Here is a 115,500-nt window from a genome sequence, read left to right as displayed (position 1 = left end):
AGGGATCATCGACGATAAACTACTTGAGTCTTTCGGGAGTTTAGTCAGCGATACCTCTCTGGCTCTGAGAGTAAGCAAAAACAATCCATGGGGCAGAGGCCAGCAATTTAATGTGGTCACTCTCCTAGTGCACGTGGTTTTGCATCTCTATGGCTTTCCTGTCCCGAAAGTCCGTGGAAACACGAGATCCCAATGACTCAGAGCTAGAAGTGCATCAGTCGGAGAGCAAAAAAACCTTACCCAAGAAAACCTAGCTAAACTTCACGTTTTCCCAATGGATTTCATATCGTCCAGATCGCTTGCAGGTTCTATATGATCGTATTTTGCCAATTTGTTCGGTGGATCTGCCCCCATCCCATGCCATTCCTCGTGGGAATAATACGACACTGTACGCAACGTCAGTGTGTTAACTGGATCGATACCGCCCCCTATGCGTTCACAATTCTCCCCCCGTCCAAACGCGTGGACATTTCCTGTCGCTCCCACAAACGCATAACAAGAAGAGAAGGAACTTGATCACATTTTGATCAATTCTTGACGAATCCCAAACAAGGAAAAACCAGAAGAAGAATACACCGTCTTCTATACTGAAGCATAGACCGGACCACTGGTGCCTGTTCCCCATGAATGAGTTCGTATTCTCCACGTCAGTGATCCGTGAAATACGCTGGATAACAGCTCACTCTGTTTTGGCTCATCAATAATAATTTTAAAAACAAAATAGAATATTTAATTAGCGCATTTATAATCCGTGACGTTCTTGACTATTGAGTTCTTAATCTCAATCCCTATTCCACTATAATAATTCAGCTGTATGGTTCTTACTTGTTAGAACCACAGACACAGCCGTCGATTTCACAAAGAGTTAGGACTCGTCTTATCTTGAGTTAGGACGAGTAACTCTTTCTAACTTAGGATCAATCTTAAGGTCTGCATGCTAAAGTGCAGGGTTGGGACTCGTCCTAAGTCCTAAGATTAATAAGTCCTAAGATTAATCTTAAGTTAGGACGAGTTTTGTGGAATCGACGGCTGAACACCTTCGATAATTTTCATAGACCAGTCTTCTCACTTGGCACTATGGACAAAATAACAAACCTGTGAAAATTTGAGCTCAATTGGTCTTCGAAGTTGCGAGATAATAATGGAAAACAAAACACTCTTGTCACACGAAGTTGTGTGCTTTCAGATGCTTGAATTAATTGGAGACCTCAAAATTAAATTCAGAGGTCTCAAAATCAAATTCAAATATTTTAGTGGGAAATAACTTCTTTCTCGAAAACAACGTGTTACTTAACAGAGGAAGCAGTTCCTCACAATATAATACTATCAACATCTCTCCACTGATCGCTAACAAGTAAGTCTTATGGTAACAAATATTTTGAGCAATTACCAATAGTATCCAGTGCCTTTGACGTTTTCTTTTGAAGTGCCCAACGGTTATTGCTGATATTTCTAGCACGATATGCTGAACTGCTTTGAATTTAGCCGTTGTTATTGCATTAAGGTAATGCTGCAATTATTGCTTGTAAGGCCAGGAACAATTGAGGGCGCCTGTCGCAACCGTTTTTTGAGTAGATATTCATTAGATTTAAGTATTCCACACTATGGTCATGCAAAATATACAACTGGGAGCCCTTTGTTGAAATTATTATACAACTGATTCGATTCCACTCCCAACCAACATAATCTGCTTTCTCCAGAAGACGATCAGAGCATACTGATCGAAACGTCGAGTTGAAACCAACGGTTCTTTTCAGAACCACCCCAACTCATTAGAGATAGTCATTACATGGTGTTACCGCAAACCCCTCTATATCGTATTTCCACCATGCAAAGTTTCAAATCCTACTCAACATAATCTAGTACTCCTTTGTGGACTATTAACCAGCCGCCTTAATAGACCATGTGAACTTTGTTTACAATAAGTGTGCTTTCTAAATGTAAAAGAGTGAAAAACACCACTCTTTACATTTCGAGCTGTCCTCCATATGGCTCTTCAAAAAGAGTGGTGGTTATTTCATTCTTTTAGAGGGGTTTCACTCCAGGACAGGTAGAAAAATCACTCAAAAAGATGCAAAATTCAATCTAAAAGAGTGGAAGACGACTCGAAAAAGAGTTATGTCCTTCATATGGCTCTTCAAAGAGTGCTTGTTCACTCTTTTACATTAAGAGAATGACCTTGTACATTCTTTCAGTATTCTGGCAGGCAAGATACTACACTGATCCTATGGGAAAGTTGACATTTTGTGTCATAATTTCCACATAAAACCAAGAGTTGTGAAAGTAAAAGCTGGTCAAGTTTTGAGATGTGCCCCCTTTCATCATATCAAAAGTTGATAAGAATTGGACAGTGCAATCTTCATAAAATAGAAGATTTTATGTTTTCTTCCTCTGAGCTGTGTACAAATTATGCCTGCAGGAAGTCCAGGCTCTGTGGCTCTTTAGTAAACATGTGATGTCACAGGTCACATCGTCTATAGCAGCAATTTATCGAGCACTCCTCAACTCATTTTCAAGCGTTTTTACTCATAGACAGAGGAGGAATATATCATTTGTGTGTGTATGACAAACACACAGTAAACTACAAGTAAACTTACAAATGCCTGGGATTTTAGGAGAATAGTTTACAGTGGTAACCGACAAGGTGCTTGATGTCCACTTAACGAAAAGACAACCATAACAGCATATCTAACAGAAAGAATCGATAAGTAAACTCTCTACACCACACTTGATGAAACTAAACAACCGCTCCTAAAACTTCAACAACATTTTTATTTCTGTGTGCTTTGTGTGCTTTGTGTATTATTAATATTTGTATTATTGTTAATCGTCTGCAAACACTGCCTTGGGTCTTAAACAGACAATCTACGGTGGGGGGGAGGGGCTGTAGGCTTAGGGTTGACTTTTTAGGGAGCGTGATGCTGTTAAATCAATGTTTCAGAACAAAGACGACTGTATGATTGGATTGTTCATTTACTAAGCACTCGGTAATACGTGCGACCCCTGCGAACAAAGATGTCTAAGGGGGGGGGGGGGGGGGCGAAGAGTTAGAGGACCGCCTTGGTCAATGTTTAGAGTTCATGACCATACACGTCAATAGGAAAATACTCAGATTCAAAATTAGTTGAAGTGGATGTGAACACATCACATTGTAAATCTAATGGTGACGGCCTACTTTGGGGTAAAACATGCAATGCGGGCAAAGCCAAAAGCCGAATCCATAGCCCATGCAGCACGAAGTATATTTCAGTTGACTTTAACTGAAACTACTTTTAGGGCTGCGCGGCTTATAAATTATAGAAGACATGAAACCAGATCAAAGTCAATTCTGTATCCGTTTGGCATGGTGAAAGTATTTTTTTATTATCTTTACTGAACAAATATTTAACACACAACAAATATAAGGGGGAAAAATCACTCCCAATCTTACCTTAAAGGCAGTGGACACTATTGGTAATTACTTAAAATAATTATCATCATAAAACATTATCATCATAAAACCTTTCTTGAATACGAGTAATGGGGAGAGGTTGATAGTATTAAACATTGTGAGGCACAGCTCCCTCTGAAGTGACGTAGTTTTCGAGAAAGAAGTAATTTTCCACGAATTTGATTTCGATACCTCAAGTTTAGAACTTGAGGTCTCGAAATCAACCATCTAAACGCACACAACTTCGTGTGGCAAGGGTGTTTTTTCTTTCATTATTATCTCGTAACTTCTACGACCGATTGAGCTCAAATTTTCACCGGTTTGTTATTTCATGCATATGTTGAGATACACCAAGTGAGAAGAATTGGTGTATGACATTTACCAATAGTGTCCACTGTCTTTAATTCACGACTGATTCTTTCGGCTAGTGATACAATCCAATGCTCCTCATTGACTGTGTATACTCAAGCGAACAAAAAAAAACCTCTCTGTTTCATTCCCGTTCAAACATCAAAAAATCATTTAAATCGATCGGAAGCAAAGAGGTAGGACAAACAGTCCACTGATCTGAACTAATATTTGTTCATCTAAACCATCATGATGCAATTATAAATGCTCTGTTACCATGTCAACCATACTCTCTGCTTTAGTGATGACCTTTTCCCGCCAAAATAAACTCTACTGATACCAATGAATATCTGTGTTTCTTTAGTTTGTTCGATGAGCGGTGTTGCGAATTCTCTGAGGTCTCAAAATCAAGTTCAAATATTTTAGTGGAAATTTACTTCTTTCTCGAAAACGATGTTACTTTAGAAGGAGCCGTTGCTCACAATGTTTTATACTATCAACAGCTCTCAAAGTAACAATTATTTTGTGTTAACAATTATTTTGAGTAATTATTACCGGTAGTGTCCAGTGCCTTTAACTTCTGCCACTTGTTTAACCAATTGTTTAACCAAGTTAATTGAGTTGGAAGTCTTTTTTATACTAACTGTCAAACCTAAATATCTTAAAGACATAACCTGCGAGACATTTCCAGTCTGCAGTCGAATTACAACATTCAACAAAAAGTCATCAATCTCAGTAGCAGACACGTTTTGTTGACAAGACTCACTCTCCGAATTTGATTAAAAATCAAATCAACCTGAAAACCTTGATTGATAATAGTCAATCATTAGAGTGATCATAAACGTGTGTAGTAAAGAGGCCTGGTTGCATCTTGAGAAGGAGGCTACACGCACCATACGATGATGAATGATGTAATGAGGTACGCTGGTTTCCTCCACGTACGCAGTGGTTGATGCACGGAGAAACCTTCCCGTGTACACACTGCGTGTACGTGTGATAAACTGTTTAACTAACTGTCATTTGGGGACATTATTGATTGGGTTCCGGAAGACTAAAGTAGAGCTAGGAGAAATAGCGCGAAACGGAATTCTATGAACCAACGGCGTGTGTGTGTTGAAGATATTGCTGTTCGCGCCCAAACCTTTAATTGCCCAATCATTCCCTTTTTAATTCGCAGAATAAAAGAATGTTCGTTGCGCACATTATGTTGAAATGGGCAATGAGAGTTGCAAGGTTTATCGAACGCCATAATGAGTCTTTCCTGGTTGGTCATCTTGGTTTATTCAACTCGATGATTTGTCGAACATAATCAAGTGTCGGGTAAAATGGTTTGCCATGCACATTAAGCCGTACACAATGGCTTGTCATAATATAAACAGTTTGTCGGATACCATGTATACCATAAATAATGGTTGTCGAATACATTTTGGATTTGATGATTTGTCGAACACACTGTCTCGTATATACCCGGTTTATTGAACTCGATGATTTGTCGAACATAATCAAGTGTCGGATAAAATGGTTTGCCATACACATTATGCAGTACATAATGGTTTGTCATATTAACAGTTTGTCGGAAACATACCATAATAAGGGTTGTCGAACACATTTTGGATTTGATTATTTGTCGAACACACTGTCTCGTATATACTCGTTTGCCATTGTTTGTCATGCAATATGGGTCGTACATAAAGTTTTGGCGAACACAATGCTCGCAAAATGGTTTGCCATTATTATAACCTACAATGTTTTGGATAAAATGGCTTGCCATGCACAATTATTGTTGTCGAGCACATTGTTGAAAAAAATTGGTGTGCAACGCCCAATATGTCGGTCATAGGTCTAATGGTTGTTGAACACACCCTCTCGAAGGTTAGCCATTTCTCGAAGGTAAGCCATTTTGCCATAAACAATGGATTGTACATAATGGTTTTCCAGACACTAGGCTGTATCGACATAGTGGTCGAAATCGGTTGTCCTATAACTGTCCATGTCGGACGTTATGTTCCACGTCAGCTTGCCCCAATGAGATCCCAGCAGCGAAAACAACCCTCAACATTTCACTTATCCATCCTACACATACCACCAGTGAAAATTGTTTTTAAAAAATGACATTTAATTAAGTCATTCAGTTTGCCCCTTCGATTAGCCACTTTGTATGCCGAACATTTGTCGCAAATTATGCTATCACACCAATTTAACCGGTCTCTACTTTCCTAAATTTAAGAATTGTGATATTTACCTCCATGAATCCAGTTTCAAGAAACACTGATAAAGGGTGTTTAATAATCAGCCATTTTACCTTTAGTCTTTTGTTTTATGTGATAGAAATGGAACACAGAAAAGCAATTGGTTCGAAATAATGAATAAACAGTAAACTTGCGGGTACAACCATGTGTAAATCTCTTATGAGTGAGTGTTTTCTCTTAAAAGATCCGGTTTGGTGGACGTTTCGAACAGTTCACTCTGCTCGTCTTCAGGAAATTCTTCAAGAAATGATGTTGATGTTGTTGTTGTAACTAAACGAACTACGTCCCCATAGGTAAAGAAATATATAACAGTTAAAATGGGTCTTGAAAGATCCACATGTTAGTTGTAGAAGCAAAACACCTGTATTTTACAATTAAGTCTGAAGGTCTCGTGTCTTTTATTTAAGAGCCTGACGTTTCTTTAATGTTTTCCAATTATGATGCCTTTCCACGTTCCAGGTTACTGTTAATCCCCAGCCCGTACCCAACTAAATTAACGAGTCCTACTTGGACAATCCTGGCGTTGATTACTTCATCAACTATAAAGAGACCGATGGGTTTCCTTTTTAATCTGGGTTTTGGTCACTCCTCAAAAGGAATAGTCCAAACCAACGGGAACAACAGCAGGATCGTGGCGGGTACAGAGGGAGTGTTGGCCCCGTAGGGAATATCTGAACGTGCCGGTAAACTAAAAACCCACGGAGGCAAACACATCCCCACTTCACACACAGTGTAATCGGATTTCCTTCAGGTATGAATTCACACACAGCTTTTTGTCTGCTCAGAAAATAACGTTATTGTACCGCGGCCCGATTGAGTCTCCAAAGCCAATTGAAACTGAAGTGAGAAAGTTGACATGTCTCTTTCATCGTTTGTGGTATTTTTGTCCGGAGATTTTATTTTGTGGAGCACCATCCACTTGTCTGTATTGGGGGAGTGGCTGGGTTTAAAGCACTGCCTTGCTGCCGGTGTGTGTCGGTGGAGGGCCCCAGTACTCCAACCCACAAGTACGTTTCTATGTGAAGAATCCTATGTATGGCTTGTACAGTTTACTCAGTCTTATCTCCGAACTGTGAGTACATCCACTCGTTACGAGAAGTGGTGTTGTTTTGTCGAGAATAAGTGCGCCGTTGATCAAGCACTATCTTCGGGTATAGATGTTCCAAAAAGACTGAGTCGTTGAATGGAGGCTTCAAGTAGTTTGATTTAACAATAACATAGGCTAAAGTGACGTTTTGAATGCCGTTTATTGGCGTTGACAACCTCACTAAAAAACTTTAGCCCTACAGTATAAAATACTGACGATTAAAAAATAAACGAAAATACGTTAAAGTCTCATAACTTTTTTTTATTAAAGAGGAATTTTTTGGTATTGACTTGTTCTTTTATCCTCTGCTCAATTTTATATAGAGAGTCACAGGGCCCACCGAAGTAATTTTCCCTCCAATTTGTCATTTGTTGCTGTTATTTCCGTATTTGTGACGTCAACACTACCTTCTTGGTACCCTGTTATGATGGATATGTTTGGTGGTGTGTTACCTATATTCGGGTTCCTATTTCTTTTTTCTTTTTTTGGCCCGTGCACGTGTTTCTTTTATGCAAATTGTGCACTACCATACCATCCCGTACGTAACCGAACCTGTACAGATTTGGGTTAGTTGGTCAACTCGTACGTGCATCTGCATGGTGAACCTACACACCTTTTTGACGATTCTCAATCAAACATTAAGGTAAAACAGCCTGTATGCCGCTCAAAAAAAAATAAACATTTCGAACAACACTTTTATTAAAAGTTGAATTGAAAGTTGAAGTCAAAAAGCCATGTTTAGATTTGCTAAAAATGACAATGGCCGATTTCTATTTGACTACAAACTAATTAAACATCTGATAAAAAAGGGTGTGCCTATATGGTACCAGTAAAAACAAGCCAACACTTATAAAACAAAAATGCTACAAAGTGCGATGACTGACGTGAAAACACCATTAGTTTACAAGGTGAAACGTTGCTCTTTTTTTGTTATTGCTGTTTAAGGGACACGTGGCCGGGACCTAGCAATCCGTTGTTGTGATATTGTCACCGTAGCCTTGAAAAGTCTTGCCTGGGGGCATCGCCCAAAACCTCCTCAACCGTAGAGCAACTTGCCTTGGTGATGTTGCACCGCACACTCCCATCCATTGTGATTGCTAAATTGTGGCTTTATTCTCCATCTCTTTTCAAAAGCTTTCATATTAATTATAACTTCGGGAGCAGAGCCATTAATTGTTCCTGTCCACAGCGTGTGTTATTAGCAAGGGGTCTTCTTGAGTGAAAACATTTAGGTAAGACCAGGCGATATGCCTTGATTGAGTATATTATTGCCATGGTGTGCTTTAATGTCCCAGGAAATGAATGTTATGGAAATGAACTTGGTTTTGAGAATGTTGGCCATAATTGAAGCATCACTGAGTGCTGTTCCGATGGCTCGGTGGAAGTCAGTGGGGAGTGGAAGGTCAATGTGCTATGGTGGTTAGTTGACTGTTTAAGTCAATGGCTCCGTGAGTGCGCGAGTTTTTTCCAGAATGAAAACTCATAATTGGGCTAGATAATGATAGTATTGCACATGACCATTATGTACAGTATAGCACTGCGCATAATGTCAAAGAAAGAATGGGGCACATCAGAACAAATTAAGGTCTGTTTGTGACATCATTCTCTTGTTGAGTGCATAGCGCGCCCAATTATCGTCTGCTCTTTCGTTTGGGTGTGTACGTCGTGTTTTGTATATTATTCGACTCGTTAAAATCACTGTTACCGGGCAACTAACCTCTTTTACATTAATTTGTTATAAGAGGACAGCAAAACAACAAATTACTTAGCATGAATGAGATCCAGGGCTAAGATGTATAACTCTTAGATGTATACCACTTCATATAGAGCGGAACATCGGTATATGCTCTTTAAAGACAGTGGACACTATTGGTAATTGTCAAAGACCAGTCTTCTCACTTGGTGTATCTCAACATATGCATAACATAACAAACCTGTGAAAATTTGAGCTCATTTGGTCGTTGAACTTGCGAGATAATAGTGAACGAAATAACACCGTTGTCACACGAAAATGTGTGCTTTCAGATGCTTGATTTCGAGACTTCAAGTTCTAAACTTGAGGTCTCGAAATCAAATTCGTGGAAATTTACTTCTTTCTCGAAAACTACTTTCTTTCAGAAGGAGCCATTTTTCACAATGTTTTACACTATCAACCTGTCCCCATAACTCGTTACCAAATCAGGTTTTATGATAATAATTGTTTTGAGTAATTACCAATAGTGTTAGCTGCCTTAAACGAGGATTGGTTGTTTTTATGTCTACCGTATGAGCAATGTAGCCGACAGTTCTCAGTTTGCCGAATCTCTGGCTGCGGCTGTTGCTAAAAGTGTTACTAATGATCCACGCTGCGCTTCAGCGCATGTCAGTTTGGCGACCAAGCCGCAGCCACAGCTGCTTATTCGTACACGACTTGCTGAGCAGAAAATATCACTGTTGCTAAGCAGGCGAGCAGTACATGTAGCTGCACAATACCCGAGCAAATAAGTGAACGTGAACAACAGATATTGTGATGTTAAAATCTCACATTTCGTCTTCACGTCAGGTATGTACGTGCAGACGTCATACGTGAGCAAGAGATAAGCCCAAAGTGGTGACGTCACATAGAAACAACACAATTTTCTAACGCTCACGTTCACGAATTTGCTCGCGTAATATGCAAGTTTAACCTCCATATAATTGCCAATGTATGAGGTCTGCTATCATTAACTATTTTGTTTCCTAGATCATTATGCACTGTTTCCCCAAAAACAACAATCCTAATTTGAAGTATGCAATTCAAATGATATTCAAACCATCAGATGGGACATTTCCTTCCTCGAGAGTTTTCAATCTGCTTTAAACTTACGGAACTTGAATCCCCAATAAGCTTATGAATATGCATCACACCCCTGATGCATAATTCATGGCGTCAATTACACAGTACGACAACGTCATGACTCTGTTGTCATCGCGGCCAAGAGTCAACCTCCATCCCTTAAACCATCGTTAACGCATAATATCTCACAACCCCCCTCCAATCATCATCCCGAAATAACATTGATCGATTAGTCTTCTCACTGCGAGCCTTTTCGAGTGGAAGATGAAACAGACGACATCTATGATCTCTAATCATTTCCCTCCTGAATTCATTTTGTACTCCCGCCAATGTAAAACCCACAACTACAACAAGACAAAAAAAAAATCTTCCAACAATTTAGAGAAAAAAAGCTTATGGAATAATTCATTAGTGATTGATCCAGACGCGCACGGATCCCAGTCCCTAGGGCGCCCCCACGGTCGATATGACGATAGCCTCCATCCCTTTGATCCATGGGCTCTACGTGTCTCTACATCACTCTTGTCCGTAAATTAAAAAAAATCAAACAAAACTTGCACCAGTGTTAGGGGATCTCCGACCCTCGCTTACTCTTTAGTATGCGTCTCTCCTCACAAAATCACGACATGGACACCGATCTAGCGGCCCGACTTCCCCGTGTCGACCATGAGACAAGAAAAATCGGCGGAATATTTTACTAGAAATCGAAGCTGGTGAAGCGGGATCTCGGTGTTATTGCAGTATACATCAACCCAGATGCTAAAGCCGCGATAATCATGTATAATGGATGCAATTATCGCGTCAATAATCGGCATTCTCCTTATCATATGATTTGTCATCTATATAATCAAAGTAAAGCACATTTCAAGATAGACCTACACATGCAGGGGCAATTTAGTACACCTGCTGTACATACGATGCTTATCACAGACAGACGATTTGCTTTAAAAGAGAAACATGCAATATGTATCTTTGTTTTTGCGTTACAACAAATAGTGTAACAAAAAATTGTGGTGAAAAAGAGCGCTCCTAAAAATTTCGTTGGACAATCACCAATCTGAAGTAGCCGTTTAATTACTATTAAAGCAATCTTATTGTGCCCCCCCCCCCCCCCCGTCTCACCGTCTCATGATGGCGTGTGTTCGACTCCCACCGCTGCCACCAAATGTAACACGTTAATAATTGGATGTTTTTATTTGCCTTCATTCGGCCAATCCTTGTAACACCCAAATGCATGTTACACTAGGAGTAACGAACAAAGCACACAGTCAGAACAGTCAGAACTAATAATTGTCAAACCCCAGTACCAGCACCCTGTGTGATCCAACATAAAACATGACAATAAAAAATATACAAACATGTGAACGTTGAATCACCAGAAAAAGGTGTGAGAAAATAAACCGTCTTCAAATTTTGTCTTCAAACATTGGATTTCGGACTCGCGAAATTAAACAATTATCTGTTTTACTAAGTTCTCAAAAACTGTTGCATTTCAGGTAGGCCTATAAATATTGCAAGGTAATGTGTTGATCTTTGTTAGTTTATGTGTTCATCTGTGAACATTATTTTATCATTTCAATCCTATGTTATGCACACACTATACACGCTATACAAATAAAAATGCATAAAAGCCGTGATGATCTTTCACAAAAATGTGTGGGTTTAATACTGTCTGTCCGTTCGTTCTTGTCCCCGTTTATTGTCTGTCCCCAGGCATCCCTACATAAGCCTCGGCTTCCAGATGATGCCTCCATACTCTATTTATGTTTTTCTCACCCTCATTAAATAGCTTTGTTTATTGGTTATTCCTTAAAAACATTGTTTGTACTCCTTTTTTCATGAAGTATGGAAATAAATATAATTTTGAATTGAATTGAATTGAAAATATTGAATACTCGGCGCTGTTTAATGTTGTGCACCCTCAGATTTTACTGGTAAGTCTGCTGCCACCTAGCGTTACAAAGTCCCACATTGAAAAAACAAGTCCCTTATTTATACCCGAATGTCTAAAACCAACATGGTCTCACCTCAGAACGCTACCCAAAGGCATCCGACTCAACGACTAATCCGTAAAGGAGCAAAACAATAAGATTGGAAGTTGGTTTAATATTGGATTCAGACACGAATCTGCAAACCGCGATTTGTTTAAGCTGGACGTGTTCATATGTACACTGGGGTTGGGACTCAGTTACTGGTTGATGATTTATTTGCTGGATCATAGCTTTGTCCGGGCTCGGGTGAATCATACCTCATAGGAACCGTTCAACTAATTAAACATCTAGAAGTGGAGGGTTATTGGATTGATCTGTGTGTTTCTGAGGTAGATATTGCACTAAAGAAATAAAAGCATAACACAATATTATTTAAAGGCATTGTACACAATTTGGTAATTGTCAAATACCAGTGTTCCCACTTGGTGTATTCCATCATAAGCATAAAAATAACAAACCTGTGACAATTTGGGCTCAATTATTGGTCGAAAAATAATGATGAAAGAGAAAACACCCTTGTTGGACGAATTTGTGTGTTTTCAGATAGGAGTATAGAAGCTAGAAGTAAACATTTTATTTTAATATTTAGTGAGGAAATTACCTCTTTCTCAAAAACTACGTTACTTCAGAGGGAGTCGTTTCCCACACAGTTTTATACTATCAACAGCTCTCCAATGCTTGTGATCAAGTCAGTTTTTTAAGTTAATATCAATTTGTTTTGAGTAATTACCAAACGTGTACCTTCCCATAATTGACTTGCGAAACAAGATCTGTACTGTACAATTTTGCATGTTGTCAATATCACACACAAATAGCCTATAAGTATAGGCTACTGAACTGGTCAATGGCGATTAACAGACTACAATTAGAGCACTTGATACTATTGTTCCGTTTGGTTAAAAACATATCTTGCCAGGGTGAATTCCTGAATCTATGATGTGTTAACTGGCGTTGAGTTGAGTATAATATCTATGCAGATGAAGTCGGTATGCAATAACTACATTGTTATGAAGACAAAATATAATTGCAGTCGATAACAAAAAAAATGACTTGTCACTGTTTATTTGAACCGTCTTTCGTAAAACAAACAACGACAACAACACACAAAACCACTATAACCTACTAAACGACAAACAAATAAAGGATATGATTCTTCCACAGAAGAAGAACCTGAGTTCTAGATTCCGAGTTCTATGAATCTACAGTGTTCCAGATTCTCTCCTATCTCATCCTCACCCAGTGACGTCTGATTCGACTAAAGTTAACCATTAACCACAAATTTCATTATGATCCGGGCCGGGGTCGTATTTCCTTTTTTATTTCACGGCTATCATCATTTCCGTACAAATATCTGGGCCTGAGTATTAGGAAATTTGGACTTCGATTTTTCACAATGAATGGAGGGAGATTGGTGGTATAATTTCTAAGATAAATTGTCTGCGCCGGAAAGGCACGCGGGATGGGATGCTTCTTCCAAGATTGTCGGATGGGTTGGGGGGGGGGGGGGTAAAGGCGTTGCTATGTTGACTCCTCAAATAAGCTACCAGTGAATCTTTATTGTCAGATTGTATACTCTCATGTAGGTTTGACACATAATGATTGAAGAAATGCCGTTATATTGTGGCCAAATTTAATTCTGTCATAAATTCGAAGGCAAAGTAAACCTTTGTATGTTTTAACCGTTTTATTATTCAAATAATAATGTCAATAAAACTAACAAGTGAACATTTCATTTAAAAAGATGGTCGCGTTTTTGAGGTATCGCCGAAAACCCGGAGCGCAGTCAGGCTTCTCAGTTTCAATTTGTGTGACAAAATGATGCTGTATTCTATCGAAATGTGATGTAGGCTTAAAGTTCTTAATATCATTAATTTTACGAGTGATAACCAATACATTTCCTTTTAAAGGAGCATTAAATTCAGATCAAACTAAAACTTTCATATTTTGTTTACAAAAACTGACAAGTCATTGTACTTTTCTTCGTACTCATCGCGTCCTTACTGTTGGCGCAATATTCCCTCGAGTTTATCATTGATTTAGGTGCTACAGTGGACTAACTTATGCAGGTGGGCTTTTACAACCCATCATTTTAGTCACAAATGACTTGAGTGACATTTTGTTTTTGTTGAAACTTAAACCCCCAATTTAGATGCGGGTTATTGACGAGCAATATTTAAGTATACATGTAGGCTTAAAGTGCAATATTTCGATCATGAGCCTGCATTATGTTTTCATCACATTCATTCAACTACATTCAATCACATAGATGTTCATGTAGTTGAGTTAAAATGTTTTAAAGATGCGTGGACGATGTTAACATTGATGTGCCTGAGGCAATGCTTTCGATACACGTAATGTGCAACAACATACCTAGTGATGTGTGGCTTTATATCATTCAACATAGTAGGACCTACCAATAATTTTCACTTTGTACTAGTTTTTGCGCTTGCAGGTATGTTGCTAGTATGTTGCAAGGGACAACAAACAGAGTTCCGTATATAATAATGTTGGGTTGAAGAAAGAGTGCAGGACGTGAAACCGACGATCAAGTCAGTTTCCTTTGTGGTTTGTTACTTGTAAACTATTTCATGGCAGTCAAGTATGCTTTGTTTTTGAAAAGGCAAGGGCACCAAGGCATTTTTCTGGTTTCTCGGTAAAGGGCTCCCCATGAGGAATTGTAAACTTCTATCGGAGCCGCATTCAAGGGCAACAAGGCAACGACCAGGGAGCATGAAGGCAATTGTCTTCGTTGCCTCCATGAAGTATCAGGTCTGACAGGGTGATAATGTGGAAGGAGTAGGTCTCATAATTCAATCGTAGTCCCACATACATGTTCATTGCAGAAAATTTTTATGTTAAAGCGCCACGAGTGTCACTCAGTGACGGATATGTGCGCTATATACAAGTAGCACTTATAAGAAGATAAGTTATTTACTTGTTGTTTTTTCTCCGGCACTTAATCGTCATGTTTGCAGGTGTTTTTGTTTTTATGTTGTCTGTATTGTTAGAGTAGAAAAGATGGGCAAAACTATTTACTGAAAAACATCTTACAGGAGGGGACATTTGGTGATGTCAAAACTTCATTGTCATTCGATCTGTGCACGCGGCTGATCAGGCAAAAAGCATTCTGCGTTTAGTTTGTCGGCAAATCTCCTGCCATGTTTTCACTAAGTACATTATTTGCTCTCCGATTTGTAGGCCTAACGTCCCCAGGGTGGTGGTGGCGAGGTATTTTCATATTCAAGGGATTTATTTGTAAGGTTCCAAACTGGGACAGTGTGGGGTGGGTTGTAATGCCTGCAAGGCAGCGATAAACGATCCGGACCGAATGAATGGCAATGATGCCTCACAATGTCCGGGGTTCAAGGGAAGGAGCATACGGCTCGAGTGCCAGGTTACACCCGGGCGAACGTTCAGTATTTACAGCGGCAATCTGTGTCGATAGACGGCATATGATGGCTGCTGGCGTCAAAGGGGGTGGAGGGATGGGAGGTCCCGGTGTCTTTCGCGGACTCTTGAAGAAATATTTCACTACTTGGTTGCCGTAGTGCATTGAATAAAGACAATGTTCAATGATCCGTAGTTTGGTGATACAAGTAAATTCTTCAATATGCCTGAATGATGATTGTATTTGTAAAAGATGGTCGTATGATGCTTCTGTACATTTTTGGCTTCTTCTACATAATATATTCAAGATTTGTTTCGGGGACGCAAAATACTCATTTTAAGTCTTTATGGAGACACATTTTCAGAAAAGCTATTGGTAAAAATTGCAAGCAGCAATACACCTTTATCAGGCTGTCGCCATGTTTTTAAGGTTCCCCCTTGTCCAATAACAGTAATGCCATGTCATTATTCAATGCACCGAAAAAGACACCAGACTATTTTTTCCTTCCAGTCTCGGTTTGATTACATTCCATTAAGGCTGAAATAAGTTTCCGTGTCGTGACGATTCAAAGAGGTGAAGATATCAGGTCACTTTTGTACTGGCCACTTGGTATATCCCTGGACCCTGGACACTTCGTACCTTTTGCAGAGAAGTGACTTTGGACACTTCGTACCATGGGAACGACGACCTTTCCCAAGACACTATAATCATACTGATTCCTGATTGTTGCCCTGTTTTAAGAGGGTCACGTCTTGGTGATGAGTAACCAACAAGCTATAACAGACAATAGCAACTTCGTAATAACCACATTCCCCTCTCTTTAAACAATGAGTCACTGCACATGCAATAGCTTCCAAAGATTCCCTTAAGCAAAATTTAGTCACTTTACGCCCAGGTAAAACACTTCTGAAAATGGCTTCTGCATCTTTCATTGCACTTTCTGCAATGAAGTTTAGAGAGGCTATGGGTTACTCATTGTTTGTTTCGACTCGAGAGCTGAACGTGCCTCAGATAGAGTCTGTGATTTTCTAACTCACTGCTGGCGAGTTCATCACTATAGGCTAACATTACAAACCGATTGGGTCTTTTGTACGTTTGCATTATTTTGCGTATTGATATGATTTGTTCGTGGTAACAATCCTCCATTCTAAAGAGGTCAAAGTGGATCGAGAAAATAGACAAGAAAGCCCTTCATGTAACAAAAAGTTGTTTTCACTAAAACGTAACCTTAAAATAACTCAAAGTAGTTGTCATGCATTTATTGCATGAATGATAAAAACTAAAAGTTGTAGTGGGTGTAGCCTCACCTTATACGAGAACCAATGTATGTCTCTGTATTCTTTCCCAACAAGGTACAAATATTAGTTTCCCGGGGTCAATCGTGGTTTTCAATGAAGGAATACAGCGGCACTGTCCCTTGAAGACGTGTGAGGGGAAACAACCCCATAAAGACAAAACAATTGCCTCTTTATTTACTCTGAATTACCATGGAATTACACACAGTGCTCCGATTGCACCACCAAGCGTAGCAGAAAAGAAGCTGTAATATTTTGCGTCAGTTCAGCAGAGGGCGCTATGTAAAGTAGGCTACAATTCGGAATGTTTTTGATTATTGATAATTTGAAAACCGGGGGACAGAACCAAACAGCATTTGGTGCTCAATGTGTGGCATTTTGACCCACCCCCCCCCCCCCCCCGCCAATTATGTATCGATTTGTTTCCCTTTAAAGGTAAAGCAGTGCATGGAGTGTGGGTAATATGATCTATGCCAAAGATAAAACTTAGTAAACTTGCGGGTAAAACCATTGTAAAAGTAAAACCAAGTATTAAATTTCTTTTGAGGGTAATACATAGTTGTACCCGCAATTTTACTAATATTTTATAGTTTATTCTTAATTCTTTAGAGGATTTATGACCATTCATGTATTTCATACGATTCGACAGATAGGCCTACTCATGTAGAGCTGTATGTCTATGGGCCTACTACACTGCGGTGCTATTGATGCAGAACAACGAGACCGTAAAAGTCAAAGGGCGCCCTCAAGCAGGTGTCGCACATACACACGGTACACACATGCAATCTCGATCTCGTGCGTGTGTTTTTTAAGTCGTAAAAAACCCAAACATTTTATTTTCACTTCATGAAATATCAAGCGAGTACCCTATTTCACCGTGGAATTAGGCAGTAAAACGCCAGGCCATCCATCATGGGAGTTCCAGCATTCTTCAGATGGTTGAGTAAGAAATATCCATCCATTGTGGTTCACGCCGTTGAAGAAAAGGTGAGTAGAATAATTAATTTATACCGGTAGCGCTACGGTAACTCACGTTTACATACGATCATATGGTGTAAACCGTCTATTTACGACACACACTAGTTATTGTCAATTCCTAAACCATGAAAACATTAATTAACAGAATAGTAAAGCTATTATTGTGTATTTTTGTTTTATTCATCGTATTTGTTTGTTCTGAATCTAACATAAACATGTTTAAAACAGGATGTTTACACTTACAGGGACTTCCCTGTATTTTATCTATGTTATGATGAAGGAGACTGTGTTGTGTAGACTGTGGTGTAGTGTGAACATTAATTAGGCTACCTGATTGAGTGTCATATTTGTTTTCAATTAAAGAATTAGCATTCATAATAATGCTGATCTAATTCTAATGCTTACTCGAATTGCCTTTGTGGATAACTTTCCGCATGGCGCCACCACTTTTTCACTCTTTTTTACAAAAAGGGATATCTCATTGAGGTAAATTAGGTACTATATTATTTCATATCGAATGAAAAAGTGGTGGCGCCATACGGAAACTTTTCCGCCTTTGTTTGTTGTGTTGACGATTGGCAATGCTTGCTGCCAATCTCCAAAGATAAGGTTCTGTTTCCTGCCACCACTTTTTCATTCACCACTTAATTTATTCACGACATGGCGGATATTTTGGTTTAGTTCTAAATTTGGGGTAAAAAACACTATTTTTACAATCACAAATACTTTTTTTTCAACAGTTTGAAAGTGGTTTAGTTGCATATGAATCTTGTGCATATATTTAACTTATGTTTAAATGTTCTGTTAAAGTGCATTTACAAATTGTTGCCGTAAGGCCAAGGGGTCGTGAGTGGTCGGTATTGAGTGCGACCCAGAAAAAGTAATGGCAGTATACAGAAAGTTTGCCGGTGAACTGAAATCATTTTTGTGAACTGAAATGTTTTTATGCTAAGAATTTTCTTCCAGTTGTAACTAACTGTAGCTGATTTGTGGTGAGCACTAGTTTGACTAAAACTCAAAAGTTTGTGCGCTTGTTTTGGTCTCCCTCCATTGATTCTTGGCCCATGTAAATTTAGCCATTTTTGTCTGTCTGGGACCAGCTTTTGTGATGTTATTTACCAAGAGCATGGATGCGATCTAACTTTGTAATTAAAACTTATAAAACTTATTAAAACTTCTTAGTGGCACCATAAGAAAACCTGATAGAGTGCCCCTAACCGGAGGAAGGGGTACCAACATTTATTATTTTGTAATCAAAACTGAAGGCTTGAGAGAGCGACAATGCACTTTTATCAACTAATTAGGACCACCTATGTTTCTGGAAAACTTTGCAGATTGTTTTCAACTTACAGGATGGAAATGAACCCACTCAGAATCCTAAAACTGTAAAAGTGTCCACGGTCAGTTTTTATTATTAATAACGCTGTATTTGTACTTTGATTCCCAAATCATCAGCCTAAAGAAGTGAATGGTGTCACAATACCGATGGACATCAGCGCACCCAACCCTAATGATGCTGAATTTGATAATCTGTACCTGGATATGAATGGAATCATCCATCCATGCTGTCACCCAGAAAACAAGTAAGTCACGTCACAGTCAATAAGCGTTTCCCCCTCACAGTGGTCAGCTGTTGTGCCCTTAGTTGCGAGAACGTAACCCTCCTCTCGACGGCGAAGGCGTATGGTTATGGAGCAGGCTCGTCCGCAAAACAGGAATCTGGTCCAACACGTACAATTTCGACAGCTAGTCAACGAGTTGCTCCATTTTTACCACTTTTACCTGAACAGGGCCCAGTTTCATACACCTTACATGTGTACCCACACAAAGTGGCTAGCACAGCAGTTTATATGCTTACCAGAAAAAAAAGTTACCAGCCAAACTACTACATGTACAATTTTGCCTGGTATTTGGCTCATTTCTGCTTAGCAGACAATTATTTAGCATTATTTTCTACCCAGGCAGCTCTGGAATTGGGCCCAGAACTCTTCTCAGGACTAACACATGCAGTTTAGATGGTTTCAAATGATTGGTCAACTAGCTTGAAAATGTTACCAAAGTTACGAGGGATAGCGTACAAATTGTGTATTGTAAGTAAGCTTTGAGACAGATCAATGACCAGGGCCCAGTTGCTAAGCACACAGCAAAATTGTGCTGACCAGAACAAGAACACCGGCCAAACTGACATTTCACATGTACAATTTGTGACTGGTAACCTGCTCATTTTTGCTTAGCAGACAATAAAGCATTATTTTTTTCTTCTATCCACAGACCAGCACCTAAGGATGAGGATGAGATGATGGTAGACATCTTTGCCTACATCGATAGATTGATGAGGATTATTCGCCCAAGGCGGATGCTGTATATGGCAATTGATGGAGTTGCTCCAAGAGCCAAGATGAATCAGCAGAGATCTCGACGATTCAGGGCCTCCAAAGAAGCTATGTAAGTCTTGGGGGGTGGGGTGGGGTGGGGGTAAGAAGGGAGAGGAAAGCCTGGAGAAATTCTGTAGTCACAAGTGCTGTTGTTTGTTTTTTTACAAACATTTAACTCTCTACACAGTACACAGGCAACCCTCCTACTGTTTTTAATAATAATAATGTCGAAGTCTTATATAGCACACGTATCTACCAAACAAGGTACTCAAGGCACTGAGTATTTTATAACCAAACTTTCAGAAAGATAGGTTATTGCAGTGATGGATTCTGAGACCCAATCATATAGCACTTATAAAGGGTTTACAAGGTGCTACCATTAAGCAGCCACAACCAGGATAACCGGGGTAAACCCTTCTCTTTTCGATAAGTGCACTAGGTTCGTTTACATGCGTTACACAACACATGGGACCAACATCAATGTCATTCACTGTTGTATGGAATGATTGATGTATTCTGCAGTATGATGTTTGTTGTTTTACAAGCCTTTAATGATTTTGAATGATCGATGCACTATGCCAGGCTGCAGTGTGGTATAATGTGGTAAGTGCGTCTACATGGTACACAGTCAACCCTCTTACTTCTTGACCATTCAATAGCATCCACTTTGGTTGTAATGTTAGATGCACTGTGTCAACCTGCAGTGTGATATAATGTGGTGAATACATCTATACAGTACACAGGCAACCCTCCTACTGTTTTCCCAATCAATGTCATTCACTGTTGTTGATTGATGCATCTGGTGAATGGTTTTCCAGATACTGTGCACCTTATAAATGTTACGTTATTATTATTATTTTCATATAGTGAATTCTTCTACAATTTTTATACACAACACATAGGCCTACATGTATAGAGACGGGGATTGGAATGAGGATGAGTGATGTCTTAGAGAGATTGCAGCTTACAGTTTGTATTATTTCTTACTATGAAGAGACTGGGCACATCTCACATCTCAAAACTTGTTCAGGCATTGCTTCGACAAAACTTTAATCATGCTAAAATTATGGTACAGTGTTGTACCCTGCCTGTTGGGTAATGCCATGGAGTATGCATAGTCTATTATTTTGTTGAAAAGGGAGCGTAATCTACAAAAATAATGGGGTCATTATACTTTGGTCTAGGACAGAACAAAACTGAGTTCAATGAGTCTGTGTGACATGGGCTTTATAGAACATAGTTGTAACAGGAAGGAAGATAAGGAGCTCGAACGAAGGGACTTCAAAAGTCGAACCTGTGGTACTGCGGTCGTTTAACGACACCTCGTAATCACCCACATACCTTATACAAACAATGGGCGACCTGTCGTATGTTAGTTTGCGCATGCGCACTTGATTGTTCACTCAACTATGGTGTCGTATGTCGTATGGATATAATTAAGAAAAAACAACTTTTTTGAGACCTGATGAAATTTTGTGTCCACTTTCAAAATTTGGAACCACCGCTAGTTGCAAAAAATGTAAAAATATGCTATCATATTTCCATGTAAACACCACAAACAGTAAATGAAAACGTGTATATTCACAACTCTTGTATCCAATGATTCAACTTTACACGAAGGAACGGTTCAGAGTGGCAGTACCACGGGTTCTCCTGTACAAAGAGATCTAATCCCGCTTGTTAATCGGCCATCCAGCTGTAGGTCTCTTATCTTGTTCCACTGGTCAGACAGGGGCATTGTTCTTTTGTTACTCTGCGGTTTTGTGGGTTATCGAGCTCCTTCTATTCCTTCCCCATGGTTGTAATAACTTTTGATCCTACTTACTGCTCATGTCTTTTCAGAGAGAAGAAAGCTGACATTGCCCGCATACGAGAGGAGGTCTTCTCCAGGGGTGGCTACCTTCCACCTCCAAAGCCAAGTCAGCAACATTTTGACAGTAACTGCATCACACCAGTAAGTGTATCTGTTATTTACAGTAGGCGCACATTCTTCACGGCAGTATAGACCTTATGCATTGACATCATCCAGCCGCCATATTAGAGGAAAAACAGTGACGAAACAATCGAAATGCACAGATTTGTTCGCGCGGCGCATAGTATTGGCCAATGAACAACCTCCTTTTGACCTCTATGTGAGGGCGCCCTATTGAAATGACGTCATGTGCATAAGGTCTATTACAATCACTGTATCTAATATTATTGCTAATCAACGATAGTGACAAGTACTCTTAACAGTTTAAACATCCTGAAATTTGATGGGCTTGGTTGCTCCAGACTCAGGCTATAGTGATCATGTGTGGGTTCCAGTCCTGCTCGTGACACTTTCTTTGGTGTGTCTTGGCCGAGCGGTTAAGAACATTGGACTCGAGCTCTGAGGTTTCTGATTAGCAGATTTAGGGTTCGATCCTGGTCATGGCACCTTTGTCCTTGAGCAAGATGGTGTCCCACCATAATTGCCGTTTCCTTTGGATGGGGCAGTAAGCTGTAGGTCCCATATACTTGGATTGTAGTGAACATATTCAAACCCAAAATACTTATCAAGGAGGAGTAGGGGTTCAAACCTGCGTTTCTGGTTCACATACATGTAGCAAGCATCCTTGCTTATTACTGGTTTCCCAGGGTTGTGGGCTACAGCGAAGTTCACTTACCGTATTTTCCTGCGGATAAGACGCGTCTTATCTGACTTTTTAGACCCCAAAAACATTGATGCGTCTTATCTTTCGGTGCGCCTTGTCTGCTGACGATTGTTTTTTTAATGATCACTGCGTGAAATAAAAAATACCTTCATGTCCAGTTCAAATCAACGATCTTTGTGTGAAGAATCCTTACTCAATAATGCGGTCGAACAAGGCTATTCAGACACTGTGACCGTATTTTTTGTTCGAACAATGCCGCAATCCCCCAGACGTCCAATTATTCCAACAATGCTACAACGTGTTTATTCCCCATGACCGTGCTTTCATTCCATTAATGCCGCAATGCGTCTAGCTTTCGGTCCAACAGAGGTCGGCAGTGTACAAACGTTTTTCTGTGTGGCCGGGTATTCGTTCCGAAAACGATTGACAGTCAATAACTTCATACAAACGTCATTCACCCAACCGCTATTGTGTGGTAAACTTTGAGGGTTTATTTTATTTTATTGCTTCAAAACTTCGGGTAGGAACGGTTGTTAAAATCATGGTTGCTCTTGCATGAAACTTGCCTGTAAAATCAACGATGTCCAAGTTCAGACTCGAAAATCTCTCAAAACGACACAGAAAATTAGCCCCAAAACGCAACCGTTCCGAGGTCTGTAAATTTAATCACGCAACACAAAAGCAGATATCACGCCTATAGTCGTTGTTACTGTGAGTGTGACAATAAATACAAGAAACATTGAACGCTAGAGGGCGTTTTGGAACATTGTAATAGCGTGAGGTTAAACGTCCTCTATTGGACTCGACGTGTCTGGGCTAGACTGCGCCCCTGTCTTTATCCGGAAGGTCCCTGCCGCTAGATCCAGTGATTCCCTTTGGATACAATGAACGTGCAGTGATATAGATGCCCAATAGTCACTGCTCTCAAGTCCGCAATGAAATTTGACTGCATACGTTCAGGCTATGTCTGGGCATGCTTGGGATCCGCACAGTCACGTGGGAATTTTGGCGCATTTCCAGGCAGCGCAAATGCGACGGCTTAGCACAACCCGTCGGCGAACATCGTTCAATACGGTGCCCACATGGTCTCCAACATCTGTTGTGCAATCTCGAGATTGAGCAGCGCAATCCACTGTGTACATGTGCATATTAATGTGCATGCAGCGACATCCCGGCCGGAGGATACATTACTACACCCACACGCTACGTCCGTCTGTCGTTGCAATGTATCTGTATCAGCAAGGATCCTCGTAGTTTGTGGGGACGTCGGATGTGTCCAGGGAGGCATTGTGTTCATGTTGCAAATAAAATTAACTTCAGACAGTGCGTGGACCATGGTTTCTGCCTGCTGATTGGGCCGAACTTTATGTTATTTACAATATACAGCGTTGGCTGATTGAATAAAGGTCGGTATACGTAGGTTCTCAAAGGCAACAAATTACGTCTTTGTGTCAATGTACCGACAACGGGTGGCGCCAGGTGTTCTTTTGTTTGCGGTTAAACGTGCGCCTTGTGCGGCGGTACGCCTTGTCTGCTGACGTTTGAAATTTTTTTGGTCATTTTAGCGTCCTGCGGCTTGTCCGCCGAGCGTCTTATCCGCAGGAAAATACGGTACATGTGTGGGGCATCCTTGATTTCATGACCAGAAATATATGATAATAATAACACTAACAATAATTGAGGGTCTTGACACACTTTAACTGGTTGTTTTTACCTTATCCAGGGTACTGAGTTTATGGCTAGGTTAGCAGAGTGTCTACGCTACTACGTAACAGACAGACTCAACAACCATCCTGGCTGGCAGAATCTGAAAGTAAGTCACTGCATTTGATCAAAGTGTCGCGGTGCACGAGTGTCAGAATTTTAAGTTTGATGTCCGGCCTGACTCGATGCAAAATCTTAGTGCCAGAGGACACAAATATTGTCATCAGTTGCCAATGAAAATCTAACATCGGATTTGGATTAAGGTTATCAAAGTATCGCAACAATAAAATACTTGAAAATATTTAAAATATTGAAAATAATTTTAAGTGCAGTTCCAGCTTTCCGATATCGCAGTAATTCTTGTTATTATTTGTACATTAGGTCCTCCTGTCGCGCTTTGTTCTGACAGTTAAGGTTTTTGTTCAACAGCCTATCACATCCCTGTGTTTATCAGAAGATTTGTAATTTCGAGTGCAGTTCCAGCTTTCCGATGTCACAGTAATTCTTGTTATTATTTGTACATTAGGTCCTCCTGTCGCGCTTTGTTCTGACAGTTAAGGTTTTTGTTCAACAGCCTATCACATCCCTGTGTTTATCAGAAGATTTGTAATTTCAAGTGCAGTTCCAGCTTTCCGATATCACAGTAGTTCTTGTTATTGTTTGTACATTAGGTCCTCCTGTCCGATGCTAATGTGCCAGGAGAAGGTGAACACAAGATCATGGATTACATCAGAAGACAACGAGGTACGACTTCACAACGTTTCACTTTGCCTTTTTGACCTTTGTCTAGGGGCAATTTTTACTGACAATCTTAAAGCAGTCAACTGCACAGTAAATAAAGAACATTTCATCGACACATGAGACGATTTCCCCAAAAGTGTCTCACTTTCCACTTGAAAATGATATGAAAACTGAAATATGATAGTGCTGGTTGCCAGTTACATGCCATCTATCCTTCAATATATTATTATTATTGTAAGTAGGATTTGAAACTTTGCATGGTGGAAATAAGATATAGAAGATTTTGCGGTAACACCATGTAATGACTGTCTCTAAATGAGTTGGGGTGGTTCTGAAAAGAACCGTTGGATTAACTCGACGTTTCGATCAGTATGCTCTGATCGTCTTCTGGAGAAAGCTCTTCTAGATATTATTATTATAATTACATTTCTCAACACTTGGGCTTTAATAAGGAGGTCCCTTTACCTGTAGGTACGAGTTAGTATTCCTCCCTAACTGACCTAACTGACACGACCATTGACTGAATAAGAGCAACTATGAATATAAATATTAGTAGTAAATATGCGGGTAGAACCATGGCTAAAAACTATTTTGAAGGAGTTGTGGCTCTGAAAAGAGCAGGTTTGGTCTTGACAGTATACTCTGCGCGTCTTCATTGACTGAATGTTTGGAATGGCCACCATTGGTATTGAATGCCTCGAACTTTGCACTTAAAGGGGCACAACATTTTTGCTCCGGTAATGGCACTTCTATGGGGAGATTTGAGTTTGTATTTGAACCTTGCAAAGGGCACCACAGCAAAAGCACAGGGCACAACAGCAATTGCTGTGTGTGCCGTGGGTTATTTCGAAGCTTGGTATACGATATTGGTTATTTATCAGCAATTGGACATCCATCTTGACTTCTTCACTGATTGTTATTGCAGGTAATCCTGACCATGACCCAAACACCCACCACTGTCTCTGTGGAGCTGATGGTAAGTCAGTCTGCAACTTTTCATCTTTTTCACTTATTGTCTGAACTTTTTTTTTTTTCATTCTTTTTAGCAGTGTTCTATGTCGTTCTTTGATGTAATTGTGGTTTTTTTTTAGAAGAGGCGGTTCAGTCACAAAAATCGATACAACACCATATTTATTCCAAAGTTATTAGTACATAGTATGCTAATAAGGTCTGCGATTCTCTATAATTTCAACTTGGAGTATTGCGCCCAACTTGGTACATTTTTTAAATTTTTAAGTCGCCAGACACACAAAGCCTGAAGGCCACTTCAATGTGTGGGCTACAATGATTTTATTCCAGAGGCCGTTGCCACCTACTCCTAGGGCTGAAACAGGGTTACCCCCCTTTACAGTCCATACGGATGTAGGCTTGGGTATCATCAATCCGAAACCTGGCCGGTAGAGCAGAAAGTACTGCCTCCCCAATTTTACCTAGCAAGTGTCACGACCGGGACTCGAACCCACCCTCTGCTGATCAAACACCAGAGCTTGAATCTGGCGCTCTCAATCGCTCGGCCATGACACGCCATGCACTATTTAATTGCAAACAATGCACGGAACAGCCATGTAAGTCTTGGTACCCATTGTTTGAGGAGAAACAGAGTAACCTAGTTTAGGAAATCTTGTCTCAATCTTGTAAAAGTCTTAACACTTTTGTTTGTTGTCTTTTTACCCTTGTTAGCGGATCTGATCATGTTAGGTGAGTAAGATTAATCAATGATTTATTAAATGCACTGGACACTATTGGTAACTACTCAAAATAATTATTAGCATAAAACCTTACTTGGTAACGAGTAGTATGAAGAGGTTGATAGTATAAAAATGGCTCCCTCTGAAGTGACGTAGTTCTCGAGAGAGAAGTAATTTTCCATGAATTAGATTTCGAGATCTAAGAATTAGATTTTGAGTTTTCGAAATTAAGCATCTGAAGGCACACAACTTTGTGTGACAAGGGTGTTTATTCTTTCATTATTATCTCGCAACTGTTACGACCAATGAAAACATTCACGAGAAAAACAAAAATATATTTTGTCAAGGAAGAAAGAACTAGATTGTAGTTTAGTTTAGGGACAGTTGCATCCTCTACTCTTGTTTAAAAAAAACTGTGGTCCACTCTGTAATTGTAAAGGATTTACAAATATGGTTGTAAAATAGCAATATAGTACTAACATTAGATGCCCAGGGCGTCGAAATCTGTTCTTATTCCGTTCGCCTTGTGAAATGGGCAAGTCAGATTTCATTGATTGATTGCCAATGTTTCTAGTTGAATATATTCAACCCAAATTTAAACAAAACTTACCGCAATCAGATTCCCTCAGGGTTTATTACTTGATGTTAGTAATACAATCACGACTGTTTTTGTATATGAAGGTCTTGCAACACACGAGCCTTACTTCACAATCATCAGGGAAGAGTTTAAGCCCAACACGAGACGACCCTGTGAACTCTGCAACCAAGTTGGTAAGTAACCAAAATTGGATGGTATAGAAGTATCTTTCCTCGCCGTCAACCAGTTAGAACCACAGAGTGGGACACATTGCCAGCGCTCTTGTTTTCGTTTGTGATTGTCAGCCGCCTCCAAGCGCCCCCTCCCCCCACCTTTTTTTTATATATATTTTTTTATTTAACAGTGGGATGGGTGTTTTTTTAACTGAGGGGTGGGTATTAGGGTACATTCTTGTAGCAAGATGGCTTTGTAGAGGTGCTGGTCACCTGGGCCCAATTTCACAGAGCTGCTAAGATAAAGTACAAACATTTTCTAAGAATGAAATTTCTTCCCTGATAAAAACAGGATTACCAACCAAATTTCCATTTTGTTGCATTTCCTAGTTACTGGTTTTTAACTGTTTTTATCAAGGTAAACATTTCATGCTAAGCAAATTTTTGTGCTTAGCAGCTCTATGAAATTGGACCCAGTTCCTCCTCGCCACTCACTGGCTTGGTATTTTTTAGCTATTTTGCTTCTTTGTTTCTTTATGTATCGATTTGTATATTTATATTTTGATGCCAGTGTAAAGTCTAAAAAAAAAAAAATATGTGAATTTTCAGTCCCTGGAAATAATTCTCTGGGGTTTTACTCCCACATCTTAAACTGAAGTACCAAACATGGTATACATCCAGCTTGCTTATCCTTTGGTTACAACATACAAGGGGCACCTTGTGTTTTTTTTTCAGTGGTTGCCCAAATTTATTTATCGCCACCTCATGCTCCATACACTCCTAGTAGAAACCTCCGTTCTGCTAACAAAGACACCTTCGTTATTCCTAAAGTTGTCACCGAAGTGTAAGGTCACTGTAGTTATCAGTTTGCTGCTCCTCACTTATTGAACAATCTCCCTCTACATATCAAACAAGCCACCACGATCTCAAGTTTCAAGACTCTTCTCAAAGCATATCTATTCAAATCATCATTCCATAATTATTCTGTTCCTCTGAGTGCTTAGAGACTTTCGTTTGGAGGTGTTAGGTGCTATAGAAATGCGGTTGTTATTATTATAACCACGTTGGCTATCTAGAAAATATAACCTGAAATATGTCATTTTGTGTCAGATATGAGTTTGTGTGATAAATTCTATGTACTAACTCAATGTTTTTGTTCGTAAATTAATACAATCAACTGCTTGAAATGCTTGAGTTGTTTTATTTGATTGTTTGTTTGTAATCGTAGGCCATGACTTGAAGGAATGCACAGGGGCTCCTAAGGAAGCACTGGAAGAAGTAAGTTGAATCAGAGCAACATTAATTTTGACTTACAGCTTACATTGTTCTCATTCTTGATATTTATTGAGAATCTTGGGCATGCGTTTCTGAGAGCCATTGCAAATTATGCTCTGTTCAGTGCTTGACTTTTCTCACTGGACCACTAGCCTGAATTTAGCCTGATCATCTGCTGTCACACTTCGAGGCTCGTGAATAACGCCAGAGACCGGCTTCGAAACCGGCGCAAATCGGCGTGTGTTTTGACCTTTGACCTCATACATGTAAATTAGAGATGCGCAGGCCAATTCTATTGCAGATGTGACAGGAATGAACTGTTTGGGCATCTATGGAATGCTCATGTAACTGTGCACGATTATTCATATCATTGTATCCAATGTAAACATTGGATCTGAGAAGCTGGGACCTGTCGCTATCCCTGCGGATAAAGACAGGGGCCTAGTCTAGCCTAAATCCAGCAATTGGAGACTTTTCAACGCTAGGTGGCTGCAGACTTACCGGGTAAGTTTCCATTGTTTACGTAGTTTGCTACCACCTAGCATCCCAGAAAGTCTCATATTGTTGGCGTTGTTACCGTCCTACTGCCAAACCTTTCAATACATGTACCTTCAATGGATCTGAATGATAGATGTACTAATACAGCCTGCAGTGCAGTTACACGAACAGTTCTAACAATAACCGGATTTATATATTGCCAATTTACCAAAGCATGCAAGGCGCTTAAGGAGAGGAAGAAAGACCAAGATTATGGGGACACCCAGGTACATGTTGGAACACAGTTTTCTTGGCTGTGCTCCGTGGTCATAATGGGTTGATGTGGCTGCCAGCCAAAGGCGCCCTTGTGTGCCTGCTTCTCGAACACGTTGTAGCCGCGGCCTTCGCAATTCAGTTCTTGGCTGTGAGTAAGGATGATTAGCCCCCCCCCCAAAAAAACAAGATTATTGTTCTATACACAGTTGTTTAATTGTACACATTAAGGCAGTAGAATGGTTTCAAATGATTCATACCTTCAAAAAGACTCTGTCAGGGTCTAGATTTCAATCACTAAATAATTTGTTCATTTTGATCATTTATACCCTTTTGGTTGGTAAGCAGTTTGCAACAGCCTACTCTATTTTCTCATTAACTAGATGGTGAAGCATTGTGAATTTTCCTGATACATTGTGTTTATTTGATCCTCATACAGTTGGATAATCAACCTGCTCCTATGGGTGAAGAAACGCAGTTCATCTTTCTGCGTCTGAACATCCTCAGAGAGGTACGTAAACGGTGAATGAGGTGTTTGAGACTTTCAGGACACTTGGTGGCAGCAGACTTAGCAAATATATAGTTTTGGACATGTGGGCTACTTAATGCATTAACAAGTTAATTCTAATGTGTGTTGCAATCTAGTGTCGCAAAGTCTTCCATAGAACCCTTTGCAGATGACATCACAAGCTGAAACATCGCCCTCAGACCTGGCATTTCAGCTTTAGAAGGGCAAGGCCATTCTCATTTTGCAAAGGGCACTTCCATTGGATAATCTTAAAGTCAATGGGAAACTTTGGAGGGACACCAAGTCATGGCCTCTGTGACCTGCGTGTAATTCCAGGGGTGCGTTCCACTCGCCACGGTCGCCAACAATTGTGTATTTGGTTAATCTGATTGAGTGTTTTACTAACTTTCCGCCGTCTATGCCAACCAAGGCAGTTTTGTTTATCAACAAAAGGCCTTTACTGCGACGATACACTCTATATGCATCCAGTACTTGTATGAAGTTGCTCTGCTTTTGAAAACTGATCCGATTGTGTGTTTGTTCCCACAGTATTTGGAGAAGGAATTATGGATGACTGGATTGCCATTCACATTTGATTTGGAGGTAAGGATTCTGTTCAATGGTTTGTCTCATTTTTGGTACCTGTTAAGTTACTATTATAATCTAAAATAACTGCTGGCATGGATGTGTCACAACCACCTCAAAAACAGTTTCTTATATAAACATTGCAATTTAGGAGGAACTTTGATAAGAAGAGGGAATATTGTTCCAAACTTAAAAGCACCAGCAATCTTAAAAGATTGTTTAAAACGATCATTATTGTGTTTGGGACCACATCATTAAGAGAGTCTGCATTTCTTGTGTAGTACTTTGTCTGTCTTTTACATCATTACATAGGCGATTTGTAGCAAGCTCATGAACACATTTATAAAAAAACCTTCTTTGTCTTAAGGTTTGCCAAGACAATTGATAAATAATGTCTTCACCTAGAAAGTTTATATAAACGAAGTTGTTAGAGACCACCTCTGCAGCTCTTTTAAATGAATGAATTGTCATTCTCAATTTAATGTTTTCTATGTAAATGTATTCTTTCCCCCAGAGAGCGATTGATGACTGGGTATTTATGTGCTTCTTCGTTGGTAATGATTTCCTCCCTCATCTACCATCCTTGGAGATCAGGTAAGAGATCAAAAATCAATTCCGAATTTTGGCAATTCACTAGCAAGTAGGTTTTATAACTAGTTTGCTCTGACAAGTTGAAAGTCAAAATTGTATGTCAAGATATAGGCCCAGATTCATAGAGCTGCTCGTGCACACATAGTAGCTAAGCACAACCAAATTATGCTTAGCAGAACAAGGTTACAGGCCCTGATACCTTTCACTTATGTCCAAGATGTCTTTGATCTGAGTTGTTTGCCTTTTTGTTGGCATGCCTAACTTTGTCACAGAGAGTTAGTCCGAGCATCCTCCTTTCCATAGCTCTCTGTGTTGTCATTAATTTGTGCTCCATTTATCTTCTTGGTTGTTGACCATGACTCTGTCCTGTGTTTCATTATTGTCAGGATGCACTGATTTTATGTTTTTCTTCTATGTTACATTGTCATTTCCTTGTCAGTTAAAAGGAAGGCACACGTTTGGTAATTACTCAAGCTTAAAAACTGACTTGGTAACGAGCATTGGAGAGCTGTTGATAGGATAAAACACTGTGGGAAACGACTCCCTCTGAAGTAATGTAGTTTTTGAGAAAGAGGTAACTTCTCACTAAAATAATAATAGACTTCCAGCTAGAAGTCTTTTATTTCTATCTGAAAGCAAACAAATTTGTCCAACAAGGGTGTTTTTTCTTTCATCATTTTCTCGAAACTTCGATGACCGATTGAGCCCAAATTTTCACAGGTTTGTTGTTTTATGCATATGATGGGATACACCAAGTGAGAAGACTGGTCTTAGATAATTACCAAACGTGTACCTTCCCTTTAAAGTAATTCCTAGTGCATTCCTAAGCACTTCCATACCCCTTGATCCTACAAATACTCATTATTTTTATGATTGCTTTTGTAGTACTATCATTGTCTGGCGGAGGTATTTGAGGGGTGTCATCTGATGGTTATCTTTATTTAAAGTTCAATTAAACTGTACTGAAGTGGTGGCGATGTTAACCCGAGAAAATATGTATTTGCCTTCACTTATTAGGGAGGGTGCCATTGATAGGTTGCAGAAACTCTACAAGAAAGCTGTGTACAAAACAGGGGTAAGATACGATTTATTTATTTCATTTGACTTCACTTGAATGCTTGTTTCATTCCACATAATGAACACACCCAATGGGGAGTGGTCACAACAATGTTTTAAATACTACAAGTAATTATTTATTTGTGGAGTAATTACCAAAGGTAATATTATTAATTTTAATTTTGGTATTTGCCCATATACACCGATGTGTGTTAGCACTTTATACTCAGTACTTTCCCCGAGTCCTGTTAAAAAATATCACAGGCATGTTACTCGGGTGGGATTCGAACCCACGACCTTTGCAATTCTAGAGCAGTGTCTTACCAACTAAACTACCGAGGTTGCCCGGTAGCTAGAGGCAGTTTGAATCCTATGTTTTTGGCAGCGGGTACTGCAACGATAATAAGAGATGTTAATATTAAAGGTAATATTGGAACGCACATGAAATTAATACATGACATTTGCAAAGTCTGCTGCACAGTTACTGGTACCTCTCTCATCATAAGAGTGCCCCTTACCAGTGAAACTTTGCCCAAGCCCCTTCAAGATCTCATCTCCACGTATTGGTTATGCTGTATTCATAAATACCTCAGACAGTTTCGCTATTCCTATTGGTGGAGAGCGCAACACGTGGGGGGTGTTTAAACCTTTGATAATGACCAGTGTTTATGACCGGTTGTGAGCGGGACAGTTTCTTCATTCCTATTGGTTGAGAGCAACGGCTGGAACAGTTGTGCCACATCACGCGATACACACACAGAGGGCCTTACCATTCCATAGCTGGAGGGGTGTTGTGTGGAAAGAAATCATTGAACAATTATAATTTTTGCATTTATTTTACTTTTGACCAAAAAGTGTTGATGTTTTTGACCAAAAAGGTTATTTATGAATGGGAATCAAAGTGTGTTGAATCGGTTTTCAACTAGTGGTTTAAACCCGCCGAGGCCTGGTTCTTTATAATTTACCTTGACTTCGTCTCGGTAAAATTATCAAGAACCAGGCCTCGTTGGGTTTAAACCACTAGTTGAAAACCTCTTCACCACACATTGATTCCCTTTAATACTTTGATTGATGGTTTGTGTGTTATTTATTTACAGGGCTATCTGACCGATAGTGGTATGGTCAACCTGGATAGAGTGCAGTTGATCATGACTGGTAAGCCATTCACCAAGGACGAGAAGTGTCTGACGTTTTATCTGAATTCTGACTTTTTTTTTAAAGTCAGCCTGGTGTAGAAAATCAGCCGATATTTTTCCCACATGTTAAGAAATCCTGCTCTTTGATCTTCTCTAGTGCTGAGGACTACATGAATGTTCCTAAACACTCTGTGAAATCTTAACCCCAGGGGATACCAAAAGGAATAAATGTCACCAACTCAACATTTCTCCTATAAGGGAGCACGTATCTATTTAACCGCCCGAGAGCTAGGCCGAAACGGGCCGAATCTGGCGGTTTGCCGATCAACAAAAGAAATGACTGGTGTCATGAATAATCCGCATATCAGGGGTTAAAGTTGCTCACCTTTGCTCATTAAACCTTCACAACCTCAACACAATGGTGTTGGGTCTGGATGGGCCAGGGGCACTAACAATAGGCTCGACGGGTCCTTTGTCAAGTGGCTGACAATTAAGGGATTATAGGATTACTGCCTGCAACTACAGACTGAATAAGCTGGAAAGACTTTGCTCCCAACGTTTAGCCAACAGCCGTATCTACCTCCTTTTCAAATTGACATATGTAGTCAGCATCTGATATCAAAGCTTAATATAATCGTTTAGTTTGAACATACTCATTAAAACAACTGATTAAAACAAATTCGAATAAATACTTAGAAGTAAATCTTCACTAGAATCTGTCGTAGGTTTGCTCACAACAATGTCTTCACAGGTCGTATGCCAGACGTGTTGGTACGTCTGCGTGCGTGATACAATATAAGGAACCATGCAAAAGTGCGCCCTCTTGTTTGAATAAATTTTTTTTTTCTGTACCATGCAGCCTAAGCCAAGTGTTCGTTTATTTCAAAGACATGTATCTAGAAATGATTATACGTTAGTAAATTTGTGTCAGTACACAATATAGATAGTGCGATAAAAGTATTTATATCTGACTAAATTTATCGTGTAAGCTGAATAAAATATTGAGTAATACATTACGGTTGTTGTAAGTTTTTTCCCTGTTGGGCTTAATTTTGCTGTCGTCAATGAAGTAGGCGTGATGAGCAAAAAAAAAAAAAAAAAAAAGAATGAACACAGCCCGTTTAAATCGTGCAACACCATAATTTAAAGAAACAATTTGTCAGTTGTGGAATGTAAACATGGCTGAATCCACAATTTATTTTGGGATTATAAATGGAGATTAGGTATTTTAGGGAGAAATATTTGTATTCTTCTTTGGTCCTGTGCCGTTAAACTGTAAGTCCATCCTTAAATTCGTATTCATCTCTGCACCACCAAAGATGTCCAATCAAGGGTTAGTAGCATTTTAACATCAGCATTGAGCTGAGATATTTTTGTTTACTTATTTTTGCAAAATAAATGCAGTCTATAAAAAAAAAACCGCAATAGAACTCATGGATTCCAGAACACCTTTCTATGCACTATAGTTGGAAGTTTATGGTATCGGACCCTTCTCTAATCCGGGCACAAAGGGCCTTTGTCCAAGTCATCAGGGATTAACAGTCGCCCATCTATTCCTTTGTGTACCAAAAGCTGGGTAGCAGGGGCAAGGAGATCATGAATATGCAGGCTAGGAAACCGAGCGGTGTGCATTCACCTGTTGATGATGAAGCTCATTACAGCGCCGGGCGATTCGGCCAGTTTCGGCCTACCTCTCGGGCGGTTAAATAGATACGTGCTCCCTAATTTACTGAAGAGAAAATATTCGAGAACTACTTATCCACTAGCGTGGGGGGCCTCAATACAAGTTCACCATTGTTTTTAGGATATGCAAGTATGATTTTGCTATCGCCAGACAAACCATAGAAAGGATCGTGGATAAGCACGACAGTGAATAAGATGCATGAATGAAAGGTTCAAAGGTCATAAGGTTATCAGAATTAGAGGAAAGAAGTATAAGGGGAAACAAACATTGAAATCTAGATGAAAACAAATGTGGTTTTGGCATATGGTCAAAACCCTCGATAATAATTTGCTAATGTCTTGCTTCTCTCCACCCAGGGGTAAATGGGTACCTGTGTGGGCAGAGTTGGTTCTTGTGATTGATTAGCCTTGATTGCGCTACATATATGGGGGCACAGGCTGTATACTCCACAGGGAGCTGATATTGTTTAAGGAATGATTTAAGGCCCAGTGGCCGTAGCACCTTGTAAAGCCTTAAAAGGTGCTAAATAATTGGGTCTCAAAACTCATCACTGCAATTACCTATCTTTCTGAAAGTTTGTATATACTCAGCGCCTTGAGTACCTTGTTTGGTAGATACGTACGCTATATAAGACTTTGATATTACTATTATTATTATTTTTATTATTATAATAATGTTGAACCGTCACTGCGTGAGGGACCTGAGCGCTTAACAAGAAACCACTATTATTATTATTATTTAAGTTTTTTGTTTTGTTATTGTTTTGGATGTCTAGATCTGGGTGAAGCTGAAGATGAAATCTTCAAGCAGCGGAGACAGAATGAGCTTCGCTTCAGAAGGAACCAGAAAGAGAGAAACAAGCGCATGAAGATGGTAAGGAAAAACACTTTTTATCAAATAATTTTGAAAGAGCCAAGCTATTCAGTTGGTATTTTTAAGGTTCAAGATACAATTACGTTAAGAGTATGATAATTTTCTTCCAACGGATTTATAAAAAAAAAAAAATTACGCCTGAATTACAATTAAAAAATGGTAAATCACAAAGAATGTACAAAACCAAGTCACAAAAAGTATTAAATGTATAAGTAATTTAATAACTATCCTCGCTTCTATTCCAAACCAGCAAGCATACATATTGATTAGTATCAGTCATTAATGGCTTGCCTAAAAGTAAATGGCCCATTTCTCAGGACATGAGTACAATGACTAGGGGCATAGAAGCATTTGCCTCTTTGATGTTATAGGTCTTCACTAGACCCAATCATATACGTCCAATCTTGGTTTGGTCTTCTGAGTAAATTTATTGTTTTCATTATTTATGTGCATCTTGTTTTTTTAGGACCATGGCTTCAAACGTGGGGGACTCCTAGCACCACAGGTAAGTTTGATCAGCTGATTTATCTATTTTTTTTCAAATTTAATATTGCTGTAAGAAACTGAGAAACACTGTTCAAATTGTTATGTGCATGGTCATTCCTCATCTCTGCATGCCTGCGTACCATACCGACCATGTTTCATTCACCATCTAGACGGCCGATCAGGGCCCAATTTCACAGAGCTGCTATAGCACACAAATTTGCTGAGCATGAAATTTCCTCATTGATAAAAACAGGATTACCAACCGAATTTCCACGAGATTTTCAAGATAAGCAAACAACAGCTGAATACCAGTAACGACTAACATACAACAAATGGAAATTTGTTGGGTAATCCTGTTTTTACCATAGATGAAATTTCATGCTTAACAAATGTTTGTGCTTAACACCTCTATGAAATTGGGCCCAGTTCTCAGATTGGTTCTTTGTATACGATTACAGCCCTGCTACAAATTATTAGGGCCCAATTTCATAAAGCCTGTAAGCACAGAAACTTGCAAAGCACAGACAGGTATTGCTTAGCAGACAATGTTTACCAGCCAAAGTCCATGGAGCTGACCTTGTTGTGGCTGGTGCTCCACCCAGCATAAACATTAGCTGAGCAGTATTTTCTGCTGGCGTTCTTAACGAAAATTGGGCCCAGCTAGTTTTTGGGCCCAGTACCTTTAATGTGTTTAACGTTCAAAATATTCGGTTCTTGTGTGTCTCAAACTATTCTTGTTTATTTCCCAGCCGGTATCAAGGAACTTCACTCCAGCCAGTGCTAGAGAGATTAAAGATGCGAGAGATAACAGCACTTATTCCCAACAACAAAACAAGGTAAGTTGACTTAGAGGCACTGTACACCTTTGGTAATTGTCAAAGGCCAGTCTTCTCACTTGGTGTATCTCAACATATGCATAAAATAGCAAACCTGTGAAAATTTGAGCTCAATTGGTCATCTTGGTTGCGAGATAATAATGAAAGAAAAAAACGCCCATGTTCAGTTGTTGCAAAGGTTGTGTGCTTTCAGATGCTTGATTTCGAGACCTCAAAATATCAAGTTTCCAACTCTCACATGACTCAATGCAAAGTTCCTCTCAATCTGGTATTGGTATTCTCAATGCATCGCAACCAGTTGTAAAGTCCTTTTGAATAGCCCGTTTTTATTATTTCTCATGTCTAGTACGCAGCGGATGCGTTGAAGGCTTCCTTTATTGCATCGGGGAGCAGTGGCAACCAGAACAGAGCGGGTTTAGGAATGAAGAGACCCCATGAGGGCGAAGAGGAAGATGAGTATGAGAAATTGGACAAGACGGATTCTGTCAAGTAAGTTCAAATTTCCTTTGGTACTTGTTGACATTTTCTGTGTCATGCAATTTTGTTCTCTTAATGATAAGTGCAGTGGGTTCTTTCAAGGGATGTACATGTAATGCAATTCAAAAGTTGTCCCAAATCTGGCAGGAAATACTGTATGTTACAGCGCCAGGAGAGAGTCACAGAGTGACAGACATGTGCGCTATACAAGAAGCCATAATTATTATTTTTATAATTATTATTATTTAATAATTACTCTAAAAATCACTACAACTGTACCACCTTTTGAAATGACATTTTCACTGGTTAATTTTACTGTATGTCTACATTTGTAGCAATCAAACAGTTCCAAAAAACAAAGGTAAACTTTGCCTTAAACATACATTCAGAAACACCTAAGACAGTTTCGCTATTCCTATTGGTGGAGAGCGCATCACATGGGGGTGTTTAAACCTTTGATAATGACCAGTAAAAAGTGTTGAAACATGGGCGTGACACGCGAGCTTGCACCTGTGCTTATAAGACAGTTTCTTCATTCCTATTGGTCGAGAGCAACGGCCGGGACAGTTGTGCCACATCACGCGATCTGAGTGATTTCTTGTGTTTGGTTCTTCTCAGTATTCATTACAGCAGACTATTCGCATCTACATCTGTTTAAGATGACCAGTTTATCTTGTGGTAACCTCTGCAATTGATTTTTAAATCTTTGCATGATTTTTTGTTCAGATTATGGGAGGATGGTTGGAAGGAACGCTACTATGAGGGCAAGTTTGACGTCCTTGCAACGGATAGACAATTCTGTCACAAAGTGGTAAGCTCAAATTCCACAAAAACACTGAAAAAAACCCCAAAACTTTTGTTTTGTTTTATGGGAATTAAAGAGTGGCGATGAGTTCGTAAACAGCCACTCTGCTGGTGTTACGTCACTACTACCAGGGCTGTCCATCATGGAATTGGTACTACCCATATCTCTGATATCACTGTAACCCCTTTTACCTGTGTACTACCCATAGGCAGAGGCATACATACTAGGTATGTGTTGGGTGCTACGTTACTACTACCAGGGCTGTCCATCATGGAATTGGTACTACCCATATCTCTGATATCACTGTAACCCCTTTTACCTGTGTACTACCCATAGGCAGAGGCATACATCCTAGGTATGTGTTGGGTGCTACGTTACTACTACCAGGGCTGTCCATCATGGAATTGGTACTACCCGTATCTCTGATATCACTGTAACCCCTTTTACCTGTGTACTACATACTACCCATAGGCAGAGGCATACATACTAGGTATGTGTTGGGTGCTACGTTACTACTACCAGGGCTGTCCATCATGGAATTGGTACTACCCGTATCTCTGATATCACTGTAACCCCTTTTACCTGTGTACTACCCATAGGCAGAGGCATACATCCTAGGTATGTGTTGGGTGCTACGTTACTACTACCAGGGCTGTCCATCATGGAATTGGTACTACCCATATCTCTGATATCACTGTAACATCTTTTACCTGTGTACTACATACTACCCATAGGCAGAGGCATACATACTAGGTATGTGTTGGGTGTTACGTTACTACTACCAGGGCTGTCCATCATGGAATTGGTACTACCCATATCTCTGATATCACTGTAACCCCTTTTACCTGTGTACTACATACTACCCATAGGCAGAGGCATACATACTAGGTATGTGTTGGGTGTTACGTTACTACTACCAGGGCTGTCCATCATGGAATTGGTACTACCCATATCTCTGATATCACTGTAACCCCTTTTACCTGTGTACTACATACTACCCATAGGCAGAGGCATACATACTAGGTATGTGTTGGGTGTTACGTTACTACTACCAGGGCTGTCCATCATGGAATTGGTACTACCCATATCTCTGATATCACTGTAACCCCTTTTACCTGTGTACTACCCATAGGCAGAGGCATACATACTAGGTATGTGTTGGGTGCTACGTCACTACTACCAGGGCTGTCCATCATGGAATTGGTACTACCCATATCTCTGATATCACTGTAACCCCTTTTACCTGTGTACTACGTACTATCCATAGGCAGAGGCATACATACTAGGTATGTGTTGGGTGTTACGTTACTACTACCAGGGCTGTCCATCGTGGAATTGGTACTACCCATATCTCTGATATCACTGTAACCCCTTTTACTTGTGTACTACGTACTATCCATAGGCAGAGGCATACATACTAGGTATGTGTTGGGTGCTACGTTACTACTACCAGGGCTGTCCATCGTGGAATTGGTACTACCCCTATCACTATGCCCCCTTTGCTTCAGACTTCCTGGATGTAGCCAAGATGCCACATGACTTTGAGACGGGTACCAAACCGGTGAGTATCATCAGTGTTATGTTGAACTATTCAAAACCAGTGATGTCTAAGAAGAAGCCAGACTTCGCTTTTGAAATTCAAAAATTAAGGCCGTATCCGATTTGATGTATAAGCTAGGAGCAAGTTCGATCAAGGGACTAAAAGTTGACAATTGTCGAACACTGGGCGATTTTGCCTGGTACCCAGTATGTATTTCATGCATAGGTAACTTTGAAACATTGCCTAGTGGTTGACAAATGGTCGCTGATCGAACTTGCCCATGGGCTACGGCTATTTCTAAGGGTGTTGCTAAGGATACCCTATACATTAGCCCTATATAGGACTCTTTCTCTGTACACAACTAAACTAATCTGGGGCGGAAAACTTTCACAGCTTCATAACTTAAATCTTACCTGCAACAAGCCACTAGTTTCAACAGATTCACATTCCATGGCGGCATACAATTTTCTGCGGTGGGTTTTGGTCCTCATATTTTCCTTACAAATCCGTCATTTTCGTGAAATAATGCAGCTTCCAGCGTTAAAAAAATCCTGTATCGATCGTTTTCTCACAGTGTTGTCTGTTGTCGTGCGTACACGTATACATTCACGTGCAAGACGCACAATGCAAGCTTAGACGCTTGAATTCTTGGTCACTGTATCTTGACTGCACAGCGTTAACAACACAATTCAAAATTTGCGCGTTGTGCGTCTTGCGTACACACGGCAGATTGAGAGTACGAACAAAAAAGAGAATTTCTTAACGTTGGGGGCTGCATTATTCCATGAAAATGACGGATTTGTGAAGAATATATGACGATCAAAACCCACCGCAGAAAAACAAATGCTGCCATGGAATGTGAATCTGTTGAAATTGGTGCTTTCTTGCAGGTAATATTTGAGTTATGAAGCTGTAAACAATTTCCGCCCCAGAAATGTACCCTGATGTCCAGGACGTCACTGTAGTACAAAACGAAAGTGAAAGGCCGCCAGGGCTACCCTATACATGTACCTCAACACATGGTGATGCGGAAATTTAGCTGTAGCTGTAGCTGCAATTCGAACACAGTCGTATTTTGCACATGTGTTTTTTTCCTATCGCATTTGCATAACATGTGTACATGTAGGTAGGAGGTGCTTTTATTTGCGAGTGCATCAATGTAAAAATCTCTCTTTCACTGTTTGTATGGGAAAACGATCTTGATAATTTAAAAGATTATGAGTAATAATAATAATAAAAAGCAGTTCTTGTATAGCTCATATGACGTCACAAGCTCAAATAGCTCCCTCGGGGAGGTCAAAGGAAGACCTGTCATTGGCTGAGAGTTGTGCTTGGCGTGTACATGCATAAACGTTTCCATTGTTTGGCCACAGTGATGGCGACATATGCAAGGGGTTTGTTGTTTTAACGAATTCAAGATACAAGCCAGTTTTGAAATATAAATCTTATGTTCACTTATGTGACAATAATTTTAATTGATTTGTTGTTTGTTTTCCTTTTTGCAGTTCAAACCCCTGGAGCAGTTGATGAGTGTATTTCCTGCGGCCAGCGGTAACTTCATTCCTCCCACATGGAGAGAGCTCATGTCAGATATTGTAAGTAATTGTTTCATAGTATCTTTTCCTTAAATGCATTCAACAGAGGACTGTGTTTTATTATTACTATGAAAGATTTCTGGTCATAAAACCAAGGATAATAGTAATAATAATAATAATGACGTCTTCTATAGCGCCGGTATCCACAAAAAGTGCTCATGGCGCTTGCTCCAATACAAATATTCCCCCTTGGTTGTTCTCCAGCAGTGCAAAAACAAGAACAAATTCCAATGTCTAGTGAATGTTACTGAAATGTCTTTGAAAAAGATGGGTCTTTAAGGTTGATTTGAAGGTTTCTAAGGATGCCTAATAAGAGAACTTTATCACTTTAGCTTTCACCCTGGGGAAACCTGTACACAAGTGTGCTTGCTAAGTGACCTACAACTACAACCTGCATGGATGTCCTTTGGAATGTTCCGAACATTTTTTGTGCGAGTTAGTTCACCTGACCAAAGCTCTGGTGTTGTTAGCAGCAGATGGACCGTTCTGGCTTTCCACTAACCACCGCGCATGTGAGCAAGACACGTGTACAAGTACTCCCAATGACATTCTGCACGATTCTGCCGCACGTGCCAAATATACGCGCACGCATGACCGAGTTTGTCTGACCACAATCATTGCTGTGATTGGTCAAATGGGTGAAGGCGCACAGTTTGATTGACAGGCCGGATCGGTCCATTGTGGGTTGGGGTTCCAGTCATGACACTTGTGCTCTTTTTTCAACATCCCAAATGTCCTAACAAAGAAAAAAAAATCTCTTGCCCTTAATCAATCTATCCGTTAATTTATTTCCACTTAATTCAAACGGAGCACAGAGCACATTCTGTAAACAAAATACATTGATGGATGGAAGATTATTTTTCCCTGGTTGTTTTCTATACAGGATTCCCCAATCATCGACTGCTATCCGACCAACTTCAAAATCGATTTGAATGGCAAGAAGTACGCATGGCAAGGTATGAGACTTAGGTTTTCCTTTGGCATTTTGGATGGACAACATTAGATCAACATTAGCAATTCATAAATCAACAAAACCTACAACCTGGTTAATTTGTCATGAGTGAATTGTTTCTCAGATTCAAATGTTTTTTTGGTAACAAATTATCCGATCCATATTACTTCGAAGGGGAAACCTTCTCAGAAAAGTATAACGCCATAATAACCCGTTACACAGATTATGCCTTTTGATTAACTAAGAGTGCGGCACATAATATGTGTTCGTTTTACGAGATGCGGTACCTTAATGCTCAGCAATGTATATATATTGGGTGTTATAAAACAAATATTGACTGCTTTTAGTTGTGCTATGGTTAAAATTATGACCCCCTCTGTGATCCTCAGAATGTTCTTATTTCCCTCGGCTACACTTCTGGGGAAAAAAAAAACCTCCGGGATCACCTCAGGTGTTTTAACCACAGCACCCCAAGCAGTCAATATTTGTATACTATCAACAGCTGCAGCGCTTTCACTAAATAAGGATTTAATGGTCATTAGTTTTAAATAAAGTCTTTACCAAACTACGATCCTCCGTGACAAACCAGTTTTGGATGTGATTTCTTGTGATCTTTCTTCATGTAGGTGTTGCTTTGCTGCCCTTCGTTGATGAGAAACGTTTGTTGGAGACCGTCGCCAAGGTCTACTGTGACCTCACAGAAGCAGAGAGTAAGAATAATCATTTTTGTTTGATTCATGTTCAAGCTTAAACAGACATCATGAACAACTTACCGAGACTCCGTCTCGGTAAAATTATCAAGAACCAGGCCTCGTTGGGATTAAAAAACTAGTTGAAAACATCTTCACCACACATTGATTTCCTTATTAAAACATGCTGCAAATGTTAGTTTGTCACAATTTACAACATTAAATTCAATTAATTCAACATAACTTTAATAGTTACTCAGTCAGGTTTCAGCAACAGACACATGAATGTATATAATATTTCTTGCAGAAAAAGTATTAGAAATACATTTACATATTGCTTCTTTTTTACTCAAAACAATCAGGAATGGGTACTTCTTCTTCACAAAATTAATCTGTTATTTGTTTGACATTTCAAGAGGAGCAATAGACCCTTCCCATGAAATATGTAAATTGCACGTAGCGCGTGCGCACTAACGTTTTGGTTGGCAAAATGAGGGAACATCGCGCTGTTTTGTACACAGCTAATGGGTGCGTGACGCAGACGCGATTGCCCGTCTGCTTAGTGCACAACTCTATGGCGTTTGCCAACCAACAGGGTCTGTACGCATGCGTAAATGTTATTAGCATATTTCATGGGAAGGGTCCATTGAGACACTAAATGTTTGTGTGATGAATGTTTCTATTGTTCCTATTGATCCCAATGTTGCTAATATTCCTGATCTTCCTATTACCAGAGAAGAGGAATAGTCTTGGTCCGGATCGTCTTTACGTCCACAAGAGCAATCCGCTGTTTGCCTTCTTCAAGGAGCTGTATGACACGGATGCATTAGACAAGGTTTGTAAAGTTCAGACTCAAAGGGATGGTGTTGTAAACCACGCCTTAAAGGCAGTGGACACTATTGGTAATTACTCAAAATAATTATTGGCATAGAAACTAACTTGGTAACAAGTAATGGAGAGCTGTTGATAGTATAAAACATTGTGAGAAACGGCTCCCTCTGAAGTAATGTAGTTTTCGAGAAAGAAGTAATTTTCCACGAATTTGATTTGAGGTCTCGAAATCAACCATCTAAACGCACACAACTTTGTGTGACAAGGGGATATTTTTCTTTCATTATTACCTCGCAACTTCGATGACCGATTGAGCTCAAACTTTCACAGGTTTGTTATTTTATGCATATGTTGAGATATGTACACCAACTGTGAAGGCTAGTCTTTGACAATTACCAATAGTGTCCACTGCCTTTAAACTGATGCAATAAAAACTTGGTTGGAAGTACATGTGTACAGCAGCTTTGCAAAGTATAAATCATTTTGAGAAGCATTTCACTTTGAAGTAATGTGGTTATGGAAAAAGCTATCAGTTTTCGTCCCCCCAAACTTGAATTTGAGAGATGTTGCCGTCTGAAAAATTTTCTCAGATTGTATATATTCCAATTACAAATTATTCTTCCTGCGTGGACTAAACAGAATACAGATAAAGTGAAAACCGTTTCAAAAAGCCCTTTACTTAAAGGAACACGTTGCCTTGGATCGGTCGAGTTGGTCTTTGAAAAGCGTTTTGTGACCGTTTGTTATAGAATGCATATGGTTAGAAAGATGATGTAAAAGTAGAATACAATGATCTACACAAATATGCCTCGAAGTTGCGTGGTTTTCTTTTTACCTCGTCCAATAACACGGTCGGCCATTTATGGGGGTCAAAATTTTGACTCCCATAAATGGCCGACGGTGATAGTTCGCGACGTAAAAAGAAAACCGTGCAATTTTGAGTGATAATTGTGTGGATCATTATATTCTACTTTTAAAACATCTCTCTAACCATATACATTTCACAACAAACGGTTTCAAACGCTTTTTATAGACCAACTCGTCCGATCCAAGGCAATGCGTTCCTTTAACTAACATCTAAAACTTGTCTTTGAATTTGTTCTTGATAGGATACAACCAATGTTGATCTTGACTCTACCCTTGACCATGGTGTAAGGGGAAATATTGGCTATGATGAGTACGTCTGTTTCCAGGGAGGGTAAGTAATATTTTGTCCAACTTTTTTGCTTGTTAACTTTTAATCCCTTAAGGGCACTGGACACTATTAGTAGCTACTAAAAATTATTGTTAGCATAAAAAAGCAATGGAGAGCTGTTGATAGTATAAAAGATTGTGAGAAGCAGCTCCCTCTGAAGTAACGTAGTTTTTGAGAAGGAGGTAAATTCTCTCGCAAATAATAAAAGACTTCAGCTGTTCAAAGCCCTTTATTATGCATCTGAAAGCACACAGAGTTGTGCAACAAGGGTGTTAATTATTGTCTTGCAACTTCTATGACCAACTGAGCAAAGATTTTCACAGGTTTGTTATTTTATGCATATTATTATGTTGGGACACACCAAGTGATAATACTGGTCTTTGACAATTACCAAATGCGTCATGTGCCTTTAACCCTGTCGTTACCAGCGGCGACTTTAATCAACCAATCGTTATTGTTGTTCTATTATTCCCTTTTCTAAAGAATCCCATTGCAGGGAACCCCAAAGCTGTGTGAATGCCAACCCAGTATGTCTTTCATTGAAAATTTTAAAACTAAAAAATCTCATTTTTGTCCTAAAATGAGAGTAATAGTCGTTTAGCGTCATGTGTAATTATACTTTTTTTCCCTCCCTGAAGCACAAAGAAATCAAGTGTACCATCACTTCCAGACCTAGAGAAGAACAATGTTTTAAGGTAAGCTTAGGAGGCAGTGTTTCTAAAACATTTCCATGTCCAGGAACGGGAGTAATCTCTTGAAACACTCGGATGTGTAAAACAAGATTAGAAGGCATGACGCAGCCCAAAGGAAAAACCAAAAATGTAAAGATAAAGGACCTCTCTATATCATTCTTGAGATCATGTAAACTTATGTCTGTATTGCAAGTGTGTATTTCCTCTAGAAGACCGGTTTTAATCACGCTGGGGGCACTTTGAGAATTTGATTTTCAGTTCCTATCTGACTGCATGGAGGTTTTCCCGGAAGAATTCTCTGAGATTTTGCTTCCAGATCTAGTGTTTTTCTCCATGGGGTTCTTGGCTAGTATAGTGATTAAGTTTGCTTTTCTGAGACTCCACGGCTTCACAATCAAATAAACTGAAACGTAATTAAAGCCCTGGTAATTTACCCGACCTGAATGGGTAGTTTAACCGAGCCAAAGGTGCCCAGGAAGATTGCGAGCCAGAAAGTCCAATGCGGACGCGACGACTCGGTTAATGTCCCATCCGTCCGTGACCCGAAGAAGCTGACATGTTTTGTCGTGGAAGAATAAGATTTTCGTGATTATCGAATTATTCGATGTTACGCAGAGGGCCAGCTCGGTTAGTTTACCCACAGTCTCGGTTAGTTTAGCCGAGTCAAATAAATCCAAGTGCGGACGGTAGGAAAGTTAACCCGTCGGAATGTTACCCAGCGTCATGGTTAAGTTACCCAAAATATTAATCCAGTGCGAACACGGCTTTAGAGTTGCTCTTCACCTCTGCCTTAATTACATTGAATTGTCAAGTCATTTTTCTATGGTTGCATTATTAGTGTACATGGATTTTTTTTGTAATTGATGGAACAGATTAGTCTCAGAGGGTGGGGTCTTTTGGAATTTCTTTTGGAATCTCCAATTTTGTAATTGTGTACGTGATTTCATCATGTAGGCTGATATGCTAAAGTTTTATAATAATTTTCTTTTGCAATAATTTCCTTCACTTTGTTTTACAGCGTCAGCTATAAGGACCCGCAGTATCCCCCAGGCCATGTGTTTCCCGCTACAAAACTTCCAGGGGCAGAGTAAGTCACTATCACCTTCTTTAGACAGGCGCGCCAGAGTCGCGCCGAACCAAATATATTAGGAGCGACTCTTGGTCAACCCAAATAAATTTTGGTTTCAGACTGGTGAACTTAAAGGCAGTGGACACTATTGGTAATTACTCAAAATAATCATACCATAAAAACTTACTTGTTAATGATCAATGGAGAACTGTTGATAGTATAAAACATTGTGAGAACTAATTTTCCACTAAAATATTTGAATTTGATTTCGAGACATCAGAATTAGATTTTGATGTCTAGAAGCGTCTGAAAGCACACAACTTTATGTGACAAGGTTGTTTTTTCTTCCATTATTATCTTGTAACCTCGACGACCAATTGAGTTAAAATTTGCACAGGTTTGTTATTTTATGCATATGAGAAGACTAGTCTTTGGCAATTACCAATAGTGTCCAGTGTCTGTAATGTTACATTTAAGCAGTCCCTCAAGGAGCTAGACAACCTGACCAATTGACACCAGTTGTATCCTTTAATTGAGTTTAATTATGAGACACTTACATGTATACGATGCCAGTCTGCAGTATGATGTCTTGTGGTGATTACATCTACACAGTGCATAGTCAATTCTCCTACTGTCTAACCATTCAATGTTATCGAATTGTTTCGCATGGGGGATAATTTATGCCACCCTGTGATATGAAACACATAATATGTACAGACTTAGCAATTATATAAAACCTTTGCAGTTGAGTGTTTTAAAATGTTAGTCAGCTCAAAGAGTAGAAGGTAAAGAGACTTGTGCTAAAATAAAGAAGTTTTAAAATTTTAAACATACATATTTTATGAGATATCACCAACATTATAAGGCCTGATGGCCAATTTACGGTGAGGGCTACACTGAACTATTTTGGTCTTTCAACCCAAATAAAATGCCAGAAGGGGCACGTTGCCACCTACATGTAGTTATGTAGCTGAAACAGGGTTATCCCCTTCACAGTCTATAAGGATGTAGGCGTTGGTATCATCCACTAGGAGCCTGGCTGGTAAAGCAGAATGCACTACCTTCTCAACTTTGTACGAAGCAATTATGGTTGAGTGCCTGGCTCAAGGGCTGGAGTGTCATGGCTGGGAGTCAAGCCCACACTCTGCTGCTGACAACATCAAAGCTTTGTTCAGATGAACTAGGAGTTTTTAACCAAACTAAAATGGATTTACTGTGGGTTTCCTCTTGTGTAGACATCCAGCCAAGGTGCTGAAACCAGAAGATTTTAATCAAAACAACCGAGGGCGAGGGCGTGGGTATCGTCCACAGCTTGGCTTCCAGAGAGGTAGCGGATACAGAGGGGGTAACTTCTCCAGCGCTTCAGCTGATCGCACTGTCAGGTAAGAACAATCGCTAACTCATCTGGATCTTAATAATGTACATGTAGTCGGAAAAGCCATCCTACAGGCCGAGTCACACTGCAGCGATAACGAAAACAATAACGATCATGACGCAAAGAGAACCCATTCTACTGGTTGAATTGCTTAGCGCAGAATACGCTCACGCTCATGGCATTATTAACGTGATCGGTATCGTTTCAATTTATCGATGCAGTGTGACTGGCCCTTAATGGGAAACATCAAACATGTACCAACTTTTTTTAGAGGAGACAGTGAAGAAAGTTCTGTTTTTAAAGACATGGGAGGAAAACCCCTATAGGGAAAAACCCATGCAGTCGGGTAGGGAATGAGTATTCCAAACCACATGCAAGGCTCCGGTCCATGCTTGAACCAGAGAGGTGAAAGGCAGGGACAGTAACCACTGACATGACTGAGCCAACCTGACTGTCATGACTGGGATGAATGGGTAGTTTAATAGTGTGTTGACCCCTTGCGTCACGTCACATGCGGCAACCGGCCACGCTCACCATTTTGGTGGTCACTAGGTTTACGTGTAAATGCCACGTCTTGCACGCACACCACACGCGGCGACCGGCCACGCTTACCATTTTGGTGGTAAATAGATTTACGTGTAAATCTCGCGTCGCCTAAAATGTGCACTTCACTGAAGAACCCACTGTGACGTTGACCAACAAAATGGCTCATCCAAGATTATTCTGATGGTGACGTCAGTTGAATTGGGTCAATAAAGCGATCAACTCATTTTCCAGAAGATGATCAGAGCATACTGAATCGAAACGTCGAGTTGAAACCAACGGTTCTTTTCAGAACCACCCCAACTCATTAGAGATAGTCATTACATGGTGTTACCACAAACCTTTCTTTATCATATTTCCACCATGCAAAGTTTCAAATCCTATGTGGGCCTGGTTTGATAGGAGTAGAATTGTGCGTTGGTTGTCTCCTATGCCACAAGGGATACCCTCCAGGCCCTCCGGTTACACTACCTCAAAGACAAATCAAACAATTCCAATCTCACGCTGTGCTCTGTGGTCATATATTAGTCAATGTGGCTGGCTGCTGTAGGCGCCCTTGCATGTCAGCATCTTAAACACGCTGTACCTTCGGCTGCAACTCAGCTTCACTGCTGCGTAAAGATGATGAGGCTCCAAAATTATTATTTTATAAATATAATATAGAATCGATTGAGATATACCAGAATGATTTGCGGTTACTTCTCCCTGATATTGCCCATAATAAAAACCAAATGACGGGTACATTCTGTCTCAGAATTCTAGCACCTTCATGTTAAAATCTGTTCTCTACTCAAATTGCCAAAGATTTTGAACTTACACTAGATATAAATGAAATAAAAGCTAATTTTTTGCCCTCTAAGAAACAAGACATGTATGAAAATATGAGCTTTGTGATTGCATTCTCGAGAATGGTAATCGTAAGCGCAGAATTCGACGGTGAGCAGAGCAATGAAACTGGGCCCAGATCTTGTTTTGGGTTTTCTCATTTGTGCCATTGGGAAAAAACAAGTGTAATGGAAAATATACCCCTTATTTGAAAAACAGAGTTTGTTACATGTGTACATAATGTACATGTACCAAATTGGGTTTTTTAATCAAAATGCATGCATGTTGTGCTTTTTTTTGTTGAATTTGTTTATCAGCTGAACTACTTTCACTATAGCTTTATTTAATTGCACATATTTACTGACAGATTGTTTTTGGTTTTTAGCGCATGCAAACATTGTATGTGCAAGTCACTTTTAAGGTGTTTTTTCAGCTGCATGAACATGTACATGTACTATGAGCATTGAAGGCAGTGTTCACTATTGGTAATTACTCAAAATAGTTATTATTATAAAACCTTAATTTGTAACGAGTAATGGGGAGAGGTTGACAGTATAAAACATTGTGAGAACTAGCTCCCTCTGAAGTGAAGTAGTTTTCGAGAAAGAAGAAATTTTTCACGATTTTGATTTTGAGACCTTGAGGTCTCGAAATCAAGATTCTGAAAGCAATCAACTTTGTGCGACAAGGGTGTCTTTTCTATCATAGTTATCTCGCGACTTCGACGACTAATTGAGCTCAAATTTTCACAGGTTTGTTATTTTATGTATATGTTGAGACACACCAAGTGAGAAGACTTGTCTTTGACAATTACCAGTAGTGTCCAGGGTCTTTAACAATGCAGTCCATCTTTCATTTGCCATTTTTACTTTGAGCTTGGGTTTGCTTGATTGTTTGCATGAGTAGCTTTTAACAAATCATTTTCAGTACCTGTAATTTTTAACTAAAGTAAATAAAGGTTTTTAAAATTTTGTTATGAAACAGTATTATGAAACAGTACAAATATTAACAAAGTATTTGCTACTTTATTATCATAATAATTTCGGTTCTACGTTACTATACTGCTATTTTATGACTAGTAGCACTGTATGGATGCCACTATTATAAAAGCTTCCTACCGCTCTTACTGAATTTGTTTCATGCTATTTTAACTTCATTAATCACATGTAACCAACCATCTTGTAAGCTTTTAAGTTTGCTGAATATTGGTCAAAATTTATTGGTTATAAGCAGATGATCGAGAATGAACATGTATTAAAACTTGTCAATCCTGTTATCATGACATTATGCAAATTTATCTGTCCTAAGTGTACTGTACTGTGAATCACCAATTTTGTAAAGGTTGGTGTGAATATTCTTGCTGAATGTCTGAAGTAAAATATCATCAGATGTTTAGTTGGTTATGCTTTCGTTCTAACATAGGGCACTGTTGACGACAACTGTTGCACTAATAACACTAGCCAAACCAACAGGAAGAATTTTACAGCAGACTTCCATTATATTGGGATTTGTAACATTCCAGTACATCATACATTTCAATTTAAACTACATTTTATTTTCCAGTCATCTTTTATGATGTACATTGATTTTAAGCGCTCTCATATACAGGAAGTTCGGACGAAATATTAATCCATTTCCATTGTTCAATGCCTAACCAGTCGCAGTGCCATTATGCACTCTGGGCCATTTGCACAACATCTTTTTGACAGCACTCCACTGCGTACAACAGTTTGCTGTACTCCGACCTTGTCCAAACTGGTGGCAAGGAATATGGCTACAGCTAGATTGCTGCATCTTCATGCATTGAAGTGCAAGACATCCATAAGCCTTTTTGAGGTATGGCGGACAAGATGGGAGTGTCCTGTCTGGTTTGGGTGTATACACAAAAATTAACTCAAACCTTATATTGTTGTATAACTTGTAGCATTGTGTCCGCCATATCTCAAAAAAGCTTAATAGCAACATTTTTTAGCAACACTAAATAGATGTAGCCATTGCTGCCAATTTGGACATGACTCACTTTGTACATCCGTGGGTGTTCCCACAATGCAGTTGGTGTTCCCACAATGCAGTTGGTGTTTCCACAATGCAGGATGGGGTGCGTTTTCGTGGGCATAACCAAAAACTGTTCGGGTTGAATTGGCCATTGGTTAACATTGGTGTGTACATGTACATCAAAGTTGTTCTGAGTGAGATACATCATTTTGACAAATTCAAGCCTGCACAGAAAAGGTCATACATGATTGTAGCTGCATTGTGGGACACAGCATTTTAATTGAAGATTTCCTTTCAGCATCTACAATGAGGTGGAGATGATGAAATGGCAGATTGGGAGTTGGTTACCCGATCTGGCCCCCCTTGCCAGCCTTCAGCACCCACCCATGATCCACTCCTTACCCCCTTGGTGCAGGTATGAGGTTGGATATCTACCCCCACTCTCACCCCCCTTCAATCACATTGAAGATTATTTGTATCCAATCATCTTTTATTATTGTCATTATGACCATCGTTGTATATCACTGGTGTGAAATCAATAATGCCTAGTGGCTACACTTGGGCACTGTTTAAAATTTATACAAATGTGGAAAGTGAAGAAAGATTCCCTGAATCAATAGCCGAGCAAGTCTTGTGCGTATTTGAACATTATTTGGACCACTTTGGTCCCACAGACATTGCTATAATACATGAAGGTGACAAACTAGTGTACTACATGGGTCTCAATGTTCAAATCAGTGCAAGACTTGCACAGTCTATAGGGGAAAACAACTTGTGCTGACTAATCTGAGTCTGGGAAATTTGCCTTGTATTCAAGTTTGCAGGAAGGGTCAACCAGGGCCCAATTTCATAGAGGTGCTTAAGCAATAAAATTCTGCTTAAGTAAAAACTTCCTTGCTTAGTAAAATCAGATTATCGGCCAAGACCCCACTCAATTGTTATGCTAAGTAAACAACAGCTAAATGCCAGTCTCAAGCAATGTACATGGCATGAAATTTTGGCCAGTAACATGTGTAAAATAAGGCACCTATTTTCGTGCTTAAGCAATTTTTTTGCTTAAGCAGCTCTATGAAATTCGGCCCAGGTTATAGCTCTGAAGCCTGAAGAACTTTAACTGATAAGGGGTTGAACAAAGAAACATTTGCTGGAGTGGGATTTCAAGGAATGACGTCCAGTTTAGCATGCGGACACTCTACCAACTGTGCGATCTAGCCATATGTTGGCGTTCTCCCTATACATGTATGTCAATGTCTGTGGTAGAGGGTGCCAGGGGCTTAGAAACCTCAGGTAACCCGGAGGTCGCCGGTTCACATCCCGCTCCATGCAGTCAATTTGTCTTAGTTCAACCCTTATTCATTTAAAAGTTCACCCAGCCAGTTTCCCGTGTGGTTTAGTATTTGAATTTATTTCTGATAGAGATTGTATTTTTTTTTATGAACCTTGTAAGAGTACTTACTTTTGATGATGTAAATGTACAAGGTATAATATTTCTAGGTTCTTTATTGTGTACTTCCAATCTGAGTGAAGTGAACCCAGACAAAACCTTAGTAACTTATGCAGGAGTAGATGTGACATCTTGATGACATTATCAGGTGTCGAAAACACACTAAACTGTAAAACCTTTGTGAGTAAGAAAGTAGTTTATGATAAAATATTGAAAGTCATAAAAGCTAACGTTTGTACACGTAGAAAGATTGGTCGTAAAATTATGGGAACGAGTAAGTTTCTTTGTTGATTTTTTTAATAGTTTGGGAAAGATCGCCGCTCCATTTGGATTAATAAATCCCTTAATAAAACTGTTTATTGTGTGTCATGGCTGGGCGGTTTACGTATCAATTTTGAGTAATGATGGTTCAGGCATTGGTGTGTCCCTGAGCAAGATGCTTCACTATAATTGGTTCGCTTCACTCGGGTGTATAAATGGGTACCTGCGAGAGTAGAGGTTGATATTGTGTTCAAAATAGCTTTTGGAGCCATGGCAGCCCTAACTGCCTAAGCTGTATACTCTCTATAGAGCTGAGAAAGATTATGTTATTGGCCCAATGACCAGGTTTACTTCCCAAAGCTATGACATATTAACTTTTTTAGATAGGAACTTGAAACAAGGCGTCATTGGATTTTAACAACTAATGGGTCTTAACATTTGAAGGAAGAATTTGTCATCAGTCCAAAGTTTTAAGTACCAACCGCTATAACTGAATATTATTATCAGGGTTGAACCAAAACATCCATGTACAAAAATGTAGCAATCCTTTTTTTCTCAGATAGTTGTCATCAGGGCCCAATTTCATAAAACATGTAAGCAGCAGTTGTGCGCTTACGGAGCATTCCTTAGCAGAATTTCTATTTTATAAACTGTTAACCGTAACAAAGCAAATCCATAGTGAATGTGCATGCTCCCCTAGACATTTTCTGCCAACTTGAGAAATCATGGTGAAATACATTTTTGCTTGCAAACATTTTTCTGCTACAGTAAGCACAAAAATTTGCTTTCCATTAAAGGGTAATGTACTTTTTTTGTAGGACAAAAAACACAATGTCCACAGATTTACATTAAACAATTTGGTAAATGAATTCATCAAAAAATTAATTGGTCCAATTTCCATTCTCTTCAATTGTGCATGGCCACCTACCCTTATAATTGGCCAATTTGTAATTAAAATAACGGCTCATAACCTTCCCTAATGCCACACACACCAATTTTGATGGTGGGCTTACGCACGGTAACTTTCTGATCTTTGTTGCTGGTTGTTTCCTAGAAACCTTCATAATACACAACCTGTTTTAATGAGGTTTTTGTGGTTGTTTTTTAAAGTTTTATTCATTGGATCCAATCGATATTTAATTACATGAATGGGGATTTTGAGTTGCCTGCAAAACTTTCAATTACTAAATATAGGACTTAAAACCATCATGGTCACACTAATTGGTGTTGATAGTTTTAATTTCTTTCTCACAGTCAACCACCTCTCCTCAAGGATGGCAATAAAGAGTTGTTCTAGGATAATTAAAATGTATTTAATTATTACCCTTGTTATGGCCGGAACAGCATCAAAGATACCAGTTAATAACTTTTTCATCTGAAAGATTATTTTTATTGAGCTTTGTACCAGCATCAGGGGTGGATTGCAATAAAACGGTCTTAGTCAGCGGTCTAAGGCCAGTCAGTTATAGCAGGCTATCTGTCTTAGACGGTCATAGCTTAGTCAGTCATAAAGCCTGTTGCAATAAGACGGTCTTAGATAAGTCGGCGAAAAGTAATGCAATACGAACCATCGTCCCATAAGCACTTCTGCAGGCACTGGCGGTATGGCATTGTTCTTATTGCTTTGGTTTGAATCATCGGATATCCAATCTCTGAGTTGTATAATTTTTACTGTTGGGAACATATGACACTTACGATACAAAGTATCATCATCATAATGCCTCTAATGGGTGTAATCTATTTCTAAAACACAATCTCATCGTAGAGCTCTTTGTATCAAATCCTCTACAACTAACAAATGCAGCACCATCTTTAAAAACCAAAACAAAGACCGATTATAGCCAGCTCAGAGCAGGCTTAAGATTTAAGACTGGCTATAATTATAGACCGCGCTATTGCAATCGGTCTATAATTAAAGACTGTCTAAGCGTGTTTCAAGTTAGCCGGCTATAGCGCATAGACCGGCTTAAGACCGCTTGGTGCAATCCGCCCCAGATGTGTAATGTTTTTGTCTGTGAATTTTTTTTTTTTACCCCAAATGGCACGTGACCTACCGGGGTAATTTATTGAAACACCCTGATACATGTAAACTGCTCACACAAAGTTAGGAAACTTTTTTTAATCAAGTATATCTTCATTATTTATTACTCTCTTTGTATAATGTTATAATATATCAATGCAAAGCTACATGTAAAGTGTTCCACTTTAAAATGGTACCACATTTGCAATGGTAACATGTTGCTGAATTTGGCTACATGAATGACAATTGGGCAAAGTCACAGTTCAAATGTGCCAAAATTACCGTTGCGTCTGTGCTAAACAGTCAATAGGTAATGATCAACAGCCAAACCGCTCAAGCTTCGGAACCATGAATGGTTTACGCAAAGATTTGCACCAATGCACACTAGCCCTCATTTGTTGAAAAAAAACTTGTTTTGGGTATTTACTGAATTTCTTGCCTCAATAAAGTGCAATTCAATCAGTAAGTAATCAGTAAGTTGTCTTGCTCGTTTGAACTACAGTGTCAACTTGTTTGTTCACACAGTAACACAGAACTGCTAATTTTGGCAGATTTGATTTGTGACTTTGCCTCATTCTCATTAATGTGGCAAAGTCCGGCAACATGTAGTCATTGCAAAAGTGGTATCATTTTAAAGAGGAACACATCAGCTTTGCATTGATATGTAACATTTTACAAAGAGAGTCCTAAATAATAAAGATCTACTTGATTAAAAAAAGTTTCCTAACTTTTTGTGAGCAGTTTATATTAATGACAAGAACCCATCACCAGTGTAACCACTGCTTTTTGTTATATTGTTCTTCATGTTGGGTAGAAATACAACAGCATAGTTTTTTGCATTCTGCCTGACTTAAAAAAACTCTGTCCTTCTGAAACAGAGTTAAATATATATTGATACCTCACCATGCAATGCCTAACATCCCATATACTTTTTTGTGCTTACTACTTTTTTTGTGCTTAAGCAGCTCTATGAAACTGGGCCCATGGTGATGGTTTAGGGTCGTTCCCAAGTATGTTTGAGTGGCTTTGACACTAGAGTCACTTGGGTCTAATCCAGGTGCATTACAACACTGCCAACAAATTTCCTCAAAGGCTGCCATTTTTAAGTTTTGAGCAAGATACTTCTAGGAAGTTTTAAGAATGTAATAATAATAAACATTTATATAGCGCCAAATCCATTCAAAATGCTCCCAGGCGCTTTACAACAATAAAAAACTTAACAAAAGTTTAACCACAAAAACTAAATAATTAAAAGGTTCACAAATAAGATCCACAAAATATTATCATAAAACAACTAAGATACACACATATTCAACCATAAAACATGTGTTCACTGGCATACACACTGTGGGGACTTTTGCACAGTTTCTGTTGTTGAACTGGGTCCCCATCAAGAAGGGGATTCTAGAACAACAATAGCCAGTCTCCAAAACTCTATGTGTAAAAGTATGTGTTTATTATTGTGGATTACATGTAACTTGAGATTGTAAAATTTAATTGTGTAGTTTTCTTATGAGAATGATAATTTATAATATTGTTGATTGTCTTTGCTCTGCAGGCAATGATGTATTCTCATTGCTTTGTCTTGTCCTCAGATATCAAGTATTCTTACATGTATATCTAATCTTTCTACTGTTTTTCCCTCCAACAGACACAATCTACCGAATCAGTATGCCAACATACCACCACCACAGACAGGATACGGTGGTGGGCGTTACGCAGGTAGACAACAAGGTGGTAGAGGAGGAGGGGGGTATAACCAACAGCAGTACCGACAAGGAGGTAAGCACCTTTCTGTATTCGCTAAGTATTTTCCATCTGGTTTGTCGTAGCTGAGCGGTCTCACCTAAGGGATTCAAACTCTGGTGTTTCTGATCAGGGCCCAGTTTCATGAAGCTGTTAAGCAGGAAATTCTGCTCGCCAAATTTCTTTGCTAGGCAAGAAATGAGTGGGTACCAGCTGCAGCAGTGATAATTGTATGTGTTCTGGGAGGTTATCTATTTTCGCTAAGCAAGATTTGTTTGTGCTAAGCAAGTATTTATGAAATATTGCCCAGCAAAGTGGTGTGGGTTTGAGTTCTGGTCTGGACGCTTGTATCCTTTAGCAAGATATTTAACCATTTGTCCTTCAGATTGGACGTACCTGTATTGTGAACCCAGTGCATGTATCGTTATGAGAAGGGGTTTGCCCAGGGCCCAATTTCATAGCGTTGCTTAGCAGCAGATTTTGTGCTTACTGTGCAATTTCTATTTCATAGCGCTGCTAACCCGTAAGCACACAAAAAGGCATGCTAACCTTCCGGTGCTTACGGCACGAAAATAAATGATGTCACAATGAAATCCACGGTAAACACGCAATACGGCTGCCTAATTTTTCTGCTTACCCGTGAAATACGCTAAGTCTTAAGCAAATTTTTTTGTTACAGTAAGCACGCAAATTTGCTTACTGTTAAGCAGGGCTATGAAATTGGGCCCAGATGATTTATAAGCATGGTGGGCAGCTGAGATTGCTACGCCTCAGTGCCTTGTGGGCTTTTACAAAGGGTTACATGAAATTAGCTTCGTATTCCTACATGTAGCTTTGCCTACCTGTAGTTAAATATCAGCACCATGTGGGTGTTGCCACTGTTCGAGTGTTCATCATTATCGTCATCAGTTTTTTTTTTTTTTTGTGAGGGTACATTTAAAATATCATAAAAAGACATATTGTCAGTCATTCATCTGAACAGGAGCTTTTTACCGTCTTTGGGTTTGTGATGAATTAAGTAAGGAGATACTTTGTCTGATATTATGGTGTTCCATAATTTCATCCTCACAGCAGATTTTCAGAGGAAAAAGATTGCTATTTGCTACTACTTGGTGGCGCTGTGTCATTTGGTTTGATAGGTGTTTTTCTTTTTATCCCATTACTATTCAAGATAAAGTAGCAGGGAGTAAATTTATACTGGTTTTCACTTGGATGATTGTGTCAAACAAATACACTCTGAGTCCAAGCTTGACTCTTGTTCAAATAACTAAGTATCCTGTCACTAAAGTCCTGAGTGGCGTATCCAAACTGGACATTAATGTTGGAAGATATATCTGTGACCCCTTCTCCAGCGGTCAAACTAAAGTTGGGTTGACTGGGCACTGTACTTCTCCCCCAAAACCCCGGACTGAGCGGAAGGTCCTGAAGTCAAGTGTGTGTTTAGGCTGTACTTTTCACCAGTCAGCTAACATACCATCTCAATTTACGGATCCTCTCTGGAATGGAGCATTACTAGTTCCTAATCCTCTTCAGTGTTCTTTCATTCTTTCCCCACTCGGGGGCTAGTGTTTCGTGTCCACCCTCTCTTATTCTGCAGGGGTAGTATTGGCATTTGTTTTAGCATGTCATTGAGAGAGCTCTGTTAAAGAATCTTCCAAATTCTTGACCACCTCTCGCCAAAGCCACTGAGCCACTTGAGCCATTTAGGTTTGTGCTTGTTTAGGTAGTTGATCTGTTATAGAACCAGCGTGCCAGGGCTACTCAGTGGGTTAGGTGGAGAGGGGATTAAAATGCTACTGTGTGATCAGAGGATTGTGTCAACTCCCTCAGACCTACCCATGCGTCGACTTGTGTTTGATTTGTTTCTTTACTTTAAAATGTGACGGCTGTCTGTTTCTCGGGTTGCTTGAACTCTTTGGGGACTTTTGTGGCGGAGACAATGGCTTGGAATTTTTAGTTTTTCGCCCAAACTTCATCTTGTATATATCTTGACTTTGTTGAAAGAAGTTTATATTTCAGCTTCCGGTTTGATACTTTGGTAAAGAGAAAGGAAGTACATTAATTTTGTTTTTTTACCAATACACCGATGTGTGTTAGCATTGTATACTCAGTACTTTCCCGAGTCCTTTGAAAAAATATCACACTCACAGGCATATTTACTCGGGTGGGATTCAAACCCATGACCCTTGCAATTCTAGAAAAGAAGTAGTTGCATCACTTGAGACAAAATGAATATGAATTAGAATCTGTGGTTAACTGTTGGGGGTGGAGGGTGTACTAAGATATATCATGTACATTGTACATGTCTGTAATTTAAAAATTTTAGACTAAGACTCATTTTGACTTCAGATGTTTCTTTATTAAAGAAATCTATTTTTAAAAGTGCATACACAACCATTATTGCACGAACACGACCCTGCCAGTTTTAAATGGCGGTTTAAAGGGTACATGTACTTTTTCCTAACAAAAAACACAATGTCCACAGATTTACATTAAACTTACACAGTTTGAAGATTATGATAGTAGAAAGCTTCCCTTGAAATTTTACTTACTGAGGTGCTGTAGTTTTTGAGAAATGAGTAAAAGTAATAATTTTCATCTCAGTTTTAGCATGTAAAAACGTATTAACCAGTTATGCTATGGTTTTGGTATACTATCATAACTGGTTTTTACATGCTAAAATAATTTTGGTCTCATGAGACCAAAATTATTTTGTGGCTTGTTTTACTCATTTCTCGAAAACTGCACAACCTTAGTTAGTAATAGTTAGTTTGGAGGGAAGCTTTCCACTATCATTATCTTCAAACCCTATAAGTTTAATGTAAATCTGTGGACATTTTGAAAAAGTACCCGAATCCTTTAAGCTCAAGGCCACTCATTTATTCCATTAGACTAACGTATTTCTTTTTTTCTTTTTTTTTGGTATTGTGATCTACATGAAATAGCACTTTAAAAGAACATATTATTCTTATTATAGCCTCTGAACTTTTGGAGGGCACAGCAATTTTCCTCTTGTAAAGGGCTTTTTATGAGGAAATGTAAATTTATATTGTAACTTTGCAAAGGGCACCACAGCAAAAGCATAGAGCACCACGGCAATTACCGTGGGTGCCGTGGGTTGTTTTTAGAGGCCAGTTTTTATTACTATACAGAAAAACCATATCTTGCACTACATGGCAAGTTTGTTACTATCCTTGTTAGCAAAATCTGCAGATTGACACAATAATGTTGTCCTAAAAAATCTGCCTCAAGTTGTCAACGCATTTAGAGTATGTGTATAGCCTAGAGGTGTATATTGTTTACTCTCCGAGCAATTTCTAAACCACATGGAAAACAACAACCAGTGCATAGTTCATCCCTTTCCGCTTACCATATTGCCGCTTTCACTCATAAGCCACTAGAGAAATTCCCATATTGAATAATTTCATTCACAGTGTTAAATAAAAGAAAGATGAAGGGGGGGGGGAGGACTGGAGGACACAATAAAAAGTGTAATTGTTTGAAGAGGAGGGTGATTGTGTGGAGGCAATTGCCGGTGCTATTGTCATGATGCATTCAGCTAGTACTCTGTTTGTCTTGGGTAAGAGCCCTTAAAGGCGTTGCAGGTGTGACTGCCTCATTGTCGCATCCCTAGCCTGAAGGACACTCGGCCCACCTTGAGCATTCTGGAGTGGATTCGCACCCAAACACTGCCCTCGGTGGTCCATTGTGTCCAGCCGGTGGGATTGCTCACTTTGGATATGTTGCCCTCCCCGCCCAGCTCTACCAGATCGGTTGTTTGGTGGAAGGGTGGGGGGGGGGTTATGAAACGCCCTCCTGATTTTCAAGGGCTGTTAGTGTTTTCTCATTTAGGAACCTCTTAAGGGCCATGAAGGTGTTGGTGTTTGCTGTCTGTTCTGTACCCCCCCCCCCTTACTCTAGATCAATAATCAGGATAGAGAGAATCTGCTATTGTGTTCAGCTTTATTTTCAGTCCATGGACTGCTGTTTTATTGATCGTTACCAGATGCTTTCCAGCGCTGTATTTATCTAGTCAGGTGCTTGTACTTTTGAAAGAAAGATTTTGCGTGAGTTCGGATGGGCTTTTTAAATTTTTTTATTTTACACATTAGGTTTTTAATGTCATTGCTGAGCAGTGATAACCTCTTTCATAAAATTGTTCAGCTAAAAACGGGTAGGGAAACAGGCACACACAAGGTAAACTTCATGATATTTTAGCTGGTTTTGCTCAATTAGATGTAATCATTACATCATTTATCTTGAACAATAACCATATTTTTTACTCCAGTTGATCTCGGAAACATGTTTACACATTCCAAGCTAACTTGATACATGAAGTTCAGATATTCTTCATTGGGCATTAAGGTTTCTAAGTCAAACTGAGATGCTCTTCCGTCAAGAAAAGTAAAAAGCAAAATGATTGATCATCGCTCTTTTTTCTGAATGTCAAAATAAATATTGCTTGACTGTTTGATCAAAGTTGACATAGAGTTCACATTTTTGCTTAACAAAATTAAATCTTTAAAAAAAGGGATTTCATTTTACAGAATGGTAAAAAAAAAATTCTAGACATTCTATTTTGATAGAGCTGTCCTGACCAACCATAGAGGGCAGTATTCACCCACTCTATAAAATTACCACTGAACATTTTGGATGCAATGTTGGCTCGGCAGTAAATGCAGCCTGTTTGCTGACAGTTAACCTCTGTTTAAAAGCTGACACCTTATTTGTCATGTGCCCTGATTGCCGTAGCAATAATGAATGTTTATTTCTCATAAAACGGTAAAGGGGTCAGACCAATTTGCCCTTCTGAACTCGTTTTGGGTAAACTGATGGGAGAAAGGTGAAATGACTGCAAAATGAGGAGTGTGCACTTATTGATGTGTGCAGTGTGCTATCCAGCACTAGCACTGAGCACTGACCAAGCTTTCATATAAATGTTACACTGAATTCTCATGTACACAGTCGAGCAGTTTCTTTTTCTTCCTCAAATTAGGTTTGTTTAATTAATGATTATACAGTTTGAGAACTGATAAACTCTGTACACAGTGGAGAGTGGTTTTATGTGTTTTCTATAAGTATAACCCTTATACACAGATATTTTGTGATAGGCACTGTACACTCCATTCATTCCAAGTCCTATGGAAAGAAAATCCATGGCTACTCTAATGGGTTTCAAACCCAAGACCAAATAATTCAAGATAAATTTATAAAGAGCGATGGGCCATGTTTGCTACTTTTGCAATAACAACAATGAACAAGGGGTGTATTTAGGTGCACTGCAAGCCTGGGAGAGTGTCAGACACTAGGTGGCAGCAGACATTTCTTGTCTGTGAATTGTATGTATGGGGGTCTTGTTCGGAGTGTGAATAATGGAAAATGATGCTTTCTTTTGCCACATACATTGTAAAGTAAGAAATGTTCATCATGGACAGAACTTCAAATAAAGGCTCCATGCATGGACTTTTTATACATTAAAGGCAGTGGACACTATTGGTAATTACTCAAAATAATTATTAGCATAAAACCTCACTTGGTAACGAGTAATGGGGAGTGGTTGATGGTATAAACATTGTGAGAAACGGCTCCCTCTGAGGTGACTTATTTTTTGAGAAAGAAGTAATTCTCCATGAAATTGATTTCGAGACCTCAAGTTTAGAATTTGAGGTCTCGAAATCAAGCATCTGAAAGCACACAACTTTGTGTGACAAGGGTGTTTTTTTCTTTCATAGTTTTCTCTCAACTCCGACGACCAATCGAGCTCAAATTTTCACAGGTTTGTTATTTTGTGCATATGTTGAGATACACCAAGTGAGAAGACTGGATTTTGACAATTACCAATAGTGTCCACTGTCTTTAATCAGAATTCACTTACACAGTATTATCAAAAACCACAACAACAACAATAACAACAACAAAAGAGCAGTTTCAATTAGAAACATATATGGAACATGATGTTCATACCAATATCGATTCTCCAGTGAAATGTTTCCATCGGAAAATCTGTCAAAGTAAATTTAAAACAATAACTTGAAGATCCCCAATCTCTGATTGCCACATTCGAAAGAAGCCTGCTTCATGAACAAATATTCTTTCCATTGTTATCACTGAATCTCGACCACCAAAGATGATTTGATGTTTTTTTATATTTTACTAGAGTGTGGGAATTCATTTATTAATCTTCCCCAATGATGCACTTTTCTTTTAAATAAGACAGGACTGCTCATACAAAAACTTGGCTTTCAAACAAAAAACATACACCCCAAGTTTCACGTTGAAAACAAAAGATCATCAGCTCATCATAAAAAACTTTGGGGAATTGAAACAATACAAGTTTTCATTATGAGACATAGGACATCATATTAATTAAAAAACTGATCGTATATTTTCCTTTAGAGCTGCCACAGGGCATTTAAATTAATCGTTAATTTTTTTAATTTGTGTTCAGTTACATGTCCGATTGCACTTGTTGCAATAACTATTTCTCACCAGCCAATAGTGACGCCACTCTATCCATAAAAACCATTGGGTAATAATAAAGTTTGGGGATAAATATTGAGATTGTTTTACTGGCTGGTATATTATATTACAAAAGGGTTTTTAGTAATATTGTTTTTTTTTTTGTTTTTTATTGACAGAAAGAGTGTTATTAAATAATAACAGAATTGTTTAGAAACAGTGTTGTTTTGTTGACTCAGTCCAGTTTTCCCTACCCACATGTTTGCAAAAGCAATTTCAATTTGGAATGAGTTGCCTGTCTATCTATTTGGCAATCTATCTGAAGGGCTCTTACAGTGAAACTTCCACTTCCAAGTGTCCTTGTTTGGTTTATTCCTAATTGTTTTTTTTTTTTCTCTCTCCAATGGAGTCGGTTGAATTTATTCAATTTTATTGCTGATGTTTAATGACTTTGTCTTTTCGGCTTAATGCGTGTACTGAGACATTCCTGGTGCTGAAAATGAAATCTTGGTTTTTGTTTTTCAGTAAGTTTTTGTGCTATCACAAAGCATTGCTGGTTTGTCCTTAAAGGAAGTGGACACTTTTGGTAATTACTTACAACAATTATTAGCATAAAACCTTACTTGGTACGAGTAATGGGGAGCTGTTGATAGTATAAAACAATGTGAGAAACGGATCCCTCTGAAGTGACATAGTTTCAAGAAAGAATAATTTTCCACAAATTTGATTTCGAGACCTCAGATTTAGAATTTGATGAGGTCTCGAAATCAACCATCTAAACGCTCACACTTTCGTGTGACAAAATGGTGTTTTTTCTTTTATTATTATCTCGCAACTTCGACGACCAATTAAGCTGAGATACACCAAGTGAGAAAGACTGGTCTATGACAATTACCAATAGTGTCCAGTGTCTTTTAAGTGAGGTTGGAATCTTAGCAAAAAGATTGCGGTCCTTGACCAAGACACTTGAACCATAATTGCTTCTCTCCTCCCAGGTGGGTACCTGAGGTTGGGTTGAAGATAGTCATTGTGTCTGATTGCTCACTGTGAGGTGCTTGCAATATAGGCCTACTCCATAGGGAACCTGGTGTGGTTTTTTGTGATGTTGTACTAGCCAACTGCGGGAATGCCTGTGAAGTGAATGTGGACTCTTAAAGTGGTTTAATTATTTTTGCCTAAATGGGAAGTTGAGCCGTTTCTTAGTTAGTGACTTCAGCTCTGGTTAGATTTTTCACCTCATGTGTTGAAGTAAGGTACGTCCTAAGAAGCACTCTTATATAGCAAGAATTGTAGCCGTATCTGTAGCTGCCAATTCGGATACGGCCTTAAATAAATAAATATTTCCAAAACCTATATAGCGCCCTAATCATGTACGTAAACATGCCCTAGGGCACTGAACATGGGAAAAAAAGACAAACTAAAAAATAAGAAAATACAGAATTATAACAACGGGAGTAAACATTCTTAAAAACATTCAACAACAAACTTAATCAATAGAAATTCTGAAGTATTAAAAATGCAATTAGGTCTAAAATCTACAACACAAAGCATTGTTACACATTGCAAGCATTAAGAACTAGAAAAGACCATGCAAGCCTTGTACACTGTACATGTTTAATCAGTTTGGGAACCACTACATTGCTGCAACATGTAAAGGAAACAGCGTGTTCTTGAACACTCAATACGACTGTATGGGTTTTCCCTATGTCAAGTTTTCCTCCCAGGTCTAAAACAGACTATGTCTTCATTGTTCATCATCTTGAAGCTTGGGAATTAAGTGTAAATTTCTTTAAAAAATCATATTCATTTGTAAATCAAATCGATCTGTTTGCCAAAATCATAGGCAAAGTGGTTTATATAACTTGTATTTCCCCTCACCGATGTACAAGTATTTTCGAACACTACCTCAATCGTGACCTTTGTGAAACCCCATGCAAAATTCAGGCACCTCTAGAAAATGGTGAAACAACAAACAAACCGAATAGAGCTGCAAACCTCAGAAAAAATATTTTGTCTTTCAAAACATTTGATTTGTTAAAGGATTATGTACTTTTTGTAACACAAAACACAATATCCACAGATTTACATTTAACTTACACCGTTTGAAGATAATGATAGTAGAAAGCATACCTTAAAATATTAGTTGCTGAGGTGCTGTAGTTTTTGAGAAATGAGTAAAACAATGTCATGAAAATACATTTCGTCTCATGATCACTGAGACGAAAAATTTTTTTATGACATTGTTTTAAACCCAGATTTTATTTAAAGACACTGGACACTTTTGGTAATTGTCAAAGACTAGTCTTCACAGTTTGTGTATCTCAACATATGCCTAAAATAACAAACATGTGAAAATTTGAGCTCAATCGGTCGTCAAAGTTGCGAGATAATGAAAGAAAAAAAACATCCTTGTCACACTAAATTGTGTGCTTCCAGATGCTTGATTTCGAGACCTCAAATTCTAAATCTGAGGTCTCAAAATCAAATTCGTGGAAAATTACTTCCTTCTCGAAAACTGCATCACTTCAGAGGGAGCCGTTTCTCACAATGTTTTATACCATCAACCTCTCCCCATTACTCTTCACTAAGTAAGTTTTTATGCTGATAATTATTTTGAGTAATTACCAATAGTGTTCACTGCCTTTAAATCAAATCTAAAATTAAGAAAACTATAAAATAAGGTGGTGCTCAATCTAATGAGTGTGTCGCATTCATGTTTCATTGCGCACCGTACAGCTTGGCTATACTGAGTCTAGAGTACCCACCCTAGTGCTATTAAAGACATTTTGAGTTGATTTTCCTTGAAGTGCATTGATGTGAAGACGTTCCTGATAACCCTTCACCAAAGACTCTCCATGAAACAACACTAAAACCCCCATCAAGCAGTCTTGGTTCCTCTTGTTGAGTCGCAATGAGACCTGAAGTACATTCTCCTCCTCAACACTGAATCTTTTAAGCGGGGGTCCTCCAAGTGGGGGTCTCTATCTCTTATCCCGGGTCCTTGTCACAGGGTCCCATAGCTTCCTGTTACCGACTGCCCTAACACTCTACCCCCATCTTCATACTCTCCATCTAACGGCACCCCCCTCGTTGTTTGATTGGGAGTGACTGTTGTCATTGATGGCACTACAATCTCGGGTAGTGATGTTCAGAGATCTCTAAGAGCCTCTTCTCGATGATAAGTTGAAGAGAGAAAATATGCAGAACAGAAGAGCCACTAAGAAGGGCTTTTGAAGATTGAGAGGGATTTTCCTCCCTTTGAGCCGACCGCTGCTACATCTATGAAAATAGATGTGAAGTCTGGATAATCGTTTTAGCTTCCCAAAAAGGTTGTGTCTTTTGAATTGACTTCTAAATCTTTGTCAAACAATATGGAAAGACGCAACATTATTGAGTCTTTCCATTAACAGATTTTTTTTAATTCAGTAAAGTATTCAAGTAAGAATAAACTATAAATAATAGAAAACTTGCTTCAAACATCACATACATTCAAATATTTGTATACATTTGGTTGCTTCGCTTACAATGTTCGCTTACTGCGTATTATGAACAAAAGCCTATATTTTGTTTCCTGTTCCGCTGACATAATTTAATCTGATAAGGCAATTCCATTTTTAATGACCTCATCTCAAAACCGGAGATGCAAGTGTTTTTTTTTCTCTCCATAGTGCGATTGTTATAAAATAAAAAAGAAAATCAATTTTTCTCATTTGGATTTTTCGGCTGAAGTAGCCATCGTCCCTGTCCCAAGGACAGCCTGACAAAGCAGCTAGGCATCCTTATCTCCAACTTCCATTCCCGTCACAAATTGAGAATTTTGTTCCCCTCTTTCTTTTCATCAGACATTGCATTCATTAAGGCATCTAATACCGTCTGAGATATTGCAGCAATTTAAGAACATTCATTTCACTGTTTTTATTTCTGTGTGTGTTGACCCTTGTGGATGAAATTACCCCCGGTCTATTGTCTCGGGTCGTTGGTGGCTGCAGGCATCTAAACTGCTTCAGGCACTCCATCTTTGTTGCCTCGGTGATGCACAAGTTTGAATCTTGCTCTAACGTCCTGTCATTATCCTTCATGGACGGTGCTGCACGAGTCCAGTTAATAATGTCGTGTGCAAGTTGCTATTAAGATTTCCTAAGAATTTTTTTACGAGCTCACAAAATCATTTAAGTTAGCATTTTTCAGTGAGGAAAAAATGTCAGTCGTCTTAATGGGAGGGTATTCTGTATACCTTTGGTAATTATTCCAATAATGAATTACCTTAAAAATTTACTTGGTCTGAAACACTGTTGATGTTGATATTGTACTACATTTTGAAAAAATATTCCTTTCTAATGAGTGTGGTTTAAGAGAAAGGGATTCTAAAATAATTTCAGTCTGAGAACATGAGACCATTCTAAGATAAGTGTATTCCAATTCCGGCCTGAACATAACTGCTCCAGATTTTTTTGATATCTGAACATCGCTACTGCCTTTGGAAACAAAGTTTTCGCACAGGTTAGTTTTAAAAATTGTAGATCTACATTTAAATGTATACACATGTATACATGCATGTAGGATTAGATCAATCGAGCAATTTAAAAAAACAAAAACGGTACACTTTAAAATGGTTTCTGCCAAAAAGTCTGATTGTTCCATAGTGAACAGATCGACGATTGAAGAAGATAGCTAAAATGGTAAAGTTATTTTTTTAACAATAAGTGCCCATTTTTATTTGAATATCTGTAATACTTTATTGGACACTTTCATTGGCATTGGCCTCTCCTATGGTTTTTGTCTTTAAAAGTTTGGTCCATCTCCCCTTTCACTGTACTTTTTATCTTTTTTTTTTTCCTGCTGCAATTTTTTGTTTTCTTCCTCGTCACCATTTTTGCCCTGGACATCATCTTCTTTGTTTCACTGCAAAATCTTTTTCCATATATGCATGCTCTGTTTTTCGGGGACATCGTCCTCGAACAACGCAGGATAAGAGGCTCTTGAGAATGCGCGTTCCCTCTCTCAACAACATTGCCCGGCTTGATTGGCAGCTCTGAAGGAGGTACACAGTTTCACTGATATGCATGCATGCCGCAAGTAATGTCAAAAGCTTGGGCCTCGACCAGGGCTGGAAAACCTATGTGCAGAGACTGTGGGGTAGTGGAGAGAAGACGAACGGAATGCCCTCGCTGATGGGCTCGCGTTGAATAATAATGAACCCTCTTGAAAAACAAATTATGCCGTTTTTAAAAGCTCTGGGAATTTCTCTAGCTGTCTCTGTCTCATGCGCTTTATCTAAATATTATTTTGAGTTTAAAAGGTTGATGCTGACGATTTATTGTGCAGGAAGGGAAAGAAGAATGTAGGAGTGGAGTCTTAATTTATTCAGCTTAAAGGCAGCGAGGACTTCTTTGAAGAAGGGGGGGGGGAATGTTTGGAAGTTTTAAGAAAGATTACTCACGGTTGTAAACCAATCTGTGAAAGCTTTTAAATTTGAATTTCATTTTTCTGTTTTTATGAATTCATATTCCTTTAAAATTTAATGGAAAAGTTGCTTGAATTCTTTCTAATAAAAATATCACTTGATGAGCCTTGACTGAAATTCCAACCTGGAAAAATTGAACATTGTAGGACTATCAAAATATTTGACAAAATTCCTTTTTTTAAATCTAAAATTAATAGTTCCAATTGTCTGAAACAATACCCTGTGCAAGAAAATTGTCACCTACTACTGAATTGAAATGATGAGCATAATGAATATTCACAAATCCTGATATGTTTTCAGTTGTTTTCTGGAAACACAACCGCTTAGGTTAGTGATTTTTTAAATTTTTATATGAAGCATTTCTGCATCATGTACAGTTTTAGTGATGAATAACATTAAAGGGTGTGGGTACTTTTTGTAGGACAAAATCACAATGTCCACAGATTTACACTAAACTTACACAGTTTGAGGATAATGATTGTAGTAAGCTTCCCTGAAAATATTACTTGCTGAGGTGCTGTAGTTTTCGAGAAATGAGTAAAACATTGTCGTGAAAATACTTTTTGTCTCAGTGATCATGAGACAAAAATAATTTTAGCTTTTTTTTAGACATTGTTTTACTCATTTCGCAAAAACTACAGCACCTCAACAACTAATGTTTTAAGGAACGCTTTCTACTATCATTATCTTCAAACAGTGTGAGTTTAATGTAAATCTGTGACATTGTGTTTTGTGTTACAAAAAGTACCCAAATCCTTTAACATACAGAGCTTGAGAGTAAAAATTGCAGCAGTCCAGGCCTTAATTTATGGCTCTTCTTAATGCTTACTGTCATCATAAATACTTCTCTATGATTGTGGAAGTAATATCAATGTTTTTTATAAAGGTAAGCACCTTTCAACGCTTAGCAAGGAATTTCGCATTCACATTCAGTATTTAGTGAATAGGTTCATTGTGGGAATGGTGACAGTAAGCACATAATTCCAAGGTAAAGAGCCGTGGCATTTTGGTTCTAATTGCTGACAGAAATGATGGGTAAAAAGTAGGCATACATTAAGTCTTGTTGACAATTGCTCAGAGTACATGTTCATTTCAGCAGTTATAATATAGTTTTAGTTTGTTATACTTGTGGGCATTTTGTTGCAACCTGCACAAAGTTAACTTATGCAAAGTTAAAAATGCAAAACACAAATATGCCACCAATTGTAAAGCATCAATTGTTGTTCGCTAATTGTTGAAATTCCTGACCCGCTTTTAAATGTACTCCCGGTACCCATCTTTTGTTCCAATTCAATTCCAGGGGGGAAGTGTGTCACCAGCTTAAGCGTACTTGTGCTTGTTTCATTTATCCTTGTTACAAAGAAAAAGTATCAAAACAGTAAACAAGGAGTAAATGGGGCTGCAGAACCAAAACTGAAACCTGTGTTGTATTTATGAATGGTCAGTGATTGACAGTTTAAAGTGGCTTTTAACGGACTGTAAACAAACCTTTCCTTTAAATAGAGGGGGAGTTGTGTCCACAACTGGGTTTTCTTTTTCTTATAAAGTGCAGTGCACCTTTAAATTCTGGTTGTGAAACATGATGCAGCTCTTTTTTTCATGATCTTATCTCGGTAATTGGGAATATTATTTGATTATTTTGTTTTAAGTTAAAACTTCCCATCTTCTTTGTCTGAAAAATGGGGAACAGGCAGTAATTACAAAAGTGTTGATTCACATTGTTATAATAATTTAATAATTAACCTATAAAAGTGGACTTGTGTAACTCCTGAATATTGAATGAGAATATTCAGTTAAATTCTACTTGTCTTACAAACAGATTTTCTTTTCTTCATGTTTAAACTTATTTCCTGGGGTTTTTTCCGTGCGTGTGTGTTTTTCTTCTTTTTTATTATTGTGTTTAGACCTTATGCACATGACATCATTTCAGTAGGACGCTTTCACCTAGAGGTCAAAAGGAGGTTGTTCATTGGGCAATCCTGTGTGCCGCGCATACAAACCTGTGTGTTTCGCTTGTTTCGTCACCGTTTTACCTGCTGGATGACGTCAATGCATTTAAGGTCAATTGTTGTTCACTTGCAGTATGATGGTTAAATCAAAAGTAGTGGGGCTTTTTAAAGACCTGCTTGAACGAAAATGTCAAGTCGTGAACTTTGCTGAATTCCACTTAAAATGTTTTCGATGAATAAGGAAATCGAGTCATATGATTATAAATAGGTTTCAATTGTGTAAAAAAACAATCATTTTGTATGCCCTTGTCCAGAGCTTTTCTGCGAGATTTGCGAAAAGCCCCGTTACGTAATCACTCTCAAAACGTCATAAGTAGATAAAGCCGCTTTGTTGCAGCGTGGATGTATAACAAAGCAAACTCCCACAAATGACGTCAGCGGCATTGTCCCTTGACGCCCGCTGTCAACGGCAGAAGTGTTTTTAGTTTTTCAAGAAAACCTTTAGGTATGGGCCTGATTTTTTAATCGATAATTACGAAAAGTTTAGAAGTGTACACATATCAAAATTACATTAAAATAGTGAACAAGTGCATTATAAACAAGTAAAAATACCATTTCTGTTGAAAACATTCCGCTCAGGTAGCTGTTTAAAAAAGAAAATTGATGAATTTGTACAAATTGAACTATTGAGGTTTGCCGAAATGTCACAATTCTTGCGCCCTCATGTGAAATCTACCAATTGGATGACTTGTGCCAGCTGCACGGAAGGCCCCTACTAACAGCTATCAAAGATGTGGTTAATTCCCAACTAATGAGGCTAATCATAGCATACTGGGTGTAGGCGGCATTCAAATTAACTGAAATGGTGTTTTCCCAGTCATCACACTTATCGCACAAGAGATGTTTTTCCCCCGTTGTGGTTCGGTGGCGCAGGGGGGCTTCAGCCTTATGTCTCTTCCCTCCCCTTTTAAGTTAACAATCGGGGCGGGTGAAGCATAACGTTCTAATGAGAGGTCCAGCAATTGGTAGTACAATGGCAAGACATCCCAATCAAGCTTGGAGTCTGTAGGCTGGCATTATCAAACAGCGCCAGGTGACTGAGTTGGCAGTAAGAAGGGTATAAATGCTGTACCTACACACAGTGTAAACACCAAGGTTTTTTTTTCTCTTCTTTTTTCTTTCACTCCTCTGTCCACATCATCAGGGGCTTAGAGCCAACTAGTTCAGTAAACACCTACCTGTCTATCTCCATACAGTGTGTCAAACTTGGATGGTAGGCTCTCTCTTCGTAAACCTGATGTGTACATGCTTTAGACACCCCCCCCCCCCCCCACCACGAACACACAGATGGAAAGCTGTGGCGTAAGAGCTTAAAATGAATGTTTGACTTAAAAAAAGAACCACAAACCTTGAATCAATTAACCGGTGGAATTAGCATCTTTGTGCATACTTGAGGAAATTGTTGGTGTCAGTTTTAGAAGTGATTACACTTTGGATTTTATGAAGTTTTTTTTTCTCCCCTGCTTCTGTTGTCCCCCTTCCAGTGTGTACACAGATGATTGACAGTTTGTTGCTGATGTAATGTTGGCATGCTTGGTGTACCTGTAGCAACGTGCGGCCATCTTGTCTTTTCTTCACCCTTTTTAAAACTGCGGCTCTGACTTGGGGTCTGGCTTGGGCTCTGGCTTGGGAGCTGGTTGAATGTTACAGCTGAATACATTGTGTACTTGTTGAGCAGTAAAAACTGTCTCTGTATTTTCACATGAATGTCAAATTCATACATGTTAAGTGGGTGACAACGGGTATGAACCACATCTCTAGCCTGAACATCTGACGTCACGCTTCGAGGCTCGTCTATAACGCCAGAGACCTGCCTCCAAAACCGACTTGTAGATTCACCTTTGACCTCAGTCATTCCACATAGAGATACGCAGTCAAATTCTATTGCGAACGTGACAGCAGTGACTGTTTGGGCATCTATGTCACACTGCACTGCACGTTTATCAAATGATATCATTGTATCCAATGGAATCACTGGATCTAGCAGCAGGGACCTGTCTTTATCGCAAGGATAAAGACAGGGGCCCGGTCTACCACATCTCCGGCTGCAGCATTTTCTGAATCGGACACCAACCCTTAGAAATCTGCAGGCATGATATCCTTCCTACTTCAGATTTCTGATTTATTATTGCCCTCAGAAAACTAAGCAAAATTTGAATTAAACAGCCAGAAATGTAGCCTGAAAAATGTATATAGGCCAGGCCTTGTAGTCAATATTTCCCTAGCGTTTTCCAATGGCAACACATATGCCTGAATCTGAGAATCGATTGAAATGTTTTTATTGATTTCAGACGAAACACTTTCACAGGACGCTTACTGCCATTACTTTTTTTAAAGCCATTGGACCCTTTCGGTACAGAAAAAAAAAAAAAAAGTTCACAGATTTACAAATAATTTACAGGGTTTACAGAAGGTAATGGTGAAAGACTTCTCTTAAAATATTAGTCCATGAAATGCTTTACTTTTTGAGAAAACGGTAAAACAATATAAATTCTCGTTAACGAGAATTACGGATTTGTTATAAACACATGTCATGACACGGCGAAACACGCGAAAACAGGAGTGGGTTTTCCCGTTATTTTCTCCCGACTCCGATGTCCGATTGAGCCTAAATTTCCACAGGATTGTTATTTTATATATAAGTTGTGATACACGAAGTGTGGGACTTGGACAATACTGTTTACCGAAAGTGTATAATGGCTTTAAAGCAAGTACTTTCAGATATAAACATCACGATTTTGTTTAATTTTTTTTTTTTTTTTTTTTTGGGGGGGGGGGGGGGAGGTCATTACCAAGGTATGACACTTCCTTTAAAAATGTGGCTAGTACAGGAACTTAGTTGAAGGTTTATCATTTTGTAATTGTTAGAATTCTTAGTAATGAACAAAATAGAAAATTCTTGACAAAGGTCAAGGGTTTTCAAAGAATAACATTCTTTGATATTTGTTTGTGACAATTAAAACTATTCAGCCTCAACACAAACAAATAATTGGATCAGGAAGACTGGTTGGAGAGTCAAGTACAATCTATTTCAATTATTTAAATGTGGTCTGCATTTGCATGATTCAGCATATTTAATGAGAAATTTACAAGTTTGAGTTGTAGGGTCTGAACTTGTTCTTGGATTGAACTTGCCTCAGTGAATTATTTCCTAGTGTTTGGAATGTTGTTTCTGTTTATATATAAATGTGGACAATTCCAGCCCATTTGATTCTGTTGATTTGTTGTGGAATTCAAACTGGGCTATTCCCTAGAAGATAATTACCTGAAGCATTTCAACGCCTTGAGTTGGATATAGTGCATTCAACCACCTCACGGTACCCCCCATTAAAACACCCATCAAATCGGCAGTCACAAAGCCTAATTGGTTATTCTTATGCCTCCCATTGTGTCTTCAGTAAAATGCTCATTTGTAGAGAGAGAGTAGGAAGAGCCAAGGAGATGGAAATGATATCAGGGTCTTGTCTCGGAGGACCAAGTGGCTTCTAGCTCCGATTTCACTGGTCCTGGTTTGCCTGGTGATTAGGCGGAGGGGTGCCTGTGGGCGCAGGGATCAGAAATGACGCCTTGAGACCCCTATTGTCAAGATGCTAATTTGTGTTTATTTACATCTGTTTTTTGGTAGCAGGGGGATCTCATAAATCTGATTTTTTGAAATTTAATGATGGCCGTCCCGGAATCATCCGGTGAGACTCTGGGATGGAAGGTGAAAGGGAGGACGATATTTTTGTTGTTTTGAGCGGAGGGGGTGTCCCAGCGCAGAGGATGTGTGTGTCTTATCTTTCTGTAGGTATTGATAACATTACAGGTCTCGGATTGAAAAGATCTAGGCCAGGGCTTCCTGAGCAATCATGTCGATTGGAGAAAATCGATTGCGGAAATTGCGGGATATTTATGTGCGATTTTAGGATTTGAATCTGGGTTGAGGAACGGCGATCCTTAAGGGTGCCGCTCTTAAAACAAATAAAAATATCAAAACAGATAAAGTAAAGCTAAAAGACAAATATAGCTTGATTTGCGTCCTATAATTATTGGTAATTTTGACAAAGGGAGATTGTGGTTTAGCCGGGTTTGTTTGAATTTTTGAGACTCTGATAAGATTGGTTTACATGAAGCCTTCTGTAGGGCATGGGTGGCTTAGCTGGACAATACTGAAGCTGTCAAAATCAGGCATATCGAGGAGAAGAATTTTGGAAGACTTACTGTTGCGGCTAAATGATCCTGTTTCTTAATCCTACAAGAATTTGTATTGAAGTTATAATAAATGAACGTTTTGTTATACACATGCTACAGTGTAGGTCTGATTTTTAGCAGATTTGACCCACAAATTTAGATTAAAATTTTAAGTAGCTATAGATAGATTCAGGAAAGATACAAGCTTTCTTTTAGGGAATTGCTTAAAAAAAATACCAATAAATGAGTGTTCAATAATTAAAAACCTAAATGTGAATTATTGATGGGATCCCCACAATACCTTACGTCCATCAGCATTGTACAAAGTTGAACCATTTTTAAAGTTACTTGTCATGGAACATTCGACAGCTTGGTTATCATCTGTCCAAAGTGGTTCAGAGAAAGGGAAAAATCTTTTTTTTAAAGAACAAATATTTTGCCGAAAATGATGCACTATACACAGAAGAACCATAGCCTTTCTGAATAGTGTCCATCCATGAAATACACTTCAGTTTTGTCAACAAGAAGTGCACTTCATTAAATAGAGAAAGTACCTTGCTTTAAATGAAGAATGCGATCATACCCTCCCTCAAAGAAGTATTTTAATTGAGTTTTCTTCTTCCTTTCTTCTCTCCCTTAACTGACAGGTAACCAGGGTAGCTACTATCAAAACAGAGGTGACAGTAGGTCAGGATACTCTGGATACCAAGGGCAACAGCAAAGGTAATTTTTAGCATTTATTCGTTATTTTTATGAAAAGGTTTAATTAAAATTAGTCTAACCGAGTACATCAGGAAAGGTAGGCTTATTTGGTAGCATTTATTAATTATTTTTATGAAAAGGTTGGTTTTTTTTTCAGATTAAACTAACCAAGCACAATGGCAAAGGTGTTTTTTTAGCCATTTTTGATGTAAGGTTTTATTTTAAAGACAGTGGACACTATTGGTTCTTGCCAAAGACCTGTCTTCTCACTTGGTGTATCTCAACATATGCATAAAATAACAAACCTGTGAAAATTTGGACTCAATCGGTCGTCTAAGTTGCGAGATAATAATGTAAGAGAAAACACCCTGTCACACGAAGTAGTGTGCTTTCAGATGCTTGATTTCGAGACCTCAAGTTCTAAATCTGAGGTCTCAAAATCAAATTCGTGGAAAATTACTTCTTTCTCGAAAACTACGGCACTTCAGAGGGAGTTTTTCTCACAATGTTTTATACTATCATCCTCTCCCCATTACTCGTTACCAAGTAAGGTTTTATGCTAATAATTATTTTGAGTAATTACCAATAGTGTCCACTGCCTTTAAACGTATCTTACCATAAGCCAACACAGTGTTCGGATTCATCAAAGTTCATTGTACATGAAAAAATTGCTAGGGTGCATACATGTACATGTACATCGAGAATAAAGAATGAATGTGAGCTACATGTACACACACTTACTAATATCCTTACCAGTGAGATGACACACTGTATATATGTACTTAAAGTTGCTGGAATCCAGAACTGCTTGTTGATGATCAGAGAGCAGGTTGAATCCTGCATCTAGAAGCTGGAACCACAAATGGTGCAATTAAAGCAAGAATTCTGAGAGAGCTTTAGTTTTGTTTGTACGTTTGGGTTTTTTTTTAAACCATAAAAATGCAGTCTAATGTTCATCATGCTTTTCGTGTACATTTGGGAGAAACAAATTGACTAAAGCGGGACTGGAACCTGTGACCATTAGATTAATGTGCCAGCACTCAACCAACTGGGCTTTATGTATCTACATGTATTGTATCTTAAAATTAATATTCTTTATCCCCGATGCAAATTTAACATATCTTATATCGTTGCGGTACCCGCTGCCAAAACAAAGGATTCAAACTGCCTCTAGCTACTGGGCAACCTCGGTAGTCTAGTTGGTAAGACACTGCTCTAGAATTGCAAGGGTCGTAGGTTTGAATCCCATCTGAGTAACATGCCTGTGATATTTGTTCACAGGACTTGGGGAAAGTACTGACTTTACAGTGCTAACACACATCGGTGTATGGGTAAACAACCAAAATTACGATTTTATCTCGGTTTGGATGTTGAAATAGCTATGTGTATACATGTAGATTCAAGAGAAAAGTCTCAGATTTCATTCAAGGTATTGCATAAAAAAATCCACAAATGATAAGTGGTAGTTAATAAAAAAAACTCAAATAAATTATTGGTCAGGATCTGATTGTTTATTCCAAGGCTGTATGGTTTTGAACACTTTAAATCTGAAACTTTGTTTTGCTCAGTAACACCTGTTGTGGCATTCTCCAAGATTGTCCTCAAAATGTTTTTAAAATCAGAGCTTTTATAAAAAGCGAGTGGTTGATGTTGCGAGGATATAGTCAAGGAGAACCTTTGACTTGTTGATTATAAATCAGTGTCATTGAATCCAAGATATTTTCCAATGGGATTAGTAATTTAATCTGATCCTACATCTGCCTTTAGAGCTTTTTTATCTGCCACTTTTCAAGTAGCTTTGTTTCACCTCTTCATATTCAGCTAACATCACCACCTGTTTAAAGGTTACCCGCACAAGTGCCGACACCAAAATGCCAGTTTCTGAAACTAATCCGTTTAATGTACCAGTCAAAAACCGTCTGCGTAATAAGGCCAAGAAGCCCTACAGGTGGATAAGGATTATCTACCACTGATCCTGGATTATTAACACCTCCAGAGATTAGTGAGAAGGGGCCTCTTTTCTGGTAAACAGCATCTTTTTAGTGAAACCTTTTTTTTGCTTTAAGAATTGGAACTGTGAAAGTTTGAAGCCATTGAATTCATCAGTCAATTGTGCTGCTTTAATCAGTGACTCTACCATGTAATATATACATATAAAAGTTCTGCTAGATTTGGGATACTTGTTGAGGTAAATGTACCGATGCGTTGTAATGAATGAGTTGCAGTCTGCTGTAGTGATTGATCAAAAGGTATCACAGTCTTTGAGTGGTAGCTTCCTCTCTCTCTCTTAGTGCGAGGTGAAGAAATCTCAGCTCTCAACAACCCTCTCCATCTCTCCTTAATCCACCTCCAAAAGGAATTCCTAACAAGGCGACCCGGTGCTATTGAACACAAGGAGTAGGTGTTCTTCAATCAAACACTAATAGCCACCTGTGTGTTACGAGAGAGACTGATTAACGTCTTTACTAAACCCTCTCTCTTCAGATTTACGTCTTGACTAATGACTCCAATCTCTTCAGATTTCTTTGTCGGGGGGTTTTCTTCTTCCGAGTGGCTTTTTGGCACCGGTTTCCCACTTTTTTGTGATATGTGTTATTCACCTCTTTCCTGTTATTTGTTTTGAATTGTTGCTATTTTTCTCTCTGAGTTTGGCCAGGTGTTATCAACAAACAAGGTTCCACAAGATGCACCGGCATTTTGAGTTTCCTTGAAGTCTTTGTAACAATTGTCTTCTTTGATTATCTCTCTCTATTTTTCTCCTTTTTTTTATTTGAGTAACTGCAAGGTTTTGAAACAGGGTATCGTACTCTTTACATGTTGTGAAGTGTAACTCGTCATGAAAAGAGATAGAAGAAGAGAAAGTTTGAGGGCACTCCAACATCTTCTTCTCTCTACTTTAGATATGATACTGTCTCTACTACTCTGAGTGGCCCTCCCTTTGCATTTTCTCCCTCTCTCTCTCTCTCTCTCTCTCTCTCTCTCTAGCCGACCGAGGTCAGAATCATCTTGAGATTTCCCTCTTGATGTCTATCTCTCATTAAGTTTGGGAAGATCAGTTGGAAGCACCTCGATGTCCCTGGCAACTACATCTGTCTTGAATTTTCTGTCTCAACGTCACAGCCCGAGATTTTGCCTATTGAGGTTGGACAACTTTGGAAAGCCATAAATGCAATTCAAAGGTTGCGTTAAATGTGGTGTGTTTGCAAAACATATTGCCTCGTTGGCTTTTTTCAACTGATTCTTGTGTATCGTTTGGAACAAGATGTCAGATTTTTGTTACAGTAATTTAACTGAAAACCATTGCATCAATTTACAGATATAATACAGGATTGGTAAGAGCTGACAAAATAGTCGCAGTTTTGTGTGTCCCATATAATGTACATGTACATGAAAAAAAAAAATCTGTTGTCAAGAAAATAATGAAAACTATGTACAATTTTCTGCATAACAACACACTGTCCTTAATTTTGGTTTAAACAACCTAAATCAGCTGTCACAGGTTTTTTCGTCTGTTTGAGAACTGATCAGCTACATTGAATGACAGCAAAAGTGCCTACTCGTACATAACATTGCCACCACCATCTTGGTCATATTCCCTGGGTTCACCAACAGTAAAGAATGGTTATTCATTTTAGACTTGAAAGACACCTGAAAAGTGGCCCCCTTCAGCCTGTGTTTAGTAATGTCTACATTGATTCAGTGGCTTTAAACAACAAGATGGCCACAAAAGTACATGAAGTCTTTTTCCCAACGTTAAAGTTAATTCAACTTGAGTGGGTGTGTGAAACAAACCTGGAATAGCATTGTGCCATCTCATCCAATCCACGCTATTGTAGAAATATTGACATTTATTCTCATACCCTAAAACTATACAGTGTTTATCCATCCACTTTAAGTACTTAAGATTATTGTGACATGTTCAAGATGAATCATATTGTGTATCGTTGCGTGGTCAATGGTAACAAGTGCATTTTAAGTATTTATTTGGTGTTGTTTAAATGAGCACTTGACTCTTCACAAAGTACACAATGATTTCAAACTAAGGTACAGTATGAAAGCACTATTGATTTATCAATGATACATGTAGTCTATCAAATTTGTACACACATACATAACATATACACCCACAAAATGAAAGAGCATAAAGAAGAGTGCTTTAACATTATATGCTATAGTTAATAATAATAAAAAAGTTATATTGTAGTTCTTTGTGTCGTGGCCGAGCGGTTAAGAGCACCGAATTCAAACTCTGGTGTTTCTGATCAGCAGAGTGTGGGTTCAAATCCCGAGCCGTGACACTTGTGTCCTTAAGCAAGACACATAACCATTGCTTCGTCCTTCGGATGGGATGTAAAGCCGTTGGTCCCATGTGTTGTGTAAACGCATGTAAAAGAACCCAGTGCACTTATCGAAAAGAGAAGGGGTTCGCCCCGGTTTTCCTGGCTGGATTGGCAGCATATTGCGCCACAGCACCTTGTAAATCATTACATGGTGCTGAAGGATTAGGTCTTATATCTCAAAAATTCGCCCCACTCCTTGCAGTAATAATACCTGGCGCTTTGTATCCTTTGGCAAAAGGCGCGTTATAAATACGGTTACTATTATTATTATTATTTAGTTCTTAATGAGTATTGAGGCATTGTACATCTGCAAGACACTGGATACCATGCTGAAACCTAAAATTTATGGCTCTTGAACATAAATACATAAGTTTGAAAAAAAAGTTGACAAAAAGTGATTCATTTTTTATATAAAAGGTTTTTATACAATGTATGGCTCGGTCATTAATGGAACTTTTGGTTCCTTTGGGTTTTTTCTTTTTTCTTAAATCATAGTGGAAAACATTGCAATGAAGAGTTAACTTGTTCTGATGTATGAATACATGACTCGTGAATGGTTATCCATAATAATCCACTTAGTTTTATACATTATTTTCTTAAAGTTGATGTGACCTGTGACATCACATTTTACAAAAAAAGCCTCCAAGCCTTGAATTCCTGCAGTCATGATTTGTACACAGTCTAATGGAAGAAAACATACAATCTTATATTTTATGGAGATTGCACTGTCCATTTCTTATCAATTGTTGATATGATGAAAGGGGGCACATCTCAAAACTTTTCCAGCTATTGCTTTCATAGCTCTTGTATTTATATGGAAATTATGACAAATAATGTCAACTTTCCTGTATGACCAGTGCAGTATCTTGCCTGCCAGACTAGCCAAAGAATGTACAAGGTCACACTTGTTGTAAACAAAGTTCACATGGTCTATTAGATTGACTTAATGAGGTTACTTAAATAATCTCCCCTAATAGATTACAAACAAATAAAAGCATGTTGTAATTAGTAAATGATAAACCCCTAATAAACACATCTTTTTGCTTTCTCCGTCATGTCTGCATAGTGTGTCAACAATATCAACCTCCTCTTTTCTAGTCTTACTCTCGACAAAAGGAGTTCTTTTGCAAATGATTTCAAAATGCTCCAGGCTATAATTAGATCTACTCTTTAGCCACTGTTAAAAACACTGTTACAAGATTGATGATTAGCATACTAAACATCATTATCATTGAATAGCATCACGTTGATACCCTACCCTACGCAGAGAGCCATTTGCGGCAAATCAAGTAGGCTGTCCACAAGTACCCTTCTGGTTGGGTCCCTCCATCAGCTCTTAACGAACAACTCAAGATGGTCCTTCTTCTTGTCCAAGACACATGGGCCAACGTGAAAAAAAAAACAAAAAAAGGTAGTTTGAAAAAGAAAAAGAAAAAAGAGAAGAGTAGGAGGGAAAATCTCAGCCCCACTTTGGTAGTTGTTAGAGACCTCATCCCACGTCTCAAATTGGGCTCTTGTCTGTTGCCGGCAGCAAAGTTTGGCCATAGGGATGTATTAGGATCGTACGCTGCACTCAGCCGAGAGAACGTGTCTCCATAGACCAGGGCGAGCTGGCCGCCGTTGTAATGGCACTTGTGCTACACTTCTGACAGAATTGAAGGGGGGTGCGGAGGCCGTCATTGACGGCTTCAATGGCCGGTCTTTACACACTCAACTGCATTTTGCAGTGCAACCAGAGTGGTAGGCTGGCTAGCTGACGGACTGCGAGCGGGGCTTAGACGTACTATATATATATATATATATATATATATTTCTGGCTAGGTTTTGTCGAGCTTGTCACACTTGTGCTTGGTGTTCCTGTCTGAATCGGACGGTTTTTGTGCCAGTGGGACTCTTGGATTTATAGAAATGTGTTTGTGGTTGGGAGATATAACAGGTTTTCATTGACTTGGACTGCAGTGCTTTGGTAAGCAGTTGGCAACCATCATTTTGCATTTGTTTGTTTTTGGATGTTGGTCTCATATAATTCTCAATCAATATTCCTCGCAGTAGACTTGGTATCTCTTTCTTTCAAAAGTTTGTGGGAAAAACTCCCAAATCTAACATCAATTCTGCTGTATGCAGCATTATAAAGATGCACATGTAGAAATACCATATCCTCAGATGTTGGTATTTGTGGAGGTACAGTTAGACTGGTCACCAACACGTCATGAATAGTGGCCACCATTCCTCTATGGAACATCATGAGTGGAATTAGCTCATTTTATCCAGGGTTCGATTCTTAACTGATTTGCATAGGGGTCATCTGGTTCAGTACGTAACCTGTACATCAGACCTCAGTCATGTAACCAGTATCCAGTATACTGAGTCTCATTGCATCAAAAAGGGAACAGACTATTATGCACCACAAGCCTCGGTTTGGTGAAGGGTGCCATCCAAAATGTAGGTGGGTCATTGACACTTTCAGTATGCGAGTTAAGAGAAAGTAAATTTCCCTAAACCTGTTCCCTAGAGTATTATCAAATCAATGATAAACCCAGTTTCTTTGCTCTGCTTTCTGTTTGCGAAATATGGGCGGATTCAGTAACAGAAAATGCCTGTTGAACAAAACCAGAGTACCAACTCTCCCTGATTCTCAAGAAAGTTCCATAAAAATAAATCTAGTTTCCATGTTCTGTAGAACAAGTTTTAGAAAGTCTTCCTGGTTAACTTGAAACTTTTTCCCTTATGTTGATTTACAAAAAATGCCTGATTACTAGATGCAATGTTGGCAGACCTGATAAACATATTTCACAGCTTAGCTGGGAGTTTCTGCTTAGCGTTCATTGCAGCTAGCACAGACTGTTGGTGCTTACCCGGTAAATGGAACATGGTTACGGTACCACCATATCCCATAGCAGCGCCTGTCTTCTTTTGCAGCCTTTTCACACGATAATTTCAAACCTTTATCCGAAACAAAATTCATTCAATTGTAGTCAATTTGTTGTTGGCCCATAGTAATTAAAGTAAGACTGTCAAGTTGACAAAAATCCTTTCATCCATAACCTACTGGTTCCGATATCTTGAAGGCAGTGGACACAATTGGTTATAATTCAAAATAATTATCATCATAAAACCTTACCGTGATGGGGAGGGGTTGATAGTTTAAAACATTGTGAGAAACGGCTCCCTCTGATGTGACGTAGTTTTCGAGAAAGAAGTAATTTTCCACGAATTTGATTTCAAGACCTCAGATTTAGAATCAAGCATCTGAAAGCACACAACTTTGTGTGACCATGGTGCGACAAGGGTGTTTTTTCTTTCATTAATATCTCACAACTTCGACGATCGATTGAGCTCAAATTTTCACAGGTTTTTTGTTTTTAACATATGTTGAGATACACCAAGAGGGAAGACAAGTCTTTGACAACTACCAATAGTGTCCATTGTCTTTATTGAGCATGATGTATGTATGACTGACAAATTATGTTTCTGCGAACAATGATGCTTCATATTTTGGTAATACATTTTGGTATGATGTATGTTTAGTTAGTGTTTCTTGAAAACGAAGGAATTTAAATTACGGTATTCTTCTTAAAGAAGGGCTCCATATTCTACTTCAGTTTGGTGATTTTCCCAATAGATTGAGTCTTTGTAAAAACGGGGCGAGTTAGAAGTTTCTAACCTCACCTTAAAACAGTGTATAGTGCCTCTGTGTTTGAAAACACTTCAAGTGCAATTTTTTTATATCCGAAAATTTTTTGTTTATTAATATATTTTTTTTATCCAAAAAAGTTTGATGATGTCGCGTTTTAAATGATGGTCTGTACGTAGTTGTACAAACGATTTCTAGTTAATTCCTGAATTTTGACAATATTCAACCAAAACAGCTGACTTTTACAAAAAACAGCTATGTATTTACAGACCCAATTAGTTTTTGCAGCTTAACGACTTCATTTAATGGTTGCAATCGAGATAAATGATAACAGTAATAACGAATAATATTTATAGAGCGCCTTTCTTTACAGAGTTTCAGATCAAATGACAACACCGTTTTAACATAAAGTAAGAGACTAAGTCCAAAACTTTTGTTTTCTCTTCATAGTGGACACGGAGGAACGGGTTGGTCTCGTAGTAACCAAGGACAACAAAATGCCTACCAACAGAACCAGGATAGATACCAGCAACAACAACAAGGGTATGGCAACAGTGGCCGTCACAGCCAGGTGAGTTTAGTCAGCATTTCTTGTTGATTCTTTACCCTTAAAGGCAGTGGACACTATTGGTAATTACTCAAAATATTTATGAGCATAAAACCTTTCTTGGTGACAACCAATGGTGGGAGGTTGGTGGTATAAAACATTGTGAGAAACGGCTCCCTCTGAAGTGCCATAGTTTTCGAGAAAGAAGTAATTTTCCACGAATTTGATTTCGAGACCTCAGGTTTAGAACTTAAGGTCTCGAACTCAACCATCCAAACGCACACAACTTCGAGTGACAAGTGTGTTTTTCCTTTCATTATTGTCTCGCAAGTTCGATGACCGATTGAGCTCAAATTTTCACAGGTTTGTTATTTAATGCATATGTTGAGATACACCAACTGTGAAGGCTAGTCTTTGACAACTACCAATAGTGTCCACTGTCTTTAAAGGGTTTGAGTACCTTTTGTAATAACACAAAACACAATGTCCACAGATTTACATTAATCTTACACCGTTTGAAGATAATCATAGTAGAAAGCGTACCTTAAAATATTAGATGCTGAGGTGGACATTGGACACTATTGGTAATTCTTAAAGACCAGTCTTCCCTCTTGGTGTATCTCAACATATGCATAAAATAACAAACCTGTGAAAGTTTGAGCTCAATCGGTCGTTGAAGTTGCGAGATGATTATGAGAGCAAAAACACCCTTGTCACACCACGGTCACACAAAGTTGTGTGTATTCAGGTGCTTGATTTCGAGACCTCAAATTCTAAACTTGAGGTCTCGAAATCAAATTTGTGGAAAATAACAAAACAGTTGGCTCCCAAGGAATGGCCTGTAGAGATAAAAGAAGAGGGAAAATTTATTTTTAGTTTTAAGATATATTTACAATTGCATCCCCTTGATTACAAGGTTGCGGGTTCAAATCTTACCAAGTATTAACGTCTAGTACCTGAAGAAAAGTTTCTTGATTTGTGCAATTCACAATCATACATTTAGGCCGTAAGCTAATGTTTGTATGAGAGAGAGATTAGCTGTTGCCAGCTTAGTGTTTGTATTAATCACTTGTGGGAGTTTGCCGAGTTCTCTTGACGGAAAGATCATTGAGAGACAGACATGGCTCAAGCTTGACATGGCTGCTATCTGCCTCGTTCACCAGTGGGACTATTGCATGAACCTTTCACCACAAGCTAGGCTTCTACATTGTCTCTACCAGCAGAATATACATTTACATTGTACATTGCGATGTACAAACAACTTTGTTTGTTTTTTATGCCTTGCACTTTTTTGCTACCTGAGCCATGTTACACAAGGCAATTTACAAGATGAAAAGCCATTCACATTTTAATGTTCCCATATTTTTTTTTTTTAAACCTGTACATGTATATAGTTAAAAAAATCACTTATTGTGCTAGCAAAGTGATCTTGTAACATGCACTGCACTTTGGTTGTCTGTAAAAGTTCCCTAATACAATCCCTGTCATCTTGTTGTATACTGGGATTCAAAGTCAACAAACCAGAAACTTAAGTTGTCCTTTGATGGTTTTGAGTTCCCTCGATTAGTGGGTAAAACAACTGGGACCAATTTCATGGCTCTTCTTACCGCCGAATTCTGCACTTACGATCACCATTCCCCGCTTATGTGCAAGCGCCGAATTTCTGCGCCAGCAGAAGCATAGAATGCATAGGAGCGCAGAGTACGCCCGCGCAGAAGCCCCAATTCGCCGCTAACCTGTGAAATACTCTTGCCGTAAGCACAGAATTCCCTGCTTGTGTAAGCGCCGATGCTGTGCTTGTGGTAAGCAGAGCCATGAAATTGGGCCCTGTTCTTGACTAATATAAACCACAGCGGCAACAAAACCATGATGTGCAAGCTTGAGTCTAGCGCAGAAACAAAAAAAAGTCCTTGATGACTTCAGTTGACATATTTTTTTAGGAAAAGCACTACTTTTATAAAAACTAAGTCATGACTAATCACAAAAACAATTTGAAGGAACTTTTCCTAAGGTTGTTCAAGTCTTGCTTACATTAGTATAATGTAGTCAATTGTATTTTTGTTTAGCTGAGAACATAAAAGTGCATGCATGTGTTAGGCCTATTGTTCTTTTCGTGGAATGTAAAAAAATTCTAGTTGGGAAACAACACACATGTAGTTATAAAATCGGCTGTGACTCAAAGACAAGTGCAAGTTTTATGGCATTGCTGTAGTACATGTACAGTATGTGTCAAAAATCTCAGCAAATGTCCCCGATTGAAAGTAGAATCGCTAATTGGTAGTTGAGACTTTATTTGCTCATTGTTATGAATTTATGCACAAGTTGTGACCTGCTTTAGAAGCTTTTGCTTGTAATGTTTAAAAAGAAAAGGGATGAGAAAGTCTCGCAGCGACAAGATGTGTGAGCTGACGGACTGTTGACGATGCAACTTGAGCTTCGGGCATGCCGAGAAACTGAAGGAAAAACAGACAAGAAAGAAAGACAAATCTTGGTGATTCCTGCATTATCATACCTTGCAAGATAGGAATATAGACGGACAGGCAACAAAATGAAGGTTCGAGTTTCGTGGATGAAGTGGGCAGGAGTTTTCATCCGATATTACGCGTCGCCTAAGGGGAGCAAGATAAACAAATTGGCGCTTGCGTGTGGCCCATTGTGGCATGTTTCCCCCCTGTTCGGCCGTGGAGGGCCTGACTTCCTGTGCGCCTTCTTGATCCATTAGGCCCAGCCTCATTGAGTGCCTCATTTAGTCATCGTTTTCCATGCTTGGGGAGATGTGTCAGCATCCCACAATCCATCAGCTAGGGACGCTGGCCAGCCATGCCGCTCAACAACTTCCCCTCCAACAATGGTACAAGTGCCTCCCGACCATATATGGTGCCTCAGCCCTCGGCCTCGCGGGTCGTTCAGATGCAGGAGTGGACCACTTGAGGGCTTTCAGCCAGGTAAACGTATCCCTACAAACTGATGTAATTACACTTCAAATTTCCGCGTAGCATGACGGGTAAACTTCCAGTAGGCTCCCTGGACCCAGGCACCGAGTCCCCAGCGATTGGGGCCCCACACAAGCCCCGGAATGAAGAAAGTAATAACCGAAAAATACGAGGGGGAAGAAAAAAACTGGAAAAAATATACGTGTGCCGAGGCCGTGCATGACTTTACTACGGTTGCTGTGTGTTGTGCACGTGGCATGCGGCTTCCGCGCCGGCTCATTTGCACAGGCCCTCCACTGCAAGATTGCTATTTTCCTGTGTTTGATTAGAGATAATATTTCATAATCCACTCTGGCTTCCTGCAACGAAGCTGGTGGCGGTTCTGTCTTCTCCCTGTCTCTCTCCCCTCGTCCGCACACACACACACACACATCATCATCATCTTTCATTAACATTCTTGTCCACACACACTCACTATCTCTAACTGATTCCTTTCCCCTCGCGTGATTTGCATAGACAACCTGTAGGTTGGCTCGGCCTCTCCAACTCTTCATCTCGAGTGGTCTGCACACATTTTTACTTCAATTTAGTGGCCATTTGCATTGTTTGGAGGAGCCTCTCTGGAGGACAGTATTCCTGCACACAATTGTTGATACAGTCGGCAATGGCAATTGTATTTTCTTTTCAAACACGTTTAATTCAATTTATGACATCGACAGCAATGGATGATGACATGTACAAAGACAGAACTGGGGAGAATAAAGGGTTTCTTCATGAAGTAGTCTGCCCATTATTTGTAACTTGCTTTATTTTCGTATTCTTTGAACTGTAGATTATAAATATAAATCTTCCATAAGTGTAGCCATCTTGTCTTTCTCCAGAAACGGTTCTTTTCAGAACCACCCCAACTCATTAGAGATAGTCATTACATGGTGTTTATACCGCAAACCTTTCCATATCATCTTGTCTTTACTTCCTTGCCACACAGTGATCAAACTGAGGCTTGAAGGAAACATAGTCCGGCACACTTCATTGAAAATCAAAATTTAGGTTGATAGTTCCATTGGGTGAGGAGGGAACTTGACAAACCCCTGTCCAATGGTAACAGTCCACTGGTAATTACATGAGGTAAATGTTTCTAGAAACCAATCTGATAGACTTTTCTTCAACTGACTTGGTTTTTATGTGATGTTAAATGATCACTAGTTTGATCAGGCCACATTGTTTGTTCATTCTTGTCAAGGAAATTGTGTGTTGCAGTTTGAGTGACCTTAAAGGGATTCATGTTAGTAGTTCCCAATAGACGCCATCTTTACAGACAACTTGGGTTTTGGCTTAAAGGAACATTACAGAATTGGTTTTGCTAGCAAAAAAGTTGCTGGCAGTGTAAGCACTTTATGTAATCCACCATATACATAAACTGACAAACCTGTAAAAATTCGAAATCGATCGATCATCTGGGACTCAAGAGAATAGTGAAAAACCGATTACAAAGCTTGCATTGCATCGATGCCAAAATAAAAATTAATAAAACGCTCACTGAGCGATAAACTCCAAACACAAAATAAGATTATTTATTTCTCATCAAATATGAAATTTTAGACAGAAATATTTCAAGGGATGCATGTTTTCTACTATCATCATCATTAGATCTGTTTGCTTAAAAAAGTCTGTACATAATTATGTGTGTCAGCTTCTATTTCCAAACTTTATGAAGACTACTAGATACCAGACCTTCGTTTCTTTTTGCAGTTTATCCATTCTTAATTCTTTGTCAAATCTGCACATGGATCGAATTGGAACACGCATCACATTTTAAACTTTTTAAAGAAAAGTTATCGATCTTACACTTGATAAATTTTTAAGGATTTTGTACTGTAAACTCCTGTTTGTTTTATGTACTAAAGGTCAATTTAAGAAGAAGAACAAAGAAAGCAAAAGAATTTTGTCTTCTTTCTAACTTAAATGTCATCGGAATGCCACAGTTAATTGCGGGCATGACGTTCTTCCTACAGTACTTTAGTTTTATTTCCAGTTATTTGCCCTCAGCATAGCCTAAAAAGTCTATAAAAACCTATACCTTATTCACGTAAACGATCAAATGAAACTGTCTTCCATTTTCCCAGCGCCAAATTTCATGCCTTTATTAACTCAATATAATGTATGTGCAGCTTTCAAGCTCAAAACGGTGCTACTGAAAAATGACATAGAAAAAACACTACAGAGTTGTTTGTGCTCTTTCATTTCCTCTTTTTGTGCAAATACCAAGTTGCCTGTCTGAACCTCAGAACCTTTGGACATTGTAGAGTTATATGGCGATATATACCCGGACCCATAGCACTGAAGTTCATGCGGTTACATGGCTATGCAAACTGAATCCTTTAAAGCATGAAAACAGGGAAATTACATGAACTTACAGGGATTTGTTATACACCAAAAGACAGCTTCATTAGTGTTCTCAATTATTTGTCCTTTGTGATTTTTTATTCACTTGAAAAAAAAAGTAAGAACAACAATCAGCAAATTTGTAATAGTTGATGTATCCGTCTTGTGACCAGTGAAAGTAAAGTTTGTATTTTTTAAGCATCAGACTTTGACAAAATAACTTATAATAGATGGATTACGCATGACGTCATTGACAACCATCTTATGATGAAAGGTGCATGCGTGAAAAAGCTATTATTGGCTGAGAGTTGTGCACAGCGCATGCATGCGTTAATTTTTCTATTGTTTATCATCAAATATGGCGGTCGATGATGGTACCACCAAAGATACTGTCTGTCTGGTAGTTGTTTAACATTTAATCAATAGACTTCAAAGAACACTCTCAAATCACATTTTGTGTAATTTGATTGCTGCGATCAAAAAAGTTTGTACATGAACATTTCCAAAACTACTGACTGTTTTGCTGTTTCAGCACTATTGGTAATTGTCAAAGACCAGTCTTCTCACTTGGTGTATCTCAGCACATGCATAAAATAACAAACCTGTGAAAATTTAAGCTCAATTGGTTGTAAAAGTTGCGAGATATTGATGAAATAAAAAACATCCTTGTCACACGAAGTCCTGTGCGTTTAGATGGTTGATTTTGAGACCTCAAATTCTAAATGTGAGGTCTCAAAATAAAATTCGCGGAAAATAACTTCTTTCTCGAAAACTGTGTCACTTCAGAGGGTGCCGTTTCGCACAATGTCTTATACTATCAACCTCTCCCCATTACTTGTCACCAAGAAAGGTTTTATGCTAATAATTATTTTCAGTAATTTCCAATAGTGTCCATAATTGCCTTGAAACTGCACCACCTAATTTGATGCAATTCTCACAAGTTAGCTGTATGTATTATTGAAAACTACATGATGGAAATGAAATAACCCTTCCATAAACCAGTTATTTTGTATGTTATATTAAAAATGTGATCACTGTAACGTCTAAGTTGTCAGCAGCAAAGCGTGGGTGAAGCTGAACAAACTTTTGGCTGGTTTCGATTTTTCATGCGTTTCACCACACAACATCACTAGACGCACAGTATGAAACTAATTGACTAATATGTGTACATATACACTCTGCAATGACTGTGAAGGGGACTTTGTTCATACGTGTATGTTTGAGTTTTATCAGCACTGAATGGAAAAGATTTGCATCACGAAACCTCCCTTATCTTTCCTGAAAAAAAGGATTCTAAAAGAGACTGTAAAATCCCTAAATTAAATGTTGACGAGCGGTTAATAACGGAACTAAGCCATTTTTGGACCATTGATTCAATGGAAATAAAAGTGGGTTTTTGTTTGTTGTGTGCTGTAGTTTTGTCATGTTTCTTATGTTCTACAACAAGTGCCCGTGTTGTGAGTGGTTTAGTTTCTTGTAATACACTTGAAGGAAAGTCGGCCCTCGTTGACTTCTGTGTAATTAGAGATGGCCGACACAGGACCATTTCAGTTGACCGCCACCAGCAATGCAAATGACTAACACTAACCCCCCCTCCCTCCTTTATGACTTATTGTCTAATGGTGCTGAAAGTGCGGCTCATAAATATCCCCTAAATGGCATGACGGCCCCTCAATGGGTCTTTAATTTCAGCAGACTTATTGTTCAGACGGAGTCAAGTGGGGGTTTGTCTTTTCTTTCTGCGGCCCCATTTCAGTGCCTTACCACCAGGCATTGACGAAGGGGAGGTCAGGTATTGTTAGCCGGCACGTTCAGGGTATCTCAGCTTGCATAGTCATTGCCGAAACAGGCACGTGAGAACACCAGTACAACACCGCTGTATTACTGCAGGGGGCAGTTACACTTGCAGAGGAAGACCCCTACCAAACTCCGGCATCCCTCACATATAATACGCGGTTCGGCAGTCAGGACGAGACCAGATTAATTAGAGTTAATGAATGCTATTATCTTCTTGGGAGGAAAGACCCAACAATGTACTTGTGGCTGGTCGCATACGGTCGTCGCGTATCCCGTGTCACGGCCCCAAGCCCCACCAGCCAACTACAAGTCGATTAGAGTGTGCTAAATCCCTGCGCAAACATTTACCCGCAGTTGGGTTGCCCACCGTCACTCGAGGGAACCTGCCAGGGGAAGTGTGCGCCATACACATGGGGGGGGCATCGTGTTACACTTCCCCCCCTTTGCCCGTGTGCACAGTTGAGCATGCTGAAAAGCCTACACAATTCCTGCACAATGAAGATCCACAGTGGTCCTCCTTTGTTTGGGCAGAGCGGTGTCAGCAGCGGGCAAGTCAGGGCCAGTTCCTTGACTTCTACACCACTGTCCCCCTCGCTGTGTGTGTACACAGGATAATGCCATCAAGTTCTCGTTGGGTATTGTGTCTTGCTGTTGAGCCAGTGTGTAACCAACAAAAGCCGGTAGTTTGACTCAGCAAACTTGGCAGTTGTGGTTGATCTTTGGGGTTGGTGGTTGCATTGATTGGCGAGGGAGAGATGGATCACTAATTGTAATGGTAGAGCTCCAGTTCTAGGTTTGGACATCCTTTGCCACTACCTCGTAGATATCATGGTTTATTGACCTCGAGTGTATGTAACTGTGGTAGGGACAGAATCTCTCGAAACCTTTACATTTGAATGAACAATTAGTAACTTTGTACTGCCCTTACCAAAAATCAGGCCTGTGAAATTGCCGCTTTAAAGGGAAGGTACATGTTTGGTAATTGTCAAAGACCAGTCTTCTCACTTGGTGTATCCCAACATAAGCATTAAATAACAAGCCTGTGAAAATTTGGGCTCAAACGGTCATCAAAGTTGCGAGAAAATGATGAAACAAAAAACACCCTTGTTAGACGAATTTGTGTGCTTTCAGATAGGAATAAAAGACTTCTTGCTAGAAGTCTTTTATTATTTTAGTGAGAAAATACCTCTTTTTCAAAAACTACGTTACTTCAGAGGGAGTCGTTTTCCAAAATGTTTTATACTATCAACTGCTCTCCAATGCTAGTTACCAAGTTGATTTTTAAGTTAATATTTGTTTTGAGTAATTACCAAACGTGTACCTTCCCTTTAAAGCAAGTATATGTTTTTAAATGTTACTTACCGACAATTCCCTCCCAAGCTAGGAACTTCTTCAGACTGGTGACCATGTCCAATGCTGAACTGCCTTTTATACCTTTTCTTTGTTATGATAGAGGATGTGGTTTGGACCAGTTATTCATAAATGTTCTGGAGCTTGTATACCCCGTCAAGAGTGTTTTCCCCCTTGAGTCTGATCCAAATGGTCTCCCTGAGCCATCTAGTGGTTTTGTCAGGTTCTGTGTCAATTGCCCTGTCATGGGACTCACAAATGTTGCAAAGTGTATACATATCAACAAAATCATGACAGTATGGTATTAGCATTTATCATTCCAGTCCTCTTTTGTGTTCATAGGATGTACTGAAAAGCTTCACCCATGACGTTTAAAACTTTTCCCATGACATTTAAATCTTGGCAATACAATGAAGTGTAGTGGCTTTGCAACGAGGCATTCGTTAAAACTATACGTTTCTCATCGGCCACTTTTCTTGTGAGAAAGCTCACTTCAACTGCGGAAAACAGCGTGCTCCATGGCCAACACAAGACCATAGAGGAAATGATTCCAATGGTCTTTGTGAAATTCCACACCCATCAAAGGGTCTGGGTACTTTTTTGTAGGACACAAAACATAATGTCCACAGATTAGAATTCAAATCACATGGTTTGAAGACAATTTAAAGTAGAAAGCTTCCCTTAGAATATTGCTCTTTTTTTCTTTTTCTTTTTAAATGGATATAACAATGTCACCAAAAATAATTTTTGTATTGGGAGGCAATAATTATTTTAGCTTGTACAGCGTATGTTAGGCGACTCTCCTGCAAACATTGCTCTGTGATCTTTAACCAAAAACTTGACAAAAATTGTATTACGTCACAATGAGAACTGATTCATGTCATGGCCAGAAACTTGATCTACACAAGGTATCGAAACCCTTTAAAGCAATCGCTCAACATCGGTAAACAGTATTGTCCAAAGGCCCACACTTCGTGTATCACAACTTACTAATCAAATAACAGACCTGTGAAAATGTAGGCGCAATCGGTCATCGGAGTCGGGAGAAAATAACGAGAAAACCCACCCTTGTTTCCGCACGTTTCGCCGTGTCATGACATGTGTTAAATCTGTAATTCTTAATATCTACAATTGATACTTGTTTTAATGTTTACTCAAAAAGTAAAGCATTTCATGGAATAATATTTCAAGAGAAGTCTTTCACCATTACCTTATGTAAACCCTGTAAGTTATTTGTAAATCTGTGAACTTTTTTCTCTTTTTTTCTGTTCCGGAAGTGTCCAATTTTTGGATAAAAAGTGGGTCAAATAATGTGTATTATGATTTATTAACCCCTTTTTTTATACGTTATGAGAGATGGATTGCTCAATAAAATCCCACAGCCACATTTAGGGATAAGTTGCCTTTTAGTGTCTTTGTATTCTACAAGTAATGACCCCTCTAGCAACCTGCAAGTTCAACATTGTTAAAAAGGAAGACACTATAAACCTGTCATTTTTATGACTTGAAGAGGTCATGCTTGTCCAGGTGTGATTGAAGAGAAGATTTTTGAGGGCAGGGTTGCAGATGTGGGTAGCTTAAATATCTGTTTCGCTTGTTTGTTTTAACGGCCGGTTTCAAAAGAGTTTCTTTTATTGCCTAGTGTGTGAGACAGTGCATTACAGTGTGGATGGCCCGAACCTTCATGTGGTTAAAAATAGAATGGTATTTATTATTGGGGCCATTTAGCATAATCAATATTTGCAAATTTGTATCTTTTTACCCAAATTGTGTGCGGGTCAAAAGAAGTAACTAAAAACCAAAATCAAGCATCTGAAAGCACACAACTTCATGTGACACAGGGTGTTTTTTTCTTTCATTATTATCTCGCTAATTCAACGATCGATTGAGCTCCAATTTTCACAGGTTTGTTATTGTATGCATATATGTTGAGATACACCAACTGTGAAGGCTAGTCTTTGACAATTACCAATAGTGTCCACTGTCTTTAACCCTTACTCATGACATGCTAGGACTATACAAAATTCCTCTCAGCAGTAGGCCATAAGCAATAGAAATTGCGATTACTTCTGAAAAACTTTAGTATGTTTGGGGTTGGGGATTTTTTCAAGTTAAGTTTCTCAATTCTTATGCTGAACTTATGTTTCCTACTTTGACTACTACACAACAGAGAAGTGATTGAACTTTCCAGCTTGGTTTTCTTCTGCACCACAGGTTGCTAAATCTTGATTGACGTGCTTCTAGCGAATACATATGAAATGAAATGGTTTATACTATTATTGTAATGACTACAAAGAACAATAAATGAAAACGAATGAATCGATAAAAACAGTTTGGGGTCTTGTTTATTCTGGGTGAAAATGCAGGTATGGTGGGAGGTTAATCATCTCACATAATAAAAAAAACATGAGTAAAACTGTTTTTAACTGTACCAAGACCTTGTTGACATACAATTCATTTTTTGATGTTAAAACTTTATTTGATATAAAATTCATTCATCCTCGTATAAGCACCCATTTGAAACCATATGGACAGATGCATTTTCGAAACAAGCAGGTATGGAACGGATGGTGGTCACAAGTTTGGCAACAAAACTCTGAAATAAAAGATAATTGCGTGGGTATCGGGAATTGATTTGTAACTAAGTAAAAAGAAGTCAAGGCTGTGCCTGAACTGAGTCATATGGTTTTAAATTTTTGTCTTGTTAATTTGCGGAGTTTAAAAAAGCCAGGTGGCAGATTCAAATCAGATAAATTTCTTTATTGGTTACATAAAATTCTGTGCATGCTCTTTTTTCCGAGAATAATTGTTAGTCTGCTGCCACCTAGCATCCCAAAGAAATTACCATTTTGTTGTTTGGGGAGGTTTAAAAGCCCTACAAAAACACAAATAAACAAACAATGGTTTTACTCAGCTGGACTTGAAACAAAAGGTTTAAAGTTGATGTTCCATTCTTGAACATCAGTGTAGGAAAAAATCTGAAAATACACTCAAATAGATGTTAAATTTGAAATGGGGATAAAGAATACTACTTGTGTGTTATTCATACACCATTTGGAACTGCCTTTTGCTACCTACCGGGCAAGCTTGGTGGCTAGTGGTAAGACTCGGACATCTGTTCTAATATGGCAAATAAAGGTTGTAGGTTCCAAACTTTTTTGGGGAGGGCAAGGCCATTTTCATTGGGAAAATCTTCTAATGTCTATGGAAAATTGTGGAAGGGACACTGAGGCCAAGACCAGGGCCCAATTTCATAGAGCTGCTAAGCACAAATATTTGCTAAGCATGACATTTTTGCCTTGACCAATTTTCCACATGATTTTCAGGTTAAGCAAACAACAGCTGAATACCTGTAACAAGCAATATGCAACAAATGAAAATTTGGTTGGTAATCCTGTTTTTATCAAGGAAGAAATTTCATGCTTAGTAAATTGTTGTGCTAAGCAGCTCTATGAAATTGGGCCCTGGGGAAACAGAGACCATGGTCTCCATGGATTCCATTTCATTCCAAGCAAGGTTTTAGAATCCCATCGGTGTGATAAGTCTGTAAAAAAAAAAAAATCACAGGACTCGGGAAAAGTACTTTGTATACAGTGCTGAACTTGCCATGACCAGGATTCCAACCCACACTCTGCTGCGAAAAACACCAGCCGTCGATTTCACAAAACTCTTCCTAACTTAAGATTAATCTTAGGACTTAGGATGAGTCCCAACCCTGCACTGTAGCACTGTGACTCGTCCTAACTTGAGATAAGACGAGTCCTAACTCTTTGTGAAATCAACGGCAGAGTCCATAGATACAGCACAGTTGACATTTCAAATACTTGTATGTCAAAGGTTCTCTTTGTTGAATTGGTGATTTTACACCAACATGGAGGTTTCTGTGTGTGTTTTAAATGCTTCTCTCTTTCTTCGTATGTACCTCTTTTCTCCAGGGCTATCAGCAGTCAAGCAGCCGCTCCTATCCTCCACCACCTTCAGGCAATCAACGCCGCTATTAGGATACATAGCTTCAACCAACAGCAGACGAATGAGAGGTGACATCCTGACCAATGGTTTAAATGAGCAGGGCCCAATTTCATGGCTCTCCTTACTGCCGAATTCCGCGCTTACGATCACCGTTCCCCGCTTACATGCAAGCGCCAAATTACTGCAGTAGTCTTGTAAGCATAGAATGCCTAGTAATGTTGAGTAAGCACGCGCAGAAGCCAAAATTTGCCGCTAACCCGTGAAATACGCTTGCCGGACGCACAGAATTCCTTGCTTTCATAAGCGTTGATTCTGTGCTTACGGTAAGCAGAGCCATGAAACTGGGCCCAGACTGCAAAGAGCCAACCCACTCTAGATCACCTGAGATGAAAGAACGAGCTTCTTAAAACGTATTTCCTATGTAATGAATTAAGGTTCAATTGCATAAAACTGTTTCAGCAAAAAAAAATTGCTCAGCTAAAAGCTTTGCTGAGCAAGAAATGAGCTGGGTACCAGTCACAGCAATAGTAAATGTATGGTGTTACAGCTGGTGACCTGTTTTTGAAAAGCAATAGTTTTCTGTGCTTAGCAAGATTTTGTGCTTTATGACGGCCTTGTTTACCGTGGAAAACTGTGTTCACGCTCGCCGGGTCACATTAATGCACATGTTAAGTGCATAATGCTTTTGTTTATTTAAAAACAAAGCTCATGTTTGGTTTTAACATTAATAATTATTGGTATACTATGGTGTACTGAAAGGTGGTAACAAGTGCAAAGGCGTTTGTAATGAGGATGGCTAGGAACAAGTTTTTCAGATATCATTTGGAAAGGTTTAATTGTAACAAAAGTTTTACATTCCTTTGTGGTTTTTAAGTATTTATTCATAAATACATCAGACATTTTCGTGGGTGTGAATAAACCTTTGTTTATGACCAGTAAAAAGTGTTAAAAACATGGGCGTGACATGCAAGCTTGCATCTGTTCTTATAAGACAATTTCTTCATTCCTATTGGTCGAGAGCAACGGCCGAACAGTTGTGCCACATCACGCGATACGAGCGACGCGAACAGCATTCCCTTATAAGGAGTTGTTTACCCGATCGGGCCGAGGGCCTTACCATTTCATAGCTGGAGGGGTGTTGTGTTGAAAGAAATCATTGAAAAATTTTATAATTTTTGCCTGTTTTTTGACCGAACAAGGTATTTATGAATGGGAATCAAAGTGTGTTGAATCGGTTTTCAACTAGTGGTTTAAACCCGCCGAGGCCTGGTTCTTGATAATTTACCTCGACTTCGTCTCGGTAAAATTACCAAGAACCAGGCCTCGTTGGGATTAAACCACTAGTTGAAAACCTCTTCACCACACATTGATTCCTTTATTTAAAGACTGTGTCAATTAACAATGAGCCTTAGGTGACATTACCATGGTATTGCCATTTTCCCACAATTCAACAACTGTTACCATATTGAGTTTCAGAGAGCAAAATAGTCTGTTCCCTGTTGTCTATTATAAGAATTGTATCGGTAAATACAAGTTCGTGTAGGGAACATGACCAAGATGTTGACAGCATGTAAAAGTGTCAATTAGTTTGCCCTCTTCTTATGTGGTTATAACGGATAACCAAAATTAAAGTTCAAAGTTTTTTATGTTAGAATTAACAGTGTAGACTAGTAATGTGTTGAGGATGGTTTCATAGATTGAAATGCCAGATACAGTTAATAATAAAAGTAGAGTAGTAAACTTGTTAACTACAACTTGTCTTCAAATGGCAGTGGTCTTGTGTTTTCCACTGATAAACTTTACTCTGTGTCAAAGTTGGAGATGTTTTGCCCCAGTTTGTTTTTGATAGTAAAATCCCTGTTGACACTGGTCTTGGCAGAACATTTCTGGGTAAGCTGTGGTTTGCGCAAAGTCCTTTGATCTGTAGTAGATTTATGTGTGCAAGTGAAGAAAAAAAACACAGACAACAAGAAAACAGACTGACATGTCTTCTATCAAATCTTTAAAATTCCACTCATTGCTCAAAGGTTTTTGATCATCAAAATGACCTGGCTTTGTGTTTTTTCCATTTGAACTTTTTTTTTTTGGAATGTAAAGGCTGTCTGATGTTAATAAGGCAGCGTAGTTTTAAAATATTTTTGTCTTTAATGTTTCCTTTTTATAACTTTTAATTTGGTAAATTGTTCGAAAATCATTTGGTTATCAGAAACAAATACTAAACATTTGTTTCTTAATTTAATATGTTACATTTTTCAACTTCTTTTAAGGTTCATTTTGAAAGCACTTTAGGTATACTGTGTGAACCTGCAATGCTTCTTACAGCTAATTGATATACACATGTTTTGATTATGTTAAGGTAATTTTGTAATATCTTTGTTAGGTTCGAGCTGACACAAGGTTGAAAGGATTTGTGTACATGGGAAAATGTTGGTTTTGCTCTTGCAGTCAAGAATACATGGTCAATGCAGTGTCTTGATATATACATTTATTACTAATTTACAAGAAACGGAGGAGGCCTGTAAAAGTATTATTTTTTTTCTCGCTCTTTTCACAAAGCCAATTCCCCATGTTTAAGAATTTCATGAAATTACGGGTGAATATTGATCTCACATGAAAAAGAGTTTCTCCAGCAGGAAAAACACCAATTATTGATGTATTATTAACACCAATGTTTCTCGCTTAGCCCTATACTTCCCAGTAATAGGAACAGTCTGACAATACAGGTGCACAGCGCCCAATTTTAGAGAGCTATTAATGCAGAACATATTGCTTAACAATATTTTGCTAAGCAAAACAAAGTAGTATACCAGTCTCAGTTTATACACATGTGATATGGTATTTTAGCTGGTAACCTAGCAGAATGTTCTTGTGCTTGGCTACTTGTTGTTATTTTCTTTTGAGGTATGAAGGCACACTATGAAGAAAGCTGAAAACCTGTGCTTGCTGAAGTAGAAATATCAGTTTGTATCAAGTCATCTTTAAAGACAGTGGACACTATTGGTAATTGTCAAAGACCTGTCTTCACAGTTGGTGTATCTCAACATATGCATAAAATAACTAACCTGTGAAAATTTGAGCTCAATCGGTCATCAAACTTGCGAGATAATAATGAAAGAAAAAAAAACACCTTTGTCACACGAAGTTGTGGGCTTTCAGATGCTTGATTTCGAGACCTCAATTTCTAAATCTAAAGTCTCGAAATCAAATTCGTGGAAAATTACTTCTTTCTCGAAAACTGCATTACTTCAGAGAGAGCCGTTTCTCACAATGTTTTATACTATCAACCTCTCCCCATTACTCGTAATCAAGTGAGGTTTTATGCTAACAATTATTTCGAGTAATTACCAATAGTGTCCACTGCCTTTAACTCATGAGAAATATTTCCATGGTCCTTCCTCAAACCTCTATATATTCCATCAAGATTGCAAAGAGTTTAACCTCTTCTATTAATCGTTATCAAGGGTTGAACTCGATTGTACAAAAATCACGGTTAAATTGACATTACAAAATGTATTATACAGGATTGTTAGAGCTGACAAAATAGTTGTAGCTGGTGATCATGTTTTGTGCGATCAACCATTCAACATGAAGGAACAAACTCGTGAAAATTTGGGCTTAAAGGGTCTATGTACTTGTTGTTGGACAAAAAACACAATGTCCACACATTTACACTAAACTTACACAGTTTGAAGATAATGATGGTAGAAAGATTCCCTGAAAATATTACTTGCTTAGGTGCTGTAGTTTTTGAGAAATGAGTAAAACAATGTCATGAAAATAATATTCGTCTCACTGTCCATGAGACGAAAATTATTTTTGCATGTAAAACTGTATTTTCATGACATTGTTTTACTCATTTCTCAAAAACTACAGCACCTCAGCATCTAATATTTTAAGGTAAGCTTTCTATTATCATTATCTTCAAACGGTGTAGGTTTAATGTAAATCTGTGGACGTTGTGTTTTGTGTTACAAAAAGTACCCAAATCCTTTAATCCGTTGTGTGATAAAGGTTTTCAGTCAGGGTTTTCAGTCAAGGTTTTCAAGACTTCATTTTAGAGAGAAATACTTTACACACGAAAATAGTTCTCGTATGAACTTCATAACCAGTAAGCTTTCGGAGTAAAACTAAACAATGGTTGATTCGGATCTCAAATGTGAATAATATTCTTTCTCGTATGTCTGCTAAACGCACAAATCGTTTTAGTTTAATTTGCTTCATCATTGTTTCCCGAAACATAAGCTGTGCATTACCTCTGTACATTTCAATGAGTTTGTAATCTTCTTAGTTTAGAACAAATTAAGGGAACATTGTAAATTGCAATTTGAATAGAACTAATTGTAAAATGTTTGGACACCTTATCATTTCCGATGTATAAAATAAAAACTCTTGTCAAAATGGTATTAACTGCTTACAGGGTTTTTTATTTGGTAATTGTTATCAGTCAACGCCCCACCCCTAAAACTACAAGGGACAGATTTGGAATATCCGAGATGAAAATGAAGGATGTTCCTTTTGTTAAAACTTAACACATTTCAGTTATTGTAGATTTGAGAAGCTGCAAATTTTGTGTTTACTGTTGGTTGGTTGCTGCATACCTTGATCAGTGAAAATATTGCCGACAAAATAATGTGTCTGCCAAAATTGTCTTTAAAACCATAAGAAAGGTATACATTTTTATTCATACATAGCGAGAACTCCAAAATATTGAAGTCGTCGATCCATTGTCAAATTTCGATTCGTTTTTTCTAGTGCTGAAATTTGATAAAGAAGACTTTTTCCACAGATTAATCTCGAAATATATTTCCTTCCATTTTCTGTCAGATGCGTTAAAAAAGTTATAAACAAAAAAATGTCTGCCGCTCCGTTCAAATAACTAAGCGATTGTCATGTTCATGTGTGAAGATAATCACCGCTGTTACTAAAATACTAGTAGCTCTACATTCATGTTTCATACGACGCACAATGCAAAGCGGCGGTTTTGCTTCTCGGCCGTGGCCGTTGGTGGTGTCCCACACTCGGGTCTCCCCAGACCATTGATTGAGTAGAATACAATCCGCCCGGGCGGCTAATTTTTTTTTTTTCTCTTTCAAAACGACATTGCAATGATTTTGGTTAAAGAGCAGGCCAATTTCTTTACGAGGTATTTTTTTTTACGAAAAGGGGAAATAGGGGAAAAAATCGCGCTACGGTTTATAATTTATCTCGTGTGAGTTTTGTCATCAGGGTCCGGTTTTATCGAGCTGCTTAATTAAGCACAAAAAATAGCTAAGCAAATTAATAGTAGCTTAGCACACAAAGTATACTTACTATAGAATAAGGTTACCAACCAGCCAAAACCACATGTCTTGAATGTACAATTTGGTGTCCTGCTAATTTCTGCTAAGCAATGATTGTCTGCTTTTAAGCAGCTCCATGAAACTGGGACCTGAAGTGTTTGTGTTTTACTAAAAATTCCTAAATCCATGCTCTACTCTTTCGATGGCTATAACTATACTATGCCCCGTTATAATCAATGCATGACGAACAATAGCACATTTGTTACATGTCTGCATAGGCTAAAAAAGGAAAGAGGATGAATTTCAAACATTGAAGTGCTCCTTTTGTTTTCGCCAATTTTGGAACTAAACAATGTTTTCCAGCTCTATGATTACTTTGGTGTTTTTTTGAACTTTTGTATAAAACATAACCAATGACAATAGCTGATCGACTGATCTTTATCTCAATTGATTCCGACCTTTTATTATTTTTAAAACATAATTTAAATTCCTTTGTGTGCCATAGACGGTACAACTTTAATCCTCAAAACTTATTTCAAATACTGGATTTATCCCTGGCCCTTCGAGAAATGCAGCCTTAATTTATCAACAACAAAAAACTTCCGGGTCAAGCTTTTGACCATCTTGCTGTCCAGGTGGTCAGCATCCTGGTCACTTGATACCGGATGACGTCACGCGCAAGGTCAATTTCAGAGCAGACGATAATTTCAATGCACATTCACCAATTTTGAAAGTGCCGCTATTATCCATGTTTACATTGCTTCAAGACTCGACAGAAGTGTCATTTCAAGACATATGGAAGAAAGGGAGTAATTAAGTAAGTAAGTAAGTAAGTAAGTAATGAAATAGCTCTTATTTCTTATTTGTAATTATTTTATTGCATGAAATTGAATGAAATGTAATGTGCGTATACCGTGTTAAAAGTTTTTTGTGTCAAGGTCGTGATACGTAAAACTTCCTATATTTTAATGAAATGGTTCCACTTGCTGTTTTAGGTGGTTAACATGAAGACCCTGACTTGAGTAACTTAGTACCGCACAATTTGTATTTCTTTCATTCAATCTCCATCGACCAAAATGAGGCAGGGAGGGCAAATATTTGGTTTGTTAACCATGGATGGAGGACTTCCATGGTTTTACTATCACTCGGTTTCACTATCACATCAGTCTATCAATATTGGTGTCGAGGAACCAGACTGAAAAGTCGACAATATTGTCGACAAAAAAAGAAGACAAAGTACACTTGCAGGTCAAATTCATTCAAAACAAGTGTACTCTAGAACCAATGTTCATCGCTATAAGCTATAGTGATGAACTTGAAGGAATATTTGGTTACAATTTCACTTTTTCTTAATGGATTTGACCTGAATGTGTGTATTTAAAATGTTCACTGTCTGTGTCAGTTGTAGACTACGCTGTAGCATTGGTCTATTGACATTGTAAACCTTGTATATTTTTTTGACATTCTGGCACTACATATTATAATGATACATACTGTTATGATTTGTATAGAACAGTGGGGTATTTCCAGAGATATGGTTGTGGTTTCAGCTCAAGAAGTCTGCTATAGGTGCTAGACCCAGTAACTGGGGCAGTGTACTCATATTTTTACTTTAGAAATTTATCTTTCGCACAAGCACAAAGATATCCAAATTTAAAACAACGAAAACAGCGCCCCAGTTACTGGGTCTAGCCAGGTATAACCAGGCCCCTCAGCCCCAAACTCCTGTATCATTGGTCTCTGATTTATGTTTTACAGTACAATCTAGTCATACCACTTAGTTTCTATTGAGGGGGTGAGTGTATGAACAGCGTAAACTCACCATTGAATTAGTTACACCAAATCCTGGGTTTATCCATGTAAATACAGACAAGGTACCGGTCTATGTTAGTCTTGGCAATACCTTTTAGAGGGAAAGAGCCATAGAGTTATACATAAGAACTAGAGGGCGCATTGGTGATGCTGCTTGCACAAACGCAAAGGGACGACCGCAAGGACACAAGCGCGCCATTCTGTACGCGCGTTGAATATGAAGTACACGTTGGAGTTTTTTTTATTGAATGCTCACGCGATGCTGTATCGTCAACTTACAAAATGGCCGCACAAACACACGCTGTGAGATGCTGTTTTATCAACTTAGAAAATGGCCGCCTGCGCTCATGCTGGGGCGCGTATTTAGGCCAGTGCGCCCTCTAGTCTTATATATAACTCTATTGAAAGAGCAGAAAGAAAGACAGCAGGCCTGATGCTTTACTCTTGAGAACACTTGGGCACCAAGGTGTTTTCTCCTTCGTCAAGGGCACTTCTATTAGGCAAATGTAAATTACTATTGGAATATTTTTAAGGGGTACCAAGGTTATGACCCGGGGCATGAAGGCAATTGCCTCTATTGCCCCCAAGGAGAATCAGGTCTGAAGACATGTTCCTTGTATTCTCACTACCTGATTTGGACATGACAGTGTTGACACCATCATGTTAATCTTGCATGCACGATAGATATATTCAACCTCGTTGCAAGGGGTGCTCAATCTCGCTGCAAATTAAGACAAACATGTCTTTGAGAAACCCAGACAAGATTGTGAAAGTCTACACGAATTGTTCAGTTGTTGTTATTATTTGTCCCACTACAGTCTTATCAATTATTAAATGTAAAAATATTTTTGTTTTTTTACAGACAATGTGCTCTGGAAGGACAAAGTTTCCTCTGGGAAGTTTGGAGAGAATCCTTGACAGAGGAAATGATCCACCATTGCATTGTTGAATTAGCTTTGTGGGGAAGTAATATAAGGAAGCTCTGGAGCACAGTCAGTAGGTAAGGATGTTTTGATGTGTTTGTATATATAAAGACCTTTTCGCAAACACCCATTGCGCAAGCGCAAACTGTTGAATGAGATGCATGCTGGTCTAGCGAGATAGCAATGAAACTTGATCGCTTGCTTGACCTGACTGCCAGCATGCACCTCTTTCCATGCCTAATGCCTGCATACTGAGTATTTGCGATGGGTCTAATATATCATGTGGTACATCAGTACATTATCGTTTAATTGTCATGGTATTTGAAACATGGAAAAAATTGTGGCAGGCAAGGGTTAAGACATATCAATCTTAATTGCTCAGCAAAGTGTGATGTCACAATGCAAGTCACTGGGGCAATACTGACAACACATCTTGAAATGAATCTTTTGTGGAACTTCATCTTTGAGAGGGCCATGCCATCTTCATTTGGCAAAGGGGACTACAAATCTTAAATTCTGTGGAAAGTTATGAAGGGGCACCAAGGCTATAACCTGGGCAACAAAGAGCATGTTTTATCAGTGAGAATTAAGTGGTGTGGTATTTGCAATTCAGCAACCATGGCCATTATGGGTTCCTTTGTGTGCTCACCCAACACATAAGAACTTTATAAATTAATTCAGTAACAAGATTTTCAATTCATACTCTGATGCAGCAAAGTTGAGCAAAAACCTCACTGTCTTTGCATGGCAGTAGTATTGGATAGAATTATTTTCAAGACTGTAAGTACACACTCTGTGTGCAGATATTTGGTAACTTTATTTCCACATAAAAGTACATTCTAAGTACAAATACAAGAACACGATGAGTGGTTAATTATGATTAAATGTGATATACATGGAAGTGAGAGATAACAAATCTTTGCAAAGATTACGAAACATGTGGAGGGGTTTGCAAAAAGATGTGTTTGTCAAGTATTTTATCAATGGCCCTTAATTTCATTTTTTGTTGAGACAACATTTCCGGGAGTTGTTTATATTCAGAACTTAGATTGTAGGTTTCCTCATTGTTGTGTACAATCAATATGTGTCAAATCATGTGTTTACCATTCAGTTGTGTTTCATGACTAGGATATGAATGGACACCTGCGAGGGTAGAGGTTGATATTGTGTATAAAAAAAAGCCTTCGCAGCTCCAGGCTGTATACTCCCCAGGGAGCTGAGAAAGATTAAAGGAATGTGATCGGCCTAATGACCAGGGGCCTAATGTAAAGCGCATTGATGCGTTATTGTAAAATGCGCCATTAAAGAACTAGTTACTATTATTAAATACGACAACTCAAATACAAACTTAGTCTTAAACATACTTACATGTAGTATTTAATATTACAAAGGTAGTTTTCATCAATAGTTCATGAAACATACAGTTTAAAAAAGAACTTATTCCATATTTTTGTTTGTTCATTGTGTCTCTCTGAAGTATGTAGCCATGGTGGCTGGGCTGAAGCCATACATGCGCTAGGTTTCGGTGCTTTTCATCTTCATGTGCTTTTTCTTCTAATAGTACCATTAATTTGCTGATCTTTTTAGCATTATGGTTAAACTTTTTCCCTGCATGTTGACTAGTTCGTTAACTTCTGTAGTTATTATCTTTAAATTTCTGTACATTGAATTACTGTTAAATTATCTGGCATCCATCCTTTATTATTACTCAGTGTTATTTGTTTTCTACTGTATGCTTAATTGTTATTGTCGACATGTAAAAAATAAATGTCCATTGATATATTACAGAGCAGGACCTGATGCCAAAGTTCCACTATGCCAAGGCTATCTATCAAGTCATCATGAATGAGTTCCACATGCGCTCCTCACAGACGAAGGTATAAAGACCATGTAAGTTGTCACTTCTTGTTATTTGTTTCCATAAGGAGTGATCATAGTAACACTGTGGTGTCCCTTTATCGAGGTCAAAACTCAATTCTGCTACAAAGTTTAAAAAAACGCTCAATGCAACAGCGTCATATCTCAGCATCCATTGATTACATCCGAGGTATTTTAAAGCGTGGTACAACGTTTTGACATTCTGAAACTTGTGTTTCAAGTAAATGCTGTTTTAGGAGGTTTGACCTTGTTGCACTAGCTCGTTGATATTTAGGCTACAGAGAGACCACATGATATGACTGACTCAAGAGTAATAGTTTGCCATTGGTGCATATTTCGGGAGATTGTGGGTTCGAACCCCGTCATCACTCCCTGTGCCCTTGATTTTGGAATGTAGTGCATTCTGCTCTACCAGCCATGCCTACATCCTTACAGACTGTGAAAAGGATGACCCTGTTTCAGCCCCAGGAGGAGGTGGCAATGTGCCCCCCTAGTGACAGTTGATTTGGTCGACAGCCCAGTTTAGTGTAGCCCTCATCAGGCCATCAGACCTTGTGATGTTAGGCGATTTCCCATAACAAAACATAAAAATAAAGAAAATTTTTAAGGACTTGAGTTCTGCTGCACAGGAAAGAATATCATGCTAGCTCGTACTTGATCCAGTTGTACATTAAGCAACTTGTGTTTTGATTTGTAAGTTCTTTAAAAAAAAAAATTGAAATTGTCCAATCCCTTTAAAGGGTTTTTAAATAACTAAAGTTGTCCAATCCCTTTAATGTAAAGAATAGGCAATGGGATCAATAACACAAATTACCTGCAGAAGTACCACCTACTACTACACTGGTGGAAATTCAACTATGTACCACCCCTTTAAGCTTGTTGCTAGGAATAGTTTAAATGCTGTGTCTTGGTTTTATTGCAAAGGTCAGAAACTGAGAGTTCATCAAAGAGACCCAGTTGATTTACCTTTAGACTTTTGTCATTGTTCTGTCAACTTGGTACTGTCCGATGCCACTCAGTTTAATCTTGATAAAGGTATACCTCATCGTACCACCAATGCACGCTTGTGTTCATGCAACAATCTGGGCCCCAAAAGTAGCTAAGCACAACTAATTTGTTACTAGCCAAAATAAAATGTCACGTGGCCCCACGAGCCATCTCTCCAACGAATGCCTCAAACTCTGCACTTTTCCCTGCTCTCAGAAGACCGTCTTGATGTACATTTTGTGACTGGTAATGTGCTCATTTTTGCAAAGAAGACAAGTGTTAAGCAATATTTGTTTCTTAAGCAGCTCTATGAAATTTTCGTCCCCATTGTCAGTTCTAATACGAGATATTTACTTAAAGAAATAGCTGCACCTTAATAAACACACTTCCTACCCATGAGTACAAGGTTGTGTAGTATCCACATACATTGTCTACGATTTTGAAATGAGTTTGTACTTTACTTCATCTGTCCTGTTACTTTTTGTAGTCAAAATGTTCTTTTTTAAACTTGCCCGAACTTGGTAACCCTGTACGTGACCCTGAGTCGGCACCGGTAAACGTACACCAATGTTGACTCAAAATCTTCAGAAAATATGATATGCGATGGTACTTTGAAGTTTGAACACACCATTTATCTCTGAATTGTTGAGACTTGAAAACAATCTGCACATCGGACAAGTGTACTTCATCTGTGTTCTTGCTACTTGGGTTGGTATTGTGTTGCACGGGGATGAGCGGAGTGACAGGACCATTTGCAAACACACCGGAGGACCCTCTGACAGAAAACATTGTGTATCTGCACCATAATAAAGACACTTACCTATCAATAGTATATCGTGTGGAGAGTCCTTCTGAAGTGGGACAGTGAAAAATAGCCCCCAATTTATTGCCAATAAAATGATTTAAAAGTGTGTACATACTGTACAGACAGCAGGCCATAACCATACACAGCAGAAAGTACAAACTTCTGCCTTATAATGAGTACAGTGCGATAGAATTACCCCCGTCCCTTCTTTGAAGGGCACTTTGTTAATTTTTTAGATGCTCTTGAATTCACTTCATACTATCATCAAAACGATACTGAAGAAAATAAAACAATTGAATTGTTATTTTTATAGATAAGTTGGGACAGTTTGATAAATTATATCACATTTTGTAAACCACTTAAAAACGAGAACAAAAAGAGGAGACAAATGTGTGTGCTCTCTGCCTGAATCTAAGATAACAATTCTAGACACAAGTGCATCAATTTGTTATTATTTTAAAATAATTAACATTGTGAGTGGGTTGGCGTAATGGTGGTGGGTGGGGGGAGGGGGGGGGGGGTGTCGTAGGTAGCTCGGAACCCTTGCCCTTCCCCCTCCTTGACCAAAGTGAGAAATGCACAAATGAATTGTTTGATACATTGAATATCACCCTAAATTATGTGTTTTGTCCCCGGCCCATGAAAACGGCTGCTATACGCCAATGAGGGCCCAATGTTGACGATGTAGCCGAGAAAGATACATGTATTACCCACATTGTGGTTTGAAATAGATGCCCATGAGCCCGCTAAAGTGACTTGATGAAATATCATCTGAAAACCATTGCTTTTATACCCAATTAATTCATGAAACCGCCATTTCTTCCACAAAAAATATAAACATTCAGACTTATGAAACTTTGCTGACAAAGAGTAAATATAAGAAGTATAATGCAATAAAGCCATATTGGGGGATTTCTTTAAATTTCTATTTATCAGAAATTCTAAATTTAGTTTCTGTGTGTATTTTATCTGATGGTAATGACCACAGTGTGATACGCGTGGTTTGCTTTGCAAGATCCACAGTTTGGAAATTGATAATCCGTTGACATATGAAACTTAATTTATCATGGACTCCTAAAATGGTCCCACCTTGCACGTATACTCTCATCGCCAAGATAGCAAATACTGAGGAAGTATTGATAATCAATCCCATATTACATGTATACCTAGTTGATTAGAAGCAAGATCAAAGTCAAACACCCAAAGCTTGCTATACGAACCTACTACAAATATTGGTTGTGCACGAATGACACAGCTGCATGATGTGTATTGTAATTGACGACATCTAAACCAATGAGAATCACGTGTTTCGATTCGTCTACGGCAGATATCACCACAGGACCTCCTATCTACCTGGTGAAGCGCCATATAGTCAGGAGAATTTGTCCAGGCCACAATCTGTGGTGATATTTGCTCTCTGCAATCTTTGTCTAGAGTTTGATATGGGTTAAGGATGATTTGTCGGAACACACAATATCGACTGTTCGATTCTGTACACGAAGAGTCCCCTCTTTTGTTAAAAAAGAGTCGGTTACTCAGATTTATGTGCGTGATGTACAACCATAAAGTTGTCAACGCTATAGGTAAAACAACAACTTGTGGACAATGTCACTTTTAAAGCACTCCGGTTAACCTGTCTTATAATTGTGAAAACAAACCTTGTACAACCTCCAAAAAGCAGGTTGGTTAAATCTAACAGTAATCATGCGTACGGGTCAATGTCTACAACAGATGATAAATTTGAATAACTCATGGCGTCCTACCAGTATCATGATTCGAGTGACCTCATTTTCGGGTCATCTTTGATTAGTTCAATGGCTTTTAGCAATAGTTGAGATGTTATCAGAAAGGCAGGTGTGGTTAGTTCAATCAACGGGTATACACACGGCCTATGTCTATACAGTACAAGGGGTTTCAAGTTTATCTGCTTGACAGACTTGCTACTGGGTTCCCCGCTGAGCTATTGTACCTTATGTAACCAAGTGTGAGATAAGATTGACTTGAAGTATTTCACATTTCCGTATATTGCCGAAAACGATGTGTACTGGAAGTGATCACAGCAATGTCAGATATCTGTGGATCAGTAACATTCTAAACCAAGAACATAATTAGCAGGTTTATAAAATTATTCTGTAGTACCTGTTACTGAATCTACCATTATGGATATTCTTTTACTAAGCTGTTTTCCACCCCTTTAATTTGTTTTTACTAGTAGATTGTATCTTTACAAGGTTGATGTTAATAAACCCTCACAAATCTTCCCTTTCAAACTATGTATAAGCTCTAAATTTAACCAGGGGTCCGGGAGATGCATTTGTACGGTATGCTATTACACTTTGGATTATGATAATACAGCGCTGTTTATATGGCACAGAACAAAACTTTAATATTTTCAGACAGATTTGTGTATGTTAAAAGTTTCCCGTGTGTCCCCCTTTATGTTACAGAGGTGTTTTTTCTATTATGGGATTCAATGGGTCAAGAGATGAATGGAGGACATCAAGTGGATGGGGGAGGGTTTGGAGATGGTAGGGGTCTCTTTAATCCTCAGTTAATCCAATGCGTGAGAGAGCAGTGGAAATGGGAATGACGATTTCGTCAAAATTACATCTGATCGACTTGGACAAATCTGGTTGAATATTGATTTTATGTTTTAATTGCCCGAAACGACCATCAACAGCCCAGATTTTATTCAATCAAAATGAAATAGACATAAAAGGAATTGCCTATCGGATTATACCAGTCATGTTGTATTAAAATAATGTTAGTGTTCCCACTTAAGCAGAGCAAGCGGGCATGTTTTGGTACATGAATTTAGATTTGAGGGGAAAAGGTAATAACAAATTATACAAAGCAATGCTAAATGAGTCTTTTTTTTTTTGCTTAGAGGAGGTCCTTGTTTTGTGAATCTACGTTGTTTACAATCAACTAAAAAGTATGTTCTCAACTTTCATGTTGTTTTAAGATATTGGCAAGGCATATTTTGTGTGCACATGATGGTATGAGTCACCAAACAGACAGAGTATAAAATAATACGTAACCCATACAAATACGCAAATTGACGCATTGGACAGATTTATCATATCAGTCGTACATTAATTAAAACATAGGCATACAGGCCTAAAAAACTTTAAAAAGCCGAATTAACAATGTTTACAATCAAAGTACCTTGTGTAATTACCATGTAAAAAAAAAGAATTAAAAAAAACCATTTTTATTAAAGTTTTGTTCAATTTTTGAGCGTACCTTTAACGGTAAGGTACTTTAGAAATATTCTTGCTCATCAAACCATGGAGGTAGGATCAAACTGACCAGTTGACACATTCCCTTTCAGTCAAGACTCTTTGGATTGACTCAAGGGTTTGGACTCGCACATATTCAGGGCCCATTCTAACCACAGCTCGTTATAGTAGAGTGTTGACCGTTAATACTCCATTACTAGATATTATGGTGTACCACAAAGACCCCGGTCACAGTGGGAACCCCCATTCAACGGCTTGTACAAAGGCCACGGGCGAGAAATTTCACACGTTGTAAATACTGTTCGTTTATAACCACTGGTCGATTCATTCGGGAAATCACATCCGTTTTGTTTGTTTGTTTGTTTGTTTGCTTGCTTGCTTGCTTGCTTGCTTGCTTGCTTGCTTGCTTGCTTGCTTGCTTGCTTGCTTGCTTGCTTGCTTGCTTGCTTGCTTGCTTGCTTGCTTGCTTGCTTGCTTGCTTGCTTGCTTGCTTGCTTGCTTGCTTGCTTGCTTGCTTGCTTGCTTGCTTGCTTGCTTGCTTGCTTGCTTGCTTGCTTGCTTGCTTGCTTGCTTGCTTGCTTGCTTGCTTGCTTGCTTGCTTGCTTGCTTGCTTGCTTGCTTGCTTGCTTGCTTGCTTGCTTGCTTGCTTGCTTGCTTGCTTGCTTGCTTGCTTGCTTGCTTGCTTGCTTGCTTGCTTGCTTGCTTGCTTGCTTGCTTGCTTGCTTGCTTGCTTGCTTGCTTGCTTGCTTGCTTGCTTGCTTGCTTGCTTGCTTGCTTGCTTGCTTGCTTGCTTGCTTGCTTGCTTGCTTGCTTGCTTGCTTGCTTGCTTGCTTGCTTGCTTGCTTGCTTGCTTGCTTGCTTGCTTGCTTGCTTGCTTGCTTGCTTGCTTGCTTGCTTGCTTGCTTGCTTGCTTGCTTGCTTGCTTGCTTGCTTGCTTGCTTGCTTGCTTGCTTGCTTGCTTGCTTGCTTGCTTGCTTGCTTGCTTGCTTGCTTGCTTGCTTGCTTGCTTGCTTGCTTGCTTGCTTGCTTGCTTGCTTGCTTGCTTGTTTGTTTGTTTGTTTGTTTGTTTGTTTGTTTGTTTGTTTGTTTTTGTATTTCCAAATATCACAACAAAATAATCATAAAACATACAAGAAAAAAGAACCAAGGGTGATAAGAGGAGGGCACCAGGAAAAAGCCCAGGCTTGTACAGAGCCTGGACCCTTTATAATATAAATTAATTGGTTTTACTTTATAACAATAACAATGTTGATTGATGAAATAAAAGTACAGTGAAAGGTATAATGCATACAGCAAAAAACAGCACAAAACAATGTTTGTTTGTAATTAAACTGTTTTTATTGAGAGTTGATAGCAAAAAGGAAAATTAACAGAACATAATTACTTAAGAAATTACAAAACTAGATAATTTGGAATGGATAATCATGGTACGCGTGTAGTTACAGGTGAAATGAGTAACATGAAATGAGAAAACAAAATGTATTGTTACCACTATTGTTTCGATAGCATGAAATAAGACAACAAAATGTGCTATTACCGATCTTTTAAATGCAGTTGACACTATTGGTAATTACTCAAAATAATTGTTAGCATAAAAACTTACTTGGTAACAAGCAATGGAGAGCTAATGATAGTAGAAAACATTGTGAGAAACGGCTCCCTCTGAAGTAACGTATAGTTTTCGAGAAAGAAGTAACTTTCCACGAATTTGATTTCGAGACCTCAGAATTAGATTTTGCGGTCTCGAAATCAAGCATCTAAAAGCACACAACTTCGTGTGAAAAGGGTGTTTTTTCCTTCCATTATTCTCTCGCAACTTCGACGATCAATTGAGCTCAAATTTTCACATGTTTGTTATTTTATGCACATGATGAGATACACCAAGTGAGACGACTCAGGCATGTGAGGCTTCCTCTTTTCAGCTGATTTCCTCTTTTTTGATTTTGAGTTTCCTCTTTTTTTCTTCACTTTCTGTGTACAAAAGTATAGGCATATTATATTTTCCTATTTTTTTTCTTGCCTGGTTTTCTCTTTTCCTCCTTTTTTATGGATAGTTACTCACATGCCTGAAGACTGGTCTTTGACAATTACCAATAGTGCACAGTATCTTTAAGGCCATAACTAGCTCTAAATTGTATAAAATATTCGTCTGATGTGTTTATCAATATCTAATCTTAATTGTTTTTATATTATGGTTCAGTTGCCTGTGTTTACGATCCTCTTGCTTCGCCAACAAATCTGTTTTCTTGTTAGTGATTACGTTACCTTGCAAATTAACACGTGTTTTGTTTAGTTTTGTGAGTTTTTATACATTGTTTATAGGTCCAAGACTGTTTCTTCACGACGTAAACAACTTCTTTTCTTTAATCTCTAAATGGTTTTAATTGTTGATCAAAATATTTTCACAGCATTGCACTGTCAGGTTCTTAATGCTATCAGTTAGAACCAACATAAAGCACTGAATCGCGATGAAATCGTTCAGAAAGATCATACAGTTTCAAATAAACCCTCTAGTACATACAGCTAACGTTCATCACATTCACGTAAAAAGAAATATTCTTACCCATCCGGTAATTTGTTTACATTTTTCTCTGGCCGTTTGGTATTGTACACAGCGTCCAAGAAAAGAAGAAAAACCAATCTTTGCGACGCGATCATATCCCGGGGCCACCCGCTGGGTCTGTTTTGGCCCCCGTTTTACGCGTAGATCGTCTCCACTTTAGGGAAACAATAAGGAATGGACAAAATAGAGCGGTGCAGGTGGCTGAGCCATTGTACCTACCACAAAAGAACGATTTGCGATTGTGACAACCAAATTAAAGAGGACAAGTATGCCGAGGCTTCGGTAGAAGAAGACCCCGGGCCCAAAGTGACAGGCTCCGGCAGCTCGCCATGGGAGTCCGGACTCATGAAAGCCGGGCAACAGTTGTGGGGCTTGGATTAGTGAGGATAAATGCATAAATCATTTGCCGATATCAGCTTGGATTGTCATTTTCATATTGTCGAGTTTTTCTTTCATCACGGAGCAGCAGAGCGCACACATGACATGATCACAACCCTCTTCACAGCTCCTAGACGAGTTGATGGTCTTGTCTTCAGCCTTGTTTTACTGTGAAGAGTTTATGACACGTGGAAGACAACAATAAGTCAAGCATTAAGACGAGATACACGGAGTATTTCCACTTCAGTGTCAGTGTCTTCCAATCTAATCTATTTGCCTCTCATTGGTAGAATTCCCTAATCACCAAACAGTCCACGTGTTTGTGTATTGAGAGGAGACAATAGATTGTCTTGAAAATGAACCAACATTAAGACGCGGTTTGGGGGATATTAAAAGGTGTTAGTCAAGTTAGTTTTATGAACTTTTCTTCTTTTAATAACAATCATTCAAGTGTGATATAGACTGGCCCATAGTGTGAACTTGAATGCACCATCCGAACCCTCAGCGTGTTTTTGCCGAAATTGGTTTTTCATGTGTCAAGTTATATTTCCGGCCTATAGTC

The 115,500-nt window shown here is 38.7% G+C and overlaps 1 protein-coding gene across 1 annotated transcript; it reads left to right on the top strand.

Moving 5' to 3' along the window:
• The first annotated feature begins 17,376 nt into the window (after positions 1–17,376).
• On the top strand, positions 17,377–101,510 carry LOC139945599 (5'-3' exoribonuclease 2-like). Its single transcript, XM_071943010.1, has 33 exons — positions 17,377–17,590; positions 19,037–19,164; positions 19,853–20,026; positions 21,799–21,910; positions 24,316–24,405; positions 24,968–25,040; positions 25,963–26,013; positions 26,718–26,735; positions 27,407–27,496; positions 28,704–28,753; positions 29,940–30,011; positions 30,558–30,611; positions 31,108–31,187; positions 32,202–32,259; positions 33,338–33,395; positions 35,836–35,933; positions 36,400–36,438; positions 37,169–37,255; positions 37,602–37,744; positions 38,459–38,543; positions 39,940–40,098; positions 41,583–41,672; positions 42,556–42,628; positions 43,251–43,334; positions 44,048–44,148; positions 45,254–45,342; positions 45,978–46,034; positions 47,050–47,118; positions 48,336–48,482; positions 57,215–57,345; positions 76,062–76,137; positions 84,541–84,661; positions 97,038–101,510. The coding sequence occupies exons 1-33, from the start codon at positions 17,516–17,518 to the stop codon at positions 97,101–97,103; spliced, it is 2,898 nt and encodes a 965-aa protein (XP_071799111.1). The 5' UTR covers positions 17,377–17,515; the 3' UTR covers positions 97,104–101,510.
• The last annotated feature ends 13,990 nt before the right edge of the window (positions 101,511–115,500 follow it).

Source organism: Asterias amurensis, chromosome 1 (assembly GCF_032118995.1).
Source record: "Asterias amurensis chromosome 1, ASM3211899v1".
NCBI lineage: Eukaryota > Metazoa > Echinodermata > Asteroidea > Forcipulatida > Asteriidae > Asterias > Asterias amurensis.
The sequence above is the reverse complement of the archived record's forward strand: the minus strand, read 5'-3'. Positions and strand labels throughout refer to the sequence as shown.

What these genes read in the sequence shown, in the direction of transcription:
- LOC139945599 (XM_071943010.1), top strand. Translation starts at nt 17,516, where the DNA reads ATGGGAGTTCCAGCATTCTTCAGATGGTTGAGTAAGAAATATCCATCC. An exon ending in AGGGCCTCCAAAGAAGCTAT is followed by an intron (nt 20,027 to 21,798) that starts GTAAGTCTTGGG and finishes ATGTCTTTTCAG; the next exon opens with AGAGAAGAAAGCTGACATTG. An exon ending in TTGAGACGGGTACCAAACCG is followed by an intron (nt 40,099 to 41,582) that starts GTGAGTATCATC and finishes TCCTTTTTGCAG; the next exon opens with TTCAAACCCCTGGAGCAGTT.